At 40.9% G+C, this 138,549-nt stretch overlaps 13 protein-coding genes across 35 annotated transcripts; 6 read left to right on the forward strand and 7 right to left on the reverse strand.

Annotated features, from left to right (window-relative positions):
* Positions 1–3,881: 3,881 nt before the first annotated feature.
* LOC109990226 (sodium/hydrogen exchanger 3) lies at positions 3,882–21,247 on the forward strand. Of its 2 annotated transcripts, none has more exons than XM_020642272.3 (16): positions 3,882–4,381; positions 12,121–12,423; positions 12,658–12,818; positions 13,835–13,913; positions 14,081–14,258; positions 14,391–14,611; positions 14,695–14,897; positions 15,009–15,098; positions 15,186–15,256; positions 15,346–15,475; positions 15,831–15,976; positions 16,283–16,406; positions 16,682–16,855; positions 17,054–17,108; positions 17,208–17,288; positions 18,513–21,247. In XM_020642272.3, the coding sequence occupies exons 1-16, from the start codon at positions 4,093–4,095 to the stop codon at positions 18,767–18,769; spliced, it is 2,562 nt and encodes an 853-aa protein (XP_020497928.2). In that variant the 5' UTR covers positions 3,882–4,092; the 3' UTR covers positions 18,770–21,247. The 2 variants fall into 2 exon arrangements, with proteins under 2 accessions (XP_020497928.2, XP_065804303.1); XM_065948231.1 differs by lacking the exon at positions 3,882–4,381 and adding an exon at positions 9,408–10,007.
* A 3,849-nt stretch (positions 21,248–25,096) lies between these two features.
* Positions 25,097–36,935, forward strand: LOC109990214 (sodium/hydrogen exchanger 3). Its single transcript, XM_020642247.3, has 16 exons — positions 25,097–25,608; positions 27,685–27,987; positions 28,174–28,334; positions 29,195–29,273; positions 29,471–29,648; positions 29,774–29,994; positions 30,078–30,280; positions 30,389–30,478; positions 30,565–30,635; positions 30,722–30,851; positions 30,970–31,115; positions 33,997–34,120; positions 34,531–34,704; positions 35,073–35,127; positions 35,214–35,291; positions 35,677–36,935. The coding sequence occupies exons 1-16, from the start codon at positions 25,332–25,334 to the stop codon at positions 35,946–35,948; spliced, it is 2,562 nt and encodes an 853-aa protein (XP_020497903.2). The 5' UTR covers positions 25,097–25,331; the 3' UTR covers positions 35,949–36,935.
* A 117-nt stretch (positions 36,936–37,052) lies between these two features.
* olah (oleoyl-ACP hydrolase) lies at positions 37,053–40,882 on the reverse strand. The gene is made up of 7 exons (XM_020642250.3): positions 40,727–40,882; positions 40,435–40,565; positions 40,047–40,185; positions 39,816–39,915; positions 38,413–38,582; positions 38,216–38,298; positions 37,053–37,685 (listed from the first exon to the last, which is right to left on the reverse strand). Exons 2-7 carry the CDS (start codon positions 40,562–40,564, stop codon positions 37,543–37,545), a joined length of 765 nt encoding a protein of 254 aa, XP_020497906.2. The 5' UTR covers position 40,565; positions 40,727–40,882; the 3' UTR covers positions 37,053–37,542.
* A 1,766-nt stretch (positions 40,883–42,648) lies between these two features.
* ago3b (argonaute RISC catalytic component 3b) lies at positions 42,649–61,770 on the forward strand. Of its 2 annotated transcripts, none has more exons than XM_020642258.3 (20): positions 42,649–42,811; positions 42,995–43,336; positions 49,059–49,230; positions 49,350–49,470; positions 50,291–50,499; positions 51,135–51,271; positions 51,669–51,803; positions 51,949–52,036; positions 52,127–52,274; positions 52,394–52,513; positions 52,625–52,768; positions 53,480–53,646; positions 54,070–54,254; positions 54,424–54,583; positions 54,716–54,806; positions 54,968–55,162; positions 55,539–55,673; positions 55,924–56,025; positions 56,936–57,135; positions 57,297–61,770. In XM_020642258.3, the coding sequence occupies exons 2-20, from the start codon at positions 43,318–43,320 to the stop codon at positions 57,403–57,405; spliced, it is 2,637 nt and encodes an 878-aa protein (XP_020497914.1). In that variant the 5' UTR covers positions 42,649–42,811; positions 42,995–43,317; the 3' UTR covers positions 57,406–61,770. The 2 variants fall into 2 exon arrangements, with proteins under 2 accessions (XP_020497914.1, XP_020497915.1); XM_020642259.3 differs by having other exon boundaries at positions 53,513–53,646.
* A 1,401-nt stretch (positions 61,771–63,171) lies between these two features.
* Positions 63,172–67,108, reverse strand: LOC109990262 (free fatty acid receptor 3-like). The gene is made up of 2 exons (XM_020642318.3): positions 66,524–67,108; positions 63,172–64,447 (listed from the first exon to the last, which is right to left on the reverse strand). The coding sequence occupies exon 2, from the start codon at positions 64,436–64,438 to the stop codon at positions 63,443–63,445; it is 996 nt and encodes a 331-aa protein (XP_020497974.2). The 5' UTR covers positions 64,439–64,447; positions 66,524–67,108; the 3' UTR covers positions 63,172–63,442.
* A 1,333-nt stretch (positions 67,109–68,441) lies between these two features.
* si:dkey-211g8.9 (free fatty acid receptor 3) lies at positions 68,442–71,806 on the reverse strand. The gene has a single exon (XM_065947803.1). It carries the CDS (start codon positions 70,282–70,284, stop codon positions 69,295–69,297), a length of 990 nt encoding a protein of 329 aa, XP_065803875.1. The 5' UTR covers positions 70,285–71,806; the 3' UTR covers positions 68,442–69,294.
* A 454-nt stretch (positions 71,807–72,260) lies between these two features.
* Positions 72,261–78,812, reverse strand: tekt2 (tektin 2 (testicular)). Its single transcript, XM_065948007.1, has 10 exons — positions 78,540–78,812; positions 77,275–77,435; positions 77,031–77,156; positions 76,586–76,791; positions 76,359–76,502; positions 75,731–75,845; positions 75,214–75,321; positions 74,922–75,065; positions 74,711–74,790; positions 72,261–74,011 (listed from the first exon to the last, which is right to left on the reverse strand). Exons 2-10 carry the CDS (start codon positions 77,428–77,430, stop codon positions 73,807–73,809), a joined length of 1,284 nt encoding a protein of 427 aa, XP_065804079.1. The 5' UTR covers positions 77,431–77,435; positions 78,540–78,812; the 3' UTR covers positions 72,261–73,806.
* A 105-nt stretch (positions 78,813–78,917) lies between these two features.
* usf2 (upstream transcription factor 2, c-fos interacting) lies at positions 78,918–86,532 on the reverse strand. Of its 5 annotated transcripts, none has more exons than XM_029278974.2 (11): positions 86,052–86,530; positions 85,203–85,246; positions 84,893–85,008; positions 83,545–83,664; positions 83,281–83,443; positions 83,087–83,174; positions 82,722–82,766; positions 81,690–81,748; positions 81,091–81,182; positions 80,493–80,621; positions 78,918–80,335 (listed from the first exon to the last, which is right to left on the reverse strand). In XM_029278974.2, exons 1-11 carry the CDS (start codon positions 86,087–86,089, stop codon positions 80,246–80,248), a joined length of 984 nt encoding a protein of 327 aa, XP_029134807.1. In that variant the 5' UTR covers positions 86,090–86,530; the 3' UTR covers positions 78,918–80,245. The 5 variants fall into 5 exon arrangements, 4 of the variants coding, with proteins under 4 accessions (XP_029134807.1, XP_020497911.1, XP_029134808.1 ...); XM_020642255.3 differs by having other exon boundaries at positions 81,079–81,182; positions 86,052–86,529; XR_002278243.3 differs by lacking the exon at positions 78,918–80,335 and adding an exon at positions 80,699–80,994 and having other exon boundaries at positions 86,052–86,532.
* A 2,743-nt stretch (positions 86,533–89,275) lies between these two features.
* On the forward strand, positions 89,276–96,985 carry lmna (lamin A). 4 transcript variants are annotated; one of them, XM_020642254.3, is made up of 13 exons: positions 89,276–89,535; positions 89,949–90,298; positions 91,703–91,859; positions 92,308–92,433; positions 92,552–92,719; positions 92,917–93,042; positions 93,385–93,605; positions 94,324–94,597; positions 94,694–94,801; positions 94,893–95,012; positions 95,117–95,173; positions 95,996–96,193; positions 96,376–96,985. In XM_020642254.3, the coding sequence occupies exons 2-13, from the start codon at positions 89,961–89,963 to the stop codon at positions 96,409–96,411; spliced, it is 1,929 nt and encodes a 642-aa protein (XP_020497910.1). In that variant the 5' UTR covers positions 89,276–89,535; positions 89,949–89,960; the 3' UTR covers positions 96,412–96,985. The 4 variants fall into 4 exon arrangements, with proteins under 4 accessions (XP_020497910.1, XP_029134806.1, XP_020497908.1 ...); XM_029278973.2 differs by having other exon boundaries at positions 89,952–90,298; positions 92,549–92,719; XM_020642252.3 differs by having other exon boundaries at positions 89,279–89,535; positions 92,549–92,719.
* Positions 96,986–97,640: 655 nt separating this feature from the next.
* On the forward strand, positions 97,641–104,447 carry naxe (NAD(P)HX epimerase). 4 transcript variants are annotated; one of them, XM_020642294.3, is made up of 7 exons: positions 97,641–97,727; positions 99,566–99,756; positions 99,839–99,947; positions 101,237–101,347; positions 102,152–102,262; positions 102,549–102,696; positions 103,212–104,447. In XM_020642294.3, exons 2-7 carry the CDS (start codon positions 99,584–99,586, stop codon positions 103,409–103,411), a joined length of 852 nt encoding a protein of 283 aa, XP_020497950.1. In that variant the 5' UTR covers positions 97,641–97,727; positions 99,566–99,583; the 3' UTR covers positions 103,412–104,447. The 4 variants fall into 4 exon arrangements, with proteins under 4 accessions (XP_020497950.1, XP_020497949.1, XP_065804146.1 ...); XM_020642293.3 differs by having other exon boundaries at positions 97,648–97,805; XM_065948074.1 differs by lacking the exon at positions 97,641–97,727 and adding an exon at positions 99,275–99,298.
* A 104-nt stretch (positions 104,448–104,551) lies between these two features.
* scn1bb (sodium channel, voltage-gated, type I, beta b) lies at positions 104,552–114,544 on the reverse strand. Its single transcript, XM_020642295.3, has 6 exons — positions 113,142–114,544; positions 112,881–113,047; positions 111,328–111,565; positions 108,755–108,896; positions 106,147–106,221; positions 104,552–105,084 (listed from the first exon to the last, which is right to left on the reverse strand). Exons 1-5 carry the CDS (start codon positions 113,200–113,202, stop codon positions 106,152–106,154), a joined length of 678 nt encoding a protein of 225 aa, XP_020497951.1. The 5' UTR covers positions 113,203–114,544; the 3' UTR covers positions 104,552–105,084; positions 106,147–106,151.
* Positions 114,545–116,466: 1,922 nt separating this feature from the next.
* On the forward strand, positions 116,467–121,823 carry zbtb22a (zinc finger and BTB domain containing 22a). 5 transcript variants are annotated; one of them, XM_065948265.1, is made up of 4 exons: positions 116,467–116,915; positions 117,817–118,047; positions 118,136–118,931; positions 120,297–121,823. In XM_065948265.1, the coding sequence occupies exons 2-4, from the start codon at positions 117,841–117,843 to the stop codon at positions 121,415–121,417; spliced, it is 2,124 nt and encodes a 707-aa protein (XP_065804337.1). In that variant the 5' UTR covers positions 116,467–116,915; positions 117,817–117,840; the 3' UTR covers positions 121,418–121,823. The 5 variants fall into 5 exon arrangements, with proteins under 5 accessions (XP_065804337.1, XP_065804339.1, XP_065804340.1 ...); XM_065948267.1 differs by having other exon boundaries at positions 117,829–118,047; XM_065948268.1 differs by having other exon boundaries at positions 116,467–116,851.
* Positions 121,824–129,683: 7,860 nt separating this feature from the next.
* Positions 129,684–138,499, reverse strand: mbpa (myelin basic protein a). 7 transcript variants are annotated; one of them, XM_065948187.1, is made up of 8 exons: positions 138,203–138,499; positions 136,052–136,147; positions 135,567–135,593; positions 133,608–133,628; positions 133,112–133,170; positions 132,056–132,139; positions 131,927–131,947; positions 129,684–130,565 (listed from the first exon to the last, which is right to left on the reverse strand). In XM_065948187.1, exons 1-8 carry the CDS (start codon positions 138,320–138,322, stop codon positions 130,379–130,381), a joined length of 615 nt encoding a protein of 204 aa, XP_065804259.1. In that variant the 5' UTR covers positions 138,323–138,499; the 3' UTR covers positions 129,684–130,378. The 7 variants fall into 7 exon arrangements, with proteins under 7 accessions (XP_065804259.1, XP_065804260.1, XP_029134812.1 ...); XM_065948188.1 differs by lacking the exon at positions 131,927–131,947; XM_020642260.2 differs by lacking the exon at positions 133,112–133,170 and having other exon boundaries at positions 130,350–130,565; positions 138,203–138,496.
* Positions 138,500–138,549: the final 50 nt, after the last annotated feature.

A 138,549-nucleotide genomic window follows, 5' to 3' on the forward strand; every position in this document is an offset into this window, starting at 1 on the left:
ACACAGCGGGCGCTCCTGAGCTGATGGTGGGGGAGGGGGGGGGGGTTTGGTGCCTTGCTCAACGGCACCTCGGTGGTGCTCAGGAGGTGATCTGGCACCTCTCCAGCTACCAGACCAACTTCCAGATTTGGTCCGCACCGGGATTTGAGCCCCATAACTGTTACATGGCAATTACATTTTTATCAAGGTTCATGAAGTGATGCATTTAAAAAATTAACTTTATAAAGTAAAGTTTTGAATCTGTGAATATAAGTTTATAACTTAATGTGGATAAAAAGCCTACTACTCAATCTGGAAGCTAATATCTGAGAAATCAGAATTTTGTATGTTTGCGGTTTGCTTGCTCCTCACTGAACTATATACACCACATAGTAAGGAATATGAGTTTTGCACATGAACAGTTGAGGATCATACTCATTCCGTTTTTGTATGCATGTGATGAGTTTATGGGAGTCTCTAGTGGCCATCTGATTACTTGCAAGGCAAGTTTATCTATAGAGCAACATTTCAGCAACAAGGCAAGTGCTTCACACAAGACATCAAAAGCAACATGACAAAGGAAAAATAAATATTGGAAAATGTAAAAGTCATTTCACGATCAAACAGAAGCTTGAATGTAAAATATGTTAAATAATAACTAAAATAAGATCCAAAATTAATATAGAAATAAGACATTCAAATGTAAAGTCTGTTAATTAAAGTTTAGAGGATCATTTCAGGAGTATAATTTGGACTAAGCTTATGTGAGGGAAATGTTTTTTTTTTTTTGCCCACTTGTCTCTTTTTAAGGCTCAGTATGAAAACAGAAGACATCATGAGGGAATGGATGCCACATAAGCAGTTGAATGAGGTAAGCGACTCATCTTACAGTCTAATATGACTTTTATGATATAATGCTTTTCTTACAAGAACCCTACATGGAGTTTACTGCTTACTATTGACTCTATAACGTGTGTAATGATTAATTTGTTGTGGTTGTAACACTTACTGTAAGGAATAGATTTCATTGTCTTAATTTTACGTGTATGACACACATATTGTAAACCATATTTATTAATCTTCAGGTGTAAAATAACGTCAATAATACCAGTGAGGCAGATGATCATGCATCTGGCGTTTGGTGGGTACATCGTGTACACCCACGCATTTGGGGCTGTTTCTTGAAAATATCAAGAATCATCAGGCAGATATAAAGAAATCAACCCACTTATTTAGATTTGTCCTCAAACAGAATTTACTAACGGAAAGCTTTAAAAAACGTCAGGTCAGGGGAGCCTATAGAGACTTACCACTGTGGTGAGCGGGCCTGGGTTCGAGTCTGACCTGTGGCTCCTTCTGAGCATCATTCCCCCCTTTTCTCCCCGATCTCCAGCTTACTATAAATCTGTTATCATGACAACCCTATTAGCAGAGCAAACGGACAAACAGATGTTGATTTATCGCATCAAGTTAAATAACTAATGTTGATTATATGGAGAGGTCGTTCTTATATTTATACCAAAACTCCCAGGGCTCCCTGGTTCGACTTCCAGCTGGTTCCTTCCTACAGGTTTCCTGTTAATGCCCGACTAAAGGTCAAGTCACAACCCTGGGCGCTTCTTTCCCCACTGTTAACCTCACAGAGACCCTCTTATTATCATTGACCTTTGATACCGGTGTCAGAGACCCATCCTAAGCCAGGGTAACAATTGAATGCAGCCAGTTTACTCATAAACTGTCAATAGACATGCCATGCAAACAGCTCGGATGAAGCCCATGCTGGTTTCTCAGAGGAGACTACCAGCATGAAACCAGGACAAAAGAATAGAAGGATATGACACGACTCTGGTCCAAATCTGGAAACATATCTAGAACTTTCTTTTGTTTTCTCTTTACGTCATTTTATCTATGACATTCAAGGACGTCAGCTCTGAATTCTGAAGCAGATATTTAAGGTTGACTAGCCGTTTAGATATAGAAACTATATCAGATTAAAGAATTGGCTTTCTTCACTAAAAGTATAATTCCTAAAAGGCTGTATCTTCCTAGCTCTTGAGGCTAATTAGAGTAAAATCATCAGGAAATAAGGTACAAGGAAAGCACTTTGTGTGCACTTTGGTTTTTTTTTGTGAAATGCTGGATTTCTGGTAAGCCCTTTTCTGGTAAACCCTCTGCACATTTCCTCAGTGTTGTCATAATAATGCAATCCACTGTTTGAATGGAGAACATTAATCAAACAAATTTCCCTTTAATGTGAACTGGAGCTGAGATCTCTGTTTAAATTTTAACCAAAGGGATTGTGCCTATCAGATGATAAAAATCTCGATTGACGACTCACGGAAAAGAAACAGTATGTCCAAACTAAGGTTCACTTACAAGTCTTTGTCACCTAAACACACAAGCATAGTGGCCATGAAGGTTAAACACAGTCTTTGTTGTTCAGTTTGGCAAAAAGGAGGGGATGTTTGAGGGGCTGGTGCTACTTTCCAATGAGGGAGACAAACGGGTCAAACTTACTTCCCGTATAAGGTACTCACTTTGTACCTTTATGTAAAAGTCTGAAAGAGACACAAGATCACACAGTTGTAGACACAAACAGACAGGGGCACAGGGTTAATAATGGGTGCCAGCTGGGTTACATGTCAGTTCATCCTATTTATTTTTGATTCTTTATTCTGCTTGACTGGATGTCTTCTTCGAAAAGATTTTATAATAATTTGATATAAACTTATCCTGACAACCTGTATTTTTGTAGCTCCCATTCCTTTTGGTGATTCAACAATTCATTAGTTTGACTGCTGTGTGACGACAAGTCAGGTTTCAGAGAAGATTTTACTACAAATAAGCCTGCAGAGACAGAGATACCCGGACTTTCAGTACATAATGCTTCCTCATACATATCCCACAATGCAACAAATAGTGTCTTTTTAATATCTGCCTGCCTGGTTTGTGCTCATGTTTTTTTTAAAACTACACTTGGGCTGTCATGATAACAGATTTTAAAAATTCAATATGATTCTAGTCAAATTCAAATTAAATCTGAGAAATGTATTGATGATTTTATCCATTGTCGTTTTTCTGTACAGTGTCCTTGTGTGTCCAGAAAGGTGCTTATAGATAGCATTTATTGTTATTATTATAAAGCGATACTTTATTTAATACCACCACAACAGTCCTAGGCACCCAATATTGGCTAATTGATTGTTTGTAATTACCAGAAAAATACAGGCAAGCTCCTGCACACTGTCAAATACATGGACATGTTTAGGTAGAATCAATGAAATCAATGAAAGGCAAAAATGCAACAAAAAAAGGAGAAAAAAACCCTTCCTAATAACACCGGCTTATCATCAGCATATCAATATTGTTATAGAGCTGAACAGAAAGTTCCTATTCATTTTGTCCATACTGAATTTGATTATTAGCCGTGATGTAATAACCGTCCAAAGTAGACTTACGACGAGCTACCTGAGTGTAAAACGATGGCGTATGCTCCTGAAACAGGTTTGTATGACAACTAAGTTTTAAGAAAAATCTGGTTTATTTGCGATATCGGGGAAAATACCCACCATCATAGAGTGTCACAGCAACTCGACTCAATTTTATCAATAAATCGTATTTGTGAAAAATTTGTATTTTCAATAAAGTAAATCTTTATTTTCTCATCAACTTACTCCGCCGAGAAACATTTTCTAAATTGAGTGTATTTTGTATCAAGTTCTATACAAGGCAGACACCATCAGTGAAAACCTGCTTTTAAAGCGTCAAAGTCATTAAAAAAAAAGTACAAGAGCATCAAATCTCCCATTGAGGTAAGTTGCCAAACTCGCTGACCTGGGTACAAAGTGGGAGGTTACAGACTTGCATCAGGATGGGTTGAGCTTCAGCCTCTCTAAAAAGGGTGATTCACCGCGGAGAGCAGAGAGGAGGCCACCAGGCTCAGGTGTGATTAAGATGTGGACGTGTAGGAAGAGAGGGAGAGACACCTGAGAGAGACACGGGAGACACGAGGAAGGAGTACCAGTCTCCCACAGGATCTGATACGGACTTAAACATTGATTCAATACTCTGAATAAGTTTGTAGTGTCAGTTGTGTTTTAGTTTTCCAAAAACATGGCAGCTACCTGGAGATTTGCACTTTTCTTCTGCATGTGCCTGATAGTGTCAAGATGCCCGAGCGACGCCAATTCAGACACCGGACATGACAGTGCAGACACTGGACTTGAAACTACGCCGAGCAGTGACCACGGGGGCACCTCAAACTCAGACTCTGGACACGAGGAAGGTGGTCATCATTCAGAGCCCATCACCACTCTTCCTATTGTGAGCTGGAAGTGGTCCCATGTGTCTGTACCGTACATAGTGGCCCTCTGGATCCTGGTCTCCTGGATCTGCAAACTCAGTGAGTCCTAACAAGTCTTGTCCATTCAGGGATGATCCTCTGATTACACACTTTGATTCTTTAAAACACCAAGCAGCTAAAAGTAATGCAAAGAGTCTTCATTGTGATATTTTGATGTATACATTAGTGTAGATTCTGTCTGACTGAAAAATTGAGTTTTTATTTTTCAAAAGAGTATCACCTGAAGAAGACCTCTGGTCCGAACGGGATGAATTAAACTTTTTGTGGCGTTTAAGAAAGCGTGCAGGCCTATCTTCTTCCACAGGAAGAAAGTGTGACATTTTACACATAAATGTTGCAGGAATCAAGTTTATCCTCAGTAAATATCTCTCTGAGTAATGACTGTTTACAATGAGTGAGAAGCGTCAGTCTCACCACTGTGTTGTTGTCGGGGCCGTGTTTACGTCAGGGTTGCATGGACCAACTCCTCTCTGTGCGTTAAAAAGCTGTTTTAGTCAAGGACTTGAGAAAAGAAGAATGCAGGCGACATGCAATTGCAGCTATAGCCAGGGACAACTTTGTCTGCCGATCGCGGTATACTCCTTTGTGCGAACGTGAGGGGAGAGGGAGGGTTGGAGGTGTGCCGCTGGAGGAGAGCGGAGGCTTCAGTATGGTAGAGGTGTCGGCAAAAAAACACTTTCTTTTGGTTTCATGCTGGTGCTCAAGGGCGACGTCGACTGGATCAAAAAAGTTGCACATTCTTCCTTTAAAGCTCCCGTAAGGAACTTTAGGTTCGTGTTGATTTTGGCGCCCCCTGTGGACAAAGCAGTGCCTCTTAATTCTTTGCTCATAACAAAAAGATCTCATCCTACTCTCTTTTTACCGTCAAATTATTTACTCTGATAAAAATCTTTGCTGTGGAAAGTTACAAAATTCAGCTTCAGCAGTTTGTCTGTCACCTACCCTGCTCCCTACAAGAGCTTTAACAAAGAGCTGTCTCTACAATAAGCTGAGCGATATGTCTGTTTTTAAACCTCAAAAATGATTGGATAAGACCTGTCTTGTCCTATAACGTGATCATTAGCATTTCATGTATACACAACAGAGGAAAATGGTTTGCAGCACTGTGGACAATGTCAATGAATTAGCGTGTGTGTGTGTGTTTGTGTACACATTCACTCACATAAATATGGGACTGTATATGAAGCAGGAAATGTGAATAACCAAACACTGAAATCTGACACAGCTAAAGTGACATCAGTGGTAACATTCGATTAGTCAGTTTTGGCAGCTTCAGCGTTAATCTGTGTGGAAAAATAGTTACAGCCATGTTTGCACTGACAGTAACTTTCACGAGAGGCAATTACATAAAAAAAAAAACAGCAAAGAAACAAACAAGATTCGGCTAATGTTTTTCCCGTTGTCTTATTTCATTTTTGTTAAAGTAAATAATTCAGAGTTTTGAATTCACCTTGAGCAAGAGGGAGAAGGTGATGACATTTATATCCTGTGACGGAGGTCAGTTCATAGACTGTATGCACGGGACGATACACGATCTCTGTGCACGTAGTTAAACAGCTGCATTATGTTTTCTGAGTGTCAGTATGTTGTTCCCCGTCTTTTGTGTGAGTAAAGGGATCCTGTCAAACTACAAATCTTCTCATTATAGCGTCGTATAGCGGGCTCTGTTGCTTCGTCCGCTTCTTCAGCGTTGTTTTTAAGTCATTTCCTTACCTCAGGAGACCCCGGCCCTCCCTCCCGTCTGACAGGGATAGTCTCCCGCTGTGAGGTTCATATGTGAACAGCCAGGTCAGGAGAATCTCCGGAGCCGTCCTGCTGAAATTATCTAGATATTTTCAGGAGTGCATGTGTGAAAAACAGCTCATCATTTATCTCTAAGTCAGCTTATTAGCTTCGTTATAAACAGAACTTATTCAAATAGGTATTGAATGTGTGTAAAAAGAGATCAGACTCACAGACGTATGTTCAGGTTCTGTGACAATTGTATTCTTCAGCAGGAAACCATAAACATGTTACTAGCTAGGGATGGGCAAAATTATCAATATGGCAATATGTCCTACTCCTAACTTGTGTGATGCGATTGCAAGGGCACCAGTTTCCTCTAAACCAACTTTCAAAACGTTCTTTATCTCCTCTTCCATACTGCTGCCAGCTCCCCTTCTCAAAGATTATAAAGGGACGCTGGACAATAAATTCTTCTTTATGTCATTTCAGCCGTCAGTCAGTTCGTGACATGGTCTGACATCATGTGGACTTTTTTCTTTCTTTTATCAAAGCCACACCCCTCCCCCCCCCACCGATCACTTCGACTCACCTGACAAAACTGATATTAAAAACTATAACTGGGTGAGGTCACTTCATCATTGAGTACTAATGGATGACTGTCAACATCGGGAAAAATGATAATAACACAACAATCTTTAACTGTAGCCACAGAACACCTCCCAGCCACAACCTCTGTATGACAGCTCTATTTCACCGTGAAGTTGACCTCTCCTTAGAGCTGTTAAAATGTGCTCAGAGCTGTGGCAACTGTACAATGATTGAAAGGTAGTAGTTAAAGGTAAGCCATTGTAAAGTGAGATGTATTAGGTCATTAGTTAATGAGGCTGAATGGGGCTCGTCATGCTTGACCATGCAGCTGCATGTTCCTTTAAGGATGATTTACAGCATCAAGATGACACCAGAAACAAACAAAATTAGATAAAAGCTTATTCCATAAAATGATAAACCAAACTTCATTTACCAATGAACAACATTTTGGGATTATATAATCATAGGAGCACCGTCAGATATTTCTGTCCCTAAGTAGAGAGCCACTGGTTTCACACCTGTGCCTTTGTGAGAGCTCAAGTCCATCTTACCAATGAGGCTATTGTTCCTTGTTCTGCTCAAACAGGATGGGACAAAAAAAACCTGACAAAAACCATCAAGTCACGATGAACAAGCTGATTGAGCACATGAGAATAAGCACATTATGCACAGAAGGAATGTAGAGAGTTTATTTCACAATGTTGACAAATCTATTCTTAGAGATATGTTTGTTTATTAGTCATGCATCGATCTAACCCCCCTGATGTGATTCTGCTCTCTTTTGATGTCTTAACACACTTAAGGAGTCGAGAGGGATTTTTTTTTAAAAAGGCAGTTTTGCTATATTGAACACAGAGACTTATAATACAGAGGCTCTGGTTGCACAGAGCCTGCGGAGCGCGCGCCTGCACTCTCTCTCTCTCTCTCTCTCTCGCTCGCTCCCTCTCGCTCTCTCAGGCACGCCGCACTTTTATGAATAAATGAAAAATTAAATAAGACCAGGTCGGAAATATACATGGGCCCAGGTGTCGTGTTTGTGTGGGAAACACTGGCGATTAAATATTCTAAAACAGGTTGTTGGTATAAAGGTGTCATTTTTATTGTTCTGCACTTTTTTTGATTTGGTCAAAAGTCAGAGTTGTGTTAGTTTAAGTGTCAGTTCTAGCGCTAGCCCTTAGTAGGCCTATAGTATGGCTGCCAACAGTCAATATTAAATAATAATCTTTTTATGAATTAATTTTCCTCTTGCGTGAAATGTGTGTTGAAATAGGCCTACAGTGTATTTTAACGTCTACCATAATGGTGGTACTTGGAGAGCCAAATATTTTCGGAGGTGGTACGCAGTCTAAAAAGTTTGAGAACCACTGTCTTAAGGTGCTTTGTGAGAATGCTTGCTTTTATTTCCCCAGTGGCCACAGAGTGTATTGCATCGTTTTTGCTCCTGCGAACCTAAGATGGTAACGAGCATCCTGTTATTAAGGTGTGCACAAACACATGAAGATATCAGGAAAGAGAGACCCGTTTACTTTTTCACAACTCTGTCAGTTACATTTTCATGTCGTAGGGTGTGCCGCAAAACCCGTATAAAACATGGCGTATGATAAACTGCGCACTGACTATTAATGGTGACAAAACTCGCCTTTAAGGGCGCACTCACACTAGGCAATCAGTACCTAGCCCAAGCACACTTCACCCCTAAAGTCCAGTTTGTTCGACTATTGTGAGTGCTCCGATCCGTGCTCAACAAGTGGCAACCTCAGGAAAAATGAAGCCAATGCAAAAGTGCAAAATCCTGCAGGTCCTTGAGTGTCCACTTGAGGCTGACTCCAGTAACAACAGGGGCATGTCCAGAGGGGTGGCATGGGCCCCCCTTTAAATCTTATTGGCCACCCAGGGGCCTCCCCCACAATGGCAGCATGTCGTCAAATTCTGCCTTATCACAGTGTTTGGTTTTCTAGTTCCCAAGAAAATGATCCTGTTTTCACGCTTGGTTATTTTGGGATAATGAAATAAATTAATCCATAATAGTTTTGTTATCATAAAACAACGAGATTAATGAATCCAGTTCTCAAGAAAATAAGTTGAACTCTTGTTATGATGGGAAAATAGAGTACCTTAAACAGATTTAGTAAAAAAAAACAAAAAAAACATTCCAAATTATGTATATTTAAATTTTGAAGAAACTTGAATGTCAGAATGGTCTGAAGTGAATAGATACAGACTGGCTTAATCACTGGTTCATAGCTGCATTTCATCAAGCTTTTGTTTTTTAGGGACAGCCAGAGGACAGTTTTCTTAATCTATTTAAACACTGAGAGTCTTTAACCAGGACTGCGTAACTTCAGCGTCAATCATTACTAAGCACTTTGCTGTGAGACAAATTATTCATTCGCATGTATTCGTTCAACATCAAATGACCTCCACTCCATCACTAACTCCCTTACTCCCGCACAGACACACACACACACGCACACACTCCGAAAAAAGGTGTCATGACAAACTGGAGTGGCTGAGTAAGAGAGCAGAAAACGCAAACAAATGTATGACTGGTGACTGTGACTGAATAACTAAAGACCCTTCCTGGACGTCCGTTACTCCTTTAATTTTCAAACACTGACACGTGCACACACCCACACACCCACACACACACACACACACACACACACACACACACACACACACACACACACACACACACTAAAAAAAGGACACGTAACCTTGGTCATTGAGAAAATATGAAGTATATAATATATATATATATAATAAGTATAAAAGGCTGAGTCAAGGATTCTGCAAGCTTCTGAATTTGCTGCACCCTCGCTGACCGCAGGCTGTGGGAGGAATGAAGATACAAAGTCACAGACTGAGATAAAAAGATGACGTGAAACACAAGTTCATAGTAAAAGTAAAACAAGTTAGTGAGACATCGGAAGCAAATGATCCATTAAAGAGGAGGGATCTGAAATGTGCCACATTGTCTAACAGCTCAGTGGGCCTGACAGTTCACCTACAAGACCAAGGAATTTTTTTTTTGGAGTGCTGTCCCTTTTCTCTCTATTTAGGATTTTTGTTGTTGTTGATGAAATGTATCGTTTTGGATTTGTGCGTCTCTGGTTGTTGGGGTCGGTGTTACTGATCTTCCTCACCTCAGCCGTCACAGGAAATAATGGAGATTTAGCGCTTTCCAATCAGGAATCCCATCAATCGGAGTCCAAGTCAAACTTGAATAAGACTGAACACGGCCATGGCTCCAGCGTCACAGGAATACCCATCGTGAAGTTTCAGTGGCTCCATGTGGAGAGCCCTTATATAATTGCACTGTGGATACTGGTGGCCGGTTTGGGAAAACTGGGTATGTAAAGATCATTTAAGATGATCAAATCTGCCAGAAATAGTGTGTTTTCAGGATGCAGAGAAGTAAATATGAGCTACCGTTCTCGATCTTATAGTGTGAACTAAAAGAAGCTAAAAAGCACAGAGTCAGTCTGATAAGTTCTGCCACACATATTTTGGATGTTGCAGTCTGACAAAAGTGATAATGTTGAGCTATTTTTAACCCGAGTAATGTAAAATAACTACAATGTTGTCCTGTTATCAAACTTTGGAAAACTCTGATCTTGCACACGTTGGCAAACATTTGAATGTTTGCTGTATTAGAAATGAAGTACTACCTTTATTAAAAAAAAAAAAAAAAAAGGCACTTTAAAGCCGTTGAAAAGTTTGTTTGTAAGTTAGTAAGTAAAGTTGTCCTTAGACATCAGACAATCAGGACTCAAAATTAGCAACGTCTTAAGTGGAATATTTACAGTTTTAACACTCGTAAATTCTTCTGATCTGCTTCAGGACTTGGTTTGACCCTGTTCACACTTGTTTATAATTGTATCATATGCTTGAAATCAGACCAAACTTAGATTCATAAAAACATGTAAACAATGGGAATAGAAGAGCTGTAACATTTCCTTTATCTAAGCTGGCCTGCACACAAATATACTTTTACAAATATACATTCATTAAGTGGTTAATTATCAGTTCTTGAATTCATCAGATTTATTTGTCAGTATTTGCAGCATGAACAAACAACCTCAACCTGTAAGGGTGGAAGTGATTTAGTTTAGAAGTTAGTTTAAGGTGCATTTTTGATTGCATTGCATAAAAGACAGAAATCAACAATGGTTAAATAAAAAAAACAATGTCTTTCTTTTATTTAATCATTGGCTTGTTGATGTTCGACCTGAAAGCAAACTTTGCATTTTGGCTTCAAATCTTTTAGGAAGCTTTCCTGATGAATGTTCACCACGGACGCCATCGCTAATAGTCATAAGCTGATTAGAAAAAATGCATTTAGCCATTTGTACGAGCATGCCTCTGACATTGTAATAAAAAGTGTTGCAGGCTGCAGCAGTGCACAGAAGTCTGCGTTATCAACACAGCGTGCTGTTCTGTGTTCACATGAAACGCTTCACATATTTTATCATCATAATAATAAGCATGTTGTTTTTAATATCTATGAATGTCTTGTGTGTACAAAATAATAACATGTGCGTTCACTTTTTTGGGACTTTGGGGCTCCATCAATATTCAATATTTCTGAATGCTACAATACATCAACCAATATTGTATCTGTCAGCAGCTGTTTTAGCTTCTTGGGGTTACCTACATGCACACAACACAACTTTAAAATATATAACAGACTTACACCTGCCCTGATGAAGGCCTGAATGACTGAAACATGTTGCCGTGTTTTTATCTCCAGCCCTGATGTTTTCAAGGCTTTTTACTAAATACCCCTCTGACCCCACACTGAAGAGCACCAGAGGCACACTTTGTCAACGTTTGTTCAACCCATGCAGCACTTCATATATCAGCTTTTTGACTGTATAGCAGAGTTTCATTCAAAGCTTAAACAACACTAATCCAATACTTTTGTATTGGAAATGTAAGCACCCTGAATAAATCATTAGATTGGAATGAGTCGAATGGTTCAGTAGATATTAAGCTTTAGTGATACTTTGTCAGGCCATTAAGTCAAGTCAGCTTTGGCAAAAGTATGTCTTTAGTTATGCATCACCGTGGTGCAGTGGTTAGCGCTGTTGCCTCAGAGCTAGAAGGTTATTGGTGTGGAGTTAATGCAGGAAGATTTGTGATCCTTCATACCGACTACCATGCAGGTTAATCATATGCCCGGAACAAAACGTGCAACTTTCTCAGTTGAACGCAACGGTTGAACATTTGCAAATGTTGCAACACAACAAAGACCTTTAATATTGATGGTTTAGATGTGAAGCAGTGTGCTTAAATCTTTGCCAGCCGAAGTTCCTTAAACCTTAACGAGCTGTATTGCCCAAAGTTTGAAGAAAATGAAGTCGTATTTCTTGATAATTTGAATCAACAGTTCCTGGTTCTTGTGAGGGAACCCCATACAGAAAGCCTTTAGTTCTTTCTTTTAATCCATTTTCTTCTTTCAGTCATCGAGTCCAACCACCATGTCACCAGCGTGATCCCGGAGAGCGCCCTGCTCATCTGCTTCGGCTTCATTCTGGGTGGGATCATTTGGGGCGCAGACAAAGTGCAGACCTTCACGCTGACCCCGGTGGTGTTCTTCTTCTACCTGTTGCCTCAAGTCATCCTGGACGCGGGATACTCCATGCCCAACAAGCTCTTCTTCAGCAACATGGGGGCCATCCTTGTCTACGCGGTCATCGGGACCTGCTGGAACGCCGCCAGCTTGGGGCTGTCGCTGTGGGGGTGTCACATGGGAGGGGCCATGGGTAAGAGGGACTTCTCTTTCTTATATCAGACTCCCTGCTTTCAACCTAAAGCAACAGGAGATTAGCAATTTTGAAAGTATATTGCAGTTTATTTGTGGGTGAAATTGAATCTGTGTGATTTGGTGTAATACAGGAGTGGCTTACTAAAGGTCTTGATCTGTTACTGATTTCTTTCTGTTCACTCCCATGTAATAAAAGCCTGATTGATCGTATCCCCTGCCCTGTGTGCTGTAGGTGATCTGGACATCGGGCTGCTGCAGTATCTTCTCTTCGGCAGTCTGATTGCTGCCGTCGACCCCGTAGCAGTCATCGCCGTGTTTGAGCAGGTTCACGTCAACGAGGTTCTGTTCATTCTGGTGTTTGGGGAGTCGCTGCTCAACGACGGTGTGACAGTGGTGAGAACGCTATAACGCTGTGGTGGTGCTGTGCTTCATCATTTTTACATATCCTTAGAAGTAAAACAGTTTGTGAGTTTGCATAGATATTCAATTTTAAAAGGATGTTTCTAATATGTGAAGTGTTCTGCACTTCAAATGTAAGACCTTTACCCTAACTAAGGACTATTGACCCTTCCTGATGTTATCAATTACTGGTCAGTCAAAGTGTTTTTTTTAGGTTTTTCATCTAATAATCAATATTGCTCGAATTTGTTATGGTTCTGGGCAGGGAAAGAGCGGGAGTTAGTGCAGTATGTGAGGCGCTAACAGCTAGCTTTAGTTAGGCTAACTTCAAACACACAGCACCATTTCTGGAACCAAACTCCTGGAGAGGGGCTGGACTCTCTCCTATTCTGGAGTTCCCTAGGGTTGAAAGATGCTGGGTGGTTGTGGGGATACTCACAACATCCTGGCTGAGTGCCTCTGTGTTGGGGTTTTACCTGGTGAAACAGGGTTAGGGTTAGGGTTCCTCTCCCTGCGACTTCAGGTTATGGAGAGGAATGGCGCACACAGTCCTGGGTCAGTTCCAGAAGTGGTTTAACCTGAGAACTCTGTATTTCTACTTGGGGAGCTTTTTATTTAATGGCCGATCTTTGTTCCAACCCTCCCCTATGGTTATGAGCTATGGCTTGTGACAGAAAGAATTAGATCACTGAGTATGGAGTTTCCTCTGGAGGGTGGCTGGGTTCAGCCTTAGAGATAGGGTAAGACATTTAGGGGTTGAGCCTCTACTCCTTTACTTTGAAAGCAGCCAATTGAGGTAGGTTGTGCATCTGATTAGGATGCCTCCTGGACACCTCCCTTTGGAGGTTTTCTTTGCACAACCAACTAGGAGTCTTCTGCATTACGTAATGTCAATACACACATTGCAATTGGCATTACGTGCTAAAAAAATGTCATACTCTTATAAATGTTTATGTTTTCCTTATTCTACCTCCATAAGATAGATTTTAAAAAATATCTTCTTCTTTTAGGTGCTGTTTAATGTATTTGAGGCTTTTGTGTCGCTTGGAGGATCCCAAATTGACGCTGTAGAGATCATTAAAGGAATAAGTAAGTTTGCACATTATTTGAGACTGTAGCTGTTTTTTTACAGCAATACTTTTGTATGCAAACACTTTTCCCAATAGCCTTTTTTTTTTTTTTTTTTTTTTTTTTACAAAGGATACGGACCAAATGTTCATTAAATATCGTATAATTTCCTTTTTCTCTCTCTTCAGTTTCCTTCTTTGTGGTGGCGTTTGGCGGGTCTCTTGTGGGCTTTGTGTTTGGCCTGCTGATCTCTCTCGTGACCAGATGCACCAAAAACATTCAAATCATCGAGGCGGGCTTCGTTTTTGTCTTGGGTTATCTCTCCTATCTGACAGCTGAGATGCTCTCCCTGTCCGCCATCCTGGCGTGAGTACTCCATGGACAACTTCCTATTTCTCTTGATACTTTAGTGTTTCATTTTTTTCACATTTGTTCCATGATAATCATGCTACGTCTGACTTAATGTTAGTATTTCTGTATTTTTGTTTTGTCCTGTAGGATTGTCTTCTGTGGTATGTGCTGCCAAAAGTACATCAATGCAAACATGGACGAGCGGTCTGTCACCACAGTCAGATTTGTCATGAAGCTCTTAGCCAACGGATCAGAAACGATCATCTTTGTGTTCCTCGGCATCTCCGCCATCGACAAAGGGATCTGGGTGTGGAACACGGGCTTCATCCTCCTCACGCTGTTCTTCATTTTTGTGTACAGATTCATTGGTAAGATTTGCATTTTGTCGTCAATAATCTTCTCACTATCTGGTATCAGGGGTTAGAAAACAGACTGGTTGTGTTTGGTTCAGGTGTCTTCTTCCTCACCTGGATCCTTAACAAGTTCCGGCTGGTCCCCATTGAGTTCATTGATCAGGTGATTATGGGCTACGGTGGCCTGCGAGGGGCTGTTGCGTATGGCTTGGCCACCTTGCTGGATGAGGAAAAGATAAAGGAGAAGAATCTGATGGTCTGCACTACTCTCATTGTTGTGTACTTCACTGTCATTATTCAGGTAAAAATATATCCAAGCTCCAAATGTTTTACTGCTACATTTAGAAGTTTTCTACTTTCTTACAAAAACAGCTTAGTTAGTTTTTTTTGTTTGAATCTTCTTCTGCTGTAGGGAATAACAATGAAACCTTTGGTCAACTGGCTTAAAGTGAAGAAAGCTGCAGTGGCTGAGGTTGCGCTTGTCGAAAAAGTGCAGGACAAGGTAAAGCTCAACATCAAACATGGCTTCTTAAAGAAACAGAGGAAAAAACTACAAATCCCTTATACTGGATCTTTCATCTTGTTTTAGGTATTTGATCACCTGCTTGTTGCCATAGAAGACATATCTGGACAAATAGGACACAACTACATGAGGGACAAGTATGTTCATTAAAAACTTGATTGCTTTGCTTACTCCATTTTGTTAATGGATTGTAAGACTCTTAAGGTTTACTTCTATATCTATTAAGGTGGAATAATTTTGAGAAGAACTGGATGTCCAGAATTCTGATGAAGCCGTCAGTGAGGAAGAACCGGGACTACGTCTTCAAAGTCTTCCACCAGCTGAACCTCAAAGATGCTATGAGCTACGTTGCTGAGGTGAGGGTCGTTTATTTGATATGTATTTCTTTGTTCTTTTGTTTAAGTATAGGCCTATATAAGTGTGTTTTCCTCAACTGCAAATTTAAGGAAAGACATTTACGATTTGGGGAGAGTCTATGGCAGTTAATAAAGGGAGTTTCCATATTGTATGTGTGTTTTATTTTATTTTTTTCTCTCTATTCAATGTGTTTTTACTCTTAGGGCCTGATTCACAAAAGGATCGCATGGCTTTTGCTCCCACTAAACCTGTGCAAAAAGACCAGCGCCCCCATTCACATCTAGTGAATCAGGCCCTTAGTCTGTCCTACAGGATGAAAATTTGCAATTCAAGATACATTTATTTGTCTTTCAGGGTGAACGTAGAGGCTCTTTGGAGTTTATCCGCAATGAAACAGCGCTTGTTAATTTCAAGAAGAAGTTCGATGATGAGTATTCAGAAATCATGCCTGACATCACGGCTGACATGTCTGACGATCAGGGTGGAATGTCCTCAATGAGGTGAGAAAACTGTCGCCCAATTTACACCAACATCACAGAAGAATTTATTAAAGCTATATATTGCAAAAGACACCAAATCTCAAGCAAAGTTTTTGGTTTTCTTAGAGCTGCTCAAACACTGCTCCCTGGTGGTCTCATCCACTCACACCACACTTATTTCATACTTTGAAATAAACAAAATTAGACAAAATGATCTCGCACCAAATGTCTTGCTCCAATTTTGCACATATTTTATATCAGGAGCCTAACGTTGTGCTGGGTGAGTGTAATAAAAGAAATTAATTCCCTGAATTGTTTCTGCTGTAGAAGAGACCCTGTGCCTTGTGTGAGTCTGGAGATGCACAAGCAGACAATGAACGGTGTGAGGGAAACAGAAGACATCAACTCTCACCACCTGCTGCAGCAGCACCTGTACAAGGGCAGGAAACAGGTCAGCACATTGGGTCTGGTCACCATAGAAATATAATCTACAATGAAAATATTACAGGGGTAATGCATACACTACATAATGGAATGTGATGAGATCTTTAAAAGATGCCAATAACCAATTATAAGAGTTCCTTAGCTAGCTTTTATAGGCTGAGTCATTTTCCCAGACAGACAGTTCCCCTTGGAGGATTTACTCATAGATGGTTAAAATAATATGCATCTGATATCCAATCTGAAATTTAATAAAGATTTGTATGTCTGTTCTCTGGTTTCTAGCACCGGCACAGATACAGCCGAACTCATTTCGATGTCAACAAAGATGAAAGCGAGGTACAGGAGATCTTCCAGAGGACCATGAGGAGCCGTCTGGAGTCTTTTAAGTCTACAAAGATGGGCGTTGCTCCACCAAAGACGATTAGCAAGCACACAAAGAAAGACCAGCAGCAAAAGGTCTAAACCTCAGAATTCATTCCACAACTTGTTTCTATTAACCTATTTTTGATTTGATATTACTTTAATAATTTGCCCATACGTATTCTATTTGATTCAAATTATTTTTCGGTTTATTGGGTAAAAATGAGGCCTAGGACATTCAAATCTTTGCTCATTTTTGGAAAAAACATTTATGAACTTTACATTCTTCTGCAGATGTCAAATGGGAAATCAACGGACAAAAGTAAAAGCTACTACTCTGGTGATGAAGGTATGTATCTGTTTCTGTTTTAAAATCATAAATATACTCTTCATTGTACAAGTGCTCAATGAGAAATCTTTCTGACAAATCTTTTCTACTTCCTGCTAGATTTTGAGTTCTCAGAGGCCTCTGAGAGCGCCTCAGGATGTGACACATCATTCCCTATGAGGGTCACGTACAGAGCAGGAGGTAAAATTAATCCAACATGTTGTTTATTTATCTTTAGCCATTCTATAAAAATTCAACCAGATCATTTAGTTAAAAAAGTAGTCCTACAACAACCTTAGGTCCAACCGAAAGTCCTTCTCCGTAGCTTCCCCAAACTCCTCCCGCAGCAGGTTTTTGCTTCCTGCTTCTGGAGGCCCCCAATGGGCAAGCCAAGCCCGAGAGGCCACCTTCTTAAGCCTGATGGCTTCATTCACCGCAGGTTCTTAAGTTGCTGTCTCGACAGGCACCAACGGTCCTGTGGAGGCTTTGAACATGGACCACTCCATTTCCCAACCTCTTCTAACCTTACAGAGGTTGAAGCCCTCATGGACAGGGAACTCTGCCAGACATTACTAGTTAATCCACAATACCCGTTTAGGTTTACCAGTTGTGTCCGGCAGCATCCCAATCCATCTGATCTTACTCATCACCAGGTGGTGATCAGTTGATAACTCTGCTCCGCTCTTCGCCTGAGTGTCCAAGACATATGACACCACTACGAAGTTTGTCATTGATCTTTGGTGTAGGGTGTTCTGGTACAAAGAACACTTATGAACATCCCTATGTTCCCATCATGTTGTTTGTTATGACAAATCCTTGACTTGCACTGAAGTCCATTAACAATACACCACTCAGGCGCCTCTCATCTTTGGGCAACTCCAAAAAAGGTTAGAGTCCAGCCTCTCTCAATGAGATTGGTTCTAGAACCAGTTCTGTGCTTGGATGTGAGCCCCACCATATCTATGTTGTAACCTTCTAGCTCCCACACAAGCGTCTCTTTCGCCGCAAGACGTTCCACATGCCAAGAACTCCCTCTGTTCAAGAGGCCTCCTGCCTGCCTGAGACCCTAGGTTAGACCAAAACATGCTTAAGGGATTATATATATATATATATATATATATATCCTTCTTGGAACGTTTTGGGATCCTCAGTGGGGATGTCCCGGCAGAGAGGGACATCCAGGGCCACTTGCTTAGGCTGTGGCCACTGCAATTAGCCATTAGTCATACAACATTTTTGTAATATAATATGCAATGAAAGATTAATCTGCACAAGAGATATTTTAGAAATTTAGAGTGTTTAGAAAAGCTAAAATCCCAATTGTGACCTCAATTTCCAATTGAGAACAATATTATAGTGTCTTTCCATCAGCATGTTAAACCCCTAAACCCCGTCCACACTGATCCACTTTTTTCTTCCACCCAGCTGGGATTGAGAATCCAGCCTTCATGCCAGACCTGGACCCTATGTCGGCGGTGCAGATCCCCCCATGGCTGGCGGAGGCTGAGCTGGACAGCGACATGGTGGCTCCGTCAGAGCGAGCTCAGGGGAGGCTGCCGTGGACACCCAGCAATCTGCGCCGCCTCGCTCCTCTTCGCCTCAGCACCCACTCCACCGACTCCTTCGTGATAGCAGACACCTCAGCCATACATCCACCCCCACCCAAACCTCCCGGAGACTAAGGTCGCTGGCAGCGGCACTCTGCCCCTCCCTCTGCTCCCTTTTACTTTTCCCAATATTATGTGTCAGCAGAGCCAGAAGCTGCAGATTCAGGAGTTCTAGGACCCTTGTGTTTTTGCAAAAGTGCCACCTAATTGACGACTGTAAAACAGCATCCATCCAAATTCCATTTTTTGTATATTCAAAATAGTTCAAAGTTTTATTCACCAAATTAACAATTTTATAAACAGTTTAAAGGTTTATTACACCCAAATAATTAATTGAAGTCCCCTGTTTCCTCATCCTGCTCAGTGTCCTCTTCACTTGTGTCTAAGACCCCAAGAAACTGCACATATAAATGACATTAGCATGACAGGTGGTCAGTGCAGGTATCAGCTGATCTTCTTTGTCAGCCCAACAAATAGGCAAAAAGAAAAAGACGCAGAGACCAAATAAAGCGAGCAGAAATTAACATGTTGACATCTTGTCAATAAAATGCAATCATTGGCTTTCCAATGCTCAAGGTGGTGCTGTTGGAAAAAACAAGGCTCCAGCTCTGGCTCTGCAGACATGTGCCACTCCTTTACCTGGCTGCCAAAGACACAGAACCTCACCTCAGACTTTGCTCTGTCTCCTCTTGGTATACTCACCAGGGAATAAGGGTGAGAGAAATTGTATGCTGAGGGTGCTGCAGCATCCCCTGTCGAAGACGGGACAAGCACACCAAATGTGTAAAACAAATCACTATTTTAATATAGCTACTGCTGGACATGTATTTTTAAAATGAAAACATATAATACTGTTACTTAAAGAAATATACTTTGAAAAATATGTGTAAAATGAATATAATTCATTCATGTAAGGTCAAGGGCAAAGGGTCAACTGCAGGTCAGGATATCTTGTTGAGACATTTTTCTTTTTTTTCCCCCCAAAACACAAAATTTGGAAACCAACCAAGAGGACGCGTGATCAAGTTGCTGTAAAAGTGTATCTCCCAACATTACACCAGCTTCCTCACCTCCCTAACACACATGGCTGTGCTACTGTTCATCAGGATATTTTGGAGCGGTTAGGCATCATGCCTATCGCTCAAATCTTTGTGCAGCACACAGTGCGACGCAAAGCCACTTTAGGCATCTTCATTTAAAGTAAGTTATTCCATTATTTTGATATTTTTGCTCTTGATATGATAATTATTTATTGGCTGTAAATGATTGTTGCATAATTTAATTGTTGGTCATTGCAAAATGTAACAACCTTATTTATACATAAAACAGTGAATTGTGATTGGACTATTAAAACAGCATCGTTTTGCAGTGATAAAGACAGCATGCTATTTTAAATAAGATGGAAAAAAAAGCAACACAACTGAACATAATAGCTGGTGGTCTGCTTGTGCAACTGATGAAGAGTTCATAGCGGTTGTATTTGACTTAACGGACAAGAACTACTGTATGAAAAGGCGTTAAAGCTTTATGAGTTGTGTTTGTGAAAACTGAACATTTTGTTTTGTGTGGACGCTGTTAGATAAACGGGGGAATGCTGATCTCGTTTGATAGATGTTTATTATAGCCTGATATTAATGCAAGTTTAAGATGTTTCATTTGATTATGGTGGCACTGAATGTTTTCTTTTCTGTTTGAACTTAGTTTTGACAAAAACATTCACGATCCCACAACCTTTGTGCTCTTCAGAGAGCTTCTCCTGTGTCTCTAACTTCACACTTCACTGAGCAGAGGGAAGCAGCATGTGAGCCAACACATCCTGTTTGCACAGTAGCGTCTTATTCACCAGCACATGTTGAACATTGTCTAATATATTTACCTTGTGTTATATATTGTAATATTTACCTCTGGTTCAGAGCAAACCTGTCAAATATTGTTAAGATGTCCATCTGGAGTGTCTTATTATCCCTGAATGTGATCACACACCTTTTAAATAATGTAAATATTTATTAATTGTGCTGTTTAGAAAGATAAAAAGCTTTAAATCAAATCCATCCATACAATTTATTTACTCCATTTTCCTGTGATAACGAGTGATGTCCGGTTGTTTCCTCGAGATCTCTACTCATTGTACTTGTTGATTAATTTGTCTCATTATCTTGGGGTAACAAAGTTTGTTTCAGGGGATTTTCTTGGTCCAGTCACTGTGATAGGACAGACCATGACATCCCATTTCCCAACTTAATGAGGTAGGTTAAGTGCATTTCTGTATTTAGTTTTGTGCTTTTGTAACCCTGGAGATAAAAGATAAATACGCTGAGATCTCATGAAAACAACCAGAAATGACCGGTAACCACAGGAAAACACAATCAATAAAAAAAATGATGAATGTATATCTGCAAAGGGCTTCTGTATGTACTGATTATAACAGTTTTAGGTGTTTATTATTTGTCACTGAACAGAACCTACTGTTGAATTTGAAACTTGAAGCATAAGACCTTGGTAAAAAATATCAAGTGTACAATAAAGATGAAATTATATTTATTCAAAATTGAAGTATTTGTGTTTGGACACTTCAATGATCTCAAAAATGAATTTAATTTTGCCCCCAAATAATTACTCTGTGACTGAGTCACTGCGTTTGGAGATGTTTGCACAGGCCATTTAACTCGGATTTGACCCCTTTACACTGATTCCCCGATTGATACGCTAACGTTACATATCACATACTGTATATAACATAACTTAGCAGCTCATCACCCTCCAACCAGCATGCTAGCCAGCTAGCTAACCTGAGGGACATCAGTGTCTGACTGAGGTGCTGGATGAGTTTTGAAGTGTTTGTTTTGTAACATCTTTAGCAAACAGGGTAAAGGATGAAGTAAAGGATGTTGTGATTCTCGTGGACAGTAGGCCTCAAAATCTCATCTCTGCCTTTTGAAGATGAGGTCTCGTTGGCTTGTTCAGGCTGAGTACCAAGCAGATGGATTAGGGTCAGAACCTTGGAGGTAACCTTGGTGGAAGTGAGTCTTTACCCCAAGTGAAGGAGTTTAAGTATCTTGGGGTCTTGTTCACAAGTGAGGGTGGATGAGGGGCTGAGCTTGAGGGTTAAGATTTCAGTTTACCAGCCAAACTTCTTTCCAACCCTTACCCCCTGTCATGAGCTATGGGTGATGACTGAAAGAATAAGATTGCATATACAAGCGGCCGAGAAGAGTTTTCTCGTGACGGTGTCTTGGCTCAGACTTAGAGGTAGGGTGAGGAAGCTTGGACATTCTGGGGGGAGCTCGGAGTGGAGCCGCTACTCCTTCGCCTCCCTTTGTGGGCTTTCTGGGCATGCCCAACTGTGAGGAGACCCTGGGGTATACCCAGAGATTGCTGGAGAGATTATGTATCCAACTTGGCCTGGGAATAACTTCGAATCCCTAAGGAAGAGTTGAAAATGTTGCTGGGTGAGGTGAAATCTGGGTTGATTCACTAAGCCAGTTGCCACCGTGACCCAATCTCTCATGAGGAGAAGAAAACGGATGGATGGAATAATGGACAATGAGCTACAAGGTAATGTAACATTAGCTTACTTGAAGTCATAGTTTTGTGTTATCTTCTAGTTCTATCTTCTTAGCTCTACTATTGCCTGGACTTGGACACCATGTAAAGTCTGTTAATTAAAGTTCAGAGGATCATTTCAGGAGTATAATTTGGACTAACCTTATGTGAGGGAAATGTTTTTTTTTTTTGCCCACTTGTCTCTTTTTAAGGCTCAGTATGAAAACAGAAGACATCATGAGGGAATGGATGCCACATAAACAGTGTAATGAGGTAAGCGACTCATCTTACAGTCTAATATGACTTTTATGATATAAAGATAAAGATAAAGATAAACTTTATTGATGCCCCCGTGGGGGAAATTTGTGTATAATAATGTAATAATGTAATAATGCAAATATAATGCCTTTCTTAAGAACCCTACATGGAGTTTACTGCTTACTATTGACTCAGTTACAATGCAGGACATAAATCGAACAAATTTCCCTGCAATGTGAACGTGAGCTGATAGCTCTGTTTGCATTTTAACCAAAGGGATCGTGTCTCAGGGAATAAAAATCTTGGCGTCAATCAAGATTTTTATTCCCTGACTCACGGAAAAGAAACAACACGTCCAAACTAAGGTTCACTTACAAGTCATCTAAACACACAAGCATGGTGGCCATGAAGGATCAACACAGTATTTGTTATTCAGTTTGGCAAAAGGAGGGGACGTTTGAGGGGCTGATGCTACTTTCCAATGAGGGAGATAAACGGGTCAAACTTACTTCCTATTCTTGTATAACTGGGTACTCACTTTGTACAATTAAGCCTCCATATAGTGTCTTTTTAATCTCTGCCTGTTTGATTTGAGCTTTTTTGATGTCTTGTCTTTATGTGCCTGAATGTTTTTTGTCCAGTGTTTTATGTAACGTCTTGACCGTGATTGCAGCTGCTGTAACTTTAATGTTATGCAAAGGATTAAAACAGTATCTATCAATCTATCTAGATTAGTAGGTCAAGGCGGCCTCAAACAGGTTGCCAAGTTGGGTCGATGATAATAAAGTTATGTCAGCACTCCTAAGATAGCTTACACAACCATTTTGAACATATAATATCTAGCTTACTAACAGGCCGCCAATAGCCATCATCTAACATTATCTCTTTATCGGAACGTTCATTGATCTAAAAAGACACACAACAACAATCAAACAATAAATAGACTTACACATCTTAAGCATTTAATCTCTCTGCAACCTTTTACCAAGCTGTCTCCTCTGATTTGATCTTGACTTTTCTATGTTCTTCATTCATAACAAATGTTGATCGGCCACAGAAAAGAAGAATACGGCTCTAATTTTTTGAGACGTTGTGTTGTCTCTTCGACTATCGACTCTTCTGGACTTCTCATTCATCCCATGAACTTGAGCACTTCAGGATTGTTCATGCCTGGCTGGAGTTAGTTTGAGTCGTGTAATGGGAACGGGTTGAGGCTTAAATGAAAGTTGAAGCTAGTTTTAACCAGGCCAATTCAAGTAAACTCAGCCTTTGTTAGCTGCTTTCTTTGAATTCTTCTAGATGCCCAACATTGGCAAATTTCTTGTTAAATCACAAAAAACAATGCAGGCAAACTCCTAAAAATCTAATTTAAACAAGTACATTGGAAAACGTGTTGGTGCATATCAATGAAGCGCAACAACAACCAAAAACCAGAGCACCCTGATGAAAGAGAATTACAGTAATCCAACCCGGAGGGAACAACGCAAGAACTAGTTTTTGCGACAGGATATAATTTAAGAGATGTTACGAAGTTGAAAATAGGCTGTCCTTGAAATTAGTTTGATACGAGAGTTGAAGGAAATATCTTGATCAAATAAAATTCACAGATTACTAACAGTGGTGCTGAATGACAGTTTTTCATGAGAACAAGTGAGATTAGATTAGATTAGATATACTTTATTGTCCCAGGGGCAAAAGTGCAGAGAAAGTATACACAGCTCTGCACAATTTACAATAAACACACACAACACGAGACAGGACAAGCATGAAACAGCATCAATAAATGCATTCCCTCTTCATTTTAGAGCTGATTCTGACGTTACAAAGTTATAAAAGGGCAGGAGGTTACTCATTTTGTCTATTAATTTATATCATTAAAAAAGCTCATGAAATCGTTACTGCTGAGGTTAGGTATCTAGGATAGTTTTTATTTTCATTCGATTAGCGAGGCGTAGTTGGCGGCTTGAGCGTGTCGTAGGGCCTTCATTGATTTATTTATAATGACTATCTTGCCAAAGTTTTTTTGGGGGGGGGCGGGGGTAGTCTGGTGACAAGTGGGGTCTGGTAGGAGGAAGTTAAGTGTTGCAAGAATTGATCTGATAATTTCTGGAATCATTTAAGTTTTCTGTTTCAAGGTCTTATGCTCGAACAAGGTCCAAGGTGTGGCTAAAACAATCAGTGGGTTTGTTTACAACCTGGGTAAAGCCATAAGAAGACAAGCCCGTGGCATGAAGGCTGTGCTGAGGCTCATTATGAAAGTCATTGATGATTATTATCACATCAGTTTAATTATGGTGTTTGGGAAACTGCTCTAAAGAAAGCACAGAGGAGCGTATAAGACCGAACTTCTGCCCCCTTGTCTCAACTTCTGCAAAAGGGCATTATGGTTATGTGAAAGAAAAATAGAAACAATCCTTGAAATGTGTTTGTATGACTTGAAGTGTTTTAACATGACACCTTGTCTACATTTTCTGTATTTTGTATTAAGGTCTGAAAACCTGCTTTTAAAGCTTCTAAGCCATTAAAGAGCATCAAATCTCCCATTGAGATAAGTCACAAGGGTACAAAGTGGGAGGATACAGACTGGCATCAGGATGGGTTGAGCTTCAGCCTCTCTAAAAAGGGTGATTCACCGCGGAGAGCAAAGAGGAGGCCACCAGGCTCAGGTGTAATAAAGATGTGGACGTGTAGGAAGCGAGTGAGAGACACCTGAGAGAGACACAGGAGACACGAGGAAGGAGTACCAGTCTCCCACAGGATCTGATACGGACTTAAACATTGATTCAATACTCTGAATAAGTTTGTAGTATCAGTTGTGTTTTAGTTTTCCAAAAACATGGCAGCTACCTGGAGATTTGCACTTTTCTTCTGCATGTGCCTGATAGTGTCAAGATGCCCGAGCGACGCCAATTCAGACACCGGACATGACAGTGCAGACACTGGACGTGCATCTATCCCAAGCTCAGACTCTGGACCTGTGCAGCCTGGAAACGAGGGAGGTGGTCATTCAAAGCCCATCACCACTCTTCCTATTGTGAGCTGGAAGTGGCCCCATGTGGCCGAACCGTACTTAGTGGCCCTCTGGATCCTGGTCTGCTGGATCTGCAAACTCAGTGAGTCCCAACAAGTCTTGTCCATTCAGGGATGATCCTCTGATTACACACTTTGCTCTAATTCATTATAACTCCAGGCTAAAAGTAATGCAAAGCAGTCATGTAATATACCTACCATCGTAATATTTTGATATTTAGAGTAAATATTGTCCCGCATTAAAATGGAGTAAGAAAGTAAGGTGCCTAAAAAGAAAAAGTTGACCTCCCTACCTCATTCAACAGTATGTTTAAACTAAGAAATATAGATGTAAAAATGAATCAATTACACAATGTTTTCATCATCAATATTTCAGTTTTTAAAATGAACTTTTGTGAGGAACTTTTGGTTCCTGTTGATTTTGGCGCCCCCTGTGGACAAAGCAGTACCTACTATTTATTTGCTCATTTTGCCCTGTACATTTATTTATTCATGTATTTAATGAATTATAACAGTGAACATTCATCAACATATCAGCAAATAGCATCTATGTAAATATGCCGGAATTAGCACAAAAGCCAAATTTAATCCGTAGTCCTAAGGCAGGTATTACAACAAAACATAGGACAAATGTACAATTACAGGACACCTCAAAGGACAGTCTACAGACACATGAGCACTCAGACAATTTTACAAATAAGTTGGACACAATAGTCAAATAAGAAATAACAGACACCCGGATGAGCCCAAAGCCCCCGGGGAACAGATACCAACAGATATTATATTTGAGTACATGACTGGTTTGTTTTCACCCAATGTTTGACCTTGCATGTGTAAGTAGTGTTCTTAAAATCTTACTTACTTTATTAAATTATTTATATTTTACAGGCAAATGTATTAGCCTACTCATTAGAAAAGAAAGAAAGAAAACCTTGCTGTGAAAAATTTTGTTTTGCTAGTTAAAACTTTTTTCTCTCACCTAACTCGCTGCAGAGGTTTCAGGCATTTATGACTATAAATCTTGTTTTCTTGTGTTTTTCATAAAGAGCCAAGTGTATTAATGCCAGTCTTTTTTTTAAAAGCAGTTAAAAACTCCTTACAAGGAGAAATACATCAAACTCAAATTGAACATTCAGATGTGCCAACACAGAGCTTGACCTCTGTTCACCTTATGAAGTACTTGCCTTGTCCTATAACGTGATCATTAGCATTTCATGTATACACAACAGAGGAAAATGGTTTGCAGCACTGTGGACAATGTCAATGAATTAGCGTGTGTGTGTATGTGTTTGTGTACACATTCACTGACAAAAATATGGGACTGTATATGAAGCAGGAAATGACTCTGTGAATAACCAAACAATGAAATCTGACACAGCTAAAGTGACATCAGTGGTAACATTCGATTAGTCAGTTTTGGCAGCTTCATTGTTAATCCGCATAGATGTGACCAAGTTACGAGTGAGCATGCGTGGAGGAGTGATATGGCATGGTATGAGAATAAACAATAAAACGAGTGTGCAAAATATAGTCTTCCTGTCTGAACTTTGGCTAGAGCTACATTAGACAGGTAAACTTATTGATAAGATAACGCCAGGGTGAGTCTACCTATGGAACAAAAAGAACACCATCCAACATGTACATAAAACAAACAGTGAACCGGCCAACTTACTGCTCACCACATCGAAGCAATACGCCCTTTAAGCTCTATGATGTAATATAATTATTACACTATTAGGAGAAAAATGTTTTGCCTGCTCCATAATGTAATAAAAAGTTATTAGGTTTTGGGCTCAGCATCCTGTTACATTATTGACCAGTTATTACATTTTGGGTTTTATTACATTTGTATTTGTCAGATTTCGGGTCGTTGTTACATTTGGGGCTCTTACACTCCTCCTTACCTCTTCAATTGACATTCAAGCAGAAGGTGTTGTGCAGAAACAAAGTATGAAGTGGTTAAACGCACGACTAGAAACTCAAGTGTAAACATCCTCAATTTGTGATTTCATCAGATTTGTCCTACAGAATTTGCAGCATGAACAAACAATCTCCCGAACTTTAGATTGAGTTGGTTTAAGATGCCTTTCTGGATGGTTTAACATGAAGAAAAAGATTAATAAAAAACAACACTCTCTTCCCTTCTTCTCTACTTTCAGTCATCGAGGCCAGCCACCGCATCACCGCGGTGATCCCAGAGAGCGCTCTGCTCATCTGCTTCGGCTTCATTTTTGGCGGGGTGATTTGGGCTGCAGACCACTATCAGGAATTCACGCTGACCCCGACAGTGTTCTTCTTCTACATGTTGCCTCCAGTCATCCTGGACGCGGGATACTCCATGCCCAAAAAGCTCTTCTTCAGCAACATGGGGGCCATCCTGGTCTACGCGGTCATCGGGACCTGCTGGAACGCCGCCACTTTGGGGCTGTCGCTGTGGGGGTGTCACATGGCAGGGGCCATGGGTAAGAAGGACTTTTGCTTTATTTTATTCAATTAGGTTTCCTCTAAGAGAGTGACAGATTGACCCAAAAGATTTTAAGATCACATTCTGCAGTCTACTTTTCTAACCAGTGAGCCAAGCTGCTGTCAGGTGTCAAATCCATAAATTCAAGCCTGATTGATAGTATCCCCTGCCCCGTGTGCTGTAGGTGACCTGGAAATTGGGCTGCTGGAGTATCTTCTCTTTGGCAGTCTGATTGCTGCCGTTGACCCCGTAGCAGTCATCGCCGTGTTCGAGCAGGTCCAAGTCAACGAGGTTCTGTTCATTTTGGTGTTTGGGGAGTCGCTGCTCAACGACGGTGTGACAGTGGTGAGAACGTTATAAGATAAGATAATCCTTTATTTATCCCACAACGGAGAAATTTACATTGTTACAGCAGCAAAAAGCAAAGATTGCTAGCAAAAAGTGAACCCAGTACGATTTAAGTAAATAAATAAATAAATAAAAATGTACAAAAAAATAGATAGATACCACAATGTAGATTTTAAAAAATAGATCAGCTGAGCTGTAGTTTTGACAAAAAGAAAAAGGTGCTGTGCTTCACATTTTATGTGTATCCTTAGAAGTAAAACAGTTTGTGAGTCTGCACTTCAAAGTTAGGACCCTTTACCCTAACTGAGGACCTTCACTGATATGATCAATAACTGATCAAAGTGCTCTCATAGGCGGCAGATCTAATGAAAAATATTGCTTTAATTTGTTGACAAATGTTGAAACTCCATTCAGTTTATTCCTAAATCTACAAGAGGTGATGGAGTATTTATTCTGATACCTCTTCAAGGATATTTTTGTAGATTTTTTTTTTCTTTCTTACTGACATTATGGGAAAGTGTATCTTTATATATCAAACACACATGTCTGCCAAAAGTCCCAAAAAGTACCTACCAGAGGTGTAAATATATGACAGGAAGACAAGCATGTGCAAGTGGGGATTGATCTTGTCTTTACCAGTTTTTTTCCCCAAATGCCATCATCCTCTGCATCTTGTCATTTCCATCCATCCATTTAGAGTTGTGCTCTCCTTGTAAGAGTCTTTCTATCAGCTCCCAACAGTACTCTTTAACCTTTAAAAAAGCAACGCAGTGTCATTTTAGGATGCTTCAGATATTCAGATTTTTCTATTCTGCCTTTTCTATACATCTCTTTTTGCATTTCCTTCTTCTGTTTAGGTGCTGTTTAATGTATGCGATGCCTTTGTGTCGCTGGGAGGATCTGGGATTGACGTTGTGGAGATCATTAAAGGAATAGGTAAGACCTTTTCACATTAAAAGAGATATTTTTAATTCAGCAATGCATTTACCAAGAGACACAGAGTTAAAGATCAAAATGTTTGTCATACAGCGCAGGGGTTCCCAAGCCTTCGACTGGATAAATATATATCACCTAGATAACGTATGATCATGAGAATAACTTTGCCTATATGTTTCCTCTTTCTCTCTCTTCAGTTTCCTTCTTTGTGGTGGCGTTTGGCGGGTCTCTTGTGGGCTTGGTGTTTGGCCTGCTGATCTCTCTCGTGACCAGATGCACCAAAAACATTCAAATCATCGAGGCGGGCTTCGTCTTTGTCTTGGGTTATCTCTCCTATCTCACAGCTGAGATGCTCTCCCTGTCCGCCATCCTGTCGTGAGTACTCCATGTTTGTTTTGCAATTTCTTTTTCCATTTTATCACATTTGCAGCAGGATTTGTTGAAGGTCAAGCTAAGTCCTTTTCAATTTGCATACTCCTGCTTTTTGTTTTGTCCTGTAGGATTGTCTTCTGTGGTATGTCCTGCAAGAAGTACATCAATGCAAACATGGACGAGCGGTCTGTCACCACAGTCAGATTTGTCATGAAGCTCTTAGCGAACGGAGCAGAAACGATCATCTTTGTGTTCATTGGCATTTCCGCCATCGACAAAGTGATCTGGGGGTGGAACACGGGCTTCATCTTCCTCACGCTGTTCTTCATTTTTGTGTACAGATTCATTGGTAAGATTTGCATTTTGTCGTCAATAATATTCTCACTATCTGGTACCAGGGGTTAGAAAACAGACTGGTTGTGTTTGGTTCAGGTGTCTTCTTCCTCACCTGGATCCTTAACAAGTTCAGGCTGGTCCCCATTGGGCTCATTGATCAGGTGATTATGAGCTACGGTGGCCTGCGAGGGGCTGTTGCATTTGGCTTGGCCACCATGCTGGATAAAACAAAGATAAAGGAGAAGAATCTGATGGTCTGCACTACTCTCATTGTTGTGTACTTCACTGTCATTATTCAGGTAAAAACATATCCAAGCTCCAAATGTTTACTACTACATTTAGAATTTTTCTACTTTCTTACAAAACAGCTTAGTTAGTTTTTTTGTTTGAATCTTCTTCTGCTGTAGGGAATAACAATGAAACCTTTGGTCAACTGGCTTAAAGTGAAGAAAGCTGCAGTGGCTGAGGTTGCGCTCGTCGAAAAAATGCAGGACAAGGTAAAGCTCAACATCAAACATTGCTTTTTACAGAAACAGAAGAAAAAACTACAAATCCTTTATACTGGATCTTTCATTTGTTTTAGGTATTTGATCACCTGCTTGTTGCCATAGAAGACATATCTGGACAAAAAGGACACAACTACTTGAAGGACAAGTATGTTCATTAAAAACTTGAATGCTGCTTTGCTTAATACATTTTTTTAAATTGACTGTAACATGTTTACTTCTCTCACTTTGAAGGTGGCATCATTTTGAGGAGAACTGGATGTCCAGAGTTCTGATGAAGCCGTCAGTGAGGAAGAACCACGACTACGTCTTCAACGTCTTCCACCAGCTGAACCTCAAAGATGCTATGAGCTACGTGGCTGAGGTGAGGGTTGTTTGTTTTACATGTTCTTTTCTTTTAGTAACGTTTAACTGAATCAGGCACTTAGCCTTTCCTAAGGTGGGAAATTTGGAATGTAAGATAATCGTACTTTGTCTTACAGGGTGAACGTAGAGGCTCCCTGGAGTTTATCCGCAATGAAAGACCATTCATCAATTTCAAGAAGAAGTTTGGCCAGGAGTTGTCAGAAATCATGCCTGACTTCACAGCTAACATGTCTGACGATCAGGGTGGAATGTCCAATGGGAGGTCAGAAAACTGTGACCCAATTTACATCAGAATCACAGAAGAACTTTTTTCTAGATGCTGTACCGAAAATTACGAATGTAACCATGGTCCTCTGAACCCTGGATGAGGCAATTATTTTCACTGGAAATATCCATCTCTCACAAGCATAGGTTGAATATTGATATCAACAAAGTCCAGTGTTACCTCTGGACAGGTATAACTGTGGGTGCCTTCTGAGCACAGTCTACTCGTGTCTCACAGATTCTGAGTGGCTGAGAACACTAGCAGTCACCCAGGTTTCATAGGGTAGGTCCCATGCTGGCGTTCTTGGTGCATTCAGGGGACGCAGTTTCAGGGTCCCCTTCAAAAACAGGGACACCAGCCTGTGGCCATCAATGTCTACATGCTTCGAGGAGATTTTCTGCAGCTTATACCTCTATGGTCGGACTTCAGAATCATAGGGACAGAGCAGTGTACTGAGTAGGTGTACTGGGAAGGCGACAGGGCGTCCCACAGCAGAGTCTGTGCAGTAGGCTAGTGAAAAACCAAGTCCTGGCTGGGCAGAGGCAGGCAACCAGAAGGCTACCCAGGAAAGCAAAGCCTGCTACACTTGCAGCAACTGTGCAGACCTGGTAACCACTTGATGGTTTATATGAAACAGACATGTTGTCTGACCATACTAGCACGTGTTTCCTTCTCAGATATGGCAGGAGGTCCTTGAGTGCGAGATGCATGGCTTGAAAGAGTTGTGGTTGTATCAAGTCAACTTTGGTTATATTCTTTAGTAGTTATATTTAATTATTAATAATATAAATAACAATATCATTAAACTATGTTTAATCAACTCTTGGGGCACCACCCTGTAATCAGGGAAATATAACCAAAATAGCACTCAAATCAGTCTCAAATTAGTTATTTAATTACTAATATTATTAATAATTAATAACTATATTTAATAAATTGAAGGCGTGAAATCCGTACACAAAGCCCTTGCACCCAGCTTATATCACAATGCAAATACATCAGTAATCACAAACAACTGCTCTCTTAAATTAAATTTATTTAAACAAAGCAACATCAATCCAAAATCAATGAACTGATGCGTCGTCTGATCCAAAATGAGTCTCAGCTCCCAGCTCACCTAGGGTCTTGGTACACATTTTACGTGATAAAATGGAACCACAGTGGATTACTGTTAACAAAGCCGTTAAGCTAAACAAAGCTAGATCAACACAAGAGCAAATCTTATCTAGGTTTCCCAACAGATCACTGCAGTCTATCCTGGAAGCTAGGAGAGGGGATTCACACCTCAAGCCCTCAAAGAAAGGGAGGAACTCACAACTCTCAGACAATGGCTATGCAACAATGATGAGGTTACACTCTCAACTGGAAAAATGGCTAAACTGTTGTCTCAAACAACAAAGAGCACACAAAAATTAAAGCAACAAACTAGTTCATTAAGAAAGTCACCCTGGCTGCATCATTATGTTCAACAACATACGACACAAACTAAGCCATAGCTTGCTGTCTGTTTTGAATAAACAACAAGCAAGAAAAGTAAATCTTCAAAAGAAAAGACAATTTTTTTTCACAATGCAAATACATCAGTAATCACAAACAACTGCTCTCTTAAATTATAGCAGAATTTATTTAAACAAAGCAACATCAATCCAAAATCAATGACACCAACAAACATTATCAAGCAAGACTTGTGAATGAGGTGTAAAAGTGTAGTTGTGTGTGTGTATGTGGATGAGAGAGAGAGAGACAGAGAGAGAGAGAGAAAACAAGATGGTAGGAGAGAGACAATGCACCATGTGGCTTCGTCACATGGTGACAAAATGGTGAACAAAGGAGGAAGGAAGCCGTGTGGCTACCTTTTGAAATAGTTTGAGCTCTCTGAGCTGAGTTCAGTAACTGTTACTTAAACACCAGAAAGCCAGTGGCCAGACTTTGATTCAACGGCGGGTACACTGGTCTTTCTGATTGTGAAAGCCGTTGACTGAAGGTAAACTAGCATAGCATTACATACATAGGCGAACACAGCGGTTCATCACAATAAAACAAATGCAGCAGCTTACAACAGATAATAAACAGAAAGAAACATAACTATTTCTGAAACTATTTCTGCCCAGACCAAAGCTCTTACTTGGGGTAACTCCTGGTGACCGTTGCAAAGTTGGTTAGATCGTCACTCTGTTGAATATTAAATCAACAGATTCAGGCAGGGTTCCTTCGTGGCAGATGAAGGTGAAGAGGCAGTGAAGAGCTACCTAGACTGAACAACCTCAGCTCTGGAGTTTAACCTATGTAAGCCAAGAGGAGGAAAGGGTTTGTCTCAAGTGCTGGAGTCCATCTTGTTGGAGAGTGTGTCCTCTGGTGTCAGCAGACAACACTTGAAGAGTTTATCCTCGGGTGTCAGCAGACAACACTTGAAGAGGAGGAAGCAATGCCTGGCGATTGCGTTTAAAGACTGGAGCTGCCTGTGGGTTTACCTCAGGCCTCCTCCAATGAGGATAGAGAACCCCACTTTTCACACCTATTTGTTAGTTTCTGTTGGGGGTTTGCTGGGCTAAGACTCCTTTGTTTAGTTACCTCCAAAATAACTCTAGTCAGGCTTGAGAACTGCGATACAGGCCTGAGTCCTTTGTCCAGCAAACATGGCTGAGGCCCAACAAAAGTATAAGCTGTGTGTGAACTGGCCCCCTCTGAGCCGACACTAGGTTGGATCTAACTTAGAAGAGCTTGATACCTCTTTAACTAATTAGCCAAATCAATTGTAATTTTCTTGCTGACAAAACTGTATCCGCACTAACAAATAAATGAATAGTAAGAAAAAGTGAAATGATTGCGTGTAATAAAGGTTAAAAAGTAATTGACACCTGTATTGTTTCTGCTGTAGGAGAGACCCTTCGCGGTCTGTGAGCCTGGAGATGCACGAGCAGACAATGGACGGTGTGAGGGAATTAGAGGACATCAGAACTCACCACCTGCTGCAGCAGCACCTTTACAAGGGCAGGAGACAGGTCAGCACATTGAGTCACATGGTGTTGTACTTCCTTTTAAATTGGTTAACTCAAAAGAACATCCTGTATTTCCTTGGTACTATGCCACAAGACCCTGAAACCCTACAATTCCCACAATGCACTGCAAAATTATCTTTCAATTGAGGCAAAGTTAAATCAATCGTTGTTTTCAAACTTAAGAAGCAACTGAAGATGTTGTACAACATTGTTTATTGTCAAAGTCTTATTCAACATGAGAAGTGCATGTTATGTGTAAAAGTGATGGAGTGTCCCTTTAAGAAAATTCTCTGAAACTTTATCATAAACTGTCCGGATGAATGTCAGCTTTAAGACCTGTTTTTCCATTTTAGTTATCAAATATCACATCCGAAATTTAATACAGATTTTGACTTCTGTTTCCTGGTTTTCAGCACCGGCATGGGTACAGCCGGACTCATTTGGATGTGAACAGAGATGAAAGCGAGGTGCAGGAGATCTTACAGAGGACCATGAGGAGCCGTATTGAGTCTCTTCAGTCTTCAAGGATGAGCACTCCTTCACCGAAGATGATTACCAGGCACACAAAGAAAGACCAGCAGCATAAGGTCCAAACCTCAAAATGAATCGCACTAATTGTTTCTATTAACATAAATTTTGCCAAATCTTGTTCTATTTGATTCAAACAGTTTATGTTTGTTATATTGGGTTAAAATCACGTCTAGAACAATACATCTTTGTTGATTTGTGCAACAAACATTTTTGCAGAAGAGAACAAGATTATATTTATCAAATTTAGGTCTTTGAAAATATCATTTTGGTTGTTTTGTACCCCTCTCATATGCATTAATAAAAATAATGTACGAATATACATCATTTTGATATTTTAGCCCAAATCTGCATCAGTGAATGATACCAATTTGTAGCACGTAATACGGTTTTTCACATTTTGTAACACCCTCTTGTTCTTCTGCAGATGTCAAATGGGAAATCAATGGACAAAAGTAAAAGCTACTTCTCTGGTGATGATGGTTTGTACCTGTTTCTGTTTTAAAATCATTCTTAAACCTTTCATTGTACAAGTGCTCAATGAGAAATCTTTTCTACTTCCTGCTAGATTTTGAGTTCTCGGAGGGAGACAACGCCTCAGGAAATGAAACATCATTCCCTATGAGGGTCATGTACAGAGCAGGAGGTAAAATGAATCCAGCATGTTGTATATTTATCTTTATCCATTCTTTAAAGATTGAACCAGATCATTTAATAGAATAAAAAGGAGTCATACAACATCCTAGAAACACTTGATGAGTGAAGTAATTTTTGCATCTGAATCACTCATTAAAATGGGGTTTCTTATAAATATGCACAAGAGAGTGTAGGGAAAGAGAAAAAGGAATGTTTTGTTCTACTGGACTGCCTTAAGGATAATTCTATTTTCAGTTACTTTTTTAATCAAGTGATCATTGCAGCTGAAATTGAGAACATGTAGTAAAAGTGCAACTCTGACCTCTTGAATGTAGACAACAAAAGTAAACCCTCAAACCAACTCACCGCTGATTCCATTTCTTTCTTCCATCCAGCTGGCATCGAGAATCGAGGCTTCACGTCGGACCTGGAGCGCATGTCGGGGGTGCAGATCCACCCTGACTCGTTGGAGGCTGAGCTGGACAGCGGCATAGAGACTCCATCACAGCGAGCTCAGGTGAGGCTGTCGGTGCCGCCCAGCAATCTGCGGCGCCTCGCTCCTCTTCGCCTCAGCGCCTCCTCCACAAGCTCCTCCCTGATGGCAGACACCCAGCAGCCTCAATCTCCAAGTCTGCCTCCATCCCCACCCCCACCTCACAGAGACTGAGGTCACATGTGGCAGCACCCTGCCCCTCCCTCTTCTCCCTGTTACCTGGCTGCTAAAGACACAGAACCTTACCTCGAACTTTGCTTTATCTCAAAATACTGACCGGGGAATGTTTTCTTTTCCGTTTAAACTTGGTTAAGACCAAACATTCATGGTCCCACAACCTTTGTACTCCTCAGAAAAGCTTCTCCTGTGTCTCTAACTTCACACTTCACTGAGCAGAGGGAAGCAGCATGTGAGCCAAAACATCCTGTTTGCACAGTAGCATCTTATTCACCAGCACATGTTGAACATTGTCTAATATATTTACCTTGTGTTATATATTGTAATATTTACCTCTGGTTCAGAGCAAACCTGTCAAATATTGTTAAGATGTCCATCTGGAGTGTCTTATTATCCCTGAATGTGATCACACACCTTTTAAATAATGTAAACATTTATCAATTGTGCTGTTTAGAAAGATAATAATGTAGTTTAAGTGTTACACAAATTATTCCAACTCTATAACATAACAAATCCATCCACACAATAAATTTACTCCATTTGGAGTAATTTCCTGTCGTTTCCTCGAGATCTCTTCTCTAGTCTTGGAGTAACAAAGTTTGTTTCAGGGGATTTTCTTGGTCCAGTCACTGTGATAGGACAGACCATGACATCCCATTTCCCAACTTAATGAGGTAGGTTTAGCTTATTTCTGTATTTAGTTTTGTGCTTTTGCAACCCTGGAGATAAAAGATAAATACGCTGAGATCTCAAGAAAACAACCAGAAATGACCGGTAACCACAGGAAAACACAATAAATAAAAAATGTATGAATGTATATCTGCAAAGGGCTTCTGTATGTACTGATTATAACAGTTTTAGGTGTTTATTATTTGTCACTGAACAGAACCTTCTGTTGAATTTGAAACTTGAAGCATAAGACATTTGTAAAAATATCAAGTGTACAATAAAGTTGAAATTGTACTTATTAAAAAATGAAGTCTGGTATTGTTTGGACATTTCCATCAACAGGTATAAAGTTTAATGAATTTAATTTAGCATGGAAAATAACTGACTGACTTAAAATGTTTTGGAGCCGTGGGTATTCAAACTCTGTGCACATGGAGTTTATTTTTTATTTTTTTAAAGCCGACACCAATTGCTGAGTTTAGGGGGGAAGAAAAATCACTGAACACATTTAAAAACAGCAACAGCTGACGAAAGTGCTGCACATGGAACAAACAGTGTCGTTACAGAGAAAGGAGGAAGGGGCCTTGAAGCTTCTGACGCCCTCCTGTGGACAAATGTCTTTGCTCATCTCTTCCTGTACGTGTTAGTTGTGTTTTCCGATTGAAAAAAACATACTCTACTTTATTTCTAATGTCTTAAGTGCAACTCTCAATGTATCTATTGTGTTGTATTTTTTTATAGGGCACCCATCCCGCAGCAGGGGTAATATGGGCATATAAAATAACTTCATTGAAATAACTAAACTTCTCTCTTGGTCTCGTTTGCTTTTGTGGGTCACAAAAGAAGCGTCAGTATTTCCTCTCTGGCTTTAAGCTCCTCATTGGAGCTTTAAATCAAAATTTGCGTTAGAGCACATATTTCTTTATAAATAATCCATATCCGAGGTTTCCAGGTGTCTTGTGATGCTATCCAATAAAAGCTTCTCATTGTCAGAATCCTTCAGGTAAAAATGAGATCCATCGAACATCCTGACGCTGAAATCTCCTGATGTCATTTCTTTCCAAGCTGTAAAAAAAAAAAAAGATGAATAAAATTAAGTGAATACTTTATGAACAGGGACACAACCTACACAAATGGTATTCTTTTATTCATAATCTTCTACATACAGAGGGAAAAACATCAAATCGCTAGGCCACCTGGACCCAGAAGATTTCTGTTTAACACTAATTATTATTATTATTATTTGTAAGGTTTATTTTGGGGCTTTTTGTGCCTTTATTTAGAGACAGGACAGTGGAGAACGTCTGAAATCAGAGAGAGAGAGAGAGAGAGAGAGAGAGAGCGAGAGAGAGAGAGAGAGAGTGGGGAATGACATAAAGGAAAGGAGTCACAGGTCAGATTCAAACCCAGGCCGCCCACTTGGAGGACTATGGCCTCCGTACATGGAGCGCACACACTAACCACTTCACTACCGACGACCCCCAGTGACACTAATTCATGTTTTAAAAATTAACATTGTACAGGCAACACCCACTGTCTGTCTGCTATGCGTTTATTACTGATCATAGCGAGTATGTAATAATCAGAGGTCTGACCTTGCAAGTCGTGAGGAACGTCGTCCTTCCCGTCAAAACAGGTGACCGGGCAGGAGAGGAATGGTTTGTCCGGCTTGCTGCACCTGCAGGAAAAATAAGAAATCAGCATCATTAAAAACATTCACTCTGAATCATTCATTAATCCAAAGGTAACAGACAAATTGAGATTGAATGAAGTGACAGAGTTGTAAGTGCACCTGTAGTTTTCCACTACGTGCAGGTCGGCCTTCAGGGCGGGAAGGAAGAGTTTTAGTACTTCAGGCTTCGCCAACAGCTCAGGAGGAGTTCCTCCATTCGAAGTCAACCACGTGAGAAAATCCTCATCAGACAGGTCGCTTCTCTTTGGGGCTTTGATGCGAATCTCTGACTGTAGAGGACAACATATTAATGGTTCATTATGAACACCTGTATTCTGTTAAAGAGACCTATGACTCCGTGTTCAGCAGTTTGAAGAATAAGAAGCAGATGTTTTAGATGTTGGACCATCAGAAGATAAGATTTGATTCCAGACCATTTTCTTAACTTCGTCTCAGTGAGAAGGGTTTGTTGGGTCACGAGTGTTAACATGTATTACTCCTCAACCATGTTCTATACAGTTAAATATGTTTAAGACTGTGATCCTTGAAGTGGGGGGGACGCACAGGCAAAGAGTTGCCTTTGGGAGGGGAGACAGCCTGGATGCTACTGTGTGTGTTTTTACCTGGAGGACTAATAATAATAATAATAATAATAATAATAATAATAATAATAATAATAGACTCCATTTTTAGCTTCTTTTTTCATTTAAAACAAGTCTCAGGGGTGACGGATAGCCAAGGGCTTATGATGCTCGCCCCATGTACGGACGATATAGTCCTGTTTGTAGTGACTGTGGGTTCTAATCTGACCTTTGACCTTTGCTGTATGTAATCCTCCACTTTCTCCTCCCAACATGCCTCTCTGCCTTCAGCTGTCCTGTCAAACAAAAGCTAATACCTCAATTTACTTAAATAGCACCTTTAATTTAATGTTTGCACTGCCTGTTATTTAATGTCTGTTTTTGATAACTCTGCACGATCTGCTTTTTAAACATTGCTGTACATATATAAACAACACAACTTGAGAAGGTCAACACTTTTTTACTTTTTATATTCAGGTCTAATTACAGATTTTTTTTCCTCAACTGTTTATAGGTTCTTGCTTTAAATGTCACATATATTTTCATCCCTGCTCGGGGTTATGTACATTTCTTGTATAAATCTATTTTTAACTGCACAGTTTAAGTTTGATCCATCGAGGGGGATTCTTTAAATCTTTTTTCTGAGAGCACTGACCTCCATCTGTGAAGAGGCTGAAGACTTTTCATCTACTTTACTGGTTAATATGTTTTTATCTCCGAGGACTTTTGACCTGAGAGGTTGTATGCCTGGGATGTGGTTTTGTTTATTACATTTTTTTATTGCTAATTTGGACCTTTATGTGTGAAATAAGGAAATAATATAAAGTATTCATTCATTTTTTTTCTTTACGACATAGTTTCAAGACTGGTTTGGGCACAGGTGACTGACAGGTAGCGGATTAATCGTGGCCACAGGAAGCTAAATGCAATAACTGAACTCACATAAGGCGCAGAGGCACCGGACAGGAAGATGTGAACTGGTTCGATGTTGTGCAGTCTCTTCAGAGCGTCTGCCACAGCGAAACTTGTGAAGGCACCAAAACTGAAACAGATCAGGAAAGTTGAAACACTGATAGAGAAAAGTGTCGGTATGAAAATAAAACAATGAGATACGTTAACTGAGCTGTGTTGTCTTATAACCTATTTAACATTACTTGTTAAGTAAGTATATACCTGTGGCCAAACAGAGCAAATGGCTTCTCTTTCAGCACTGGTAACAACACGCTGATGACCTCGTCAACAATCTGCTGCATGTTCTGGAAAAACGGCTCTTTGGCTCGACTCTCTCTGCCGGGAAGTTTGACAGCGAGCACTAAAAGTGAAAGAAAAGAGAGTCAAATACATTTAATTCAAAATTACAATCGTGCAAAAACATGTGGAGACTTTGAGATCAAAGTTCAAGGGCCTCATTGAAAGGTTCAAACTCCCATATTATGTTTATTTTTTTTGGCAGATTTCTTGATTTTGTAAAAAATACACGACTAAATGTTATCTGAGAATTGTACATAAAGAGCAGAGAGGAAACACAGGCACTTCTGCATTTTCCTTGCAGGTGTTTTACCCTCTATGGAGCTGTTCAGGATGTTTCCCCAGCGTGCATAGTGTACGGACCCTCCACCTGCCCAGGGGAAGCATATCAGCCTGCTCACAGCATCTGGCCTCTTCTTAAAACAGTTCATCACCTTCTCCATCCTAAGGCAACAAAACAACACTTATTCACATCTGATGGGACTGTACTTTACACTCACTGAGAGATCATGCATGCCATTCTGAAGCCCTGCACCAAAGCATTTCACCTTAAAGCAAAGGTGTTTTAAACATGTATGAGCGATGATGAAAGTCTGAGGTCTAACCTGTTTGTAGAGCCATAAAAACCTCACAGGAGAACAGAAGCAAATCCTCTGTGATACTTCCTGGTTATTTTCTTCTGTGGTAAATGTATGAAGCTGTTATATTGAATATATGGATTAGGAGGACATCTACAGCTTGGACTGTGTAGTTACAAGCAAACATGCAGTTATCGATAGGTTTAAATGTCGTCATTGATACGCACATTTTCCGCCTAAGACTCGGATACTTTGAAAGAAGATACATTAAAAGTATCTCTAATACAAGCAGTTATTTTCAAATCATGACGTAAATAGTTGAGAAAAGTTCATCGGAAGTGACGTTGTTTTCTACAGTTGGAATTTCCTGACGGATTTCCCTCGGTGGAGGAGCAGGAACAGCTTCGTCAAGTTAGACAAAATAAAACAGGGTGTAGAAATACCACGATGTCAATTTGTCACATTTAGAAGCTAGAAGAGCAAAATCAACGAAGATGGCAAAAGTAATCTTATATCTTTAAATTGAGTTTTGATTCAACATAAAAATGAATGACCCTCCTAATCTTGAATACACCCTTTCAGATTCTGCATTCAAATGTTATTCAGATTAAGGCCTGACTAAGATATCACTTTACAGAATATGTACTCAGGGTATTAACAGTACGAGTGTTTCATACACAATATGCCTTTAAGTATCTTTATATTATCAGCAAAATGTTAAAACAATTTGAATAAATGTACATACCAGTAGGTAGTCACCGTGGTGGTTTATTGTCTTAAAAAACTGTATTTCCACTTGACTTGCATTCTTCAGGGTTTTCTAATCCAAGTTTTTATTTGTATTATGCACCCTGAAACTATTCAAATACAAAGAAAACTACTTGACGATTATTGAACCACCCCAGGGACGTTTTCAACATATGATAAGGTGTTGAACAGTTCAATGGTGTAGGAGGGGATTCATTTGATTTTAAATTAAATTCTGAAAAAGAAACCAGTGACAACTTGTGTGCACAATAAAATGATCTTGTGCTCAGAAGTTATAATGTTGTATGCACTACAAAATTATCTTGTATGCGCTATAAAATGATCTTGTATGCATTATAAAATCATTTTGTATGCACTATAAAATGATCTTCTGCACCCAAAATAATTATCTTGAACCCTGAAGTTACTATGATGTGGGCACAAGTTATTGTGTTGCACATGAAAGTTAATATCTTGTTTACACAAGTTATTTTATTGTATGTGCAATATAATTTAATGGTGCGTATAAATGTCATTGTGCCAAGAAAGATAATAACTTGTAGTAATAACTTTTTCTGCTGATAATATGTCTACACTCATGCACTTTAACTTGTGTCATTTACGACTCTGTTTTTGCACATTTACATTTAATCTTTCATATTTAAGACGAGTAATGCTAAGTTAAATCTTGGTTGTACATATTTCCATTCTTAGTTTTGATATTTTTAGTGCTTATTTACTTTGTATTTAATTTTATATTGTGTTTAAATTTGCTAATATTGTGTTTTTTGCTCATATTGTGTGTTTGGACAACCTGCTGCTGTAACGCCACAATTTCCCAGTTTGGGATCAATAAAGTAATTCTATTACTGTATACACAAGATAATTTTATATTATTATTATTATTATTATTATTATTATTATTATTATTATATTTTTTATAATTTTGCAATCATCAGATTTAAAATAAAAACAATTCACAAAATACACTTTCAGGAACTTCAGGGGTTCCGTATCATTTGAATAAAAATAATAAAAAGATATTATGTAAATATATACATACATATATAAAAACTGTATGTAAAATTGATGCTAAAACATGAACAGTGCACTGCTTCATACTATTGAATCGTTAATCATGCTCTTGTTTTGAAGGAATCTACCGGAAGTCATTATTTTCTATCCTCGCCAGCTTTATAACAGGGAGCAAGAGGGCGGTGTAAGTGCAGATTTTAGACCGGTTTCTCGCCGATACCGAGAGGGAGGACGCTGGACTAGTGAACCCCCGTCATATCTACTTGCTAAAGCAGAACACCGGATCGACACGTTAACCTGCCGGGACGACGAATTTGACTCACTGTTCCGGTAATTATCCGTACATTTTACCGTGTGTCGAGTTAGTCAGACAGTCGCTAGTTCCGTCGGCTAACGCTAGCTAACGCCGTTAGCTTACCAACCGCCGCTAACGACTTCGTGAAATGAACCAACTCTGAGGCTGAACTGTCACAAACAATCCCGGCGCTGCTACTTGTCTTATTTTCCTTCCAGATACAACAGCAGAAACTAGAGCGGACGAACCAGGGGACGTTTTGCACAACTTGGAGCTGTCTTTTGGTTAGTAAGGCAGGTTCGGCGGAAAAAGAGGGGGGAGACTTCCAGCCGAGAGGAACCCCGAGCGGCCCGGTTCCACTTCAGCGACCCGAGCCGGGTGGAGCAGGGGGGGGGGAGCAGCAGCAGAGGCAGCAGCAGCAGCAGCAGCGAGGCCCGGGGGGAGCAGGGGGTTGCCTGTCAGCGGATCTGAAGTCACGTTTTGACCTGCGAAGGGAGAAGTAACAACTGGGTGCCGGGTCATCCGGACTGAGACCTCATGAATGGAAATCGGAACAACAGGTGGGATCCCCCTGACTAATGGCCATGCTGAGTGTGGAGGCTGCTGGGTTATGTGTGGGCAGATATTAAGTTTAACGATTTTGATTGAACATTTTAGGGATTTAAATAGGTTTTCCAGGGCCCAGTTATTACAAATGTAAACATTATTGTATTTTTTTTTAAGACCATTTTGCTATGATGGATCCACTTTTGAGCCATATAATAACATTTTTTTTTAAAGATTACAGCATCACAACACAGATTACCATCCCTCCAAATGAGACTACATGTCACAATCTAGGCTACTAGCTCTCTAAAAAGGACCAGAAGCTAAACAGTCAGCATGGGGGACACTTCAAGTGATTTTAATTTTAATTTAAGGGAGATCACACACACACACACACACACACACACACACACACACACACACACACACACACAAACAAAAACGTCCATTCTTAATCACTTTCCAGCATTCAGACCTAATTTGAGTAAAATCTGAAATACAGTATACAAAGAAACAAAAATATATATATATACATACATACATACATACATACATATACCTAATTAGCAGACCTGGGACCAAGGTAAAATATCCCAGGTCAGATCTTGTGTCACTGGGTCCAGGTCAACCCATGAAAACCTTCACATGAAATAATTTTTGAGTGTGTCATAGGGTTTAAACTCAAGTGATGAATGAAAGGTATTGTGGTTTTATTTCGACAGCTATTTTACCAGTCTGCTTCTCAATATGACTTGTTGTTACCTAGTTTGATTACATTTTGTTCTGGTAATCCAGCCTTCCCCTGTCATCATTATTACTTTGTGTCATACACAAATGTTTTGAACATCACATAGTGGAGGTTTGATCTGTATTGAAACTAAAACTCGATTACCAGACCTATTTTTAAGGTTTGATCCGATCGCTACGCTGCGATCTGATTACCTTTTAAACAGAGGCTTTAATGGGCACTGGGCCATTTCCAACAAGGACTTTATACTGGGTTGATTGTTTCTCACTAGTGTTTTCACGGTCACTTTTGCTCTGTGATGTGTGTCAGTGTGCATATGTGAATGTCCCAAACCAGTCTCACGGGTTATTTGTTCTGTCTTCGTCATTCTTTGTCGGCTGTCAAAGGCAGGTGGTGATCCCGTCAGGTGTGTCTGAAGCCTGAGAGTCTGGCTCACATTCAGGGAGGTGTGTGTGTCTTGTGCATTTGAGTGTGTCTTCATATCAGTTTGAAGGGCAGCCTTTCACACCAGCTGCTGCCATAGTTACCCAAGCTATCGAATAATGTTCAGTTAACCGCTGCCTGTGTTAATTAGAAATCAGTTCAGCATGCCAGTGCATTATTCAATTTACTTTGTTGCCAAGGGGCACAGTTTGTGAGTCACGGCTTGTTTATTATTGATGTTGTAGGGGGCCAGTGGTGCACTGGAAAGAGGGTCAAACTGGTTATCAGAAACTGACCCTTTCATACTTCTTACACTCCACCCATTTTCAACCCTAAGAGCAATACAGACTGGAGCCTTATCTGGGAATAACATAGATGTAGAGGTTTTAAAACTGTGTCAGAGTTGTAAATGAGCTTAGCCAATACACTGCTTTTATTTGCCAAATCTGAGTGACACAGATATTCTTAAACGCAGGCCTGCTCCTTTTTAGTAATAAATAATTTACCAGTTTTGTTTAATATGTAAAATTACCCAGCGCCCAGGGGGATGTCAAAGAGCTTGTTTGTTTGGACAACATTCCTTGATTTAAAAATATTTCAGATATTTAACCAGCAAATCTTTGTATTTCATAAGCTGTAGCAAGTAAATGTCTGAGATTTATGCTAATTGAATAACTGAAATGTGCAACCCTGACAGAACGGGGAGTACGGATAATGGATGGATGGATGACTTTAAATACCCATTGTAAACGTTCTAGTTTCTATCAATTTAAATGAAAATCAGAATGTATTCACTATCCTGTGCACCGCAGTGGTTAGCTATATTCCCTTACAGCAAATAGGCCCCTAGTTGAATCCCTGTATGACTGGATCTTTCTGTGTGGGTTGTGCATGTTCTTCCAGTATATAGTATGTGTGTGTTCCCTCTAGCTACTCCTGCTTCCTCCTGCTTCCTCTCACAGTCCAAAGACACGCTTCTTAGGTTAAGTGGTGACTATACATTGGCCATAAGTGTGAATGTGAGTGTGGCTGGTTGTCTGTCGCTATATGTCAGCCCTGTGATTGACTGGTGACCAGTCCAGGGTGTACCCCGCCCCTCGCAGCTCAAATGACAGCTGACATCGTCTTTAGACCCCCGCGATCTCAAACGGGAAAATGGTTTTAGATAGTCATATATGCTCAACTCATTTTGGAGGAATTTTTGACAGACTCATGGGCGCCTGTTTAAAATGGGGGGATGGACAACTTAAAGACATGAAACCACAAAGACATACCCCCCCCCCCCCCCCCCCCCGTATTTGTCACAGTTGAGCAGCTTGACTGACTGAAGACTTTTCTTTTTATGTCAAGCAGATTGAAGTTTTCCCTCACCATCACAAGTGTTTCATACTTGATGTCTGTAAAGTAGAGGAGGTTATAACAGTTTATTTTAAGTACAACTGAAACACATCTGCAGTCCTCCTCAGCATCGGTGAAGTGATGTCAGGACTGGACAATATTACATCTGTGGAGTACTCTGTGTGTGTGTGGGTTGAATGTCGGCTGTGTGTGGGTTGTGCAGTGCGTTTCTACGATGCAGCGGTCTGATAAGTGCAAATTAATCTCTCCATTGTTGCTCATTTTACAGTGAACCTTTGTGATTTTGGGTCATCACTGGAAGAGGGGTTGCTGTCTGTCTTCTGCATGGAGAAGTGTGTTCTCTATATTACATCAAAGAGAGGCTAGATTCTTTTTTTATTGCCTGTCTTTACTTCTTGTCATAAAAAATGAAGGATTTTATTCTTTCACACTCTTAGGCAGAGCAGGCGGTGGACCTAAATGCCTTTAGTTGTTGACACATGTTAGAGGAGATGCAGAGGCCTTTGACCTCAGAGGGTTTATATCAGGGGGGATCAAGTAGAAACGGATGATTGCACCCGTTACTCTAAATAGATAACTGCGCTGGAAATTATAAACATCAAATCTCAGAAGAAATTAACCAACAAATACAAAAACTTCTGTAGAGGCCTTTACAACATGAAGAAGTCATATTAACAGATGTGGATTTTTTTGGATCACACATCTCACGGTTGGTATTTAATCACAGATTCTGATCACTGAACGGGTTGTTTTCCAATTACGTTAACACAAGATGTTAAATAAACCAGAACCTGTTGTGTTTTATATTAAAAAGCTTCAACATTTTGATAACGATAGCTATTTGTTACCCCCCCCAACTAAGAACAAACACAACAGAAACAGATCATTTTGATTTCTTCTTTTAATAAGCAGTAAAAAAAAACATTACTCAATCCTGAGGATTTTCAGAATAGTCAGTTTTCTTCTGTAGTTGACAAACATCTATAAACCAATTATTGAAGCGCTATGGTCTGAAAATAAATGACCATACTGTAAACACACAGTGACATACAGTTAAAAACAGGCTCAAAATAGTCCGTGTTTTTGTCTGCAGAGTCTCCAGATGAATGAGACAAATTTTTTGTGCAGCTGTTTTTGTACCTCCTGTCGGCGTGCCTGTAGTTTCCATGGAGAAACTGTTGCAAAATGAGTGTCGTCTCCATGGCAATGGCGCAGGGGAGGAAGCGACCAGGGGATGCAGACAGATAACACCTCGAGGCAGGTTCAGGGTCAGCTCTCGACCCCGGACAGAAACGTCAGTCTGATACAGTTTTATACTTCCCCCTCACGGCTGCTCTAATGCGCTGATTTCAGTGTTTCCCTCAGTCTTTACTGTCAAACACACACCTCCTGATAATTCACCAGCTTGTACTCTGTGTGTATGTGTTGAGTAGACTGATGTGTTAGTCACTGTTGTGTATGTGGGTCTTCTGAGTCACAATTGTGGAAATTGTGTGATGTCATTTCATTTCTTTCACCGAGTACTTTCCAGTTTGGCATTTATAAAAATTGGTGTCAAGTTGTTGTGGTGTGTCAGCCGCCTACTTTTCCTCCCGTCTGGCAAAGGCCGTGTCAATCAGGAGAATTCATCCTTTTATTCAAAATGTCACCAAACCCTGTAACCTTTTTATACGGTCATTATCAGATCGGCGCGGGGAAACACAGCGTTGGCCCGTTTTTGTTTCAGCTCAGTCAGTTTGATATGAGGAAGTCGTTCAACGTCCCTGACCATCTTCAGTCCCGTCACACACACCTTCTGCTCGTTCCTCCTTATTAACCGCTTCCTTCCTACAGTTTGTGGTCTTCACAGAGCTCTCTGCTTGTATGAAATCATCATAGATAGTATTCAGGATAACTTGTTTGGGCTCTCTTTTAGCTATTTTGAGACATTCAATTTCGGTTTAAAAGTCAGAAATTTTGCTTAAATTATAGAATGTACATGGAGAAGATATAGATTTTTGGTATTGTTCAATTAAAAAAAAAAAAAAAAATATTGAGGATGAGAGACAAATACAGTTTTTCTCATGAAATAAATGCAACAAAATCAAAAGAATAACTTGATTAACTAAATCAAACAAACTGATCTTATTTTAATAAGAGTAAAGATGCATCTATTGTGAAAAGCTGGGCCGATACAAATATAAATGTTTCAAATAACAATTTAGCTGTTTCTGGTGTCTTTTCCATTACTTCCTTGTATCCAAATGATCTATGAAATTTCCTCTTTAATGTCACTGGAACATGTTCTACAAACTGCATGTCGCTGATCTTTCCCAGAGACGGTGTAGACCAGGGATAGGCAACTTTGGCCACATTCATTTAATTCTCCCTGCCAAATGGCCAAATTGTAGAATACAAAAATGAATAAAATCAATTATGTCTCAAATTTAACACAACATATGCCAAGGATCAAATATTATTATGGACATATTTCTGGTTTTCATGATTTCATGGCAGATTTTGTCACATTTCTTTCATGTTTCCAATTAATTGATATGTACAAATTGACGTGAGGGCCACATTGAGGGATGATGGGGACCGCATGTGGCCCCCGGGCCGCCAGTTGCCCATCCCTGGTGTAGACAATAAGGATTTGTCAGTCAATAAATGTGCAATAATTGATCCATTTTGGCCTCTAGGGGTCAGTAAAATAAGCTGTAAACACTCAATTGACATGCAGTATATTTCCACCTATCTAATATGGGAAGCAGTTCTTGTAACAGTTGTCGACTTAGGCTGTAAATGATTGCTCAAATGTTACTAAGCTAGTTTCTTTATATCACTACAGTTTGGTGTTTGTCAGTTTGTGGATATCAGGTGTTTGAAGCTTTATTGAATAGACCTGCTGCTAAAAACTAAGCTAATAAGATTGATTAGAGTGATTGATTTAGCACTAAACAATGGCTCAAAGACTCCAATTTTGTGTGAAGCTCTGAAGAACTTCAGATTCAAGAGACATTTTTCTGAAGGTTTATCAGCGTGAGTGACTCGTTTCACAGCACATGATTCGACTGTTGGTAGCACCTCAAAGTATGCACATCAACACTTACATATATTATACTTTAATATTCAGGAAACAGTATGATGATGATTACTGCAACTGTTTTGTACGTTTTCAAAAGGACAGGGTGTAAAAACGTATTTAATTTTGGCCTGTGTTCCTTTAGGAGACGCTGGAGCCCAAGCCCTTTTTTCGCTGCCACGTCGACCTGGCTATGGCACCATCGGGAAGCCCATCAAGCTTCTGGCCAACTGTTTCCAGGTGGAAATTCCCAAGATCGACGTCTATCTCTATGAGGTGGACATCAAGCCTGACAAATGTCCTCGCAGGGTCAACAGGTAGGGAATCTATTAACATATCAACACTTCCCTTTCTTTTTACTTTACTCTTATAATGTTACACTTTACTGTTTGCAGATTCAGATATAATGTTTTGTTGTTTTGGGTGGTTTCTCCAGGGAGGTGGTGGACTCCATGGTTCAGCATTTTAAGGTGACCATCTTTGGTGACTGTCTGCCAGTTTACGATGGGAAGAGAAGCCTTTACACTGCTACTCCACTACCTGTGGCCACTGGTGGGGTGAGACTCTACCTATACGTTTGAATGCTGGTGTTTCTTTTATTCTAGACCAACAAAAAATATTGTTTAGCTTGACAAAGAATGCCAAGGACTCGAGTGTAGCAAGTGTGTTGTCTTTTATTTTGCCAGTTATTGTGTCTAGCCCACTCTAGCTGTTTTCACATATGCACTCCTGAAAATTTCTGGAGGGTTTAAGGCGGGCTGCCCCTGAAATCATTCTAATCTGGTTGTTCAAACATGCAACTCACAGCGGGAGACTTTCCCTGTCAAGACGGTCTCCAGAGGCAAGACATGGCATCCAAACAAAGACACAGAAGTGGCAGATGAAGCAACAGAGTCCGCTATACGATGCTACAATGAGAAAAAATATTTATATGTGAAGTTTGACAAAACAGCGGAGAAAAACATACTGGAACAGAAAACTTAATGCAGCAGTTTGATTACGAGCAACTTCGGAGATCAAACCTTTCACGTCCATGCAGTCTTTGATTGTGCACTGATCACAGGGAATAAATGTCAACCCCCCCCCCCCCCCCCCCACTCGGTCACAGTGAATTTTCCTGATTATATTCTGCTGCGTTCACACATCGGCTCCCTCAGGCTTGATGCAGAAGAAACTCTGGATAGAGTCAGAAAGAAATTCAGCCGTTTGCGTTCACAGAGGCATCTCATACCGAAAACTTCAGGAGTTTGTGCATGTGTGACCAAGGCTTCTTACTTAAAAATATACCAAAGCTAAATTATTATTTCACAAAAACTAGTGACACATCCTTTTTAATATTAATCAGGAGACTGTAATAACCTTTGTCTTCCTCTTCAGGTGGATCTGGATGTCACTCTTCCAGGTGATGGTGGGAAGGACCGCCCATTCAAAGTCTCCATTAAGTTTGTGTCTTTGGTCAGCTGGCACATGCTGCATGAAGTTTTGACAGGACGCGTCATGGCCGAGCCGGTGGACCTGGACAAACCGATCAGCACTAATCCTGTTCATGCCGTGGACGTCGTCCTCCGACACCTGCCCTCCATGAAGTGAGTTTCCTCTGTTTGCTCTCGCAGTGAAATATTTGAGATCATTTCTAGTTTTTAAAATCTGAAGTTCAAATCGTGACTGTTTCTAAAGATAATTACAGATGAGTACATTAATGCTGCAGCTAACCTTCACCATGTTATAGTTTGAATTGTCCATGAAAGAGAATAGTAATGAATTAAGCATGTGAAGAGGATTTCTTGCAGATTACTTCTGGTCATGAAATATGACCCAAGGATACTTGCATCCCGGAGGTCCTGAAGCTCCCTTAATTTATTATGCAGCATTTCAACCACAATGACTCACACATTGTAACAGGTGCAGTTTGTTAGAAGCAAACCTACAACCTGCATACCAAATATTTCTGTTTTATTAGCTGGCTAAACTCCGCTTTGGATTCAACAACGAGCGAGTGCTCAAAAGCATATTTCATGTAACCAAACTCCGGATATGCCATTTGTTGAATCCATTAACAAGAATAGTATTTTGTGATCTAAAACCTTCCTATCCTCCTGTGGTTTCAAGCATATAACTCAGACAGCACTTGTGTCATGCTGCACTCTGTGAACCGCCCATGAAATACAACTTTTATTTTTGCCCCCAACTAACCTCTGAGTCACCTTTCTGTCATCATCAGGTACACGCCCGTCGGGAGATCCTTCTTCTCGTCCCCAGAGGGCTACGATCACCCGCTAGGTGGAGGACGAGAGGTTTGGTTTGGTTTCCATCAGTCTGTACGGCCAGCCATGTGGAAAATGATGCTCAACATCGATGGTAAGTCAGCACTGTTAAACTATATTATATAGTGTGTCTGGTTTATCATTTTGAGAAATATGATTATCCACCTACATGATGAGAGTTTGATGAGAGGATCGATATGGAGGCCTGCATCCACTAACAGCATTTTACTGGCTAGCAGCACCTGTTTTCATACATAATTAACACATTTGGGTGGCTTAGTGGTTAGTTTGCGCATTTCCAGGAAATTAAGCAACAAAACACAAAGATGTACGTAGGCAATAAGGCAGTTACATCCACCCTCTTATTACCGACTGGGTTTTCACTGCCTGGTTGGAAATCACCCAAGGCTCTGAACCGAGAAGTGACCTTTCTAATTTAAGTCTCCACGTAAACCACAGTTTGAGTTTGACCTTGTCCTGTATTGTTTCAGTGTCAGCCACAGCTTTTTACAAAGCCCAGCCAGTCATCCAGTTCATGTGTGAGGTACTGGACATTCACAACATCGATGAGCAGCCGCGCCCACTCACTGACTCCCACAGGGTCAAGTTCACCAAAGAGATCAAAGGTAAGTACAAAGAAAAGGCTTGTGCTGCAGTGCCAGGCCTTACCTTGTATGGGAGATATTTGTGTCATCAAGTGAAATGCTTCTTCAGATGTTCTAAATCTACGAATAAAAGCTTGTTTACGTTGAGGCTTCTCCATCTTCACAGGTCTGAAAGTAGAAGTGACACACTGTGGAACCATGCGTAGGAAGTACAGAGTCTGCAATGTAACACGACGGCCTGCCAGCCTCCAGACGTATGTCTCCATATCACACCACTAAACCTGCCATCAAAGCTGTCGTTAGCTCAAATTAACGGGAGATTCTTGTTTCCTTCACATGCACAGATTTCCCCTGCAGCTAGAAAATGGTCAGACAGTGGAACGGACTGTGGCGCAGTACTTTAGAGAGAAGTACAACCTGCAGCTCAAGTACCCCCACCTGCCCTGCCTGCAGGTGGGCCAGGAACAGAAACACACCTACCTGCCCCTGGAGGTAAGGACTACAGCTTCAGCAGCTTCCGTGTCAGCTGTAAATCAATGCATCACTTGCTCTTTGTGAAATTAAATTGTATCCGAGTCAGATTGTGTAACAAACTTCTGTTTCATCTTCAGGTGTGCAACATTGTAGCTGGCCAGCGCTGCATTAAAAAGCTAACAGACAACCAGACGTCGACCATGATCAAAGCTACAGCTCGCTCTGCACCAGACAGACAGGAGGAGATCAGCAGGCTGGTGAGTGTCCTGTTCACCCGAGATAAACACCATCAAGATTTTGGTTTGTTTGTTTATTCTTGCTTTCCTTTTTCTTTCCTCTTAATTAAAACTACATTTCTTGCCCCTCAGGTGAGGAGTGCAAACTACGAGTCGGATCCGTTCGTCCAGGAGTTTCAGTTCCGCGTTCGGGATGAGATGGCTCAAGTGACGGGCCGAGTCCTTCCCGCCCCCATGCTGCAATATGGCGGCAGGGTGAGCTCTGAGCCATTTATGGTACCTTCCCCTTTTAAATCACGCTTCTTATGCACAAGTGTGTTTTTCTACATGTCTGTGTGAGTGTGTGAGAGAGAGACAGCAGGATTTCCTTTAGTTTAAAATGAGATCTCAAAAGTTAGAGTAATTGATCCTCATCCTTCACATTCACTCTTGATTCATTTGACACTTGACGGCTCAGAGTTATTTTCACACTCCAAAATGAGCTGCACTCATACAACATTTAGTTGATTATATTTTTCTGTTTTGTGGGAAAACCCTGTAAGGTCACCCTGTTCTTTCACTTCTTACATTGAATGCAGTGACACTGTTAAAATCACTGAATGCATCTTGTTAAAGTCAAACATCTTTTCTATTTGTGTGTGTGAACTTTGACTTTTTAAAATTTTCTGTGGTTTTCTGCTACTTTACTGTTCTGTGCTGTTTGAGCTGATCATATCTGAACCTGCAATTTTAATTTAAAAGCTTTCCCTGTTTTTAACCTCTGCCATACCAAACAATCATTTGCACTACAATCTTAATGCATGACTTAAACAGAATCGAGCACAAATGAAACCTAAGATTTAATTTCTCCTGACCAGCCTGTCCATCATTTTTGGTTTATAACGTAATCAGTAGCCCTTGATCCTGAAATCCCACCATTTCCTTTTGAATTCTTGAATCCATACTTTGTCTGTGTCCTTGTACTGTATGTGTCTGTGTGACTGTCAGCCCCAGCAGATCAACCCTGCACTGTCGTTGCAGAACCGCACAGTGGCCACACCCAGCCACGGGGTGTGGGACATGAGAGGGAAGCAGTTTCACACCGGAGTGGAAATCAAGATGTGGGCCATCGCCTGCTTCGCCACACAGAGGCAGTGCAGGGAAGAGATCCTAAAGTGAGTCAAGATACAATTTAAGATGTGATACGATAATGACTGTTACTCGCTCAGTTTTGGCAAAACTATTAAAGTCATGAAACCCAGAGTGAACAAGAGAGGGGATGGATAATCCACATGTTGGTACATGTTGGAAGTTATACAAAATGAATAAAATAAACAGTTCAGATGTATATTTTAATGAGGAGACAGTCTTTATTTTGGAAACTACAAAATCTAGCATCAGTTTATTTAGAGAATTCGTACTAAAGTCTAAAAGTGAATTTTACACTTATACATTGATTTTCAAAACTGCTTCAGGCAGAAATGTTCCGTCTATTAGTTTAAAATATTAAGTTTGTGTCAGATAACGAACTATTCACTGATATGCCACATTAACCAAGAAACATCCCCCCCCCCCCCCCCCCCCCCCCCCATGTTTAGGAGCTTCACTGACCAGCTGCGTAAAATCTCAAAGGATGCTGGGATGCCAATCCAAGGCCAGCCATGTTTTTGTAAATACGCCCAGGGAGCTGACAGCGTGGAGCCCATGTTCAGACACCTGAAAAACACTTATGGCGGGCTTCAGCTCATCATCGTGATCCTGCCTGGAAAGACGCCCGTATACGGTACACAAATGAAAAATAAAACTATGCTTCTGGCAATGTTGACAATATAAGAAAACAGCAAAATCCATTTGCACATCTGTCTTAATGCTGCTATTCATAAACATTGTACATGAAAATATATTATAAAGTGAATGTAAAGTGAAACGGGTGTCCGCTCTCCGACCCACAGCTGAGGTGAAGCGGGTTGGCGACACCCTCCTCGGCATGGCCACTCAGTGTGTGCAGGTGAAGAATGTAGTCAAGACGTCTCCTCAGACCCTTTCGAACCTCTGCCTGAAGATCAACGTCAAACTGGGAGGAATCAACAACATCCTGGTTCCACACCAACGGTAAAATCAACACAAGAAACTATTTCTTCTCAAATTGATTAAAGTTTTTGTCATCTGATCGCTGAATTTGTCTGTAGGCTGTTTGAAAGACATGTAGCAACATTTTACCTTGTGTCTCTTAAATCCACGCAGACCCTCGGTGTTCCAGCAGCCTGTCATCTTCCTCGGGGCGGACGTCACTCATCCTCCAGCAGGAGACGGGAAAAAGCCATCTATTGCAGCGGTGAGACTTCACCTAGAACAAGAAGCTACTTTGATTACAAGCTTGTATTTTCTATCAGTCACTATTCATATCAATCAGTCTCATAACTGTTCTCAATCTGTAATGTGTTTGCATATGATTTAAGCTTCTGACCTCTCTGTAATGTTGTTGTTCCACTCCAGGTGGTAGGCAGCATGGACGCCCACCCCAGCAGGTACTGTGCTACAGTGCGGGTCCAGAGGCCCAGACAGGAGGTCATCCAGGACTTGGCGTCCATGGTGCGAGAGCTCTTGATCCAGTTCTACAAATCGACCCGCTACAAGCCGACTAGGATCATCTTCTACAGAGACGGAGTGTCGGAAGGACAGTTCAGACAGGTAGAACCATTGACCTGTTCTGTTTTGCACTGAGCAAATAATTCACGCCTGTTTATAAAAGTGAATCCCTCAAGGTTCAAACTATAAATGAGCTGTTATTTCTTTCTATGGACGAGGTTTGAGGTTGAATTCTTGATGATTAACAGTTTGCAAGAGAGTATGACGGGGCATATTAAGGTGCTCTACTAGTTTTACTTTCACTTTAGAGTAGAACGGCTAGCACTGACATGTCTTTATCTTAGTTATCTAAAGCTCCTTTGTTTTATATTTTTGTATCCAGGGAACTTGTTTTAAAACTGTGTGTGAAATTATTCTACCAATGCGGACTGTTCAGTCTGTTTTTTAATGTAGAAATTCTAACTGTTTCACTGTGCAGGTGCTGTATTACGAGCTTCTGGCTATCAGGGAGGCTTGCATCAGTCTAGAAAAGGACTATCAGCCGGGGATTACTTACATTGTTGTGCAAAAACGCCATCACACGCGACTCTTCTGTGCAGATCGCAACGAGCGGGTGAGTAACACAACTGGGTTCTTCTCAGGTAGCAGATATCAACGGCACTTTGAGAGTCCTGTAATGTTTATGGATTACCTCTCTCCATCTGTCTGACGTCTTTGGTAAGTTTCAGTTGGAGGTTTTTCTTCCAAATGGAAGAGAAGGGAAACGTTTAGTATACTGTTCACTGTTGAGGCCTGTTAGGCGTTTCTTTTAGGCAGCGTGACCTTCTCTTTAACGATTCTGTTTAATCACATCTCCTTCTCAGGTTGGACGAAGTGGAAACATTCCTGCCGGCACCACAGTGGACACAGACATCACTCATCCCTACGAGTTTGACTTTTACCTCTGCAGCCACGCTGGAATCCAGGTAAAATATGACAGTCAAAACTAATCTTAAAAGGTATAAAATACAACATGTATAACATTGATTAAGCAGATATCATAAACTATCATATCTACAAATATTGTTAAGTAATGACCTACTAGACAAAGAGTGAAGACAAACTGCCTCTGTGTTTGTTGTTCTCAACACTGTTCACACTGACCGAACGGAGCTTCCTTATGAAAGATGTTTGTGTCACTCAGAGGCTCAAACTCAAACTTCATATGTTTTTGTTCCATGAATCTCTCCCTCTCCAACGGTTAGTCCTGCCACCATATGGGGTTGAGAGAGACAGCCCCTCTAACTCAGGGGCGCTGTATGTAGAGGCTCATTGAGCGACAACTGAAGGAGAACCAACAGACTTTCCAAGCATAAGAAAACAGGGAGGGAGGGGAGGCTAAAGAAGAGTTTGTTTTGGTCTGAGAGACTGGTGCTAAAGTGCCGCATCTACTGGATATCTTCTCTCAGAGTCTCTATTAAGCATTAAAGGTAGTCATTGTTTTTGAGATTTGAGGCGACGACCAAAGACTGAATATGAATTGGACACTTAGATATCACCTATTGGTTTGTGTACTATTTAAAGCCTCAAGTTTGGGATTGAATGGCCATATGACCATATTTGTACAAAGGGGGGGAGGGGATGTTTTGCTGATTAAGGTCTATTTGAGGCTGTTGTAAGATATTCTTTCTATTTGTGAAACTTGCTTTATGTTATGCATACTAAGATTACCTTCTGGATAAATATCAGAGTATCTTAGTTGTTGGGTGATTGAGAATGTATCCTTTTCAGTTTGTCAAACACCCAGAACTATATTTAGCAGCTGGCTGTTTGTCCTCTCTCTGTGGAGCGTTGTCCTCTGAGATGTTATTAAGTCTAATTTCCCCCCTCCTCCAGGGTACGAGCAGGCCCTCTCACTACCATGTTCTGTGGGACGACAACTGTTTCACCGGTGATGAGTTCCAGCTCCTCACCTACCAGCTGTGCCACACTTATGTCCGCTGCACGCGCTCCGTCTCCATCCCAGCACCGGCCTACTACGCCCACCTGGTGGCCTTCCGCGCCCGCTACCACCTGGTTGACAAAGAGCATGACAGGTGGGGAGAACTCTTTAAACAGCATCGACTTGTGGGTGCCAAAACTGACGCAAACATTAAGTTCCCCAAATGAACTCTAATGTGGACACTACTGAATGGAAATAACGTAGACTTTGTTTCATCTTACTGATTATTCTTTCCCTCTCTTTTCTTCCTGACAGCGCGGAGGGCAGCCACGTCTCAGGGCAGAGTAACGGCAGGGACCCCACGGCGTTGGCCAAGGCTGTCCAGATCCACCACGACACACTGAGGACCATGTACTTTGCCTGAGCCCCCACATCCCTCCATCTACTCGGACAGTCCTAGTGCCCGCCTTCCATCAGCTGGCTCATCTCAAATGACGTGCCCCGACTGTTGCGACTGCAGGCTGTGTAAGGATGTAATAAGCCAGAGAGGAGTTACAGCCACATTATGCAATAAGAAACCAGCCAATCGTTTCTGCTCTCTCTCTCACCTTCATCTCCTCTGCTGTATTCAGTTCAAAGTGGATTCTGTCTCCTGTTGACACTCACACGTCACAACAACGGCTTCCAGTTTTCACAGCAGCTCAAAGTTTCTTTTTGCTTTCTTTTCTTTCTTTCTTTTTTTTTCACGTGTTAAGAAATGGCAGAGCAGCAGGGAATCCAAAAACTTGGGCTTGAAGCAGAACCAGTGAGGACCCGCCTCGCTCTGTCACCTCACATTGAGCCTCATGTTGCTGGTTTATAGTGTAGATGGTTTTACATGTTTGTTTGTGGGGTTTTCTGCTTCTTTAGATGCAAAATTGTTTGTGTTGTTTCTCTCTATCTCTCTATCTCTCTCGAGCAAATGTGTGATTACAATGGCAGCATGTTAGTCAAGTACGCTCGTGACACAGAAGTTTCGCCCTCTTGCTGCCTTTGTGGTTACTCTTCTGTCTCCCTTTAAGCCCGTGGGTCCTCACAGGTGTGACTCGGCACTCTACCATCACAGACAGTGAATGATATCTTTATTTTATTTTACGCAAAGCCACACACAGCCATCGATTGTGTATCGCATGAGGCCTTACTGCGAGGCGAGGTGCACAAACAGGACTGTTAGAATACAACGCCATGACCACAAAATGAACAATTTTAAACTTTTTTTTCTTCTAGTTCAGCTCGGTACAAAGTGTAAAAACCAAACGGTCTGTGTGTTTTATTCCTCTTACTATTTATACCTTCTTTAATTCTTTTTAACTTAAACTAACATCCAGCAATAGTTCAGAGCAGACGGATTATTACCACCTCAAAACCTTTGGACTTCTCCCAATTTTTAAACGAGGATCTGACCAATGAAGTCGTCACGTTCTCCTTCAGTGCAATAAGGTGTTAGTGCAGAGCGAGCAGGGTCAGCGCTGAGTGTTGTCGATGAGGGTTGGCGTGCTGAAATAGGTTTTTTTTTTTTTTTGGCAAGTTATGTGACTTTGGATGAAGGATGTTCAGTGTTTGGCATTCTGTTGATCATTAAGGACTGAGGCTGCTGATGTGAGCGTGTGTGGCTCAGTCCTGATGTCGGACAGTGTTTGGAGAGATTCCACAAAGTGCCTGAATTGTTGGTTAGAGATTAAGACGTTGGAGGGACAGAAGGTTTTTAACTGTATGTTGGTTCAGTTCTCTGTAAATGCAGAATCCGAGTGAGCCTGTCAAAACATTGCACTGCCCGACACATGGGGCTGGACTGTAGCTGATCTCGAAGCATGAGCGCGTATTCCTAATAATAATTTCCTCTCTCACCATGAGGAAATACTCACTTTCATATCCTCTTCAAACTCTTTGTTTCCACAATATTCTGTTATCAAAAACATTTAATCATCGCACTTAAAAAAACAAAGCTTATACTAAAGGGCTGCAACGATTATGTCATTTGTTCACTAATTAATTGCTAACTTTTTTGATATCTTTTAACCTGAGACATTTTTGAAGAACTCTTTGATTCCATGTTAAAGTGTGAGGCCCTTTTTTCATCTATGACGGGGGGGGTGGGGGGTGGGAAGAATAGCTTTGATAATATCACTAAACGCTGATGGGGTTTTAAAAATATTAAAAGACATGACACAGCCGTATCTACGTTTTTAACGCAGCATCACAAAAAGGATAAGTTTAGGATCATTAACAAAAACATTTCTCGTTGGAGACGATGAAAGAATCTCCTCCTGATCACAAAATGATTGAAAGCAAAGTTTTCTGAACATGAATTAGTTTGAGCATTTTGTTCCACCGATCATCAGCGAGGATATAATCATGCACCGCTTCATTGACTTTTGCTTAAAAGAGATTAATCAAGTCTAGTTGTATATTTTTCTGTCGATCAGTTGTCGCTCTAGTCCAGAGACAGAACCTTTTGTAGACATGACTTTATATAATAAAAGAAAACCGAAGAAAGTGTTTTCTGCTGCACCCTGGAGGTTTATTAAAGAGCAAATTCTAACAAACTATTGAGAGTAGAATCATGTGAAAGAGGACATGCTCTGGCAATAATCAAACATTCTGAAGTGTGTCAAAAGCTTTTTAAGCCTTCTATCAGAAAACAGTCGTCAGACGATTGTCTTAAGATTTTCAACACATGGAGAGCGGTCTGTCGAGGCCTCGCAGTGTAAAACAGACACAGCCTTCAGGTTTCATCACTTGGACCAAACCAACGTGCCTGGTCAGGGGGAAAGGAGGAGGAGGGGGAGGAGGGGGAGAGGAGGGAGGACTTAGGGGGAGCTGAGGGGTCGTTGCTGTATCATGTGTTGACAGCTCTTTACTCTCACAGACTTACAGCATGGTGTTGAACGGCTCTGCTAACCGCTAACTGTGCTAGCTACTTGTCACTGAACCAAACTGAAGCTGCTATTAGAAAAAACACATTTATTTAATATGTCATCAGAAATACATATAGGCTTTATTATATTAATATTAAGAGAACAAGAGGATATGGTATTTGACTGCACTTAAAATGATGCATGTGTTTATTGCTTTGGAGCAGAGTTTGTGCTTGATTATTTTGCCTCTAGATAAAGCATTTTAATTCTAAGAAATCCGATAACCCCCCCGTGTGTTTGATGTCAGTTTGAAGTTGTTTCTAATTGTCAGACATTACCAGCATTTGATTTTACTTGAAAGAGAAATGAGTGGAGGGCATGTTTATTGTTGGTTCTGCTTGATTTCTGAAAGTCTATAGAGGTATAATTAGAGCCTTATTAAGAGATCCATTTCTGCGCTCGTGATGCCACGTACAGTAAATCCACCTCTGGAGCCTGTACGCAGCAGGACTCTGTCTTATCAGATGCCTTTTTCCTTCAAATTAAAAGAATTTTTAAGTCCGGATTGAGATATATTTATATGTAAAGATTAAAGATATTAATGTAATGCACACACCACTTATTTTTTCTAACAAAATCCTATTAGAGACAGAGGCGTGCTAGCTGTAGTGAACCATGGCGTTTAATAATCGTCTGTGAGATTTCTTTTTTTTTTTCTTCCAAATTTAATAATGCAATAGGTTTACTTACTTGTGTGTTTGCTGGTTGACCCGCTACAAAGTGGAGACTGTTTTTAGTCATGTAAGTGATCAGATGAACCTTCACCCCTCCTCTGCATAGACCTGTGAAATCCTCCCTCTCGTTGTATCATCTCAAAAGCTCCCTCGAAGACGTTTCTCAACGAGAGCTGCATTAAAGATTGTCTTTTTTTTTTTTGTTCATTCTTTTTGCATTTTCATGAGTGGAGGAGGGATGAAAGTTCATCGTCGGACATATTGGTCCGTTATCAGACTGTGCCTTTCATGATGGTGCTGAAAACGAAACGAGTTAATCAAAGAAATCTTAACTTTCAGAAAGGCCGCAGAGGCCCAGAGTCTACATTGATAAGTATATATTGATACATGACGATACTGTAAGGTGTGATTGTCTGTGTGTGTGTGTGTGTGTATTTTGAGTGTGTGTGTGTGTGTGTGTGTGAATTCCTCTGACATATGCCAAGAACACATAAATATGCAGACCTGATCAGTGTGGAGCTGACCGGACCAAAAGGCCTGTGGGGATCAGTTTCAGACGACGGGCACTCTCAGCACAACCCAAAAAGTAGAACTTATAAAACGAGGGAAACGTTCTCGACTCTGTAGGTAACGAGTAGATCTGTGTAGACCTCATGTAGCATTATTTATTCAACTCTTGTTTCCATAGGGGAGATGGCGCTTCCCATACTGCCGGTTAAACACGTTTCTCCTCCTTTTCAGTGATTCATCTTCTCTTGGGCGGCAATAATGAAGATTCTCAGTATGCGCGACGCCATATCTGACCCATTTACGACTTTATCTTTTAATGTGAATTGTCCGCGTTTACATACCTGGGGTAATTCTTCGGTTAGTTTGTTCCTTCACGAGTGCCCGTCCCCAAGGTTAAGGGATTCCCCACAATAAATAAATCTTGAAACCTCTGTGGTCGGCTGCATATCATATTTAAAAACAAGACAAATGATGTTTGGGTTTCACAGTTTATTAATGTGCTTGTATTATGTTAAATGGTGTCACTTTTAGAAGTCAAACTGTACGTCAAGACCTTGTCTTAACACTCATCTGATCCTGGTCCTAAGTTGAGCCTTTTTATTTGGTTGTCATATTTAATTTTTTGGAATAAATACTCAATGTATGAAACGTGTGTCAGTTGTGTTTTGCTTCATGCTGTTAGAATTTTCAAAAATCAAAGTTAAGTGCGCCTAAATTTAGTAGAGCCCGACGGATAAATCAGCCAGCCGATATTTGCGTATCCAGTGACTATCGGTTTTGGCTATTTTTATTGCTGATATTAGATTTATTCACCCAGTGCACCGCTTCACCAACATGTCCATCTGTTATCTGTGTTTTCATGTACTCACCCTGCATAGGAGCGCTTCATTCTTTATTATTGTACAGGAAATGGCCACAGGGCGGTTATCAGTGTCTCTCTAAAGTCACCTGAGAGCAGGACTTTATAACAGCAGCATCGTGTCCTCTCTGTGTTTACACATCCAGCTGTCTGAACTCATAACTCCAAATTAACTCTGCAGTGGACCTCACATCCCCTGGTTTTTAATTGCTTTACCCCTCGCTCCTATAAAACTCTCATCTTTGATGAAACAGTGTTGATGTTGTGCTGTGAGTCACAGAAAAGGATATTTACTCATGACACTGTGTGACCTGATGGGGAAACTTTCCCAGCATGTCTTATACACAAAGGTCACAGAGTGCGGCTGTGATCGGAGATTAAAATGAACATGATTGGGTTACCATGATAACCCCAGTTCTCTGAATCAACATATCTATTATTGCTTGTTTGACTGAGTTACATGACTCACATTGGAGCACTTTGATTGGCATGAACCTCTTCTGAATTATTCATTAGAAACATCCCACTTCGATCTGGTTATCCAAGAATCTTTTCCGCATTTATTTCTCTTTTCTTTGAAAGGTTTCCAAGTGGCAACCTACGGAGGTGAAAAATGAAGTCAATGTAGAAGTGCAAAATCCTGAGGTTTGCCGAGGGTCCGCCTGAGGAAGAGGAAGTCACACACAAACCACATTCAAAAAAGCATAATATAGCATGTTTACAGCCTGGTATAAAAAATGAAATAGGTGTAATTAGTTATTGTCATCATCGGCACACACTGTATGGGGGGGGGGGGGGGGTTCTCATAACGCATCTGTGTTGATTTTATGAATGGTACGCGTTATCCATAGTTAATTGCAAAGCTGACCTGACTGACAGGCGGTCACGGTTTAACAGTTTGTCAGGAGGCTTAAACCCCGCCTCAGCTCCAGCTCTCAGCTTGTTGTTAGGATGAGACAGGATTTCCAGCATGGCGGCTGCTGCAGATGAGCCTCCAGAGCAACCTGCGGTAACAGATGGCTGACATCACTCAGGCTTCATCCATTAATATTTACAGTCCATAAAGATGTCACAAATATTTATTAACACCGATGTGTGACGGTTAATCTCAACTATGTTTACCAGGTTTAATAATGTTGACATTCTTTCTGGATAAAGTTTATCACTGGTAGGCCTTAAGTACCACAGGGTAGCACATACTGTATGAGCGTGCTAAGTAAACAAAATAATAAATTGAGGATTAACTTGCAAAAGGAAATGTTTATTTCATCTCTTAATGTGTCTTTACACAATTTCTTTTCTGTAAATTGTGGAACATATAAAATTCAAACTGAGCTCCGTTCTCTGTTAAAGTGAAATAACAATTCTCAGCCCTTTTATAAATCTTTACATTTTTGCATGAAATAAAGAAAACCACTCTGTGAAAAAAACGCCTGAACTTTAATTCTCTCTCCATAACTTTCAAGGAACAGGTGTTTTATTGTGTTTTTCAGTCTTTGAGGGTTTCAGCTGAGGAGGCCCCCCACACCTCAGGATGTGCAGCTTGGCCATGATGTTCCTGCAGCAGTGTTTCAACATGCTCCTGACAGCCGCTGACGAGAAGTAGAAGATAAACGGATCCAAGCAGGCGTTTAAGGTGCTGGAGAGCAAAGCCACATTTCTCCACCCTTCGCTCTCGTTGCGAACGAAGCCCACCACATGGGAGGCGTTGTACGGCACGAAACAGACGGCGAACACTAGCAGCGTGCCGAGCGCCAGACCGATGGCGCGCAGCCTCCGTCGCCTGCTGATTTTGGGTAGACGGGACAGGATACGGATGAAGTTGACGTAGCAGAAGCAGCATATGAGAAAGGGGAGGCAGAAGAGAACGAGGAAGAGCTCCAAGCGGACAGGCAGCAGGATGTGGAGCTCGTCTGTGGTAAATTCCAGGTAGCAGGTGGGTGGAGGCGGGGTAGGGCTGTCGGGGATGCTGCCATTGTTGAAGCTGTTTGCATCTTTGTTCCACTGGGAGTAGGCCATGATGTAGACGATGATAAGGTTCAGACAGGTGACCAGCCAGATAGCGATGCTGGCTAACACGGCGTATCGAGGTCTGCGCCACACAGAGTACCTGAGGGGGAAGACGACCCCGAGGTAGCGCTCCACCCCCACAGCTGTGAGGAGCAGGGTGCTGTTGTAGATGGTGGCGTAGAACACAAAACCGGTCAAGGGGCACAGGGCGTAGGGCAGCATCCACGCCATGTCGTCAGAGGCCTCCTTCATTTTGAAAGGCAGGAACGCGAGGAAGATGAGGTCGGAGATGGTGAGGTTGAGGAGGAGGACGTCGATCGGGGCTGCCTTGCGACGCACCTTGCGGAAGAAGGTGCAAAATGCCAGGATGTTGGCAGGGACCCCCATCAGGAACGTGAGGATGTAGATGGAAAGCAAGAGTCGGCTGCACACCATGGCAGCTGCCATGATCAGACACTGGGAACAAGAAAACAAGAAGCACGACTCATTAAAGGAAAATATTTTAACTCAGGCATCATCATATCTTCAAAGAGCTCAAAGTGCCTCGTTACCCCTCTGCAACATCACGCTCTCAGAATGCACGACTGCCTGTTGTACCTAAAGTCTCCAAAAGTAGTATGGGAGGTAGAGCCTTCAGTTATCAGGCTGCTTTTCTTTGTAATCATCTACCAGGTGAAGTCTGGGAGGCAGCCATCCTCTCTATACTTTAAGGAACATGTTACATTTCTTCTTTTGATAAAGCTTAATGTTAGTTTTACTGTTATTTGGCACCATGTTAATTTAAAAAAAGGAAAGATTCAATGGAAGATTTAAGTCAGATTTTCTGAATAATTTACTCTTTAGACATTGGCTAAATCCATCCATCCATCTATTTATCCATCTATCCATCCATCCATCTATCCATCCATCCATTTATCCATCCATCTATCATCCATCCATTCATCCATCTATCCATCCATCCATTTATCCATCTATCCATCCATCCATTTATACATCCATCTATCCATCCATTTATCCATCCATCTATCCATCCATCCATCCATCCATCCATTTATCCATCCATCTATCCATCCATCCATCCATCCATTTATCCATCCATCTATCCATCCATCCATCCATCCATCCATTTATCCATCCATCTATCCATCCATCTATTTATCCATCCATTTATACATCCATCTATCCATCCATCCATTTATACATCCATCTATCCATCCATCCATTTATCCATCTATCCATCCATCTATTTATCCATCCATCCATCCATTTATCCATCCATCCATCCATACATCCATTTATCCATTTATCCATCCATCTATCCATCCATCCATCCATCTATCCATCCTTCCATTTATCCATCCATTTATCCATCCATCCATCCATCCATTTATCCATCCATCTATCCATCCATCCATCCATCCATCCATTTATCCATCCATCTATCCATCCATCTATTTATCCATCCATTTATACATCCATCTATCCATCCATCCATTTATCCATCTATCCATCCATCTATTTATCCATCCATCCATCCATTTATCCATCCATCCATCCATCCATCTATCCATCCATCTATCCATTTATCCATCCATCCATCCATACATCCATCTATCCATTTATCCATCCATCCATCCATACATCCATTTATCCATTTATCCATCCATCTATCCATCCATCCATCCATCTATCCATCCTTCCATTTATCCATCCATTTATCCATCCATCCATCCATCCATTTATCCATCCATCTATCCATCCATCCATCCATCCATTTATCCATTTATACATCCATCTATCCATCCTTCCATTTATCCATCCATCTATCATCCATCTATCCATCATCCATCCATCCATTTATCCATTTATCCATCCATCTATCCATCCATCTATCCATCCATCCATCCATTTATCCATTTATACATCCATCCATCCATCTATCCATTTATACATCCATCTATCCATCTATCCATCCATTTATCCATCCATCCATCCATCTATCCATTTATACATCCATCTATCCATCCATCCATTTATCATCCATCCATCCATCTAGCCATCCATCCATTTATCCATCCATCCATCCATCTATCCATTTATACATCCATCTGTCCATCCATCCATTTATCATCCATCCATCCATTTATCCATCCATCCATCATCTTTACTGTTAATCCCATTCAGTTAAACCAATGAAAAGTGCAAAATATGTGCCTAATATCTATGTTTAAATGTTTTAAGAAGATCTACACTGCGTTGCACCAAGCTAACTGGTTCAGACTAAATAAGTACAGTCTCACAAATGGGTAAGATACAATTAAATAAGGCTACATAACAAACTAAAACAACTGTTGGACATAAACTGGACATCGTGACAAGACATCTTGGTCAATATGACAATGAATCATTTTCGAAGAGGCGACAAGTTCACAGACACACCTTATTTAAAAATACATAGGCCTATGTAAAGACTTAAAGCTAATCAATGAAAGGTCCTGAACACAATTCTAACTTATGAGTGATTCAACTCACCTCCGTCAAGCTTTAAAGACGTGGCTCTCCATCACTGTGTAGCCGTCCTGTGTGATGTTGCAGCTGTGTTTGTGTGCTCCTGGAAGCAGACTGTTTGATCAGATCAGAGTACGCATGTTCTCATGAATATCTGCTATCTCACCTCCAACAGGAAATTTAATAAGCTTCTGGACACAGTCTCTTCTCTGTCTTTAAACATCATCACCAAGCAACCTCTCTAAAGCTGGAAGCGATGTTGGCAAAAACGTGTCACAATAAATACAAATACAGTATTTGTGTGAAAGTTCCCGACAGTAGAAGAGAGGAGGGCAGATTCTGGATCTGAGCATAAAAGACGTTTTTTTATCTGTCTTATATTTCACATGAAAGTATTAGTGACTTTAAGGATCATTGCACACTATAAGAAAAACACAAATTAGCATTAACAGCTTTAACATAAGTTAAGTAGCTTAAACTTTAAATTAGCACCACCAGCTGCGTCAATCGATATTACAGAAAGAAGTCTGAGTGAAGACAGGTTAACTTACCTGTTATCTGTTACTACAAGGGACATGTTTTTAATTTCAGGTGACTCATAGTCCGAGGTCTGATACCCGGTCCATTTGACCACAACCCATCTCACCAGCCCCTCTTTTTAAACTGTCTGTACGCACTCCAACTTTAACAGCAAACGTGCGATTAGTGTTCAGGGTGCTGCCAAATGATCCCTGGATGATCTTTACTAGCTGAGGTTGAACATTAAAGACACATTAAGACCAGACATGTTTATGAAGTGGTTCACGTGCATGTGTTTAGACACGTTTTTATACAGCAGGTCAGTGAAGAGATGGACTGACCTACTGACCAACACTGTTCAATAAACCTGTTTTTTAAATGCAATATGGCCAAGTTAAACAAAGAAAAACATAACATACTAATCTTGGGACTCACATGATTTTCATCTATTTTACTCTTTCTCTGTCTTTACCATAAATCTCAGTTTGAACATGGTCATAGTCTTCTATACACACAAAGTTATCCATGGAGTTCCACAAGGTTCTGTGCTTGGACCGATTCTTTTTAAATGATATATGCTTCCATTTACTTGTTGTGTATTTTGATTCTACTGTCGTTGTGTGATGATTTTTCCTGCTGGGGATTAATCTAATCACCATGTAATATTATGAGGAAACATTCCATCACTTGTCACTGTTATGCAGATGATACTCTACGTATCAATGCCAGATGACACCAATCAGTTATGTAAACTGGAAGCATGCCTTATGGACATTATTTTATTTCTTAATTGTTTATTTAACAGGGACACATGCCGTGAAATTATGTCATATGTAAAATACAAAGTAGATGCCATGTATACAGGTTTCTAGCCATGGCTAATATGCAACCCCTGTCCCTAAAGACCCTGATGGGACCCTGATGACTAGAAATGTTTTGCTGCTTAACTCAGACAAGACTGAAGTTATTGTGCTTGGCCCTAAAAAAAAAAGACTTTTTCTAATGATATAACTGTCTTTCATAGCATCAGCCTGGCATCTAGCACCACTGTTAGGAATTTAGGAGTTATATTTGATCAAGATATTCGATTTAATTCTCACATAAAGCAAGTTTCAAGGACAACCTATTTTCACCTTCACAAAATCTCTGCAATCAAACGCATAAACAGTGTTTTAATGTCTTCATTTTCGTCATAAATGAGTATGAGGAGTTTTTTTTTAATCAACAATACCAAGGCCACTGAGTTTTCTGAAAAGGTGAAGTCGCTGTAAGCATTTCTTTAAAATATTGGCTACTACTAAGTCTTTTTAGAGTAAGCTGGCAAACACAAGTGTGTGTGTTTGTTCGGTAAGTGTGTGAGTCTGTTTGGGTGAGGTGTGCAGGTGTGGGTGTGAAGCTAAAATGAAGAAAAAAACTTGCAAAGTATTTTTACTCTTTTTATTCTTAAAAGAGAATAGACATTTTTCAGAAAACATTTCATGTTATATTGATGGACATTGAAGAGCACGTTCAAATTAAACAGTTTATTGAAATAGCCTATTAACTTGTGAACTACTGCACAAGCAGATATTAATTCAAGTGCATGATTATTACTTTATTTACGTTGAAGTAGACATGTATTGACTTGTCAAGGCCAGTAAAGCTTGCAGGTAAACATCTGTCGCATTTAGATGTGGCAGCGAGCCACATGGTTGAGCTCTGTCCAAATGCAGTCATGAATGCTGATATCTGGTCTAATTAGAGGGGAAAACATAGAAAACACTTACAAGGCAGAGAATATAACTCATTGTATGTTAAATGTATTCCTCTATCATGGTTGGAGAATCTGTAATGAAACCAAAAGTCTGATGTCAAGTTCATTATAGAGTGGTTGAAAAATTAGACTCCAAAAAGAACACTTCTTCCATTAATGGTGTACAGTTGGGGTCCTTGGTCTGAAGCAATCTATTATCAGGTCTGTTTTTAGTCCCTTGTTACAGTTGAGTTGACAACACCTTCTACCATTCATCCCAGTTTGTGACAAAACTATCAGGAATAACTGCGTTTGAAGTCACCATTGGATATTACTGTCTTATTTCTTTAGACTCAATTGATGGAGTGGATTTGGATCAAGTTTTTTTACTTCCATGGAAAGGATGTGTGTGAGCCAGGTAGAAGTAGGCACTATATTTTCATTGGCAGACACAAAGGATGGTTGTCTTCCACCAGACGGTCCTTGATGATGATTTTTCCCAGAAATCCCTGGGGTCTCCACTATGTTTGACCTCACTCTTGACTTACTTTATTACATCAGTCCCCGCCTGGCTCCTGTCAGATACTGTAGGTGGTGCCCTTTTATTTGCTGCACCATTGGCACTATAATGTTGATGCCTCCATCCTTCCCTCCGGCTGTATTGACTCTGCCGTCCACAGATTTTTCCCATGATTCCCCGCGACACTGCCGGCGACAGCATCAGCATGATGACCGGCTCCAGGAAAACATTACAGGAGCTTGTCAACATAGCGTATACCCTCCACTCAACATTTTCATTCAACACAAACCCTACAAAGTGTGTGGCATTGTAGGGCGCATAGCACACCACAAACACAGCCAGCGTAGACAGGGCAACAGTCAGAACTCTTCTCTTCCCAATAGGGCGCAAGTTTGAGCGCCACACCAGAGTAACACAGCGTAAGGTGCAGAAGGACGTCAGAATAAGTGGCACAATGAACAAAACGATGGCCATCTCGAGGCGTAGAGGCAGCAGAATAGCCAGCTGTGAGGTGTTGAAGTGATCATAACAGACTGAGGTGTCACCCTCAATGGAGACAAAGTTAGCCCCTCCTTCAGCAAACAGGCTGATACTGAGGTGGAGGAGCACGAAGACCCACAAGGCAGTGGCGATGAAGCAGGAGATACTAGCGCGCCGATACCGCTTGTAGATAATCGGGAAAGCGATGCTGAGGTAGCGTCCAACTGTCACAGCGGTGATGAAGAGGCAGCTGCCGTACAGCGAGGAGAAGAGGAAGAAGTTGTAGATTGGGCAGACAAGTGCAGGAAGGGTCCAGTACTGAAGCAAGGTCTCCACAGCCTTGACGGGCAACCAGGCCACGAGCGCAAGGTTGGCCAGGCACAGGTTGAGGGCGTAGACCACATTGGGTGTGGCGCCATGCTTGCGGGCCTTGCGCACATACACGAATAGGACCAGAATGTTAGCAGGCAGGCCCAACAGAAAGGTGAAGCTGTAGACGGAGAGAGCGATCCAATCCTCCAAAGACACTTGCATTTCTTCAGTTTAGGCCATGGACGTTGCTGAGAGGCATTGGAAGTCCAGCAAATAGGAAGCGCTGCCTCCGATTTACCATGGCAAGGATAAGTCTTCAACCAAGGTCAAACTGGCAGGAAATCATTGACCAAACAGGCGACAAAAAAGTCTGACTTCACAAATATTTATGGACATAGTTGTCCTTGAGTACAGTCCAGTTATAACCCATAACTGTCAAAAGTAAGACTCTCTATTTGTTGCAGAAAATTCCTTTTCCAATCTGAAACAGAAGCTGCTGTAGGGACGAGTTTCTACCTTTGTCATGTTCAGACTGAGCTCTGAGTCATAGGAAACATCTCTCACACAGGTGACGGAGAAAAAAAGAGGCGTTGGCCGAAGTGGGCTAGGCACATACGACATCATGACAGAGAAGCAGATAAAAAGATGCATCCACTCATGCAGAAGTAGGAGGCATTTAGCCGGCACCAGTCTGCCTTAATTGCCCTCTCAGAGGAGGACAACAGACAGGTAGCATCTGGGCCCTTAAGTGAAATGATTCAGAATAATCAGCGCGTCAGGAAACACATGGCCATACCTTTAAGACCGAGGCTGTTTAAATGAACTGGAGAGCCGGGCAGTTAAGTCATAAATGTGCAGAAGTTGATGGTCGATGCGAGGATGGGATGGGCTGGGCTTTGACAAACTGTGACTTGTTTTGTGGCACGAAGGCAGTTTTATGGTGGAGATTGAGTTTTTTAGTGTGTGTGTGTGTAAGTTGTTGTGAGACAGGACGTGGGTGTGCCATGCAAAATGCTTTTGGTGGAGTAAATGGAGCAGAAAATCACGACAACTTGTTGAAGAGGCAGAAAAACAGATACCAAGAAACCAAGTACCAAGAAGAGACTAGCAGTCAAAACATGGCTGCTAGATGTTTGATCAGAGTATTGACTCCTTGTTATAAACAAATGTGTGTGAACAGATACAGTTACAATATATGGTTGTCCTGACTTGTTTGGTAGAGCTTTCGATTCCCTGCAGCTAAATATCGATGTTTTAATGAAAAAAGGAAAGGCCTGCTAAACGGATTTACCTGCCAAATATCACTGCATCACTACTTGGAACTTTTTTTTTTACAAACTTTGAAAATGAAAAGAGTGACGTTTCATGGCTCACAGGTTTGTTTGAAAGGTTGCAAACTTGGCTGATGATGTGTAGGTTTTATTAAAGGGGACATATTATGAAGAATCCACTTCTACAGTGTTGTTGAACATATATTTGTGTAACCTGAGTGTCTACCGACCCACAAAATGTGAAATAAACCCATCCAGTCCTTTGTTTGTGGTCGGCATAAGTCTTACAACACAGAGAAAAATGCTCTGTTTCAAATGTGCTCTCCTTGTGATGTCACAGTGGGATTCTGTTGAAAAAATACCCTCCCCTCCCCTGGTATCTCCACCCATGGACTCCACCCCCTGCCTAGAACAAAACCTTTGCGCAGGTCGGCCATTTTTATTCTCCCTACAGAGGAGTGATGTCTACTGGGAAAACTCGGGGGGGGGGGGGGGTTATTGCATTTAAAGAGACACACACACCAAAACGGAGCTTTCTGAGAGAGCTGGTTTATACAGGGTCACAAACCTCCTCTGGTGCTTGATTCATGTTATATTTTGACCAAAGCACAGCACAGATGTTTCATTAAGAACACATGGGTCTGTTTGAGAAGGTGGGAAATGGGGATAATCTTTAATAGTATAAGCAACTTCTTTCACTTTTTTTTTTTCCACAACATTTTTTTACTTGTTAGTATAAAAATGTCAACGAAGCCTCTTTAACAAGTCAACGTTTTCACAAAGAGGAGACTCTTTAGATCTCAACGATGACCCATCAGAGGTCGATTCCTTGATATGTAATGCGGTTGTAATTACAGGACAAATGGACAGTGTTTCAACAATATATTTTCCATGAATTGATCCTAACGAGTCTTTCAGTTGAGAGTCTTTCAGTTGTGGTAACCTGGCTCACACAGTCAGTACAACGCAGATCAGGTAAGTAAGTATGTTAATAAATGTGTCCACAGACAAGCTTTCATATGTACATAACTGTGATTTATTGAAGGTGGTGGAAAGGTGACAAGATTTTTTTCTCTGAACAGACTGTAAAACATCCTCTCTGAGAAAAACTGACTTTGAAATCTCTCAGAGACAAAGAAGCAACAAAAACTTTCATGAAAACACTTTATTTTTATTTTGAAAGTCTCTTTAAAAAAAAAACACAGAAAACTAACAAAAACATTGGCCAAAACTGAGGCCGGTGAGATTTCAGGGGGTTAATTGTGTGAGGGAGCGTGTTGTATGCTTGTTTATCAGATTTGTTTGATCTAAACCACACATACTGTGCGAGTCAAAGTTCAGGTCATTATCACCGTTGTTTTCATGCACCAACAAAGGAGTCAGCTGATCAAACACTATAAGAGGCCAAACGAAAACCATGAAAGTAAACGTTCAATAAAAGTAATGACCTCAACAAGCGTGAACCTGAGCACTTAAACTCGGGATTCTTTCTTTTACACGATCACTCAATTGAAAAAAGAGGACGAATGAGCAACATTTTACACATAAATACAGCAGAAATCAAATATATGCTCTGTAAATGTCTCTCTGAGTTATGAGTCTACAATGAGTGAGAAGCTCGAGTCTCGCTGGATGTGTTGTAGTCAGAGCCGTGTTTACATGGACGGGACGGCCTTGTGTATGAAGCTGTTTTAGTAAAGGACTAGAGAAAAGAAGAAGAACAGACTCACTGCTTATTTGGATGTCACCTAAGGCTCTTTATATCACGGTCATTCCGTGTCAATTCATGTGCAATATGAAGCTCCATGCTGACCAAAGTGTGCTAACATTAGCCCGCTATTACAACAATGCAGGCCACAGGTAGTTGCTGCTCGAGCAAAAAAGGACATTTTTGTCCTTGCGTTAAATTATGCTTAATTATAGTGCGTTCTAATTGATAACTCCTTCGTGTGAACGTGAGTGGAGAGAGGTTGGAGGTGTGTTGCTGGAGGAGAGCGGAGGCTTCAGGATAGTAGAGCAGCAGTTTGTTTTGGTTTCATGCTCGTGCTCAAGCCTACCAGAAATGCCTTCATGACTTCAGTTCTGATAAAGTTAGGAGGAAACAAGTGGATAATCAGTATTTTAAACATAATCTGGATGTTATTTTAGTTAAATTTATCTAGACGATAGAGTACAGAAATGATCACCTCACAGAGCACTTAAAGGCAATCCATCCACCACACCTGAAGACAGGTAAAGAAAGTGTTTTTTAAAGAAGAGATCATCCTTGTTGAAATAAATAAATAAAATACAGGAAAAGTTTTTTCTTCACAACTAATGGGGATGTTTGAGGTTTCAGAAGTGAATGCATCGCAAGAGCATAAGAGCTTGTTGCTGACTGTATGCTTCGAAACGATTAACTAAAATGATGATTAAATGATATATAATTAGTTTGAGATACACCCCTTCTTTTTGAGAACTGGTTACCCTTGTCTTACTGGGCCAGCAGCTGCAGGTTGCTCCTCCCACTGGAGTTTGTAAGAGGAACCAGCAGCACCGGGGTTTTATCAGAGATAGAGGCGGACGAGAGGCGAGTACGCGTGTTCATGCTTCGCTGCTCCAGAGACAGAGCTTCCTGTTTTCTGGAAAGATCCTGCAGCATGCGACCATGATGGAGCTTCATCTTCTGCAGAGAGTTTCTGTTGGAGAAGAGGATGAGTGTTTAAGAGGGATTTCTATCATGATTTTAAAAAATACACACGGTACCAATTTTTTGTCACTTACAATCTGCAGGCCTGTATGCACCACCTGATATTTACCTCTATGAGTTGTTATTGTTTTTATTCCCTGGAATCTAAGCAGTAACCATATTTAGTTCATATGTTGGACAGAGACAGAAATATGTTTTTCAACTTTATTGTCTCTGAATGAGAGAATCCTAATTTGTTTATATTTAAGCTCCTATGAGGAACTTTCACTTTGCATCGATTTTGGCGCCCCCTGTGGACAGAGCGTGACGATTTATCTCTTTGCTGATCTTGTCCTGTAAGGTTGTGAGGAGAGTTTTCTGATGTGCAACTCACAAAGGATCTTTGGCATGGAAAATGTCAACCGCCTCATCTGACACCTGCCCTGTAGCAGGGATGAACTTTACCTACATAAAACAACTGTTTAGAAATAATCTTTTCACTGATGGTCTCATTTAATGTTTGTAGGTCACATAGGGGCTTTAGTCTTAATTTCAGTCTGTTTCATAACCTGTAGGCCATGTTGGACTCCCCTTGATTTGCAATCTGGTTTGCCTGTCCGGTTGTATTTTTTTTGCAAAGGAACTTCTCAATAAAAATCATAAACTTTAAACTTCACTGTTATCAAAGTAGAAAAAATCCGTCACTCACTGAGTCTCGGAGAGTTTCTGTTTCAGACCCATGATTGTGGCCTCCAGCTGGCGGACCTCGTTCACAAGGCCGTGCTGCACCTGCAAGCCAACAAGAAGGAAAAAAATAAACCAGTACTGTATCTCAAAAAGGATATCCAAACCATGCTGGTTTCTTCCATCACAGTGCCATATGGTTTGATTTATTTGGACGACGTGTTCTTTATTCAGACCTCATCTCTGCAGAGGTCCATGCCAGGTCTGTTGGTCCTGTTCTCCAGTCGGGTGTGAGCCAGTTTAAGGGAGGCCGTCTTCGCCTGCAGATCTGCATCCAGCCCGTGGATGTCGCTCTCCATTTCTGCCATTTCATCTTCAGTCTACAGGCAGGTGTACAAAAAGGAATACTTTAAAAATACATAATGTCTTACACATAATAACCAATAGCTCGATTACACTTAAAAACTCAGAAAAATGTAACCTGCAATCAAAAAGATAAGCATCACTTTTAGATACAAGACATCTTACATTTTTTATTTGCCACTTGAGCTCATCACAGGCCTGCTCTTCGTGGTGATTACGCTTACGGAGAGCAAACTCTGTGGCCCGGCGCTGATTGTCCAACTCATTCTGCAGCTAAGAAACCGATTTAAAAAAAAAAATGCATATTTGTTGTAAGTTGAGCACAGAACAAATGAAAGTAAGACTGATGCTTATATTACCACACAGGAAAACTAAAGCATAAAAACATGAATTAAAAAAAAAAACTTTAAGATCCACTCCTTTGATATTCTCATGCAGTGTGGATTTGTGGAATAATTCAGATGCAGTATCAACTCTGCAGGGAGTATGCCGTGTATTTGCACTACATTCAGTATACATGCAGGTGCACATCACACACACACACACACACACACACACACACACACACACACACACACACACACACACACACACACACACACACACACACACACACACACACACACACACACACACACACACACACACACACACACACACACACACACACACACACACACACCTGGGCTCTGGTTAGATTCATGTCCTCCCTCATCTGCTGCGACACCTGCATGGCCTCCTGGGCACGAGCCACATTCATCTGGCTGAACTGGACCCACTCTTGAGGGGTTGAAGAACTACAACAACGACAACAAAGACATTCCTGTGTTTGACAAAATGAGTTAGACGGATGAAGAGAGAAAAGAAGCTGTCAGTTTTGATATCAGGGTTTATGGTGCAATTAGACGCTTTTTATAGCCGTTGAAATAAGTGTAAAAACGTCTCTGTTATGATGTGTACACCTGTCATGTATAATCTTGGTTTGATTATTATTTACAGTCTTGATAGTTCTTTGTGTTTCATTCCTCGTGTTTCTGAATGTTCCTTTCTGAGAACTTTTCTATTCCCTAGTCTTGTCTTGAGTGTTTCCTGTTTTATTTAGTAATTCTTGCCTTGTGTCTGTCGTCTCTTGTCTTGTTCTCTTACAGTTTTATTTTCGAAGTGGACCTTCTTTTATTCACAGTTTTGGAATAAAATAAGTAGATTTTTGTTTAGCCTTTAGTTGAAATAAATAATTTTCATTCTTCACCGGGGTCCTCTTCCTTTTATTAAGTTGTAAAACTGTGACTACACCTTCTTCCAAAGATTACCCTGATGGTATGCGAGTGGGGTTAGGCTTCAGTGAGATTTGAGGTGACTTGATTGTAAGTGACAGGCAGGACATATCAATGTCCAGGGCGTCCATCTTGTTCTGGAGGTCAGCAGTCAGCTGGTGCCGAGCCTCCTGCAAAACACTTTATGAACAAAGAAAGCCGGTCAGAGATCGTGAAAAACTGTTCAACTAGTCATTTGAGCGTCACACAATAACATCTCTCACCACAGCTGCTCAAAGGACTTTTCTATGTGCTGCTGCAGAACTCGCTGCACTCTCTCGATCAGCTCGGCTTCTTTCTTCAGCTGCTCGTCTACAGGGTCGGTGACGAGCTCGTACCCTCGACGCCCGTCCCTCAGTGTCAAGCATTCACCGGTTACCTCCAGAGGAACGGCGGTCGCAGCCAAGGCCTGCTCCACTTGCTCTTTAGACTGACACAACACACGTCAAGGCCGAAGTCAAGCATGGTCATTATCTATGGAAGAGCAGCCACTTTTCTTCACATTTGAAACAAAAAAGATGTCAAGATTATTGACATTTAATCTTGGAGGAACACATAAATACACCCACACATGATTTTAAAAAGTGTATATAGGTGTGACATTTAAAAGAAGAAATACATCTTTGTAAGTAACATAAAACGTCTATTTAAGAGTTTTGGGCAAATCACCAGGGTCAAGGCCTCCATCTCTTCATCCACTTTCTGTGCGCAGGCTTCTAACACATCTTTCCATCGGGCAACATCCCAGGCCCTGTCACTCAGCCGGCGAGAAGTATCGCTTTCATCCCAGGTTGTCTACAGAGGAAAGGTGTCAGGAAATGCGGCTGATAAAATGCATGCTCTTTTGAATAATCTTTATGTCGAGTGGGAAACAAACAGTTCAAGTTTCTGGTCCTCACAAACAACAGCCCACCTTACAGTTGGTCTCGTTGCGTAGTGACCTCCCTTCCTGCCGGATCACATTAGAAACGTGCCGCTCATGTTGGGCTGTGGCGGACAGCTGCTGGTTGTTGCTGCACCACTCTGACACACTGTGGTGCAGGCCAGGCTTTGCAGGAAGTGCAGACATCCTTTCTGTTGGAGAAACATGCACTCAAGCCCAATCAATGGATTTTTCAGCGACACTCTTGCAGAAGCTAAAAGATAGCATTGGTTTTCATAGCACACAAACACAAATATCTATTGTACAAGTCCAACTGGGCTACAGTAGCATGCAGCACAAATAGATACGGGCAACGAAACTTCCATTAATCTAATACTGATTCAGTTTTGATGGCGTCATACTTTCATGTGTCAGCACAACACTGAGGTTTGTGTTATTCCTATTAGTCCTCCATGTAAGAAAACACACGTTCTGGTGCCATATTTGCATTTCACCTCACTATCTGGCAGTATAAAAGCAAACTTTATACTTTGTCTTCTTCTTATCTTGTCATTAAAGGCAACTGACTGGTGCTAAAGTGCATTATCACCACCTATCATCACCTCCCGAGGATGAATACACTTTTTGCTTTCGCTTTTTTTCTAGTCTTTACGGGGTCAGCCCTATGTTTCCAGAGTGTAGGGTAAGGGTTAGTGTAAGTTACCCTAACTGATACACATTTACGAAAACGGAAATGTGGGAACACAGGCACGCTCCGTCTTTACATACCAATGTAGCATATAGTTTCTTTTGTTTTTACTTGAAATTGTGAAAAATAAATACTCTGCACAACTATTTCACAAGATGATGCATAGAAAAGTAATGCACACTGTCTTAGTTTAAATGAATTAGGCAACCTGGCAACGTTTCAGGGCCAAACAACACTACCAATTCATGTATTTCTGCAAGTTAAGCATTTAAATATAATCTAAATTCAGCATTTTTTTAATCGACAGGCTTTTAGAAGTCTGCAAGTAGGACACAGCCAGTTTAGGTTAAACTCTTAAATAGAAATATGTACCTATTGAAAACATCAACAGGGGATAGACATCATACACAACAAAGGTTTCTTCACAGCATCATTAGGGAACACTGTTGTCATAAAACGGCTCCAAGTGACAAGGCCGTAAAGTGTTGCAGAAAGCCCCAAAACTCCCAAAACACGCAGCATCCCGTCTAATATAAGTCATTACTGCTGCTTACGAAAACCACACACAATGACGAGTTTAGGATCTCAATGATCTCATTTTACTCACCGGAATTCTAGAACGTTCAGTTAGATGGCGCGTGCTGCTTCCCTTGTCAGGTTTTGCCATGGCAACAGCTCGAGCCGTCACCAGGCAACGAAGCGACAAAACGGTCAACTTTAAATTATTAAGATATTGAGGCGACGTCCGTGACATCGGTTCATTTGGGGAGTAATGCACAGAATATAATATTATTCGAGTTAGCTTAGGTGTCACGATACTTTGAAAATGATAAAAAGGAAAAAATAAAACGAATTTTAATTATGAATAATAATAATAATAATAAATAAATAAAAATAATAATAATAATACAAAATAATAAAATAATTAGAACGAATTAATTTGACCTCCAAGGTGTCAAAATGAAGGCAAATCCTTAAACCAAACTCGGGTATAAACACTTCTGTTTTATTGTAGTATCAGAATTAGTCATGCCAGTGGTTATATTTCCATGCTGTGGTGACTTTTCAGTGTAGACAAAAGCTGGTTAGTTATCATCACTTGCATCCAAAAGAGTTTCAGCACATGTACTCATCAAGACCCCGGGTTGTAGTTTTTAAGGTCTTCTGTCACCAGCAAGGGTTCCCAAAGTGTTCAAGAAATAGGAAATATTGCAAAAAAGCCACTAAAAATGCAGCAGGACATTGTGAGCCGAACACAGGCCGGTCTCAAAACTAAGACCTCTTATGAATGAACCTCTCTTTCAGTGCACTACACCAGTGACCTTTCAAGCAGATATATAAACATTATTTTAATGCCCATTTAGAAATGATGCACGCATTGAAAATCATCTCCATACTCTCATTTATCTTTACATTGCACCTAATGGGGACACGACAGAGATCAGGCCTCTATTTGCAAAGACTTCATTGAGTCTGGGAACCACTTGCCAGTGCACTATCCCATTTACCTGAGCTATATCAACACCTAGATTCTCCATCAGGCTTCTATTAAGGCCTTGCACTAAAAAAAAATTAAACCTCCAAGCCTTTGCTATCAAAGATGCTTTTATTCTGACTTTCTCAAAAGGATTACGTTTATTTCTTTTTTGAGTTCTGCCTAGTGCTTGGGGGTGTCAGTGTTGAAGGGTTACCTCAAACTGCACATAGATTAACTATATATACACATGATCCACTGACATTAATAGCAAGATATTCCCAAGATAATATGTGTTCGAGTCAATTCAGAGATCAGCTTTTCCTTTCCACGTTCACATTCCTGACAGACTAATAAATTAAAAGGAAATTGGAGCTATCATTCATGTCACATTTAGTAGTTTAAAACACAGCAAATGTCAACTAAAACAAAAAAGGAAGAAGCAGGACTTTGCAGGACAATAAAAAAAAAGGGGAAATCATTCAAAAAGTAAATTCCTTGTGGAAGGTTCATAATTTAAAGTAAAAAGAAAGTTTGGTGCAAGCGTGGTGGTGCTGTGGAGAGGTTGATTTCCTTGAAGCAGAGGTGAGAGGTTTCGGTTAGCTACACAGTTAGCATCCAGCCTTCAAACGGCTGAAACAGGTGGAGGAGGCGTTTTCAGTTTGTAGTCCTTCAGTTTTTTTTTTTTTTTTTTTCACAAGCTGTGTGTGTTTTTTTGTGGTCCAATTTCAGACAGAAATTGTCTCTTGTTCTTATTCCTTTTCCTGGTTTTGTATTGTTCAGGTGGGTGGGAGGGTGCAACATTGTGTTTGTGATGTTAACATGAGTCCAGTCCACTATCATTGTGGCGTCGCATCTCCGTTCACTTCTACGCCGTGCTGCTGCAGCTGTGCTCGAAGAAGTGCATTATCGTTCTTCAGTTCCTCAATCTAGAAATATAAATCAGAGATAATTAGACAAACAGGAAAAGAAACAGTGGTTAAACAAATTGGTTAAGAAATGACAGAATGCCAGCACTTTTTTTTTTTTTTTTTAATTGCCCAAAGATTCTTTTGAGTTAGATGGAAATGGAAATGGAAAGTCGACCTGTTGTCTAAGCAGCTCGTTGTCCATCTCCACTCGCTCCACCTCTTTGTAACTCTCCTGCAGTCGCTGGTTACTCTGACGCAGCTCTCGGATGTAGTCACAAGCTTTGGAGAGGATGCCTCCTTTACTCTGAGAAACACAGCACAGCGACGTTTTAAAAAAGACCAAAGGGTTACTCATGACTCATCAAATCCTTTGGTACTCACTTTCCTCTTAGATCTTCTCTTCAGTGACTAAACTATAAAACAAGCTTTCAGTCAAACTCTTAGTAACATGTGGAACAATATGTCTCAGCCTAAAACACCTTTTAAATGAGGCTCATTTTGACTACTACAGGGAGACCTTTGTTGACGTTGCATTTGATGTTTCAATCTGACTTTCACTGCTGCAGGCATGAAGTAGGTGAAAGTGCATTTATTCAAAAATGGACGAGGTCAGCGTTCTGCAGAGACGAATTAAAAAGAAAGACAAGAAAGCGGCCTCTGACTTCAATCACCGCCATCTTCAGGTCCAGATTAAACCGATAAAACAAAGACAGAGAGAATTATGTCGGCTTTAGAAAAAAAGATTCTGAGTTGTATCTCACCGCAGCACTCACCGCTCCGGTTCTGCTGTCCACGCTGCAGTCAGGGATGATTTTTGAGAGCGTCACAATCCAGTTATTGATTTTGTCTCTTCTTCTTCTTTCCACTGCAGAAAGAAAAAAAAAAAACAGACAGAAGAAACAAACCAACATGTCATTATCAGATAACGTTTTTAAACAGGGTATAATTCCATCAGAAATGGAAAACGTCTGGGTGCTGTTTGTACACAAACGTGCAAAATGTAACTGCTTAGCGTTTAAAAACAAAAAGACAACGCTGAGCCCCCTGAAGAACGCCGTTTCAAGATTTCCCTGTGACGCTTCACCTTCGATATAAATATCACAGAGGACGAAATGATCCACCTCTGTAACGACTTCGGAGGTGGTAACAGAGGGATCAGCAGAGCCAGCAGGGGAAGCGCAGGTCTGTCTGTGCCGTGCTTCCCAAACGCCAAAACGCGTCGACAACTCACAGACTGGGACGCATTACACGGCCTCAGAATCAATATAAATGTAGACGTGATGACAGCCGATCTTTGTTGCAGCACTTTTGCGGCAACGCGGTCTGAAAGGGGCTAATGTTTCAAAAACGCCTTTGACACCCAACAAAATACCTTCATTGTGCTGTGCTCTTCGCCGCTCGTCTCTGGGCGCTCGAGGTCCGTCCACCTTCCTGTGAAAGACAGCGAAACACGGGACGATTTAATCGTGAATAAAAATGTCACACTTTCATTTTAGTCTGAACAAAAAACAAAACATGTCGCAACACCTGAACTTTAAACTTAGACATGTCACAAGAAAAAAGTCAAACTATGCCCGGCTTCATCACCACGGCAACAAAGAGAACCGTCTAAATCACACAAATATGTTGTGCAATATATTTGTGCAAGTCAGACCTCTCTCTCTCTCTCTCTCTCTCTCTCTCTCTCTCTCTCTCTCTCTCTCTCTCTCTCTCTCTCTCTCTCTCTCTCTCTCTCTCTCTCTCTCTCTCTCTCTCTCTCTCTCTCTCTCTCTCTCTCTCTCTCTCTCTCTCTCTCTCTCTCTCTCTCTCTCTCCTCTCTCTCTCTCTCTCTCTCTCTCTCTCTCTCTCTCAAAATATGAAAGAAGATGTGTAGTTTTTCTATTAAAGCTTTGGTACTTCTTTAACCTATTGACCATCCATTCTGCTTATTTGCACTTCTGGTGAGATGCCAAACCTCATTTCGTTACTCTAAACTTGTATATGTGTAATGACAATAAAGTTGAATCTCATCTCATCAAAGTAACGGAGATCTTAAAGTATAAAACATCTGACTTAACCTGAACTAGCACTTTTTGTTGTCAAGCGTATCTGAACAAAGGTCGATATTTGATGCTACTTCAGTTCAGGCTGGTTGGCAGGAATGTTCATTTCCACCATTAGTTGGGTGGGAGGTGCAGCACAGACCCACCTTCCATATTCAGATTGTCTTATTAGTGCTCACAGCTACTGCTAACCTAAAGCTACCACTTAGCTTGACCTGCTAACATAAGCTTCACAACACAAGGATGCTAACGACTGATCAGAGATGAACGTCTGTCTCTACAACACATGATGGGGGCTGGGTGGGGTGGATGGGGGGGGGGGGGGGGGGGGAGGGGGGGGCGTATGTGAAAGTTCTTCTCACCAGTTTGTACTGCCATGCTGCAACATCTCGCTTTCACCGAGGTCTCTGGGGATGGCAGGTAAGTAGGACAGAGTGCGGTTTTCAGATGTTGGATGTTTTAAATGATGGATATTGACTTTTTGTTTTTATTTTGCAACTGTTTTTTTTTTTTTTCGTACACACAATGACAGAGCTAATCATTTCCAAGAAGGGGAGGAGAAGGAGATAAAAGAAAAAAAAAAATCGGATCCACATGGGCAAAAGAAGGGGTGAAGAGGTGGAGGTGAGATTTTTGTGCAGAAGACGAGGGGAGATTGAGGTGATTTTTGGTAACTGGAGGGGGGGGGGAGGGATGAAGGTGTGAGGACGCGCTTTGTTATACTCACGCAGTGTAGGTGTGTGTGCGGGGCGCGATGGTGCGAGGGGCCGCCGTCTGCAGGACCTCAGGGGGGCTCATCATCACGTAAAACTGACCTGAACATTTAAAATGAACAAAATGATCAAAATAAGGTTATAATCAATAAAAAAAAAATGCATCGTTTTGACCTTTTCCCCCTCAAAGTCACAGCCATGTCTTTACCTCCAGCCTGTGTGATGGTTTGGTCGGCGGTGGCCTGCACCGACACGGCCGTGGCCGTTCCATCGCTGACTGTGGTGGCGGGAAAATACGCAAAACGTGTCTCTCCTCCGACCGCCTCTCCAGCGGGACTTCCCCCGTTGCTGAACGGATTTTGGATAACAGCCTGGAAAAAGGTGGAGTATCGGAGACGAGTCAGGAGAGAATAAAATAATAAATGTGACGAGGCCGATGACGACACACTCTCACAGCTGCATTCAGTCTCACCTGAGCCACCGCCTGAGGGGCTCCGGCAAACGCCGCCGCAGAGACGACGCTCACCGCTCCGGTCCCGTCGGCCGTCGCTTCTAACTGATCGTCAGTAACCTGAACCACGCGGTAGGTCACCTGAGGACGCGTCACAGAGAGCATGTGTGGAAAATGAAAACCCCACACAAGAGGAGACCTTCACATGTTTTATACAAACGAGCAACAACAAAAAACGAGACACGTTCACCTAAACACGCAGCTTTTGACATTCACCTCCTGTGGCGTGCGCACCACAGTCTCGTCTTTGCATCACAAACTGAACTGTTTCATTCTTTCAGTGGGAACCTGTTATCATGTGTTAACATCGGTTTTTCTTCCTCTGGGGTTTTTTTTTTCTAGGTTTGTGGTTTAAATTACAATTCAAATGAATCACCTTAAAAACTGTCTGTGAACGGAACTTGGAATTTTTTTTTTTTTATGAATATAAAATTGTTTTATCATCCTACTGAACTTAAACCTGATCTTTAGCTTTTATTAACTAAACCCCCTCTGACAATAGTGACTCAGAATACTAAAAAAAAATAGTGCCAAATGCCAGTAAATATCTTTATCACTTAAAACACTTAAACGTCAGCGAGCTAGCTCCCAGCACCTGAAAGTACTGCTGAACATCCTGTTAACATTCTCCATTATGAACCTGATGCCCTCCATAAATGTAGCTCTATGACTGTGTGTGTGTGTAAGGTGTGGTTTAAACACTTTGTTTGTGCTCTTAAGGCAACCGTTGCTCCAGTTCTCTCAAACATTCATCTCCACAAGCTTCACTTTGCTGATGGAATGACGGGTCTTTAAAAATCCTGACTCGGCACAATCACATCTCTGTAAAAAGCATTTTGTACCACATTTGGCGGAAATTTAAGTTTTTTTATGATCGATGTTTGATGAAAGTTTTAGTGCTAAGACGTAATACTAATACATTTTATTTAATGTTGTTTGCTTGATTACTGATTAATGTGATCAAACTTTAAACCTCCGGCCACTGCAGGAGTCAAAAAAAAACTGCAGTTCCTCAAGTGTCCACTCGAGGCCGGCTGCAAAAAGTACAGAAGTAATCAACATGTTTGCAGCCTCTTTCAAATAACAGATCCGGTCTTGATAGCTCACGTTGAAGTTTTATACAACTAATCTGTTTCGATAATATGAAGGCTTAGAGCTTTGCATAGTTAGTGAGGGGGGGGGGGGGTCTGGATGATCTGACTGACAGGTGTCAGGTGTTATAGGTTCAGAAACCTCAGTGACATCACTCAGACTACTTCTTTACAGTCTATGTGTGTGACTTGTGTTTTTGCAGAGTGATGGTGCTCACCTGTCCTCCACTGTTATCTGTACGGAACTGGTACTGCACATTGTGGTCAGCGAACGCAGCCTGTGGAACACCGGTGATGGTCACTGCCGTCTGCTCCTCCGTCCCCACCGCCTCTCCTGCAACACGCAGGTCGGCACGGTTCAGATTAGTGACGACATGAATCACATTTAAGAGGATGCACGACCGCAAGAAGTTTAGGTTAAAGATCCTCTAATACGTATAACATAAACATGCATCACAGATTTTAATTTAGGAGAAGAGGAACATGATTATCTTCAGCTGTGAGGATGAGAAGAAACTCTGCTCCCACCTTCCTGTAGCTGCACCACCTCTTCTGTTTCCTGTTTGTCGTGACTGGAAACACAAAGAGAACACAAATGACAACATTTCCAACTTAACCCCCAACGTAAAAAAAAAACAACTCTCAGAAATATGATCATTATGAATCATTCATTGCAAACTGCCTGGGGAGCAATGTCTCCTGCAAAGGTGTAGGGTGTAAGAGCGCCCTCGTGTGGTGACATTAGGGAAAAGATGGCAAGGGAACAAAAAACCCAACATAAATAAAAGTGACACAAATAGCGTGCAAGCTGCAAAAAAACACGTTTTCTGCACAACTTCCAAATGCAATACAATTATTTGACATTGAGAATTAAAAATAGACGTTAGAGTAGTTTGATTTGCAGCAAAGGAACAAATTAACTTTAAGGTAAGTATATAAATATTTCACTCCTTACACCACCCCTTCTGAATTAATGTAAGCTTTTGAGTAATGCAGCTGCTTTGGTTAAAAACAGAAAACAGCTCAGTGCAATAAGATGTTAGGATGATCAGAAACTCTCCTGTGCTTTTGCATATCCTGTCAAATATAACAAACAGTAATCGTGGTGTTACAGAGCTGCAAAAAAAAAAAAGGGCGCAATTATTTTTTTTATTTATTTGTTGCTCTTAAATGTTGTTTATAAACGCATCCTCTCTGCAAGCTGTAAAGCCGCCGACTCCACCACAAGGCAAACCCCCCCCCAAAAAAACAATCCAACAAAACAAGTATCTGGAGCATGCAGGTTATAAACAAGAGCATTGCGTTACAAGGAGAAAACGGGTTTTAGGCCGGGGTTGGAGCCATGTCTGAGCAGGAAGCGGGCGAGCAGCCTCTCACCTCGCCGAGCTGTCCAGACTCTGCTCCAGCATATCCATGAAGCTTTTTTTTTGGCGGTGTGTAAAAAAAACGCCGATATTCAACGACACTGATTTACGGAGATGGAAGCGGTGATCACGGGGACAAACACACGGGTCATGTGAGGAAGACAGTCCAGGACACGTGAGGCAACGACCGGGCAAAGGAGCTAAAATGGAGGCCGCTTGCCGAGCAGGAGGGAGCTCGTCTGCGTCTGTGCGGAAAAAAAAAAAAACCAAGAAAAAAAAACAACAACCAGTCCGGGTGTTTTACGCGGAGCCTGCTGCGCCTCGATCGGGGGTGAGGGGGGGGAAGGTTTCAGATCGTTGGAGTCTGATTGATGTACAGCTGGATTCCCGGGTTGAAGATTATCCCCTTTTTCAGCTGTTTTTGTTTTGCCCTTGGTTTTTCCTTTTTGTTGCTCCGCTGCGCACAGCTGCTGTTTGTGCGCGCAAAGCTGCGGCTGCGACATGCGCTCAATAAGATATGGAGTGGACTTGATACTGCGTGTTGTTACGTGTTAAATGTGCTGCTTGTTAACTCTTTTTTTATGTTGTCTTTTCTTTGCTACATCTCATTCGTGTGAGAAACACCTCCGTTTGGCAAGAGTTTGGTGGTTCAAAACGGATACATGTGTTTATTTATGGGCTTATTTCTGCGTTCGAACTGGGTTTTTTTACGCATTTTATTCGCCATTAGCTTTAAATGCGTCATTATATACCTCCTCGGGTTGTCATATTCATCGTCTCAACATTTGTATCACAAGGCTGGTCCGTCAAATCAGCTCATTGGCACTTTTTTTTCAGGTCCTTTTGCCCAGGTGACCGCTGAGATCCAATACGGGTTTTCCCACAAACCACATGACAGAAGGAGTCCACGTCGAGCCACAAGTCGAGGCTCCACGCTCACCCTGTCATCATAATTCATGGTTTTATGTCACATTAGACGTTTTCACTTTAAAACCATGAAACACACGGAGTCACAGAAAGGTTTAGAGATGGATATTAGTGTCTTTTAGTCGTTATTGTCATTCAAATCCATGAAGCTGCACGGTTTGCTTTGCAGCGTCTGTCAGCAGAGGACATCTCGTCTAAACATGCACTGAACAAAGCAGACCACGACTCGGATTCATAAAGGATCCCCCAATTCAGACTCCTCATGTAATGAAAGTGACCTTTTGAATCAAATCTGAAGTTTTCTGGTGATATTTAACCCGACAGTCAGTCACTGCTCAGCTGTTTGAACAATGCATTGACAGAATAGGAAGTTGTTTGCACGTCATTATTCAACAGGATGCAGTCCTTTGCATGCACCCTGTTCATCGTTAGTAATCCTTACAGTTGTCTAAATGTAAAAAAAGGAAATTTAAAAGGATTTTAAATTTGATAAACTGCTCTATATGAACAAAAGTACAACAACAAATATTTAGATAATCAGATAAAGACTAACATGTACAAGACTAAGTAAGACAATAGTGTGGTGGTGAGGAGTGTGAAAGATCACATTTTTATGTTTTCAATGTTTGTATGTAAATATTCTTACTTTGTTATTTTTACTGTATTTTATTTTAACTTTCTTTAATCTCTAAAGGTGAGGTTTTGAGATAAGCCTTCATGGGTTTCCACCATGTGTTTTGTTTTTTATTTGTTTTCATTTTCTGTTTGACTCTTCTTTATAAAAATTTGCAAATAAACTAAACTAAACATGATAATAAATGTAGACTGTATGTAACAGAATGGTGCATTAACATGGGGTAGATTGTTTTCACAGTATTTACATGAAGGCAGTGTGCACAGGTTGATGTCAGATAAGGAGGATAATATTTACAAGATCAAGTGGGTGACCCATGAAATGTGTTTAATCTTATTTACAGTCACAGTGCATGTTTGGTTTCAGGGTTACCGGTATTCACAGTGACAGACAAAAAGAAGTGTAAAGGCCACACGGCAAGCAGACATCTTTTTTTTTTCCTCTGAGTGGGGAGACAGAGACAGCTTCTTTGTTCAGAAACAAAATAAATACACTAAAAACATCGACACAACAGTAAACATAATCACTTCACAACTGCATCAAGTTCCTCCACAGTGGCACAAACAATACAATATTGATTCACTAAAAAGCTGAATGATCTGCACCACAGAAACAGCTGTACAACAACATCACATATCTCCATGGCAACACATCGACAATGCCATAATAAAACATCAAAACAATACAACGGGCGGCGTTCCTGAAACTTCCTGTGTTTATGCGTGATGATGAGTACAGGATTGAGTCGATTTTAAACCTGATTTTATCCTGAGTTGTTGCTGATCTGTGTCACACACTCACCGCTGTCAGCTATGGTCCTTCCTCGATCTGTATGCTGTTGGTGCGTGTTTTGTGTCGTCTATTTTTCCCAGAGGTGACAACACTGCAAGCCGTAAATGTTGAATATGTGTATCTGAACTTAGCGATCTTAGCTAATACATAAAAAGCCTTTGTGCAGCATGATAGTATACCAAACACTTATACTAGAACCATCCTCCTTATCATGAAATCATTTTGTAACAAATAACAACTTTTTGGTTTTCTATGAAATAAACAGACATCTTAAATCAAAACCTTTGTGAGGATACACACATATAATGAGCTGTATTTTAGTCTACATCTCTTTTTAAAGGAAGGCATTTGATAATTAGAGCGACTGAAATATATAAATCCATCCCTTCAACATATCAATGCAGATGTTTTGTATGTATGTTTATATTCTTTTAAATTCACCATGGCCTGGTTGTTCTCTGTTCTCCTGCTCTATAGTTGGGTTTAAGTTGGTTTGAACAATCTGTATAAACACACCAACGTGAGGCAGCTTAGAGGCTCTTGAAACAGGGATGTCATATCAAAGCTGATTTGTGTGTGAGAAACACTTTCCTACAGTTTAACTGCCTTTTTTTAGAAATTCTAGTTGAACAAAAAAGGAAGTTATTTAGACAAAAGGAAGGTATTGGAATAAGCCCAGGCTCTGAATATGCACGTCCTGTATACCACAAAAGTGGGAGCACTGAGGTTTGTGTCAAACAAAGTAATCGAGAAGAAGAGAACTCTCCGGCAAGACGTTTGCCTAAAATGATCCCAGTAAGTTTCATAGCATTGTGCCTCTGTTTGACTAGAGGGTGACTCATTCATTCAGACTGCACACCCATTATACAGAGAGAGAGAGACAGAGAGAGAGAGAGAGAGAAAGAGAAAGGAAGAGAGAGGAATAACCACCTACCAAGTGCCAAACTTGAGGCCAACCTCTCTCCTCCCATCTCATTCTTTCCTACATGGGCACTCGGATGGGTTTGCAGACGGAGCTGTAACAGACTGAGCCAGAGAACTAAGACGGACCCTCACATCACAAGATATCAAAGAAACGTTCAGGAGAAGTCTACAAATATCCTCGCAGCAGACTTTTCTCTTCATCTGACCAGCTTTAAAAAAGGTAAATCTTCCTTTTTCGAGTGTGTGCAGAGATGACTTTGATGTCTGGGTGGAGTCCATGACCCCTCCCATGTCTTTTCATTAATTGTACTCTTTATCTTTTTTTTTTTGTTTAATGCCTTTGCACACAAAAGAGTTGGATGTTTCCGGTAACAGTGGATACTGAACAGTGAATTAAATTAGTTTTTTTTTCTTCTTTTCATACTAATCTTGAAGTTCTGTCTTTTGTTTAATTGATCCACAGACAAACTATGACGTAAAAATCGACTTTTACAGAAAGATCGGGGAATTTTTTAGTCATTTCTCGCTTGGTTTTAAACATCAGAAAGAAGAAAAAAGTTGATTTATTGTGTTTTGAATACAAACTTCAGTTATCAAAAACCTTGATAATTATGTCTTTCCCTTAAAATACAGCAGAGAAGTGCAATGGCGACACCCAAAAACACTCCCCGTGGAGCAAACACACCACTGTCCCCCAACCGGATCACCCGGCTCCAGGAGAAGGACGACCTGTGCAACCTCAATGACCGACTGGCCGTCTACATCGACAAGGTGCGCTCCCTGGAGGCCGAGAACGCCGGCCTGCGGATGCGCATCACAGAGTCAGAGACGGAGGTGACCCGGGAGCTGACCGGGCTGAAGGCGGCGTATGAGACCGAGCTGGCCGATGCTCGTCAGACTCTGGACTCTGTGGCCAAAGAGCGAGCCCGTCTGCAGCTGGAGCTGGCCAAGCTGAGGGAGGACTACAAGGAGCTGAAAGCCAGGTGGGTGACAGCACATCAAAAATAAATCTGGCAGTTTTCCTTCACAGAACAGTTTATCAGGGCGCGGTTAGGGGGGTGGGGGGTTTAGGGGTGCCCAGGCCCTTTTGAGGCCCTGAATTCCTTAAGACCACCCTTGTGAGTTTTTGCAATGTAGTTTCTTCATTATTTCAGTGAGACGTTGTTACTTTCTATTTGTATTTCTTTCTAATTAAAGGCTGAGTTAGTTGGCCATAAAACAAGATTCAGCACACTCAGGATTTTGTCGTAAAAGCCACGTGTGTTCTGGCAGGTCCAGAAGCTAACAGCTGCTAGTGTTAGCAAACAAATTGCTGTGTAAAGGTAATTTCTGAGTGTGTTTGTGGTCTTCATGACTCATCTTTACTGAAGCTAATGTTGCACCACATTGTGGCATTTAATAATATCCCATAATCATCATGTGAAGTAAGAGTGGGTGCTGCTCAGATAAAACAATAATCAAGCATTTAAGTCAGGATTTCCAAACTGAACAAAACAAAACAACAGAACTGTAGAAATCAAGTTTTTGTGGGATTACATATTAAATAGAAAAGTTGTGTAACTATTTGGCTCTTTTAAAAGACACCACTGATCTGATGATCATGGGAGGAAACAAACGCCTCAAGGCTTCTGAATTACCCCTTTCAAACTAAATCTCTCTCTCCGTCAAAGGCGGCCACGTTTCCATGAATCCAGAGTGAGAGGGTTTTGTGATCGTAGTGTTAATATGTCAAACATTTGTGCATGTGATCCACAGCAGCAGAACACACTTACTCATCACCTCCGAATAGCAGATGCTTAAAAAAGTCTTATAGCTGCACAGAGCGGACCACACCCTTTTTCTTCCTTGCACCCTCCTCATCGCTCAGTTTGACGTCGGACTTCCACTCCGTCTCCTTCCCATGCTGCCTGATGACTAACTCTTTCCCCAAGCCTCTCCTCCTTCACCAAAGTAATCATCACACACATAATACGTGGCAGTGTTTGGATTTCTCCACTCTCGCCTCCATTATTTTTCCATAAATACTGAGACGATGGCCGTTTGGCAAAGCCAAGCCGTTGCCATGGCAGCGTCTAAGCTAAACACCAACGGCTGTGGCTTGTGGCTACCAGATCCACGGGCTTTGATGCAGGATGGATTGCTGCGGCCTATGAGTCATATGCACCGAGGTCTTTCCCTGTCGTTGGCTACATCCCTATTCAGAAATAGCTCATATTTGTTTCATTAGACTGTAAAGGAAACTGTAGTAATTTAGTTTCCACTTGGTTCTTAGGTTACAAAGCAAAACACATGCCTGTTCTTTTGTACTGTAGTATCCTCTTTCAATCCTCTAAACACATCCAGGAAAGTGTAGTCAAAAACATGTGAGACTCTTTGTGTCCTCACAGGAACACCAAGAAGGAGTCGGAGTTGATCGGAGCGCTGCAGAGGCTCAAAGACCTGGAGGCTCTGCTGAACTCCAAGGATGCGTCCTTGACCACGGCTTTAGGAGAGAAGCGTAACCTGGAGGTGGAAAACAGGGACCTTAAGGCGCAGGTTGCCAAGGTAAACTCATCCGAAGTGAAGTTTGAAAGCAGCTGGAAACACATCTGGGGTTTAATGTTTCTGCAATTAGCTCACCAGCTCTTAAGTCTGACACTTAAAATCCTGTCGTGTTTTCCACTCTGTGAGGATAAATGTCCCAGACACAACTTGTTTCCGGCTAACGGCAACATATGTTTGAGTTTTTCTCGTCGACATCACAAGCCTAGAGGACTTACATATTTCCCTAATAAACATAGATAATGAAAATTTCTCCGACATAAATATTTGTGCATGATTGTGTGAGCAAAATTACAGATTTATTGACCCACTCTTTCTGTTGTTTTGACGAAAAAGGACACACTCCCTACACTGCAGCTCCCTTTCTTTATATACTGCTTATTTCTGGACCCTGTGTAGTGTTTATGTGAATGTCTGTGTTCATTCTCAGTCTCTCTTTTTGCTTTCTTAGCTGGACACCGGATTAAACGATGCCAGGAAGCAGCTGCAGGAGGAGATGCTGAGGAGGGTGGACGGAGAGAATCGTATACAGACCCTCAAAGAGGAGCTGGAGTTTCAGAAGAACCTCCAGTCTGAGGTCAGAATCCTTTTCAAAAGAAACTTCAACTTTCTTATTGTTTTTTCTTTCTTTCATCGCATAGAGCCCCCCTTCTGTTGGGATTGTAAAATGCTTTATTGGTATTCTCTTTAAGGAGCTGCGGGAGGTAAAACGGCGTCACGAGTCTCGCATGGTCGAGTTGGACAACGGACACCAGCAGGATTTCGAGAGCAAGCTGGCTGAAGCGCTGATGGAGATGCGTAGTCAGCACGATCTGCAGATCAAAATGTACAAAGATGAGATTGAGAAGACCTACAACGCAAAGGTAGACCGCCAATAAAGTAGAAAACATGAGAGAGGGGAAAAAAGTTACTTAACAGCTCATGTCCTTGTTTTCTCTTCTGGTTCTTTGGAGAGGAGGATTAAATATTTAACAAACATCAGTGAATAATCCATTGTATCCAGTAGTTGCATAGATTGATGATATTGTATTTATCTTTGCATCTTGCTGTTTCTTGTCAGCTGGAAAACGCCCGTCTGTCGGCCGACAGGAGCAGCCACCTGGTTGGAGCCACACACGAGGAGCTCCAGCAGACTCGAATGCGCCTCGAGTCAGTGTCGTCTCAGCTCAGCCAGCTGCAGAAACAGGTGACCTGAAATGAGCCGGCCACACAGATCACATTCATGATTTATGTGCGGCGACATAATACCAGTGGCCCTTAGAAGATGAAAAGCAAAAGAGGGCATAATTTGACAAATTACAGTAATCAAATGCATTGTTATTGCACATGGTAAGCAGTCATCCAGCTGTTATTAGATTCATACAAAGCCTTATTTTTTTACTTATGATATCACAGAGGCGATAAATGAGGAGCTAAACCCATCAACAATTCAATGAAGTAGATTTAAACAGCAGACAAAAGAAGATTCTCAGACATACTTGTGTTACAGTAGCACTCGTCTTTGACTGATTTCTTTCCTCTGACCCAGCTCGCAGCCCGCGAGGCAAAGATCAGGGACCTGGAGGACGCGCTGTCTCGAGAGCGAGACACCACCCGCCGCCTTCTGGGAGACAAAGACAGAGAAATGGCTGAGATGAGGCAGCGAATGCAGCAGCAGCTGGATGAGTACCAGGAGCTCCTGGATGTCAAGCTGGCTCTGGATATGGAGATTTGTGCTTACAGGAAGCTTCTGGAGGGAGAGGAGCAGAGGTACGATAGACCAATCACCACACTCGCTCAGGGTGGGAAATGCATGCTGTATTAAAAACTTTTCTAAAGCTTTCAGAGAATCTGTGCTCCCAAACTGACAATTGATCAGTAAAATCTGGTGAGACAACAATAACAACAATAATAATTATTGGCCATATTTAAAGTTAAAACTAATGAATTAACAAACCCATAAGCTACTGCTAGAAGCTAGCCTTAACATTAAGACTCTCTCATAGCTTTTTGAAAAGCGTTTGGCATTACAGTAAGGAAAGCTCAATTAAAAATGTTATTTTATCAAATACTGATGGTAGCTCGCTAATGTGACATAGCCGTGTGTGGCTAGCTAAAGAAAGAATCATTAAAGCAATATCACTGAACCAATTTGGAGAGCTAATTCACAACCGCTAACGTTAGCGCTCAACCACTTGGTTGAAGCTAAAAAGTTGTTGACTTAGCTGTTTGTAGCTAATAAGATATTAAAACTGCATATTTTTGAACTTATTTTGACAGCTCAGTCACAACTGCTAATGTTAGCAGATCGCCTGCCTTGCCGTGTGATCATTAGCTGAACTGACAAACGCTAGCTTCCCATCGAGCATGTTAATAAGCTACACTGAGGTTTTGCAAGGCAGCACTATTACTTATTCCATAAGCTAATAATAGCTTGTCATTATTCTTCCTCATTGGTTAATAAACATCTTTATATTTGTCTCTACAGGCTGCGCCTCTCCCCGAGCCCCCCGCCCGCCAAAATGACAGGAAGTCGTTCCTCTTCTTCCGGAGCTCACGCTCGATCAGCTCACTACACTTCTCCGAACTCTGCTATGAAGAGACGCCGCCCCAACGACACAGACAGTGAGGCTTCCAGCTTCGCAGGCGGCGCTTTGGCCCGGACTCGCATCACCCAGCAGGCCTCAGCGAGCGGACGCATCACTGTGGACGAGGTGGACCTGGACGGGAAATACGTCAAACTCGGCAACAAATCCGATGAGGTGAGAAAATGAATGATGTGAAATCTGATTATTTTCTGCTTGTTTGTGGTGGATTTGACGATCTGTAATCTACCTGTGACTTCATCCCTCCATCAGGATCAGAATTTGGGGAGCTGGCAGGTGAAGCGGCAGGTTGGATCCGGCGCCGCCATCTTCTTCAAGTTCCCGGTGAAATTCGCCTTGAAGGCCGGACAGAGGGTCACGGTAAACAGCGTCTTCACTCAGCAGAATCACAAATTAACACAATGAGTGAGAGATAATCTCATCTTCATGTATCTTGTTTCATGGTTTTCAGATCTGGGCGTCTGGCGCTGGAGGAACCCACAGTCCTCCCTCGGACCTGGTGTGGAAGACTCAGGCCTCCTGGGGCACCGGAGACCTGTTCCAAACCACCCTGATCAGCGCCAATGGAGAGGTATTTGATAAAGAACAATATGAAATATGATTATGTGAAGTAGAATTATGTCAGAAATTAGCAAAAAATCATAATAAATAAACACTTTTTACTTTTTCCTCCAGGAAATGGCCATGAGGAAGGTGACGCGCACACAGTTTGAGGAAGACGATGATGACATGGTGAGAGAAAATGTGCTGTTAACGAATACATACACATTCATAGGAGGCACCAGAACAATCAATTCAAAGTTGGTGTGATAATCACAGATTTAAGAAACAAAAACAAAAACAAGGAACAGGAGCGATATTCAGAAAATACGACTTTTAAGTTTTGAAAAATTAAAGTTATTGTAATTAAATCTTTTGCTTACAAATGCAAAAAACAAAGCAGATCTTCAATGTTGATGTATTTACTGAATAAAGTGTTGCTTTATAATATATTATTAAGAAAAGTTGAAAACAACCAGATTGTGCAAGATAAATTAACATTTTTATTATAAGTTTATTCAGATAAGTTTTAATCAAGCTGCTGTTATTGTGGATAAATACATTTGTTATTTTTAGTTTTTAAAATCGGAGAAAAATAAGTAAAATATGCACCTTACAATTTTCCTTTGACGCCAGACTCTTCTCCTCTGTCGCCCCCCGGTGGTGGAACAAACTACCTAACTCCATTCTTTCTGCAAACTCCCTTTTGCACCTTTAAGAGAAAGCTAAAGACCCAGCTCTTTCTGAACACCTACGACCCCATCTGACAGCACTCACTCTCGTTGCCCTGCTAAGCATCACATGCATTGTTGTTTTGAAAACCAAAGATAAAAGAAAGAGAAACAAAAAGGAAGAGGAGTAAGTGTTGGAACACTGGTGGTGATAAACGCCGGTTGGATGGCTGATGAATTTTTGCCTCGTGCCCCAATAGACTGTAGAATCACCACTGGTCATGGGCAGTGTGTCCATATTGAATGCTCCAGTATCTACACTGTACCTGTCTTTGTGCCTCAGCAGGTTGCTCACAGCACCTGTGGGGACAGCGAGTATAACCTGCGGAGCCGGACGGTGGTCTGCGGCTCCTGTGGACTTCCCTCGGACAAATCCGGCAACTGCTCCGTGACGTCTGCTTCCCGCTCGTACCGCAGCGGAGGACTCTCCGAGGGTTTACTGCCGCAGTCCTACGTGTTCAGTGCCAGCACGCCTCGCAAGGTGACTCATACAGACGACCTATGACCTTTTGTGTTTTTAAAGATCCTGTTAGAAGAAAACAAAAAAATTGAAGCTTTTATGAAATCTAAATGAAAGTTTAAGACGGTTTTTGTACGATTTTTTCTGTAAGTATTTGAGTTTATCTATGTGATAACGTGATCATTGTCAATCTTTTCTCTCAGACTGGAACCAGACTGGAGAGCTGTCCGATCATGTGAGCCGGTGTGGATCCACCTGGAACCACTTCATCTGTTTTAGTTATTAATTTTTAAGTTACCCGTTGATGTTATTTAGTTCAAATCATGTACTTTGGAATATTTTCAAGATACTGAATGCAATAAAACTTTATACTGCTTTTTTTTATAATGTAAATAGGCATGCTTATGATAAACTGTCTTGAATTCCAGTGGTTAGTGAAGCAGTCACCTTTGTTTGAGGAGGTGACATTTCTTCATCTGGCAGTAAAAGATGAAACAACCATCTGCTTTACCAGCGTCAATCCGCTGTACCCACTTCTATAATCTAAAAAGATGATGATAATCACAGCTATATCCGGTTAATAAAGTTATACATTTTTACTCTAGTGCTATTTGTATCACCTTTCATTTAGATTTTTCACGACGCTCTGTCAACATGCTGATGCAGCAGTGTTGCAATACATCGTTTTCTTTATTACAACAAATACATTTTTTTTTTTTCTGGATTTAAACAAAGTTAAACACCAAACTTGCCTTAAAGCGACAGGATATTTTGTATTTTTGCTGAGATGAATAAACATGTTTTCAGATCTTGGTCCATGTTTTTCTCGTGCAACAACAATAATCTGAACGCAGTCTTTAGTATTAGGATGACAATTTTCCTGCCCCTTTCTTTGAATAGAAACACAGAACATGCAGGCTAATTTAAATGCATGGTTAAACCTATTTGACTGACCGATTGTGGCTGTTTTGACTGTGGTTAATTTTCATGTCTGGTTCTTTGATTTAGTTTTGTTTTTATTCTGGGAGGCAGAGGGTCAAATATATGAAAATAAATCTGAACTGTATATTCAAAACTATCACATTGACTTCAGAATAAGATTCATTGTCAAGAAGGAATTAAAGTGGAAAGGAATCAGGAATTAGGAATTCAGTCTGTGTGTGTAGCATGTCTCAATAACAAGAGTGTAAAGAATTTAATTTCCCCTTACAAGGCAAGGCAAGTTTATTTATAAAGCACGTTTTAGCAACAAGGCAAATCAAAGTGCTTCACATTAAAAGCATCAAGACAGGAAAAAAGACAAATTAAAATAGCATACTTACTGTGGGACCAATAAAGTATATATTCTAATTTATCGAACAAAAACGATGAACATTCAGATACAATGAAAAGTGTAATGATGTTGAAAAAAACATGTTTCCCAGTGAGTGGACTTTTATTTTGAAATCAGCGTTTTTTTCCCCCTCCCCAAACCCGGAAGTGAAGCGAGTGACACAGTTGGCTGTCAGTGTTGTTTCACGGTGTTTCCACCTTTTTATAAGTACATTATTGATCTGTAAGTTTTGTCGCTGCATGGTTTAAAAGAAGAAAAGTGCATGTGAAGTTGTTTTGAGGAGAGAGTTGTTAACATTTGGTGAGTTTTGATGATTATTTGTCACGAAAGTCAAGTCGAGCTCGTAGCAAACGTTTGTTAGCACCTGAACAACATAACAACACGAGCTGCACGTTTACCTGAACAGCTGTGTGTTCATGTTGTTTTATTTATGTCATTTATAAACTTAAACCCAACAAACAAACCTTGGTAAAAAAAATTAAACTCTATCATTTCTATCAAAGGGTTATTATTAGAGAATAAATGCAATATCAGCTTCGCGTTAATTTAATTACAATTAAATATTAATTCAAAAATATTTACGTAAACATTCAATACTAAAAAAGTTAAACCAGTTTTCTGTGTTCATTTAACTTTTTTTATTTTTATTTTCACATTTTATTACAGTTACAGTTTTTGTCCTTATATAGAATATAAAAGAATAGAATTACTTTATTGATCCAAACTGGGAAATTGTGGTGTTACAGCAGCAGGTTATCCAAACACACAATATGAGTAAAAAACACAATGTTAACAAATCTAAACATAATATAATATTTAATTCAAAGTAAATAAGTGCTAAAAATATCAAAACTAAGAATGTGAATATATACAACCAGGATTTAACTTAGCATTACTGGTCTTAAATATGAAAGATTAAATATGAAAAATAAATGTAAAATGCAAAAACAGAGTCGTAAATGGTTGTAAATAAAATATGAAAGATTAAATGTAAATGTGATAAAACAGAGTTGTAAATGGACAGTATTGACATAAGTTAAAGTGCATGAGTGTAAACATATTATAAGCAGAAACTATTCAATATAACGGCGAGTAGACAGACAAATGAAGTGAACTTGAGTGCAGGGATCATTTGTAAATGTAACATGTGCAGAACAGATTACAGTAAGGAGAGACAGATATTATCATTGAGCTCATGTATACATGATTTATATAGATTTGTTATTTAAGAGAAAGTAAATGTTTAAAACAGAATGGATAATTGGCGTTTGAACCTTTTCAGCTATGTTTTGACACTGGCATCATAACTGATGAAGGTCGGTTAGACCAAAACATGGGATTCAATAATGTCAGCATAGAGTGAGACAGTGTGAGGGAGCTTTTCTTAAAGTTTCACCAACGTATTGGTATAAAACAAGAAGCAGTCATCATCTGAGCAGCAGGAACTAACATATGGTTGCTACTTTTTCCTTTATAAATCTAATGACTAATGTCTTCAGCATAAGTTCTGACTCAACAATTTGAAGATGAATTATGAGGGCATTATGACATTAACATCACTGGGAGAGATAAGGCGTGTTAAGTATTTAATTTCACAACTGCTTGGTATGATTAATTCACTTCAATACAATTTTAACTCCTCAGATTTAACCATGAAATTCAGACTCCCTTAAAAATGCTGAGTATTCAAAAAACGGGAAATTTCCTTTCCTTTGAGAGTCTTTTTCTCTCCTGTAGAGCATGTTGCTGCATGAGGGCACAGCAGAGATCTGTGCACATCACCTTCAGTGACTGTGAGTACTGTTCAAAGCCTGCAGGGGGATGAGAAGAGCTGAGGAAAAGTGAAGCAGTGAAAACAGTGTAGCAGCTGTAGGAGGCAGCATTGGCAGCCGAATGTGCAGCAGAGCTTTCATAAGTTGGGGGGAAAGCACATGATGCTTCATGTGAAGGTTTCTTGTCTTTCTTGTCTCATTTATGTAACTTCATCACGTCGTTGGTTTAATGCGGGACACTCATTTCCTTCTGTTCAGGGTTAACTGCTGTGGTCACTTCTGTTTCAGGAGTTTCCATCCCTCTGGATGTTGAGTGTGCGGGCTCTGTTTGGGATCGGCTTCCTGGTGACCTCGAGGTCGGCGTCGGCTCTCGCTCAGACGGGGGCATGCCAGCTGTCTGCTGCCTCTAACAACCACAAGAGGGACTGCTTCAGCGGCAGAGCGGCTTCCACCATGGCTCAGACCATCAAATACCTTGGGTAAATCTTGTCCACTGAGCAGGAAAAACATTATCCTCAGACTGTGTGTAGACAAAATAACTGACCTAAAGATGCTCCACAGGCAGGAGGAGGCCCAGCACATTGACGAGGAGCTCTTCAGTGAATACGGCTTCAGTGTGGATCAGCTGATGGAGCTGGCTGGACTCAGCTGTGCCACCGCCGTCACAAAGGTCAGATATCTTCAAGGGCTCTTAATTTAAGTTAACTTTATTTTGTATTTTTTATTCCAGTCGTATCAAACTTATGGGTTGGTTCTCTTGACGTATTTATGAAGCAGCTCAGAAGCTGACATGGTGCAGGGCTTATGGAGGTCTAGCTCACTGCCGGTTTCCCGAAGGAAGGGACTGCTAGGTTAGGAACATCTGGAGGGAACACAGACTCCACATTTGCTCTTTAAAGAACGTCCTTAAAACAGCCACTACTCCTTGCAGATGGTGTCCTTCTCATGTGCCAGAAGTTCACACATTTCTAGAGCCTTCTGTAGTTTTCTTCTGTTCCTCTTAACCAAAGCAAGAGTCGGGTAATTGATCTTAAAAAGTCATGACGTCGATTGACAGAACCGCTTTCTCCCCACATCATACAAACCTGTATATCTTTTATTGTTTGGTGTGGACAGATTCACTAGAGCATGCTGATAAAAGCATTGAGAACTGTAGACAGACAGCTTCACTACTCGCTGATTTAAACATGAACTGAGCCGTGTTTGTCCTCTCCGACTGCGAGACCCTTTCTCTCTTTTCACCGACGGAGCATCGCACACCACTCACACAAATACTGCTGTGAGAGAGCAAGGTCATTAATCACGCACGGTATAAATCCGTGGCGCGAGCAGACCGGTAATGCAAGGTAATATTATTTCCCTGAGTCACAGAGATGTGAGTACAGAAGCTCTCAGCATGGCCATGGGTGCACACAAACTTAAACTGAGGACGACTACTAGTTTAATTTGATGCAAATTATTTAAATATAACTTCCAAAAGTCAACAATATTACAGACACTGTCTGTGTCCGACACTCTGCAGCAGGATCTCACTTTAAAGATTTTTCTTTTCACGTGTACCAGGGTTGGAAATTATACCCCGGTCACCTGCCAAATACGGGTGATTTGAGACAACAAACCCTGTTCCTTGAATTTTGACAGGTAGGCCAAAAAGCTAATTTCCAACCCTGACGTATGCACACACCTTAAAGACCCTCTGGGTGTCAGATTCACAGAGTCTCTCCATCTCTAGCTTTGTTATCAGAGAATCAGGTGTTGCATTTACAGACCTGAGACATCATCGACGCGTCTAAAACAGATTACCGTGTTAAGAGAGGAATAACAGGATTACGCTGTCATCACAGGGAGGATTTCTGACTCTTGAAAAGCAAATCCTCTGTGTCTAGTTATCAGTTTCTGTGCTGTGAGGTATAGAACTCTATATTTAGTTATAGATTTCCCGTCTGTTTCTTCCTGCAGGCGTATCCAGTTACATCTCTGGTCAAGGCCAAACCCTCCCTGCTGGTGATTTGTGGACCGGGAAACAACGGAGGCGATGGCCTGGTCTGTGCCCGACATCTCAAACTCTTTGTAAGTGTCTACTACAAAACGACAAGACAAAAGACAGTTAAAAACAACAACTGCTACTTCAGATTTTTAGTCCCAGAGGGGAAGTTTGTTTTGCAGCAGGGTGAAAACAGTAAACATATCGATACACAGGCACATAGACAACATTAATTTCATAAACACTAGAGTCTATCAGGTAACAACAGGAAGCTGAGAATGTATAAAAACGTCCATACATCCGTTTTACAAACTAAGTGACATTATACTTTAAGAGCAGAACATGCTAATGCATTATTAAGTGTAATGGTGCAGTAGGTTGTGCAATGTGTGCTTCAGCACTGGCATGAACAAGCGAAAGTGCATTACACTAGTCTGAAGCATCACGTGGCGTCACATAGAGGAAAAGGGGAGGGGGGGGTTACAGTCTGGCAGATCTTGCTCGGATGCTCTGGAGCCTTCGACCAGATGGCAACAGTTTGAAAAGGTGATGGGCGGGGTGCGTCATTATGTTGGAAGCTTTTCTGATGCACCACCTATCTTTGGATCATTTGTGTGAGGAGGGTAAGGAGACATATTCTCTGCTGCTCTCACTTCTCTCCGCAGGGCTTTTAGGTTTTCAGAAGCTGTGAGTTAAGATGCTCTCGACGGTTCCTCTGTGGAGTCACACGTTTTCACTGATGAAGCTGGTGTTCGTTCATTTTCACCAAATGAATTCCTCCTACGCCTAATTTGCTCCATTAGTGTATTCTGCATTTCTTTACCCACAACCATTTTTCTTGTCCATGCAGAGCAGAGATTTAATTTACATTTTCCGAAACTATCCGTCAGGGCTACGAGCCGACCATCCTGTACCCGAAGAGGCCAAACAAGCCTCTGTTCCAGGGGCTGACCACGCAGTGCCAGAAAATGGAGATCCCCTTCCTGACTGAGATGCCTGAGGTCTGTTGTTCATCAATAATGTAGGAGAGGTATTGACGGTGGTGAAAACAAATTACATCTGCATAATGTATTTATGACTGCTGTTATATTTCCAACCCTGCAAGCACGGTCTTAACACATTATTAGATCTTTCACAGAGGGTTAAGTTTGACTTAGATAAAGCCTTCATTATCCCTGTGGGACAAATCTGGTTTTATTGTAACCTTTATTATTAATAACTTATGAGGAGGAATCTGGATCGGTGACTTCTCAGATGAATGAATGTGTATAACCTTTTTGTTTTCAGGCTAAAATCATTGATGAGGCTTACAACCTGGTGATAGACGCCATCTTCGGCTTCAGCTTTAAGGGCGCCGTGCGAGAGCCTTTTGGGTCCATCCTGGACGTTTTGAAGAAGACGACGGTCCCCATAGCCAGCATCGACATCCCCTCAGGTCAGTCCTCTCACCATGGAAGCATTTCCAATAAAATGTCGGTGAGTGTAAGTTTTCTGAAATGTGTTTACCTAAGACTGTGAGCCTGATCGTCATGGCTACAACTGTCTACTACTACTACTACTACTACTTGTTTATTAACTCAGCAGAAGCTGAACCAGGATTGTCAGAATATGACCTTTCAGCATTTTGATGATTTTTTGTTTTGTTCACTTTGATGGGCTCCATCTCTTTCAGAGAAAACAAAGTAGGCAGGGAACATTTTAGTTTTTCTCCGTGCAGAAAGAGAAGCACAGCATCCGACACGGCTGTTTATTCTCACACCACGGCGGGCTACATTTTTTGGTGACACCCTCACTTAAACATTGTACGTGCAGAGTAAAGCAAAGGAAAGGTCAAAGTTCTGTCTGTAAATCAAACAAGTCAATGATGTCATGATTGTTGCAGACCAAAGTAGAAAATGTAAACTTCCACTGGCTCGTGACTCCTTGTTTGTTTCTTGTTCTTTTTTAAAGGCTGGGACGTGGAGCAGGGCAGTGCAGACGGACTGCAGCCCGACATGCTCATCTCTCTCACGGCTCCCAAGAAGTCCGCCTCCTTGTTCAGAGGACGATATCACTTCCTGGGAGGACGCTTTGTGCCTCCTGGACTAGAGAGGAAGTACCAGCTCAACCTGCCTCAGTACCCCGGCACAGACTGCGTGTTACGACTGTAGACGATGTAGAGGTTTCACTGATTGTCTTTAAAGGAAGAGTTCATGTTGTGGTAAACAATTCCCCCTTTTTGTTTATTCAGGAGACAGAAGAGAAGATCAATACCACTCTCATCTATGTGAATTTCCTAATTGGAGTCTAGAGGCGGTTAGCCTAGCTTAGCATTGACACTGGAAACACAGCAACTCCTACAGATTACATGAAGCTCTTTGGTTTTATCCATACTCACACAAAACATAAAAATAATAATTGTACATCTTTCTGGGAGTTTTGCACCTTAGCTGTTGGAAAAATATGGACATGAAAATTTCTCAAGTGCTTAGTCATTACTGCGAGGCTAAACTTACTGCCTGTTTCCACTGAGTCCGCTTTAGCTACTTTCTGTCACTATGTAGCCGGTCGCTCCTTTTCTAGTCAATACACATGTAACAAATTCTACAGAATACACTTCACCATGTTTCTTTAACACTAATATGTGTCACTAGTCCGTCTACAAACCCCCCAGTTATGAGAAAAGTCCATCCTCTCTGTCTTCTGCCTGCTCCACTTGTAGAGACAATGTGTGCTCAAACAGGCCGTTTGGAGATTTTCCCTTCATGACATCACAAAGGGCAGTAACCCCTCCCCCAGGTGGGTGACACTCCCACAGCTAGGTGTTTGTTCTGCCCTCTGAGTCTGCCTTCTCATCATAAACAATAGGGCATGGTGCAGGAAAGCACATGACACCCAAGCCCTTCCAGAGAGGGGGCGTGGTCAAACACAGCTCATTTGCATTTAAAGCTACAGACACAGAAACAGCCTGTTCTGAGCACGGCTGAAATAGAGGGGTTTATAGGCATGATCAAATACAGGATCAGAGTGGATTTAGAACAGGAAACTTCACAGACATGTTTTGTGGAGCTCTCGGACTTATTTAAACTTCCTGAAAAAGAGGATAATATGTCACCTTTAAAGATATTGATTGGTTACGATTGAGTGTACGACGGTGGATGAGATACGAAGGCTGTGTTGTAAAATCAATAAAGAAAAAAAAGATAACTAGAAATGTTTCCCTCATGTCATTTGTTTTCTGTACCTTTCTAAAATACTTCCAGAAAACTTAGGACGTTGACTTTGACTCAAGAAGAGACTTCTCGGTGATGTGATTTTTCAGTTTTTTATTGGGACATCTTAAGATTTTGATTGAATGTACAACTCAACTAGTAACTGGAAAGACAGTCTATCATTGTCCATTACATTCTATTTTAGAAATACCGTTACCATACATGTTGTGTGTCGCATCATTTTTTACACTAGGTGATGTTGATGTCGTAAAAAGCTTTCTTTGATATTCAGCCTCATGTACAACCAACCCCCCCCCCCCCATAGTACCAAGTATGTTATATATAAATGTGTGACTACATATACTTAAAGAAATACTGTATGTACAGTATATGCTTTCGACAGTGTGGCTCATAATGCATAATGATTCCTCATGTAAGTGCAGAACATGCTTTTTGCGCTGATTACTATATACAGTGCTGGTACCATGCTCTCTTTGTATGTCATATCCATTGAGTGATCTATGTGGAGGAAAAGGTAAAATAGAGACTCGAGATGCAGCGGAGTTTTCCCCCCGAAGTTGTCTTCATGCAGGCCAGAGGATGGAAGGATGTTTTCAGAGCACAGACGAAGCCTGAAGAGGACAACAGGGATTATGAGGTCACATTATCACATGATTATTATTTATAGAAAAAAACAGGTCACCAATAAAAACTTTAACCTCAAAATTGAGATTTTTAGAAGAGTTTGCTTAAATGTAATCAGTAGAATATAACAGATCAGCAAGAAATCCTCCAGTGATAAAGCGGAGACTGTCTAGTTTTTGTGCTGAGAGATGCTGAGTCAGTTAATCATCCTATTGGAGGAGGAGTTGCTGGTGTGCTGTACAGAAAACAAGACTGGCTGTTCTTGCAATGCATAGTTTAAAGCATTTATCTCAGGATATTTAGTGAATCATTTTGCTGTCACATTCCATTTCTCTTGACGATTTGGTAAATTGATCCTATTACCTCTAGAATAAAAACTTTTTCCAGAGGAAGCTGAGTGATCACGAGTAATTTCCATTTTTCTTGAATTATTTATGTCCTTATCCTGTGATAATCGAATATTCTTAATTTCCTTTTATATCACTGTAGCACTGGGTGGGTGGGATCATGCTAAGGAACATCAGTGCGTCATCGATTCCCCAATTTTGCCCCCCTCAAAAAACCTGAACCTCAAAGTGATGAAAAACTTTCAAACGGTCCAAATTCATAATTCAGACGTACAAAGTGCTCAGTCACTCATGTTTAATGTGTTTAGAGACCCATTTTTGATTTTGCCTGGCACAAAGTTTGACATGTATCTCTTTTGTATTATCTAAACATAAACGTAGACATTCATATCGTCTGCATATCAAATATCAAATATCATCATATCAAAAACAATCATTACATCAAAAATTCCTCAACGTGAGTACAGTCTGATTACTATCAGCGACAGTTGAAAGGGAACGTTTGGCCCTTGACAGTTTTTTGATAATCGGGACTTCTCTCAACAAGAACCCCAAGTTGCTGTAGGAGCTCAAGTCCAAATTTGTCAACAAGGAACTAAGCAGATATCTACATTTAATTTCTTTAGTGTTTTGATAATGACACGTTTTTATTGATCTCATGATGATGCTAACATTAATTTTCACTACAAGAGAACAGCTTACCTGTGCTATTCTCCGACCTGCACCCCCGCCATGTTGTCTTTACTTTCCGAGGCTATGGCTAAATATTCAGCATTTCTAGAAAAAAGGACAAAAGAAACAAACCCTCAGTGGTTATCAGAACTTTTTACCTCACTAAGATGAAATTGGTGAAAAAATGCATTAAATAAGAAAAGAAACATCACAGCTATGGTTGTATAACAGGTTCTTGTTTCTTTTTTGACTTACAGTAAGGAGGTTTTGGTTTTGGGTTTGGTTTTTACTAAGGAGGAGGATGACGGGATGGGAAGGACAAGACGGAAACATGAAAGTAGACACAAGGAGCGTGAGACATGACACAAAGAGAGACACAGTGAAATCACAGACGGACACATTGACGATCTTCAAAATAAGTCGGTAAGAGGACAGGTAAAGAAGACAAGAGAAATAAAAAAAACAAGGAGAGGGGGTATAACTGCTTAAATAAAGTTTAAAAAGTACGTGTGTGACTTCAGCAGTAGAGCATGAATAAAATATGGCATTATTCATGGCGAAATGCACACTTTAAAAGCATTTATTTCACACCATGTTTTTTTTTTTTGGAAACATGAGATGGCAGGGGAGTTCGTTTTCCAAGTACAGACCCAGTCAAACCAGCATATTCTAGACGAGTGAAAATGTTTGCAGGTAACCTTGGTAACGTAGTGAACCAAGCTGTTCCACCAAGCGGTCCGGTTCAGTTCGATATGGTCGCAAATTATTGAAGTTTCCAATGTCAAAAGTTGGGAAACACAACCGGTCTGTACCCGCCTACTTTTTTTGTACCCTTCTGTTGGGGTGCCAAGTGTACTGATCTGGCCCTATAGGGTGAAGCTGGACACACTGCAGTCGGTTGATTTGACAACATAATCGTTGTCCATTGTTGCAATGCTTTGTCGCTATCTTCTTCTTTGTTGAATTTAATAGGGGGGCTACACTGTCCGGCTTAGACACCACCTATGAAGTAAGGCTACGGTTGACTGTGGAAACGCAAGCAACATTAGGGTTTATCGTACCAAACAGTACTGAACCAAACAGGACCGCTTGGTGGAAATGGGGCTTTAGTGTACTACTGTAGCTGCCAAGCTAACTGCTAACAAGCCAGCCAGCAGAAAAAATGCTAATGCTAGGAGTCACAGTCTCAAATTACACCTTCTGCTTGTTTTGTCCCTGTTTTGTTTTTTTATGTCCTTCACTGAAGAGTTAGCAAAGAGGTCTCTCCCATAAGGCTGTTTCACTTCAGTCCAGTTCATTGTGGGTTTGCTCGTTCAGGTATGACTGGTATGAGGCTGTGGCACTCCTGCATACCTTACCTACCTTAGATCAGGTTGTTTATCTCTGACAGCCTTTTACAGGACAGTTTATGTTTAGGTCTTGCTGCTTGACACCTCCTGATTCTCTCCTGGGTTTTTTATAAAAGTGGACTTTGATTGTAGAGGATATCATGTTGTGTTTACATGTCGATATTTATGTTCTGGCATTGACAGCAAAGATCAGAAGGAGCTGCATGCAGAGCAGTTTTTGTTGTTCTCCAGCATTACTGCATGTTAAGGACCCCAATAATAGACCTGTGTGGAAATGCAATCTCCTGTTTTGCAAGAAGAATTCCTTCCTTTCATTCAGATTTAAGTGCAGGATTTGTGCTCTGAATATGGACACAACAGCTGAGGCTTGACACTTTAGATGCAGCACTCATTCTTCTCTCACCAGGCTATAAATCACACAAATCTTATCTGTCTGACTTCCGCGTGTAAAAGAACCCGGATCTTCTGCGTGATAATGGACCCATAGAGCATGCGCACCTGGAGTCGCAGTCCTGTGGCTCTGATCGTTCATTATATCTACAAAAAATATCTCTGAATTTGGCTTTAATTGCATTTTAACTAGTTTTAGGAACTAACCATTTAAAAAAAGAAGAAGTTATTTCCAGTGTTCATATTGGGAAGTTAAAGTACCTCAAAAAAATGTATCAACTGATTTATAGACCTCTGCTACAGGGTTGGAAATTAGCTTTTTCGTCTACCTGCCATTGTGACTAGTGGACTCAAGAACCTGCCAGTCACACATCTTTTTCAAGATTCAGTTAACAGGGATTGTTGTCTCAAATCCCTCTGTCCCCTATTTCATTCACCCGCCACCATGGCCGGTAGGTTGAGTAGCTCTGCTAGCTCCCAATGCTAGCTTATGGGACACTGTCTTTTTTGGGCCCAATGGCATCACTTGACACTGCAATACCAGGTTCAGCCACTGTGTAAAATTGGATTCATTGTCTGTGCACTTGGCAATGAAGACTTCCTTCAGCTTTGACCATGGATGTAAACAGTACTGTCAAGCGTTGCAAGCCAGGTTTGATTAATTCCAATAAAAAAGTTGCTCTATGGCATGCATAGACTTACCAACCCTGCCAGCTTTGATTTGAGCTTGACAGCTAATTGACGGTCAAAGTCGCAGAAATGTTTCCATCAGTCACAGAAAATAATTTCTCATCCATGTAAAAAAACTCTGCAATCCTTCAACATCGCCCCGGGGAGTTGAAGGTTCCCTCATGCCTTGAGCACTACGAGCATGCAGATGGAGTCAATGAAAGACTTACGCTGCTTCTCGTAATGCTTCTTCCCCAGCTGCTGCGATCTTCCGGTAACAGTATATCATCTCTATGAGGAGCCACACCTGAAGGCCAATGATGGTCACGTACATCATGACCTCAGACACGATGGAGGCCGTTCCTCTGGTGGCTGCAAACACGACATGGAGAAATTAATCAGGGACGCCTGCTGTTAGCTCAGTCTCATTTCCTGCCCTCTCATCCCCTGGTGACAGGGTGAGATCACTGGATTACTGACTAGTGAGTGTCCGTTATACTGCCTTTTTTTATGGAAGGTTGTAGAAGATTGTAAACCTGTTTTATAACATATGCTGACTCTTTGGACATGGTGTCTCCTAATACACAAGTAGTACGCAAATAAATCAGGCAAGCTTCTCATGGCCATTCATGTTGATGGATGTCTCTTATGGTGCAGAGAGGAGGATGGGATCTAGAGTTGATTTATTACTTCAGCTTTAATGTAGAGTCACTTTAATAAGGTGTAAGAGTGTGACTATATAAAAACAGAAATCTGCATTGAAATCATGTTTCTTGGGGCTGTAGAGGTTGTGCGATAGCTTCACGTTGTTCTTATTTTTTTATATCTCTTCATTGCTACGTATTATGTTGAATGTGGGTAATTTGAGGTTATAATTTTCTTAAACTGCTCTTATCACATGTTGTTTTTGACTTAATTCTACTGTAGAAACAGCTAACTATGTAAAGCATTAGGCCTAGTCCACCATAGGCGGGTAGGCTTTTCTGTGTGTTTATAATTATATAATGTGAAAAATATGTGTGCAATAACCTCAGGTGCAATAAGAGATGTAGAAAGTAGAGACAAGAAAACATATTTATCTTGTCATTTCATTATACAGTGTTCCCCTTTGTTATTTTTTTGTATTAAATCTTTGCTTTATTACAGTGTATAGCTTCTGTACAGTTTATTTTGATTTTCTTAGCTGTTACTAAACTTATTTTTTAATTTTTTTATTAGTACTTTTCTACTCTTTTTTTCTTATAATGCTATTCTATTTCATATATAATTTTAACTTTTTTGTAGAAGCTGACTCAGGGAGAAACACACAAAAAATTCCAATGTAACTGTACTGTCTTGTACCTGTGCAAATAGCAATAAACATCTATCCTATTCTATTCTTTTGGGAACATTTCAGCATGTCAAGGAAATCCTTTTTTTGACTTGGCATGCTCATGACGGCCGTAAGTTGCGTTTTTCATGTGGACGAAGATGTTTTTTGAGAACATAGCGTGTGTGGACGGGATTATTTTATGAAACGGAGGAGGAAAACCTCCGCTTAAAAAAAAAAAAAAAACCTGCTTATGTGTGGACTAGGCCTTAGTGTGGGGGAGATCAAACTGGTCACTCAACTGAGTGTGGGGAGGAAATCGTCTCAGTGCAGTGTCAGGTGTGTGAGTGTGTGTGACGGATTGGCCCTGATATGGTGTGTTAGGTCTATATATTCTCTTGAGTTGCAGCGACTCGTTGTCTCACCATCAGAGCTCGTGAGTGGTTCTCTCTGTGTTTCTTGTGTCTTTTAGAAGTGTGTGATTCTGCATGAGCACCACTTGACTTGCTTACTATTTCCAGCAGTTCTACAAGTGTAGTTTATTGGTGCTGGGAATTTCTGACCTAGCCTATTTGTTTCTTTGTAGGCAGCTGTAGTTTGGTTTCTCTTAAGCGACAACCTCCGGTGTTGAAAGATGAAGCCAATGTGGAAGTGCAAAACCCTGCAGGTTGTGGAGTGTCCGCTTGAGGCTGACACCAAGAGCCCCGGAAATCACATAGACATCACGTTCAAAAAAGCCAGTTTTGACAGCAGAAATGAACATGTTTACAGCCTGGTCTGATTAGTTATTGTCCTCATGGGCACACACTGGACTGGAACTACAATGTAATGCACTATGGACAATGTGTGTTATCCATAGTTGGGCGCATAGCTGACATGATTGATAGGTAGGCCTAGTGTAACAGTTTGTCAGGAGGCTTAAAACCCGCCTCAGTTTCAGCTCTCAGTCTGTCGTTAGTTTGACTGAAAGTTAGACTGAGGCAGGATTTCCAGCATGGCGGCTGCTGCCGATGAGCCTCCAGAGCCCCCTGCAGGAACAGATGGGTGACGTCACTCAGGCTTTGTCCTTCATATTGTAAGTGGGTGTGCAAAGGGATCTGTTTGGAAAATTGCCCTTTGCTTCACTTATTATGGTCTGGAAACTTTACATTCTTAATCAGTTTAGATGTATTTGATAGCTAACAGACTGAAGTGTAAACACTGACACAACTACAATTGATCCAATTCCTTAAGGAGGCTTTTTCAAACCTCATGAAATATGAGTTCTCTTTGCACTAATGGTCATAATAATATAATATTAAAGTCCACAACCATTAAATGCTTAGTCAGACCTCCATAGTTAGAAAGTCTGATGACCTCACCATGCAAGATGGACAGATTTTTCAACGTATTGTAACTAACTTTTCCCAGCCGTATTCCTAAATCCTGAAATGATCGATTCTTCAATCATGATGTCACAAACGTTATAAAGCAGTCCAGTTGCTGCCATCATACCTTTAGCCACCACGGTGAGGTGGACCACCTTGCTGATGATAGTGTTGTACTCGTAGAACTCGTAGAAGAGGATGCGGTTTAAGAAGCATTGGTAGGTTCCCGAGTCGTTGAAGGTGACGTTGAGCAGGTATATAGACGCATCTTGGATGTCATTGCTTCTCTTACTTCCGTTCCAGTCTACGCGGTCCATGAAGTGGTCGTGTTCGATGGTGGGGCCGTCCTCGTTGTAGGTGTAGATCTTGTAAACACAGAGGAATCGAGGTTAATCAGAATGCAGATACATTCACACCGCACACAAACCATGTTTAACCATTTTGTCAGACTTAATGTGCGGCAATCATCATGGTTTAGTACTTTTGCAAATGAGGTTACTAGAGTGTTCTTTGGAGGATTTCACGACCCACAAATAAAATTAACGTGACTGAAGAGCTGGATTGAAATGAAAGAAACACATGTAAATTTAAGTATTAACTTTCTGTATGTTTTAATTTTTTATTGAATAATCTTTTTCAACTTACAATCTGTGATTTTTGTTCAAAAAATGTAAATTCAAAATCTAGAAATTGTGGGCTAGAGTTGCTGGAAATGGGTACAAATGGTAATAAACATCTGCAGAAGTGTCAGACATTCACGTGACAAAATACAATCTGCTCTGTTTTTCTGAATTTACGTTGTATCGGTTCCTCAAAAATCCCAACACAAGCTCTCATTTCGGTACATACAGTATGCATCGGAATCGGATCAGAACTGACAAAAAGTACACTTCTGCACTACTCTATTCTGATCTGATCCCCAAGACCCCAGTGCATGCAGGTTCAAGGAGGAATTGATTGTCATGCTTCCCATATACCACACCCAGTACACAGGGGAAAGATACAGATAAAAATAAAAAAGTCTAGACGACACAATCCTCAAGGTTTGTATCTTGTTTTGAACTGAGTCAGGTCACACACAGAGGGCTGTCGCACAACAACTTGAAGTCTTCCCATGATAGGATTTCTCATAAGACCCCTCCCTTCTTCCCTGCACTATTTGTTCGTGTATCTCTTGGCCCTTCTCACAAAAGGGCCCCTTCATCCTCAGCTCCCTCCCCAGTCAGACTCCCCCCTCACATCTGGTATTTGATTTTTCTAAAGCTACACTGAAACGTCTTGAGGCTTCATGATCGCAAAATCCACTCCAGCCAATTTCTAGAGGATCCAGAACAAGGCCGGCACAGATGGACTGTGTCGTCCCCGGAGCCTTAATGGTCTCTGCGCTGTTAAATATCACAATCAATTCCAACTGAACCTCACGATGGCCTCCGCATCGGCCGCCATGATGTTATCGAGGGCGGAAGTGTGTGTGTGTGTTTATGTAAGTGAGTGTGTGAGAGAGATGTAAAGGATGTTAGTTTGACTGTGCTCCTTTACAGCATGCATATCTAAATAGTCGGTGTCTTGAGGAATGCAGCCTGAGATAAGTTGTTCTTAAGGATGCTCCACAATGTGCTGCATCAGAAACACTTCCTGCTGGCACCAGACTAAAAAACTCTCCAGGGACTGTATACTCACATGAACAAAGTCGGCCTCTCCTTTGGCCCTGAAGTACCACTCGACTGTGGCGGCTCCATCCACCTCACTCCTCCTCTTGCAGGAGATGCAGCCCAGCTTGAAGCCCTTTCCTGCTACGGCCTCTGTGTCAGAGTCCACTTCTGCACACGCCCCGTCACACTGGTACACTGTTTACAACCCAAGAGAGACAATCGTTACTATCTGTTTACATAATGTATGGCAGCAGATTATGAAGGGCTGCACACAATAAGCTCAACTCACCGAACAGGCTGCAGAGAAGGGAGAGGAGCAGGAGATGTGCTGTTCCTGCTGCTGCTGCCATGTTAATGGATGTTAGAGCAGCTTGTTTGATTTGATGAGGAGTCTCCAAAAAGTCCAAACTTTAACACCGACGCAAGAATGGAGCTCCAACAGAAAGCACTCAGAAACTGAGCACTTCCAAGTTTGTAAAGGTGAACAGTTTCAATTTGTTTTTTCCTTGAGCAGTTTATTCTAAAAGTTGTGCATCAGCAAAGAGCTGCAAACTGTGTGACAGGAGTCCTGCAGCTTAGACATGCATTGTTAAGTTCAAAATGTATCCGCCTACAAGCCGTCCTTTTACTCAGAAATTTGTTGATGGGGGTCCCAACAGTGGGGCCACTGTTTCCGATCTTTGGCACAAGCCAGCACCAGTTTCCTGTTGTTCACAGGATTTGCTGCCAGATATTATTGCTGCTTTTGGAGACCCTTCCCTTCTATCTATTCAGCTGATGCAGCCAAGTGGTGGCTTTTTGTACTTTTAATTATGGAGGCGCACATGAAACAATCCAGATATCTGGTGACTCACAGTGTTCCCCAGAGCAACACCCTGAGATTTGATTGTATTTCTCCCTGAGGATCCTAATGTGAGATGCACAGATCAGGCATTAAACCCCGCCAGAGGACACATGCTCAGCTCTCCTCTTTGGCAAAATACAGACAGCACGGGTATACACAAAGCTTATTTTAGATTCTGTGCAACATGAAAGCTACAGACTGAACGTCTTCAATACAATAACACGCTAGTGCATATACAATTAATTTGCATGCTCTTGGATAAGAATTAAATGGCTACCTCTTACAGGCTACACGATACTAATATTTAATGCAGAACAATCTAATGGCCTAAAGATGCTTATCCTCAATCGGATCTCTGAAATCAGAGCCTACTGTCCTGCTGTAGAGGCCTCCCTCTGCTCGAGTCCTCTATCCGGAGGAGAGAGAGAAAAAAAAAAGATGCTGTCCTCTTTCTGCGATGACAGCTGACTGTGGAAAAATGTGGAAATGTTTCATCTGATCACTCCGCGCTCGTAGTAGAGATGCTTCTTGGGTCGTGCAGGCATTGCAGATCAAATACTGCGCTTGCACACACGGCTACATAGAAGCCAGCCCAGCCAGAAAAATAAAAAATATCACAAAACGTGCCCAGTTCACGGTGTTTTATTCCTACGCCACAGCGGCACCTCTGTCGCTCTGATCGCAGGATGCTGCAGATGCACTGCGGTAAAAAACGGTAGTGCGTGTATGACCAAGCAGACTCCCAATATACACCGACAGCTCAGCTTAATCCCGGCTGTTTGTCAAGTCAAATAGCTTATATTTTTTTCTAGGAACAGCAACGGGGGCTTCACTAAGCCTTCACGGCCACATTCAATGAGAAATAGAAAAGGTTTTATAGTCGTGGTAGAGCGATTCACTGATATTATTGTGAACTGGCCCTTTAAATTGACTTGAGTGGGGCGGGGTGAGAGCGCAGGGCCACTGCTTGCGGTGCCTTCACGGGGGTGTGGGACCCATCGTAAAAATGACCTTCCAAATTGGAAAATGAACTTGAAGGCGCCTTGAAGTTAAGAGCAACAGGGAAACTCGTCTAAAATGTTGTACCTGACTTTCTGAGTCGACATAAGTATCTGTTGGCTTGATGTTTAAAGGGCACATATTGTAGAAAATCCAATTTGACAGTGTGTTTTTCTCACATATTTGGATAATCTGAGCCACAAAATGTGAACTAAACCCATCCAGTCCTTTGATTGTGGTCTGCATAAGTCTTACAACACAGTGAAAAGTGCTCAACTTGTTACGTCAAAGTGGGATTCTGGAAAATAAATACCCTCCCCACCCCTGAAATCTCCACCCATGGACTCCACCCCCAGCATGGGGACAAGGAAGAACTTCCTTTAAGAGGCAGAGACCTTGAGCAGAACCAGACTCTGCCCGAAACTGTGTTGGGCTTTGAAAGTAGGATAGAGGAGAGGCAGGGAGAAGGAGAAGGCTATATGCACATTTCAAAAGTCTGGATTTATCGCAATAAATACAAAAGCAATTACGATTTAAAAAAAAGAAAGTATTCCTCACTCATATATGCACGTTATCAAATGAATGGAGGCCCAGATATAATGTCTAAGCTTCAACAACCTGCAGCACAGCACAGGCGCACATACGAGACACCGCCTTAATTACAAGTTCACTTTTTCTGCTCATTTGTCAATTTTTATTGACATTATTGGCTACTAACCGTAAGTTGCCATCCACGTACAAACACCCAAATGAGTTCCGAACAATTACATATAATATACACTATATTCTGCTGTCATATTAGGCTACGGTGAATTCGCCAAATATGGGACAATTTCTGCATTTTAGACTTTTGAGATATATTGCAACATGAAGCTATACATTAAATCCACACCCAAGAAATATGCAACATAACTTATTCAATCATATTTTTTTTTTACCAGAGATGTACTAAGGTTTCTTAAAAAAAAATAATTCAGCGTGGAAAAAAACGACCAATAAGTCAACAAATAGCTCCACTAAACAGGAAACGCATACAATCATAACAGGCATATGTGAATGCAAAAAACTGTCCCACATTAGGCAAGTCATACTATTCATTTAAAATAACAAATAAAGAATTTATTTAAAACATTATATAATTTTTTTTGATGAACAAGCATGTCATAAAAACATCCAGATAAAAAAAAGTAGGATTGTTTTATTTAAAATAAATGTATATCCTTAACATGAAGTTTGTCTGAACAGTATGTCCCTGACCTTTGGGTGGTCTTCACGCTGTGTACTTCATATTTGAACCTTGTATCATTATAATCTATGACTGGACATTTGAGAAGTCGTGTTATTTTGATTACATGACATCACAACTTGTGTTAACCCTTAGTTTTATTGACTTTCATTTGCTGTAGGAAGACCTCCACCCACTTGAGCTTAGGTGTCCCCACATTTGGCTAATTCCCCCTACATCTTAATTACGACTGAACTGCTTGGAAAGTGGCTGTGTGACCTCTCCATCCAGGTGCAGGGTCATGTGTCCAGGGCCCATCGCTGCGTCCTCACCTTACTTTCATGACCAGGTGGGAAGGATACATCAGGGGGTAGTTTTACTGCGTGTGCACAATCATCCATTTATGACCCCCACCCCCCCCTCCCCTATCTATTGTCAGGTGTTACTGAAGAACGTTACACTCGACCTTAGGTGTCCCACATTTGGCTAATTCACCCTATAATCTTAATTACCACCGAACTACTTTGAAAGCTGGGTTCTCCGAGCATCGCGATAAGCACTTGAATGCAGCATTACAATCAACGCTCGTAAACTTGTGGACAGTTTTGTAATTATAACCTCGATACTTACGCCATAAACAAAAAAGACGCAGTTTAACGTGACCAGTGCGATGGCATTTAACAATAATTCAAACCCATTTTGGCACCCAACACCCCCTCATCATGTTGCGTTTAAGGACGCCGATGTTGCTCTTTCAACCAGCTACCAACAACTGCGGGCAAGCTGCCGTTAGCATTTAAGATAGCTCGTTGTTTTCCACTTGAAGGAGTGTTTTCGTTGTGTCTAGGTTCTTTGAATGATAATGTTGTGATTGAGATGGCGAGGCTCGTTCACTCTTGATTACAAAGCTGGACATGAAGACACATTAAAGGTATAGTAACTCAGCTATAACATGGACGGCTAACCAGCGAGCTACATGCTAACACAGACTCACAGTAAGTCACATATAACACCACTTCATGACCAATGCAAACAATGCTTTTATATCATGATGTGGTTTATTTCATATCTGCTTTTCACTGTATATCTTCACTGACAATACATCCAGGTCTAATCTGATGTTAAAGCTAAAATTAAAATGTTATAAATCCATAAAACAGTCAGTATTCAGTCAGACAAAAGGAAGAGGCCACTTATTACACATTTGTAGGCTGAAACTAGCCACCAAAAAAGGTCTGAACACATTTGCAGTAACTGATAAAGTGGTTGCTATTTTAGGTAATCTTGTATTTTTAATCATACAAGGCAAGGTGAGGTTATTTATATAGCACATTTCAACAACAAGGTAATTCAAAGTGCTTCACACAAGACATCAAAAAACATCATAACAGAGGAAAGAAAATAAACATTAAAATAGAACATTAAAAAAAAATCAAAAAAATCACTGGAATTATTAAATCTGAAAATATGTTCAAATAAATTAATTTAAATAAATTAATTAATTTAAATAAATAAAGTAAAAATATAAAAAGAGTTAAAAGTTACAGTGCAGAGTTAAAATAAAAAATCTTATTAAAGCTGTTTAATGAAAGGCAGCTGTAAACAGGTGTGTCTTCAACCTGGATTTAAAAGAGCTGAGAGTTTTCAGCACACCTGCAGTTTTCTGGGAGTTTGTTCCAGATATAGGGAGCATAGAAACTGAACGCTGCTTCTCCGTGTTTGGTTCTGACTCTGGGGACAGAGAGCAAGATCTGTCCCAGACGACCTGAGCGGTCTGGACACAGACACAGTGCAGTCAAACCTCAGCTTAAACAGACAAAAAAAAAAGTGACAAACATTATATCTCTGTAGTCTTCTTCAAGTATTTGACAAATCTGTGTGTTTGAACTCTTTCAGTCTTCTCCACAGTTTTGTCTAACCATGGATCCGACCTGTAGCGCTGCCACTACTCCCGCTGGTCTGACTGTCCAGGTTTGTTTCCCTGGAGCCCGAGCTGCTGTTTTGGACAATCTGAACCGGCAGCGGGAAGAAGGCCGGCTGTGTGACCTCTCCATCCAAGTGCAGGGTCATGTGTTCAGGGCTCATCGCTGCGTCCTCGCTGCATCCTCACCTTACTTTCATGACCAGGTGGGAAGGATACATCAGGGAGTAGTTTTACTGCGTGTGCACAATCATCCATTTATGATATAATTGTTTTCCTCCTATCTCTTGTCAGGTGTTACTGAAGAACGTTACGACTGTGTCCCTCCCCTCGGTTATGGACCCAGTGGCCTTCGAGAGTGTCCTGAGCTCTGCATATACAGGCCAGCTGAGCATCGTGCATGACGACATCGTTAACTACGTGACTGTGGCCAGCTTCCTCCAGATGTGGCACATCGTGGATAAATGCACTGAGATCCTAAAGAGGCCCCGGCCCTCAGCAGAGGTCACCCCTAGTGAGGCTGCAGCAGCAGCAGCAGTAGCAGCAGCAGCTCCCCCTGGCACTGCGTCTCGTCAGCAGTCTCCCAGCAGCACAGACTGCTTATATGTGGAGAGAGAGGGAAGGAGGAAGGAGAGAAAGCCTGATGCTTTGCCCCCATTGGCTACATGGAGACGCCCGCAGCAGTTTCCCAGACTGGGTCGCCCTCGGCCCACACCAGCCCAGCACTTAGCTGACTCTCAGCTGGACACCCTCTCTTGCTATGTGGAGAGTGATTACACTAGCTCTGAGGAAGCATGGGTATCCAGCCATGCCAAAACCAGCCACTACGCCCATGACGGACCCGGTCACAATAGCAGGCACAACGGGGCGTTCTCAAGTGGTGAGGCATTAAAGCAGAAAGTCAGGTTCCATCAGCGGGGACTGCTGCAGAGCGCCGATAGACTGCTTGATAAGAGTAGAGAGATTGGAGACAGCGATGAGGCACAAGAGAGGAGGAAGAACGAGAAAAGAGAGATTGAGGCTGATGAGGGAGTAGGAGAGGAGGCGGTGGTGGAGAAGAAAGAAAGCTTTGCACAAATGGGACACTGTGGTAAGATATAAAAGCCTTTTTTTTTTAACTTTCCACCTGTCAGTATGTCTCCGTCCAACACAATGGCTTGAAGCAGACACATAGTTTAATAGTTTCATGTAGAAAATCCAATTAGTCTTTTTACTCCTCACTGATTACTTCAATAAATAACCATTGTACAGAGGGCCATTTCTTAACTTTCTTCTTACTGGAAATGTGCAGTTATTTCCCAATTTGTACCTCTTGACCAGTGAAAACTAGGTGAATTTTATATAGCCGTAAAGCAGGAAATGAAACAGTCACCGGAGTAGCTTGTGAGTACCTTCAACAGCAGGGGCTTCCCACTGATGGTGGTATTTTCCTTTCAAGGCCAGCGACTGTTTCGAGCAGAGACTGGTTGGCATTTAGCAGTATTATATCTTATCACTAAGGCTTCTGCTCATGCAGCAGACAACCCGGTTCCTTTACTCATCATGGAGTGAAGCTGTATCTTGGCAGTGAGTAAGGAACACAAATAAACTTGGTGCATTGGAGTGAGTCACTGTGCAGGTCATTGCAAACTTAGCGAGCACTGTACACAAGGCCGAATACTGTAAAGCAACATGAGTGGGCAGTCAAAAAAACCTCACAGTCTGCAGCCTCCAACCTTATTTATTTATATCTAACAGTTTGAAAGGCTTGTTTTAATCTGAGTTTCTTTAGCCGTGTAAACAGCCTGGTAAATAATCGTCCTTTTTTTAGAACAAGGGCCAAATCAGAGTCTAAAAAAATCAAATAAAAACACAAACATAGCACAAGAGAAGAAAAACAAATAAACAAATGTACACATCAAATATTAATAGTATATAAACAAAACAAAACAAAAACACAAGTTAAAGGAGCAATATGTAACTCTGACACCTAGTGTTTCAAATGGGTACTGCAGTCCAAATTCAAAACATTGTAGAGAGCTGTCTCCCCCGCCCCCTCCTCTCTAGAGTCGTTGCTCACACAGGTTGCCATGTGGTGGACACTGAAGCTTCAGTGTTTAGCCAGTTCTGCATCGGTCTGTAAACCTTTCTGTGTTCTAACCTCTCTCCATTTTTCAAAAGCATCTCCAATGTTGATCCTGGATTTATAACGATTCTGCTCGTGGAGCTTATTAGAAAAATGCAGAGGCTTTTAGGGTCGGGTACAATCACTGAACCAGTTAGCTTGACCGCTTCGATCGCTGCAACACAGACTGTTTTATCAACACTTAGTTCAGATCAGTTTTTCAAACTCACAGTCCACCACTAACAAAATAAAAACAAGACACATTGTGTGTTGTCTCCTTGCTCTCTGCAAAGTCTGGTTCCATACACTGCAGATATCTGTTTGTGATTTCCTTTTGCATTTCTCCGACAGACTTCCACCCAATGTCAAGTGCAAATGTGGCTTCTGGACAAGTGTCAGGGAAGGCCCCCGTGGAGGAGGTGAAGGAAAAGGGGCAGAGAAGTTTCATGGAGAGCGATCCCTCCTCGGACCTGCCTGGTGTTCACGCTTGTCAAACAGGTGAGGGCGCCCCGGGTCCTTCCTGTTCAGCTTCGGCCCGGGTGCAGTGGCAGACGAGTCCCTGGTCTGAACAGGAGCAGAGGCTGCAGGTCGGAGAAGCTGGCAGCTGCAGTAAAGATGACGATGAAGACGAGGAGGAGGAAGATGTGGACTTTGGATGTTTCACAGGAGAGACTTTTAGCAGAGACACATACGACGAGATCGAAGAGAGAACAGGACAGGTTTCCCAGAGGCCTTTGGTGCCGGCGTCTCCTGACTTCGGCATGGCCAGCTCGGATGTGAACTGGCCCTCTACCAGCGTGGGACAAGGAAGCACGCTGCCCCCCAACAACTCAAATCGCCATGTGTCCCCTTCCTCTGCTGCTTTCCCCCCACCTGCTTCTCCTCCAACTCCATCTTCCTCATCCTCAGTGTCCCTCGCTGGCGCCCCCTACACCGGCAAAGTCCACTTCTGCCACTGCGGCAAAGCCTACACCCTGAAGAGCATGCGTGACCGGCATGTGAAGATGCAGCACCTCAATCTGCGCCCCTTTGGCTGCCCTGTTTGCACCAAGTCCTTCAAGATGAAGCACCACCTTACCAAGCACCTTAAGACTCATGGAGGGCTGCGGCCCTACGAGTGCGGCCTGTGTGGGAAGAAAGTCATTTGGCGAGACAGCTTCCTCAGGCATCAGGCCCGATGTGAGAGACTTGCCTCCAGCTCCTCAGCTAACAGTAACAACACAAGCACAGCAGCTGTGGATCTAGATGACAGCTACACGTACGGATTTGAGGACGGGGAGGCTTTTCTTGCATCAGGAGGACAAGTGAAAGTGGAGGAGGTGGACTTCCACGGGGAGATGGAGGACGGGATGGGTGGCCTGTTAGGCAGTGTGTCTGGGATTGCGGATGAGCTAAGAACTGAGTCACAAAGTTTCAACACAGGTAGTCATGTTTTTAAGGAGGAAGCGAGTGAGGGCTTCAGCGTAAATTAATTTGAAACAAAAGTTCACAGCACAGTTCACGATAAAGTAAAGGCAGAAGTTACTTTATGGACATAAACCATTGAAGGCTTTTTCAAACAGACACTTTTTTTGTCCTTTTTATGTTCATTATTTTATTGCACGATCATTTTGAAAAAATGAACACACATAATGCTTCTTATAACGGTCCTTTGTAGGTTGTGCAGTTCCATAGTGATGCTGTAAACGGTATATCTCACAGGCAGTGCTGTGGATGTACCTCTTGAGCCCTTATTAAGTTCATTTGAATCTCGCACATAAGTTATTTGCCATTAATTCTTGAGAAAGAAATCAAGGATATATTTTTTTCTTTTTTCCTCTCCGCTACATTGATGTCTCTCTGCACTATGTAAAGAAAATAAATCTTTATTGAAATAAATCACTTCACTGGATTTTTATGATAGATCGGGGAATGAAGGGATTTGATAATTTTAGAGCTCTGACGCCCATTTAATAAATACATTATGGTCCATTCTAGAAAACACCATTTTAATGATTCATTCTAAAACACTGAAAGTCATTCTAATTAGTCATTCTAGAACATTAAGTCATTTAAATTAGTCATTCTAGAACAATAGGTCATTCTAATGATTCATTGTAGAACACTAAAAGACGTTTTAATGATTCATTCTAGAACAATAAAAGTCATTCTAATTAGTCATTTTAGAACATTAAGTGCTAGCCTTGCGTGCTGAGCAACTGACCAATAACGACAGAGCGGATCGGCAGACCAATCAGAGCAGACTTGGCCCACGTGGGGTCTAACAGTGTGGGCTCAACAGAGTGCAGCTGACGGACTCAGAGCGTAGAGGAGGAGCAAGGAGGAGCAGTTCATGAAAACAGACACTTTTTTCAAACTTTAGCTATTGTGAACGTACGAAAGTAGGTACATAGATTAAATATACGAACCCCAAAAAGGGCAGAATATGGGCTCTTAAAAAGAAGCAGCTCCTGGAGAAGACGCCAGCCGTACCCCACCTGAAATTATCCCAGATCGTGGAGTAAGTGGCTTCTTTCATCAGTCAGCCTCAATATCATGCACAAGTGGTACAGCATCTGTGTCTGTGTCGGATAACGTCGGCTGTACTGGCAGCTCGCCATTAATGAGACTTTAAAAGAGAAGAGAAACCTGAAACATCCTGCATCACATGAATAAAGTGTTTGATTAAACGCTGTGCAATGTGCACTTCTCATCCGATTAGCCTACTTTCCAAACATAAGAATTTAACACTTACAAGAAGGTCCTGACTCCGTCTTACAGCCCCCTGATTTCTTTATTCGTTATTAAGTCACATGTAGTCTGGCCTCAGGGCGTCTGCTGTGCGCAATTACGCATGAGGCACATCAGCGTATTTATTATTTTAATCTCTGGACATACCGATTAGTTATGATCAAATGTTAATGTTCTGAATTCCTAAATATTTCATATTTCAGAAGCTAAAAGTTGTATTTACTACCCTCTGGAAGTTTCTCTGTCCTTTTAAAATAGGCTAACTGATTTTAGTTTTTCTGTTTTAATTTGTCTCAGTATTTTCTGCAGTGATATTCCTGTGCGCATGAACGTTTAACATGTAATTACCGAAAGCAGCCTCTCTTATCTTTAATCTTTAAAATAAATCGATTAAACAAACAAAAAATAATCAAATAAAACAAACAACTAAATAAATCACCTGACAGCTCGTGCTGCTCAACATTATTTAAAAAGCAATGTAGCCTACAGAGATCATTTGAGGTGAAGCGTAATATAAAATATATTTTAGATATCTTATCAACAGTAAATCTGTGAACCTCTATCTATCCGTCTTAACAAGCACTGTTATAGTATGATCTAATTGTTCTCCGACAGACAGATTCGCTGCAACTAGTAATGACTTCAAAAAGTTAGTGTCTGGGTTGCCTTAAAATGTTAAGTTACCTGAACTTAAAAAAGATAAGTTGAGATAAATTTGTGATTATTCCAGAGAAATAAAATGTTCTACAGTCAAATAAACTTGACATCCAAGTCAGTTGTACTTAAATCTTTAAGTTCACAAAACTTTTGAACACAACTCAGTTCCTGTGAAATTATCTCGTTATCTAGTTCAGGCAAAATGCTCTTTTTCGTTTGACTTGAAATCCAAAGTTAAAATACTTCATCAAAAGTTGAATCCATCTAAAATATTGAGTTAAATGAATTAATCAATTTAAATTGAATATATATATATTTATATTTTAGTCAACTTAAATCAGTTCAGCGTATACATTTTTAGTGATTCTCTTTGCTTTTGTGGAAACTTTCAACTTCCTTTCAAATACAAATTTAAAAAAAGGTATAATCTCTACAGGTTATTTGTTTTATCATAGAAACCAACCACCTTTAGTTCTTCAACCTTTGATAGCAGATCAGATCAAATAGCAAATCTAAACATTTACAAATGTTTTTACCGCTTGTTGGTTAAAACATTTCCACCCAAGAATGTGCAAAAAAATCAGTTGTCCTTCTTTTGCTGCATTTATCATTTATCGGTCACTTTTCTCTGTATTTTCAGATGCAATAAACGTATAAAATCAGGTAATTTACACATTTAATGAGGTGATCTTACTGTGGTAACACAAACATTTCAGAAAAGATCTGTGAGACAATGTCCAAATATTTCTTGGAAGCTTTCAGAAAACTCCCGACCTCACAGCGTTACAAAGAAGTCTTTTTCTCAGTCCATGTACCCTTGAGTAGTGGTCACCGATATTCAATAGGTTCTTCTGTATGACTTAAAATGTATACTGTACTTCCTTTTGGTAGTCAATGTTAATTGAATAAAGCAGACCTATGAGCATAGCTACCATATGCTACCAACAGTCCTTCATGCCATGCTGCTTGATCTGATGCTTCAGGATGACCTCATCTATCACCAGGAGGATGCTGACATTCATATGCTTTGTTATGCCGTCCTCAGTGTAGATTTACAAAAGACAGAAAGAATAGATATAGCTGTAAATTGTTTGTAATACTCTCTGAGAAACAACATTTTTAGCTGGCAGATCCCCCTATAATCCTTCACTCTGTGTGAACCATAGACTGGTGTGAACTGAGCACAGACACAAAATATAGCAGCGCCCAGTAAGACTTCAAAGTGGGTGAGAAGCTCTTCTCTTAATCACCACTTGTCACTTAAATCTTTATTTAATATCAAATCACATCATTAATTACAGTTGTGTATTTAGCTTTAATTTATTTTTGCTTGTGTAACATTGCAGCACTTACTACTATCCCGGGTTTGTTTGTGTTAGCACTAAGTTACAGTTCACTAGAGATGTTACGTTTGACATCGAGGCTTTGAAGCGTGTCGAGTAGGAGGGGCCCCGTAACTGCACTTACTTGCACAGCCCTACAGCCTACCCTGACCTTTGTTTTAATTTTGTTCTTTTTAAGGAGGATAATTATGATTCCAAAGAGGTGGAGAATCTCAAGTCCCTGGTGTCTCACCTCCGTCAGCTCCTGGACCTGCACAAGAAATACGACTGCAGACTTTCCCTTTCAGTCTATGAGAAGGTGTGTCCGACAGAGGATTAGGGCCACGCAAAAAAAAAACTTTAAAATGAGATTAAACTGAATAAAGCTGTAAATTTACGAGATTTAACGAGGCCCAAATCCTCCGTCGTACAAGTGTATAAGATTCAAACAAATCTGAAAATTCACAGCAAGAAAACAAGGGCTGAAATATTGATACAATAAATACAAACATATTTAGTACCACGTTTTATTTTAAGTGAGAGATAATGCTTTGTGGTGGTGTATCATGAATTAAACTGTATTGGAATATATCTTTGCTGCCTCGTCCGTCTTATATGTTAATCACTGATGTTTTTCCGACGGCATTTTAAGCTGGTTTTGGCTGTGATCATTCTAATTGAATTGACTTTGACAAGAAAGTGTACGGAGTTTGGAGTTCTTCATGATTCTTGCCGCCACAATAGAAAGCAGTATCCTGCCTCGTGACGAGCTTCTTCTACGGTATATCAAGGTTAGACAACACCACTGCTGGAACATTAACCCTTTTGCCCTCCTCAACTTTATTAATATTTTTCTGCTGTGAAGTTACAACAACTTCCAACTTGCTCAAAACTACCAAACATTCAATTATTTTCAGGATTGTAACCCTTTAAATGCTAGCTTATTAGTTAAATAGTGATTAGAGTCTTGTACAAGACTAGCAACAGAGTTGATTTGCTTTGTTGCCAGAATTTACATACAAAACCTGCAATAAAATCATAAATTTTTTCTTTTGTATAATTTGCTGTTTTTTCTTATTTCATTTCTGCTTTTTTTACGACTTTTGACGGTAGAGAAGAGGGAAAGAGGCCCGGTCTCGGGTGTGTGAGAGACCGGGAAGCTTCGGGAGAAATCTTGCGTGAAAAAAAGGCTCTCTGGTCAGAAATAATAAAAAATGAATTAATAAGAAACTTAAGGTTATAGCAATGATTATAATATTCTTCCACAACATCATCATTATTATCACCACCATCTTCATCACTACCAGAAAACCACCCATCAACAAGCGCATTCACCATAGGACTGTGAGCAGCTAACTGGATAGTGAGCCCAACCTTTGAGACATCAAGTGGGATTAAGAAGACGGTTTCTTCTAAGGAAGAACTTCCTTCGCTACTTCATAGAGCACAGATTAAACAGAAACACACACCTGGATTGAGCCCCTTCATGTGCACACTTTATTAATTAAGTTGTTAATTGCATTAGTAAATTATATATTGTAATCTTGACCTGCAATATTTGTGTTCTTTACATACAAATTTTGAAGATGTATTCCTGGGTGCATCTCTTGACTGGTATTCAGACCTTTGGCTCAAGGTGTCCTAGTCTTCTGATGTTTGTCCACCTTCAACACTTTATTTACAGTAACATGGGTTAAAAACAACCATGCTTTTCCCTGAATTTGATCAGATATGTTGGTAGCTATGACACACCAAATGTTTTCATAATATTGTTAACAGTTAACGTTAAAGATAATACTTGTATTTATAGTAGCATTTTTTTTCAAAAACTGTTTGAGTGAAAGATCAACAGACATCCTTTTTGTTTCTGCGTTTATTTGAAAGTTGGACCCTGTTCCTACTGAGCTGTTAATAAGTGTATAATAAAGTATTTATTAACCTTCATAAGGCATTAATATGAACCTAATAAAGTCTTATTAATGTCAATAAACATCTTATGAACGTTGATAACGTTGATATAACTATAAACAAGTTTCTTTGTGTTAATTAGTATCTTACAAGCCAATTATAAATTAATTTATAGTATAATTAACACTGATGAAGTCTTATTAATGTTAATAAACATCTTATTAATGTTTCTGACGGTATATAAAGTGTCAGTGCATTTCTAATAAGAGCCTATAAGTGTCTTATAAGACATAATAAATGTGTTAATTATGCCTATATTAACACTTATATAGTCTTATTTGTGTTAATAAGAATCTAATAAGGTCTTATAAGTGACTTATTAACTGTTATTAATGCTTATTACAAGCACCTTAATATAAAGTGTTACCAAAAGTCATTTTAGTTAGTCATTCTAGAACACTAAGTCATTCTAATGATTCATTCTAGAAGACAAGAGGTTCATGTTAGTCGACTAATTCTCGAACATTATAAAACATGTCTCTTCTTTCTGGAACATTACACCTCATGTTAATGGGTGTTGCTGGAACACTGAGGCTCATTGTAGAAAAAGTTCCTTTGCAGCACAGCGTTGTAGCACCAGAGGTCTCTCTTGCACAACACTGCAGCCTCACTTTCTTTTAATCAAATCGTGCTTAAGGTCTCCTCTGAGTGTGAGGACGGCATCCTTTGTCGGTTGAAAGAAACCCCACAGAACCTGAAGGATGAGAAGCTAATGAATGTGGCTGTCATTGAATATATGCAGGTGCATTCTAGTCTATGGATATTTCCATTTCAAAAGTGAACATGAGGCCGCGACAATCAAAGAGAACCCCTATGAAGAGGTGCTACAAGGCATCACGATATTACATACTGCACTGTATATAGAACACAGTATACAGAACATTGCTTTTGTTGATTTATTCTTTACATCAAAGTAAAGGGGGGCGGGGTTGAAAATCTCTCCTTTGAGTCATATGAATATTGCACCGCCAAGCCAATTATGGCAGGAACACTGCATGCAGGAGTGATTGAGCTCTTAGATAATTGAGCTTTTAAGGGCAGCTGTCCTTGAAAAGTTACACATCAGCATTATTTCTAACGATGGGAAACATTGTTTTTTCTGTCTTCTGCGTATCATCCTCATTAAGGGTTGAGAAAAGGACAAAATGTACCGCTCGTTGTAGTTAAAGCCCTTGTTTTTTCAGCCTGTGTAGATATTAGGATTATATTATTAGAGATGTGATTGGTCTCCAGAGCATATTTCAGAGCATGTGAGTCTTTTAAATCAATAAATCGAGGGTTGAGTTAGAGGCTAATGCTGTTCGTACTTCCAGTGCTGATTCTAGAGTCTGTTGGGGCCCGAGGCAAAAATTCACAGGGGGCCCATCTAACTAGCGTTTACCCCCATTATGTTGCAAATGATCTTATTTTTTTCTTGTTAAAGTAAACAGTATTATTCATTCAACATAAAGATATTAAAAAACAATGAAACCATTCATTTTCCTTTACTGTGACTGTCAGCGTAAAATGTAGATTTTTACACAGCTATAAGGCCCTGTGTCCACCTAGCCTTTCTTTCTGAGCACCAGCGTCTTCTTTCAATTGTTTAAAATGAGGAGAGAGCGTTCTCAGCAGCAGACGGCATCTGCCCCAAGCAGTTGCCTTCCTTGCCTGTTGCATAATTCTTTTAGTTTGACTTACCTCTTTTCAGTTTTTCTGCTTCTCAGTCATTTTGAAGCGAGTCGTCATGCCATGAGGTCTGACTTGATTGTAGTGGTAACAAATCTCATGTGGTAGCAGTTAGAAGGTGTAATACTTTCACACAGGTCTTAGATCGGACAGATTTGGGAAAATCTCTTAAAATAATGGGATCAGACAACAACGTGCAATATTTCTTTGTCTTTAGTGTAGATTCATTGATACCTAGCAACTGCAGAGACCATAAAGGAGATATAATTTTAAGTTTGAGTATTTTTTGTATAATAAATAAAAGAGTTTGACATTTTCGCATATATTGGCGTTCTTGCTAAAAGATAGCTGACAGGGAAATCTTGATTCCAGTCAGTCATATATAGTCATAAATCTGTCAATAGTCATGAGTCTGTTAGCTTACTGTAGGCTAGCATAAAGACTGGAAACAAGGGGAAACAACCTTTACTTCATTCAATTAGACATCATATGTTTATAATTGAGCTTTTAAGGTGTTGGTCAGCCATATTTTGGACAAAGTGTTTTAAGGCTTTATGCTAAGTAAAACTGTCTACTGCTAAGCCAGGTATCATGGCTTCAGCATGGCTTGCATCCTCCCGCGGGCCGTCCCGCTTTCAAGCTCTCTCAAAGAATCCAGAGACAAATGTTTATAAAACACTATTAAGTCCCTTTTTAACCAATTATTAAAACCAAAACATCACACCATGCTGGCTGATTGTAATTGTCTATTTACGTCGTTGCCAAGGCTGTTGCTCTTTTAACCAATAGGAAAACATCACTAATGCACCATCAAAGGTCAAAATGTATTTGTCTTTCAACTGCACGAGGTGAATAAGCATTATTTCGTAAATGTCAAACTATTTGAAGCTAAATGAAAGTGTTGGTTTGTAAATGTGTATCATCCTGAAGATATCTGAAAATAGATCGAAAAAATGGAACAGTCAAGTCGGATTTTTTTTAAAGCATTTAATAACTGGGATACAACATATTATGTTTACATCCAGTTAGAAGTGAACATGTAAAACAGAGGAAACATTAAGAGAAAACAAAACACTCAGTTTCTAAGTATGGGTTCATTTTCATGTAGCACCACCAAATGTCAGCAACCTCAGACAAAAAACATCTGTACAGAGCAACTCTTGTGTTAGATTGACCACAAAAACAGCATGTACAAATGAGAAAGGCAGTGTAGTTTATCATGAACAACACACAACATGTCAGAACAATAGAAACATCTCTTATACCGTCCTTCAGTACCAAAACTCCTCCAACCATCTCTGTGCCTCCGCCTTAAACCTTTGAGCCACTTACTGTCCGACCATCAGAAACAGTGAACATCTGTCTGTCATCTTGTAATAAAACACAAAACACATTAAAATGTTGAACTTCTTTTAAGATGAAAACACATTACTTACAATGAATTAGATTCATGCTGAAGCTACGATACAGAAAAGAGAGCAAACGCGTCATTTTAAGTTGTTTTTTTTTAGTCGTTTTAAAGGTCTCAGTGCATTTGAAAAAGGGCATTTCTTCTATTTGGACATGGCATTATACCTCATGTACATGTTTATTAATTACACTGCTACTTAATGAAACAAAACTCGTACATTACCACAAAATTAGACTCATTATTTATCACATATCATAAACTATAGTCTTCCAGTTTTGAACGCATTTCCTTGCAACAGACGCACAACGACAAACAAGAGCTCCCTGTAGTGTGTTTCCTGTTCTTTGTGGGAGCAGTGAGCTGTATTAAAGCAGCGAGATACACAAAACATCACTCATGTACAAAATGTGGACGACAGGAGACAAATAGAAAGAACAAACATCTGCCACAGACGAACCTCAGACAGCAGACATGAGCACCGTCAGACTAAGTTACCCAAATGTGTGACATATTTAACCAAACGTATGACCAGATATCTTCTAAACAGCGGCATATGGACTGAGACAAGATACGCTGAGAAGTAGGATTAAAAAGAAAACTTGCAAAGTGACCACCTACAACTTTTGACAATAGATTTCAGGTGTGTCGTTACTGTCTAAACTTGAGGGAGGCTTGTGTTAGTTTGTTAACATTTCTTGAGGTTGTGAGTCCACCACTTGCAGATCTGTTCCTCCTCCTCCTCCTCCTCCTCCTCCTTCTTCTTCCTCTTGCCCCATCGGTGTTGGATCTGTGGTTTGGTCCTCGGCGGAGAGCTCAGAAGATGGTGCTCCAGCGTTTAGGGGGTGGGCGGGACTTGGTGTCTCCCTGGAGTGAAGAAAGAGGACAATGACTTTACTGTACATAAATGTTTTCTTTGTCCCCCAGTGATCGCTTACGTTTGTTTGGGAGTGAATACGAAGTTATGTAGTTTTCAGTGCTTGGAGTTCATGGAAGATTTGATTGTCAAAGACTTCATATGTAGGTTTCAAAGAGATCGACAATATTGAAAATAAATCCTCAGAATTACAGGTAGATGCTGTTTACAGAAAGTCATCAATGAACGGGTAAATGTAAGATTCAGGTTTACAGTTTATCACAACTGTAAAATGAAAATGTCGCTCTTAAAGTTCCCATGAATTAAGGACTAAAAGCCAGTTTCCAGATTACATAATGTCTTGAGCTGGTTATTAGAATCTGGACAAACAATGACCAAAAAGTCATTTTTAACCTCTTTCAGTTTGTTGTTTACTGGAACACAATGTGATGACTCATCCTGCTCTCGAAGGGCGTGACATGCACTAATTTTCCGTCTGATTAAAAGGCTCGTTTGAAATGTCTTTCCCCCATGACAGCACAGCACCAATGAGCTAGCTATAGCTGTTATGGGTCATTGCGTCTTCTTTTAAGTGATCTCACATTCAGCACTTTAACTTAAATTCAGATAGCGGCCATGTTCCTCTGACATCACACTCAGGGTCGTTTACTGCTGAGTTCCTTGCTGTTTGCAGAATAAACAAAGCAAATGTAGTGGTTATCAATTTATTGGTTCTGGATTGATAAGAAACTACATTGATAGTTAATGAAAATCTGGAGGGAAACAGGGCCAAAGTTCAAGTTAAACAACACATTTGATAACCCACTAGCTACTTTTAGACAATAGCTTTCAACAATAGCTTTTCAAAATCCGTCTGATCTGGTTGTTCACTCACACACACCTCACAGGAGGAGAGGGGAAACGTTTTCAAGACCTTAAACACGTCTGGTTGCCTTTGGGATTTGAAATTCCGTGACTCGGAGCACCTACGCAGACACGTAGCTTCCTCGCTAACAGTATCATTAGCCAAGGGTGTAATGCTAACTGAAGTCGTTGTCTGATGCTAGCTAATGGGTTGTCAAATATTAATTTTTTTCTTCTGAGAATTTGGCTAAATGTTTTCTGTCCATTGTCTTTTTAGTTGCTTGTCATTCAAGAAACGATAAAAGGAAAATGATTAAGTTAAAAACAGCTAGCCGACATGATCGTTGTAGCTCTCTGCTCGCTGTTTCATGGGAACTTTAAGCTAGTTAGTTATTATGATGACGACAGCTGTTGGCTGTGAAAGCGTGAAGATGAAAGGATGATGTGTGAAAAATATTCCAACTGAAATGGTTGAACTGTTATTATACTTTATGTATTCACTACTCACTGATCTCTGAGGAGAGCGTCACTGTTGCATTTGGGCAAACAGACAGGAAACAAGTGCTTATGAGGCCTACAGTTGAACAAGTAGAAAAGGGGAAACTTTAAAAAGGAGGCAAACGTGTGTCAAGCTCACCAGGTTGAAGAGTCTGGACAGTGTGCTTTGGTCTTTGCGTCTTCTGACCGGCGACTTTGCGCTTTCGGGGCGCGGGGACGAGGCCTAGAACAAAATGCTCCATGAGCTCACATGGAGACCAGTTTGCTGCTTTGTCACTGTATAACCTTTAAGGTTTAATTCATTTTACATCGATGGATCTGTCTTTACGAGACGAGACACATTTAACCTCAGAGCATCACAGTGGGATCACTTTTACAATTTATCCTTGCAGAGGGCACTGTTGCTGCTGTTGTTGGACCAAAAAAAACCCACATCTATACACCTTATACATTATTCAAACATTAGAAAAGAATGCTTAATTTATTTTTAGAGCCCAAACTTTAGCACTCTGCAGCACTACATGCCTTGTTTACCATCACTCTTATTTAATTGCACATGGATTGACCTTTTGTGTCTACTGGATCTGTGATTTCAATGAGTTTTCAAAGTGCTTTTCCTCGAGCGGAATTTCCCTTGTGCATCCTAAATGTGGGCTGATGTCAGGTATTTGTGAGAACACAACTTTAAGAAGTTATAACACGATCTAAAAGTCGTGTTAAAAAAAACTTCAATAAATAACCAAAGGGCTGAGGGGAAATAGTCAAAACTGCAGGTATGGGTTGTCTCTGCAACAGCAGCTGTGTGATGCAGAAGAGATTTTTTTGTCTTTTGATGTTTTTTTTGTAAAGAGAATAAGCAGCTGAGCCGTGGAGAAGGACATTGACTTGTGACAGGATCAGACACAGATGACAGCAACCTTCTCAAGGGAGAGAAAAAAAGGATGACAAGGATGGGGGGAAGGTCCGCGGTGAAGTGACACAGGTGTATCATCACTGTCAGTTCACACTCATACAGCTGTCCACAGTCACCAGACAGATGAAGGAAGGACACAAAGGAGGTGGGAAGCCAAAAACAGAGTGATCGGTGAGTCATCTCTGGCACAAAGGGGGATGAAGGTGTTACAGAGAAAGAAGCAAAGTGGAAGAGAAGAAGAGGGGTGATGCAGGCCAGGAGGTCCTAAGAGAAAATGTTTACCGGTTGTGGTTCATAAATAGTCGAGCTGTTTCAAAGTCATCCAGAAGCAGTGAGTCGCTCTGGATTGAAGCAAAGAAGGAGGGGATTGAAATAAAACCATAAAATTAACCAAATAATTGTAGTTTTCAACAATGAATATATTTATATCTTCCACTTATCAACCAGGGACTGAAAGGAAAATTATTTCTAAGCTTCAGGTACTGAATGTAAACGCTGGTGTATTTGCTCTCATTTCAGTATCTCTCTGTTCCACATGCTGTGGTATAAAACAATGTTTCTCTTCAAGGACAAAAAAGCGGTGAAGTACACGGTGAGAAAGAGACAAGAGTGAACGTGACGGTTAGGAAACAGGTGGGCTGCTGCAGACAAAGGACACGTTGCAGAGGAGCTCTCTGCAGACAGAAAGGGGATCATTGCACACCAACACACCAACACACACACACAGAGTGGGGATGCAATCAGCACGGGTGCTTTTGTTTGATTTCATGTGACGTACCAAGCCCAAGACGTCTCTCCACTGGACATGAAAAAGAAACAGACATTGATGTGATGAGATGAGAAAGTGTAGAGGCATCAGCATCCCTCAATTCATCTGAGAATCAGTCAGGTGTCACATGAGTGATGTCGCGATAAAGGGGCGTAGAGGTGGGAATCTTTTTTTTGTTTCAAACATTCATCTCTATAGGATGATACTTATTTTGTAATTTGTTTTTACTCTGTGGACCGTAGACTGTGTATACAAACGGACAGCTTGACTCTGCCTCCTCCGTCAGTTGGACAAGATGAAGCCAGAATATTGCAGTGCTTCATGGCGCTTGTGTTGATGAAAACACAAATTAAGCTAACCGATAAAACGACAAATATCCCTCAGTTTGGTGCAGTCCACAGCGGAAAAGATTCTTACGTTGATTTGAAGGAGACACTCCCGGTTATAGAAATTCAACGACTCTTGTGTTTGTTTTTGGTATGTTTTCTTTTGATGTTTCTGCTGCACTCCACTAGTTCGGTCCACACTGCACTGCAGGAGCCAGATTGGCCAACAGAACTGTCAATGATGGCCTTTTATACCGTTTTATAGCATTAAATAATTAATTAAAAAAAGAACACTGCTTAGAATTAAAGATGACTCGAACACAAAATGGCTTGATAAGAACTGTCATGACGTAACCGGGTTTGAGTAAAAATGTTTTTAAATGACTTTGGTGATCCCCAGAATTTCTTCAAGAGGAATTATCAGATCAAATTTCAATTTCTGCCGCATGTGCTTACTTAAATATTAACATTCAAATCAGTTTGTGTTAACATGTAAAACAAACTACTAAGCTGAACTTGCATTATACCTGCTGATAACTAGCACAGCATGTAATCAGAATGTAAAAAAAGATGGATGAAACAGCAACCCCCTGGATGTGAAGCTCCCCCTACTGACCGGCTGTGATGTTGGTTATACCCCTGACTCCTCCATGTTACCAGATGAAACATGTGTCAAACTTTAAAATGATTATACAACTCAAATAAATGTTTTTCAAACCTGGATTTTGTCCATTACGTTAGTCATTAACATGCTAATTTATGTCCAAGTTTTTATCTTTTTAAGGATTTAAAAAGGTTTGACTTGAAACTCTAAAAGGAGCGAATGTAACGTAATGTGTCGACATATGGCGGCTCCTGCGACGTTATTTACCAGATAGTCTAAGTAGAGGAGGAACATTCAGAGGGAAAATTATGAATCACAGAAGAGTCATTAGACTTCCCATAACTGTCAGAAAACCAACACACAAATCTGTTCTGCTGTAGACTGTACTGACCTGAGGGATCTTTGATGTTTTATCGATGAGATTAATTTGTGTTTTTGGTGGCTGAAGGGGCGTGATGTCATTTCTGCGGCTTCACCAGCCAAATGATGTCAAAAGTAAAATTTGTTTCATTTTTTTTTTCTTTCAATTTTGTTAAACGGAAGGAGAGTAAGACTCGATGTCCATATTTATATACAGTCAATGGCTAATACTGACAGTAAGCATGCTAACCCAACAAAAGAGTAACTGTTCAATCTAAAACTTACTGAGTGTTTGTGTGAAAGTTTAAATTATTAAGATAGTGTACCTTTTTATTTATTTAAACTTGATGGTATCAGCGGGGGAGGGGGATTGCGTAATATGTCATTGTCTGGCACAGCATCTCCTGTGATTGTGATGCTAACGCTGGGGAAACAATCCCAAATGTTTCCACTGGAACCCCAGAGGATATGCATTAAAGTCTAAAGACTATCAATAAATAAATGTGGGTGTTGAATTCCAATACTGAGAAACATGATGGAGAAAAATGAGTTTCAATCAGGAGAACCCTTCATAGGAGATAATCAGAAGACATTTTGAATTCAAATCATTTCATCCTCAGTATGCGTCTACACATCAGGATCAGTCAATAAAACAAATTGTGAGAAAATGAGACTCACCCTGGATTTAGGACGAGGAGAGGAAACCTGAGAAACACCAAGCGACAAACAACAACAACAACAGAGTGACTGATTGCAGGAGAAACAGATCAACAAACTTCTGAGATAAACAAACAAGTGAGCTTCCCCGCAGTTCCTTCTTTTTATTTTATCAGTATGTAAATAAAGGAGCCACGCAGCTTTGTAATCAGAGAGGGAAAGAGAGAGAGAGAGCTGAGCGTGCTGTGTTTGAAATGCTGCCAAAGTAAATCAAAGCAAACATAGTGTGTAAATTGGAGGAAATTGGTTTGTTACGTGTTCTGATTTGTGCATCTCATGGCAGGATAATACATTTGTTGAGCTCAAAAAACAGTCTGAAGACATTTGAATAAAACTCAAGATGTTAGCAACAACAAATGGGTTTAATGTGCACGATTAGAGGTATGAAATATGCATGTGATTTATAGTGTTAAGTGAACAATATGACACTGTTTCATTCAACTTACAATGCTCCTGAAGAAGTGCACCACGGCGTTTTCATTGGTGCGGCGGCGAGACGAGGATTGCTGGGGTGAAGATGCCAGGTGACCCCGGAAAGACCCCTGTGAGGATCAACAGAGGTTAGATGACTTTGTTTGTGTTTTTCTATCGTATGGTGAACAACAAAAATCAAGCACTGCTACTTTGAGATCCATCTAGATTTATATCCCCTTAATCTGCATGCCATAGGTAAATCTTTACATGCAGTGTATACAGAATGAAATAGTCCACTACATGCTTGAAAATGCATAAATCATTTCCTGAACGTTAGTCCATGCTGCAAAGCTATACCTCCTAACCTAATGATTTTACAACCTGCAGAGTCTGAAGTTTCTCAAAGACCGAGAGAAAAAAGAAGGGACTAAAAGTAGGTCCATGATGACAATCTGCAAACTTTATGAATTAAAGGCAGTTAAAGCTCTTCAAAAAGAAACAGATTTATACTAGAGAGTGAATTGTGATGAGTAGTCAAAGCCAAGTTTGAGAGCTGACGCACATTGTCATTCAGTGTGATTCATCCCGCTGCCTGTCAACAGAGAAACACGCTGGTGTCTGATTTTCAGCATTATTGTGTATTTTCTGTAACATAACTCCTTCAAAAAGTGCCATGGAAATATAAAGATATATTTTTTTACAGAGCCTGAAGGAAAAGATCTTAGTGTAAACGTTTTTTCAAATGTCTTCATGCCGCACGTACTCAAAAGAAAAACATGCTTGGATGGTCAGATGAAAGGGGGTCCGTATGTATGAAAGCAGCTCGGGCTCCTGGGGCCCCCTCCCCATCAGAACCTGCTCTGAATATTGAACTTAAAAGAAGTTTTTGTCTGAGATTTTCTATTTGCACGTCAGAACCAGGCTGATATTACAAACTAAATGTACCTGCAACAAAAGACGAGGAGCAGCTACCATAACGGCTTAGCTGAAAAACATATTTTTGGGTAATAATCATTCGTCCTCAAACTAAACAGGTTCGACATAATGGTGCAGGCAAAAGAAGATATGTATTAAAGAAAATTTTGAAAAACTGAACATAGATGGAAAAGTTTTGCGTAAAGACCTGAATCATTCCTTCAGTTTAGAAAAGATCTGGTGCTAATTCAATGAGAACACTCAGGCTTTATACTCAGAAAATAGTGAAATTATGGTATTTTTTGCAGCAGTAATAAAGGATAAAGATAAAAATCAACAGGGCCGAATGGTTATTTTGCACGCCCCATGTACAGAAGTGGACGGCCCGGGTACAAATCCGACCTGCGGCATCTTACCCGCATCTTACCCAACTCTCTCTCTCTCTCTCTCTGTCCCTGATTTCCGACTCTATATCCATTGTCCTTGCTCTACAATAAAGACATAAAAAGCCCCAAAATAAATCTAAAAAATAAAGAGAAAGCCAAGGTTTTCAAATTCTATCCAGGAAAAAGACTTCTAAGAACCAATTTTCCATCTGGATCACAGAAGGTGAGGATGAATTTTGCTTTATAAAGGGCTTTAAAAAAACAGGCCAAGGCTCAGATAATTGCGGCCTGGTCAGGATTAAGGAGTGTCTGCTTGGGATAAAGAGACTCAGTGCTCTCCAGTCAAAAAGCCAAACTGAGAAATGTAGATTTTTCTCTTTCAACCCGTCACTCATCTCTTTAAGTTTAATCCCAACAATATGACAGAAACAGGTTTACCACTGCAATCAAACACATGTGCCTCCAATATTGGTGACATACATTTTGTCTTGATGCCATTTAATTGGTTTAAAACGTTCTCCTGGATCTTTAACTTAATCACAGCTTTGACACGGTGGACGATCATAAAAGCTACAAAGTCAAAAAGCTAAAAAATGTGGTCAAAGTTCATAAACAGCCGATCTTTTGCAGATACATGGTTGTCACAGGACAAGTAAATCGAGCCGTTAAGTAATTTTAAATGGAGGGACTACAATTCACTAGTCTTTCTTAAGCCTCACTGACTAAAACTAGAATTTCCTAGGATTTTTTCCAATCAATCAAAGTATAACACATCACAGTTTCGCGGTAAAATGAGGGAATAAAAGATTAGATTTCTTCCTGACTTCATTTCAGTTTTAAGACGCATTAAGACTTGTCAAAATGAGATGAAGTGATGCTCACCTTGCTCCTTTTCTTTTTGTCGCCTCCAAAGAACTTGCTAATCTGATCCATGAGACCCGGAGCCTTCTTTTTCCTCCCGAGCCCGAAAGTGCTCTGCCCTGAGGTGCCTGCTGTAGCCATGCTAGTAGTTGCCGATGTTGGGGTGGAGTTGACCTTTTACTAACTACTTTGTAAATCCTCCCTCAAAGTCAGTCCCAGTCCACAGTGCCTACACTAGACTCCGCTTCTCCTTCAGGGCAGTTTGCAGCTCTTCTGACTGACGCACAGGGGCCGACTTTGAAGGTGTTGCACCCTTGGTCCCAGGGCACCATGGGACATGAGAATGGTTGGGGGGGAAGGGGGGGGGG

Source organism: Labrus bergylta, chromosome 19 (genome assembly GCF_963930695.1).
Source record: "Labrus bergylta chromosome 19, fLabBer1.1, whole genome shotgun sequence".
Taxonomy (NCBI): Eukaryota; Metazoa; Chordata; class Actinopteri; order Labriformes; family Labridae; genus Labrus; species Labrus bergylta.

What these genes read in the sequence shown, in the direction of transcription:
- LOC109990214 (XM_020642247.3), top strand. Translation starts at nt 25,332, where the DNA reads ATGGCAGCTACCTGGAGATTTGCACTTTTCTTCTGCATGTGCCTGATA. An exon ending in TCGAAAAAATGCAGGACAAG is followed by an intron (nt 30,479 to 30,564) that starts GTAAAGCTCAAC and finishes CATTTGTTTTAG; the next exon opens with GTATTTGATCACCTGCTTGT. An exon ending in CTACTTCTCTGGTGATGATG is followed by an intron (nt 35,128 to 35,213) that starts GTTTGTACCTGT and finishes ACTTCCTGCTAG; the next exon opens with ATTTTGAGTTCTCGGAGGGA.
- zbtb22a (XM_065948265.1), top strand. Translation starts at nt 117,841, where the DNA reads ATGGATCCGACCTGTAGCGCTGCCACTACTCCCGCTGGTCTGACTGTC. An exon ending in CACCTTACTTTCATGACCAG is followed by an intron (nt 118,048 to 118,135) that starts GTGGGAAGGATA and finishes ATCTCTTGTCAG; the next exon opens with GTGTTACTGAAGAACGTTAC. An exon ending in TGCACAAATGGGACACTGTG is followed by an intron (nt 118,932 to 120,296) that starts GTAAGATATAAA and finishes TTTCTCCGACAG; the next exon opens with ACTTCCACCCAATGTCAAGT.
- mbpa (XM_065948187.1), bottom strand. Translation starts at nt 138,322, where the DNA reads ATGGCTACAGCAGGCACCTCAGGGCAGAGCACTTTCGGGCTCGGGAGG. An exon ending in CTCCTCGTCCTAAATCCAGG is followed by an intron (nt 133,629 to 135,566) that starts GTGAGTCTCATT and finishes TTTCATGTCCAG; the next exon opens with TGGAGAGACGTCTTGGGCTT. An exon ending in CTATTTATGAACCACAACCG is followed by an intron (nt 132,140 to 133,111) that starts GTAAACATTTTC and finishes ATTTTGTTCTAG; the next exon opens with GCCTCGTCCCCGCGCCCCGA.
- olah (XM_020642250.3), bottom strand. Translation starts at nt 40,564, where the DNA reads ATGGAGAAGGTGATGAACTGTTTTAAGAAGAGGCCAGATGCTGTGAGC. An exon ending in CCGGTGCCTCTGCGCCTTAT is followed by an intron (nt 38,583 to 39,815) that starts GTGAGTTCAGTT and finishes TGTCCTCTACAG; the next exon opens with TCAGAGATTCGCATCAAAGC. An exon ending in CACGTAGTGGAAAACTACAG is followed by an intron (nt 38,299 to 38,412) that starts GTGCACTTACAA and finishes TTTTTCCTGCAG; the next exon opens with GTGCAGCAAGCCGGACAAAC.
- ago3b (XM_020642258.3), top strand. An exon ending in CGGAAGGACAGTTCAGACAG is followed by an intron (nt 55,163 to 55,538) that starts GTAGAACCATTG and finishes TTCACTGTGCAG; the next exon opens with GTGCTGTATTACGAGCTTCT. An exon ending in GTGCAGATCGCAACGAGCGG is followed by an intron (nt 55,674 to 55,923) that starts GTGAGTAACACA and finishes TCTCCTTCTCAG; the next exon opens with GTTGGACGAAGTGGAAACAT.
- scn1bb (XM_020642295.3), bottom strand. Translation starts at nt 113,202, where the DNA reads ATGGCAGCAGCAGCAGGAACAGCACATCTCCTGCTCCTCTCCCTTCTC. An exon ending in CCTTCTCTGCAGCCTGTTCG is followed by an intron (nt 113,048 to 113,141) that starts GTGAGTTGAGCT and finishes GGTTGTAAACAG; the next exon opens with TGTACCAGTGTGACGGGGCG. An exon ending in CCTCACCGTGGTGGCTAAAG is followed by an intron (nt 108,897 to 111,327) that starts GTATGATGGCAG and finishes TCGTGTTTGCAG; the next exon opens with CCACCAGAGGAACGGCCTCC.
- LOC109990262 (XM_020642318.3), bottom strand. Translation starts at nt 64,438, where the DNA reads ATGGCAGCTGCCATGGTGTGCAGCCGACTCTTGCTTTCCATCTACATC.
- usf2 (XM_020642255.3), bottom strand. Translation starts at nt 86,089, where the DNA reads ATGGATATGCTGGAGCAGAGTCTGGACAGCTCGGCGAG. An exon ending in CGCACACACACCTACACTGC is followed by an intron (nt 82,767 to 83,086) that starts GTGAGTATAACA and finishes TGCCATCCCCAG; the next exon opens with AGACCTCGGTGAAAGCGAGA. An exon ending in CAGCATGGCAGTACAAACTG is followed by an intron (nt 81,749 to 82,721) that starts GTGAGAAGAACT and finishes TGTCTTTCACAG; the next exon opens with GAAGGTGGACGGACCTCGAG.
- naxe (XM_065948073.1), top strand. An exon ending in GTGCCACCGCCGTCACAAAG is followed by an intron (nt 99,948 to 101,236) that starts GTCAGATATCTT and finishes TTCTTCCTGCAG; the next exon opens with GCGTATCCAGTTACATCTCT. An exon ending in CCCGACATCTCAAACTCTTT is followed by an intron (nt 101,348 to 102,151) that starts GTAAGTGTCTAC and finishes ACTATCCGTCAG; the next exon opens with GGCTACGAGCCGACCATCCT.
- tekt2 (XM_065948007.1), bottom strand. Translation starts at nt 77,430, where the DNA reads ATGTCTGCACTTCCTGCAAAGCCTGGCCTGCACCACAGTGTGTCAGAG. An exon ending in TGGACCTCTGCAGAGATGAG is followed by an intron (nt 74,791 to 74,921) that starts GTCTGAATAAAG and finishes GTTGGCTTGCAG; the next exon opens with GTGCAGCACGGCCTTGTGAA. An exon ending in CAGAAACTCTCCGAGACTCA is followed by an intron (nt 74,012 to 74,710) that starts GTGAGTGACGGA and finishes CTTCTCCAACAG; the next exon opens with AAACTCTCTGCAGAAGATGA.
- si:dkey-211g8.9 (XM_065947803.1), bottom strand. Translation starts at nt 70,284, where the DNA reads ATGCAAGTGTCTTTGGAGGATTGGATCGCTCTCTCCGTCTACAGCTTC.
- LOC109990226 (XM_020642272.3), top strand. Translation starts at nt 4,093, where the DNA reads ATGGCAGCTACCTGGAGATTTGCACTTTTCTTCTGCATGTGCCTGATA. An exon ending in ACTTCACTGTCATTATTCAG is followed by an intron (nt 14,898 to 15,008) that starts GTAAAAATATAT and finishes CTTCTGCTGTAG; the next exon opens with GGAATAACAATGAAACCTTT. An exon ending in AGAAAGACCAGCAGCAAAAG is followed by an intron (nt 16,856 to 17,053) that starts GTCTAAACCTCA and finishes ATTCTTCTGCAG; the next exon opens with ATGTCAAATGGGAAATCAAC.
- lmna (XM_029278973.2), top strand. Translation starts at nt 89,961, where the DNA reads ATGGCGACACCCAAAAACACTCCCCGTGGAGCAAACACACCACTGTCC. An exon ending in TTAAGGCGCAGGTTGCCAAG is followed by an intron (nt 91,860 to 92,307) that starts GTAAACTCATCC and finishes TTGCTTTCTTAG; the next exon opens with CTGGACACCGGATTAAACGA. An exon ending in CTGGAGGGAGAGGAGCAGAG is followed by an intron (nt 93,606 to 94,323) that starts GTACGATAGACC and finishes TTGTCTCTACAG; the next exon opens with GCTGCGCCTCTCCCCGAGCC.